Here is a 144,179-nt window from a genome sequence, read left to right as displayed (position 1 = left end):
GTACGTTCGTTACATGTGCATCGGTGTGCAGTATACACCATTTTCCTTCTGGCTACCTAGGGGAGGTAACTGTGGTTAAGGAATTCTAGAGGCTGTTTTATCTTTCAGTACAAACGAATAACCATGTGTATACAACCATAAATATTCTACACATGTAAGGAAATGGATTTATAGGATATTAAACTAGCTTCCCCTTTCATATCAAGTTTATGTCCCGAGTGAAATAATTTTGGTTTGTCACGAGCTTTACGAAGTACCACGTGGGTAATAAAACGTTTTATTATGACACATTAGGATAATATAGGTAGGTATTAGGTAAATAGATGGATATCTACGGAAACTTCACCCTATTAAGTTGGTGAACGTCCATGTCAGCTGTTCCGGGTTCTTACAGGTGCATGTTTACAGGTGTCGCAGCCCCTTGTTTTCTGTGTACCACATCCCTCAAACACTCATTGTCATTCAACATGCACAATTGCCACGGCGGAGGGTTGGGGCTTCAGTGTAAACACTTTTATAAGAAAACTCGGTTAAATGCAGAGATGACATAACAATTCTGACTCTATGTGAGTGTGTGGTGTTGGACGCCCCATTCGGCAGTGCTGCAGCGTGGTTTGTACACATTCCAGTAACTGACAACATGAGATACAATAACGCAGCAGTTGTGTGTGAATCTCTCTCAAAATTATTGGGATTTGCATCGGACATAATTTGTGTCACTGATACATGAAATTGTGAAATGTCATCCTCGTGAATCAATATATACAAAATTTACTAGTGATCACCACTTCAAAAGGTAGTACGTCAATATTTGTAAGCATCTGCTGAAACAGCCCATTCAATATCAATATTCCTTAAACACAGTTACCTCCCTTTTATCTACATGAGGCATTCAACAGAACATTGTTCCATATTATTCTTGACTAATTTGGACTCCATTAAAAGAATTTCAAAAATATAGATGATTAAACGTAAGTCACGCATATTGTACATTTTCATTGCAATAAATTAGATCGTCTCTATTTTGTGCGATTTCCACGTGGAAGCCCTTGGTATGAAAATTAAGAATTGTACTGTTCTTCACTAAGAATTAGGTTCTTCAACGAAGGTATAAACCTAAACATTCTGAAAGATTCTTCACACATCCCAACATCTAAGTACGTACGTCAAACTAAATGTTCGTAAATGACACATACACACAGGGATCGGGGTTTTATAAAAGGAGGTTTAGGAACATTTACACATTATTAGGTGAAATTAAGTGAGTGAGTGAGTTTAGTTTTACGTCGCACTTAACAATATTCCAGCTATATGGCGACGGTCTGTAAATAATCGAGTCTGGACCAGACAATCCAGTGATCAACAACATGAGCATCGATCTGCGCAATGGGGAACCGATGACATGTGTCAACCAAATCAGCGAGTCTGACCACTCGATCCCGTTAGTCGCCTCTTACGACAAGCATAGTCACCTTTTATGGCAAGCATGGGTTGCTGAAGGCCTATTCTACCCCGGGACCTTGACGGGTCAGGTGAAATTAAGAGTGCTCTGCATTCAATATCAAGAAATGCATGAGGCAGCTGGTCCAACTGTAACCTCAGCAATGCAGACTGCAATGTTACCCTTATCAGTTATACTTCATCCCCAACCCTCCGCCATGGTACTTGTGGGAATGACACGTAGGGTGTGAGGGAGAGCGACGCACAGAAAACTAGAGTTCAAACACCTGTAAGAATAAATGCGAAGGAACCGTACAGCAAGAAGTGAACCCCCTCACTAGCCGCACAGTCGGGTTCACACGTAACATCGGCTCCTGCAGTAACCTAGTTACATGCCGCAGGAATGAACCCGGCGCAGCTAGTAAGGACGCACACCAACACAACTTAGAATAGTTTTTGTGAGATTATATACGACCTGGTATCGGTCACAGCTACCCGAAGGTGTTCTGAGATAACATGCTAACATTCATCTTGTATGTATTATCCTAACTTGTAACTAGCGATATCCACCTATTTATATAACTTGAATATTTATGGTTGTATCAACGAGGTTATTGTTTTGTACTCAAATATAAAACACATCCTGTACTGCATGCTTCTAGGCCTTAACCAAAGTTACCTCCCTTATGTACCCGGAAAGAAAATGGTGGAATATCTATTTGTCATCACTAACCGCTTTCTTATATCAGCTTATGGACCTAAGTCCAGTTAACGAATGATTTTCTTGCTGGTTATGTCTGGTTTGTGCCCAACTCGTGTTGTTTCGCCATATTCTGAATAAAGGATAATCTCACTGCAAGTTACTAAAAGACCACCAGAATTATAATGTTATAATGTTTTCACATTTTGATTTCTCGTCTGTTGTCGTTGACCTGGTGACATTCATGTGCTTTCTGTTAAATGTACTCCACTTAGGTCCCTGTCGAAGTCGTGGAGTAAATAGCGACAATACTAGATTGCTTGATGCAGTGACATAAACAAGAAGCCAGCTGTGCCATATCAGAACATGGTGATATATAGGAAAGATAATGTAGGTGTCCATAAAGCTCTCCCTGAGTCTTAGCATAAAGGTTAAAGGTAAGACCTTTTCTGCACCTGGTTCACAAAAATATATGTCCAGGTTTATGGATTAAGACATAGCAATGCATAGCGACATGACTAACGTTGATGACTAACGCTCCATGTTCAGTACTATTGGGGCTAACACACTGTGATAAGAATCTTACAAATAAGATTGTGAAATCAGTCATTTAGTGAAATGTCTCAACATTTCAGTCTTTCGTAAAATGACGAAGAGGGTCAGCCAATTAGTGTTCAGTTGTCACATGACATTTCACATAATATCACCGTTTGAACATCACTTAATGTCACTCACAGTTAACACATCTGTGGTAGTGATTGTTTTACTTCAGCATAGATTTGAAGCATTTACACCTGTTTGTTTGACACTTGTTGTGTTCAGAGCAGCCACACCTCACAAATCCCTGACCACCTCATATAGATGAAACGAAATTTCATCTAATGACTGAAGTATGTTGATTGTTGTTACATAAAATGACGCGAAAAAGGTTGACCATCCTAGTCATTTCACGAAATGGCTGACTTCACAGTCTGACTGTTATATATGTATGACTACATGTACTGGGTATCGAGTCATTGGAAGGACATGTTCATTCAGACAATGGGTATCCGGATATCCCTATCAGCCACTATTACATTATCTTGATGCACGCTTGGCCTATCAATGCACATGATCTGTGTGGCCAGGTTTCTGAACTATTCCTAATGTCACGCTGACTTGTTGTAGGAGGTCTTTGAAAGGGGTCTTCATCTGATGTCAAACCTCCTTGGACATCTCGGTTACAGCGACGGCTGACATCAGATGAAGTTCAGGATCGATGACTCGACTTTGCTTTCGTTGTCGCCATCTGTGGGACTATCATATATCTGTGATGTTCAAAAGAACACAAGATAAGAACAGCTCATAAATCTAGAACTACAAATGACAAAAATGCTGCATGTCTTTCCACTTGTTTGGATAATAAATAGTTTTGGTGACACTATGAACTTTGACAAGAGCACCAGTATCGTATCGAGATAGTCTCCTTAAACAACGTAATTGAATCCATTGGAGATACAACGAGTGAGTGAGTGAGTTTAGTTTTACTCCGTACTCAACAATATTCCAGCTATATGGCGGCTGGAGACAGGTTTGATGAAACGAAACGTTTTAACCGACAAACACCACTTGTGAAATTCGGCAGATATTGGAATCACACGAATATCTCGTAAAACCTTCTGAGACAAAATCGAGTTGTTAACTCTTCTATTAGTGAGTTGGTAAATTATATATCAGGTTGTTGTCGGTCCGTTCCAAGCCAAAGTGGGACAACCTCTAAGTAACTATCCGACTAGCTATGCTTGAAACAGCCATAACCCTACTAACTACTTATTCCCGTAGGCTACGATCAAAGTTAAGAATTCCCAGGGCTGCGAACGTTTCGAGAATAAGGACCAAGCTTGGTGGCCAAGCAAAGTGACCGAAAACCTGAGCAAGGAATCATCCAATCTTGCCCTTTATGATGTCTTGTTATCAGATCTTGTTTAGCCAAACATGGAATACCGGAGACACGTTTTTGACGGCTACGCAGGGAATAGAGCATGTGGGAATTGTATTGCATGAATGTTTATCAGTGCTAGCAAGAACATGGTCTGATAATTCGTAGCATGACAACCCGATTCGATGTAGTTGCCATTCACCTGTTCTAATCAGACACCCCTTCAGAAAAATGGGGCCAAAGATGAACCTTCTTTTGTCTCGACTCAGCTGGTACAAGAGCAGTACCTGACAGAACCGCATGGAGGACGTGTGGAAATGCATTCGAGAGCCGCGATGACCCAAGACATGACACTACATCACGGCTCTCGGCTTGAGGAAATGATGTAAATGTACTGTAGCATGTCTTCAGGGCATTCCATGCGAGCACCATGACAAAAGGCATATAACCGGTCTACATAACCGGTATAATCATTTACTGATTTCACTTATCAACCTCCATAACACACAGACAACTCACAGAGCCCACATAGTCTAACAACACGAACTTGTATCAGTCCAAGGCTATGTTGCGTCTCATACCCATGTGAAGATTATCTAGATATCAAATATCCAGTCCCGAACTCCTAATCCCATTGTTTCTTGTTCTTAAATTGACTTGCACTGATGGTCCATGATATTATACAAAAATAACACTTTAGTAAAATCACAATAAATTAAAGTTTTATTCACATTCCCTCAAAACACACACTCTAAAGATCTAGTTCTGAAATGTCTCACAGAATGATGAAAAAGTGGTACTTACAAATTAACATCAGGATGTTAAGGCAGGAGAAAACAATCAAAACATTTCATACTGTCCAATCCTGACAGGGTGGACAATACATACTTTCGTGTATCATGATGTATACTACAACAAATATTTAGTTAAATAAAACATAATTTCCACTCATGAACTTATTACTTCGAGTCAATACTATCAGAATATATTACCAGCAGATATATGCACAACATACTTCTACAACTGTCTGTTGGATTTTGTTACATGACTATATTCTATGTGTGACAAATGACAATTACAAAAATACAAAAAAAATCATGAAGGATTTGACATTACATTCAGACAAAATCAAGGATGAAATATCAGCATCAGGTAAGAATCAATAATCTTAAAAAAAACCGATTCCACAGGAGGTAAAAGGCAAATAAGTGGTGAAGGATATCTGAAGTGAAAACCAACCCTCTTATCCTCATTTGTCAGTATGTTGTCTCTTAGAAATTATCTCATCTAAAGAAAAAAAATTTTTCATTTGGGAAAAAGCAGAAACTGTCAGCTAAGAGTGGAGGAGGAAGAAAACAGTACAACCCTTCTGACAAGTAAAGATGAGATGAACAAGGTACAGGACAATATACTGTGACAACCTGCTGTTATGGACCTTCTTTGTTCATAAATTCTGTCCTGTTTCTATAATAATGGAATTTGTGTTATCTATGAATAAAACATGATTTAGATAATGAAGGGTTCAGTCTATGTGTGATGTGTTCACAAACCTGGTACCAATGCACATGCACAGTTGGCACTTTCTTTCCATCTTCCACAGAGAGACACAGACATCAGGACATCAACAATACATGTTATTGAGCCTGAGATCTTCCACAGCAGTGAATATGTGTGCATAAAGATCATCAACCTGGATATAATCGTAGGAAGAAATATAACCATGAATTGTAAAGTCCATGACAGCTACGTTCCAAAATGTTTGTTGTCACCATAGTTGCTAAGTAAATATAATAACAAGATTAATATCATATAACAAAACTTTGTAATCTGAATATTATCAATATTAGTCTGTATTAAATGTTGAATAAAAGACTCTCTGAAATAACACAGGTACTCAATCCAGTTAATTTCAACACAAAATGTTCAGGAAAAACCCAATATTGATTTGTAATAACAACAAACACATATAAAGATGTTGGAACATGTTCTAAATGTAAAAACAAGTGACAGTTTCAAATAATAGTGACATAACAAAACAGGAAATGGTTATCTGAAGGGCACGAAAAGATTTGTTACACAAGGTTAACTACAGCTGTCCATTTGACCATCCCACCTTGCCTATTCTTTATCTCAGTTAGTTCCTGTTGTAACCCAGGAGCCTACTACTCCGAATGACATGCTAAAATGCTGAAGTCAGTAAAATATCCTATAAACAGCTTGTAAGTGAACAGACTGTAGTATTAAAAATCATGTTCACATCATAATATCTGACTGGAACAAGGCACTTCGTTACCCTTGAGTTGTTATTTCTGGTTGATGAAAATGGCATCATAAATCACATATATGATCAAGTCACCTCAAACAGGTACCCTCCCTATGTCCATATACAGTCACATAGATTGGTTCAGTATCAGCAGCCAGAAAATATACACTTACAGTGGACATGGTAAATGAGTAGGCAGCAGGGATTAACTATTTCTCATTAAAAGAAACTTCAGAAAACAATTCAGGTGGTGTGGTTTCATGATAGACTCGCTGGATAAACAAGTCTGCATACTGGCACCATGACACTGAATAGTTAGATTCTATTTTCAACATTACAACAAAACTGAACTGAAAGTTAAAGTGTCATTAACAAGACATCAGAAAATAATAACTCATCCACTAATTACACAAATACATTTCCAGAGTAGAGAAATTTTATCAGTTGTAAAGTTTGGCAAAAAAAACCCTCTCAGACTGTAGATGACTGGAGAACATATATGAAAAATGCAAAGCAAAGAAAACAAGTCTAATGAAGACACAGTTTTTAAAGATACATTAACTAATTTTGAAATTTTGAAATTAAACAATCTAAAATAAGCCTGAAATTATATTCCTAGCTACAGTTATATTGACACTACACACAAGAAAATAATACTGACAGATAAAATAAAAAATTGCCCCCATCTTGCAATTCCACCCACCAAATCCAACATCAAATCAGTGATCAGAAGGTCGCCTCAACACCTAGTCTAAACCTACTGAAACCAGGGCATCCTTACTCAGAATTGACTACCTATACTCCAAGTCCATCCTTACTGAAACTAGGGCATCTTTACTCAGAAGTCGGCAAAGAACCCGTTTTTCTTCTGATAAGGGTATGGGTATGCAAGATAGGGGCTAGAATATTTTGGAGGAAAATTGACTTTCAATCTTTGTCATGCAATAATACACACAAAAAATACCAAATCATTCACAGGGAATACTGGAAGTTCTGACAGAAACATTGTTTTGGGTTTTTCTTTGAGAGAAGGTGATTGTACTGGTATGTCTTTAATCATTATAAGTACTTCTCCGACAAAAACGCCAGCCCTAATGATAATGCACACAAAACTGGACACTGCAGTTCTGCTATGCACCTAAACTAAATATACATAGTGTTAAACCTAGAAACGGGGCTGTAAAGGGACTAAACTGCAACCTAGCAATAATCTTCACTTTTTACAGATTGATGTGCATACACTTCAACCTAGCAATAATCTTCACTTTACAGATAAATGTACATACACTTCACCTTCATTGATCTTCACTTTAAAAACTGATGTGCATACAATTCATCTTTCATAAACCTTCACTTCATGGATTGATGTTCATACACTTCACCTTTCACTGCTACATGAAATGGTCTAATTCTCCAACAAATTCTTCATGTAAACATTTGAAAAGTTAAAGCAAATGAGTGATGAAGAATGTGAAGGAGAACTCATAGCTCAGGTAAGCCATGTGAGCAATCTTGATGACAAACCATCTCTAATAACCCTGCTGTGGAGGTCAAGCTTGGAGGACAAGAAGTGTGTCAGGTGATGAGTTCTCATGCCATTTTTACCTATGTTCCTGCCTCTGAGTACCAATGTGAAATACTGAGCAACTCTATTTAATACTATGCTATTTTAATAGTGCTTTATCCTATATTCTAGACAGAAGTTGATACACAAGATTTGTCTTGTGCTGTCAGTACTTAAACCCAATGTCTACTCCATCACCTCTACACACTACAACAGCTAACAGTGGATTGGTCTAACTAGTCATGTGACAACCTTGTGGTAATGACTGGAACCAACCACTGCTCTTCTCTTGTAAAACATTGTCATATGTACAACATAAGACAAGCCCAAGAAAGCGTGTAACCAAGGAGACATGTAGCAAGAAGCAGAATACCTGGCTAATATATATGCTTAACACTCTCTGTTCAAGTACACAGTGTGTCTAGCATTAGCTCAACTATCTCACTTTCATGAAGTAAGCTTAGATTTGAAGACAAAATACAATCTTGGCTGTACCAGGCGCTGTCATGACAACACTTGTCAATGGTTAAACTTGGCAACAATCTGTCTGCCCAATGAAAACAAACATTTAACCCTTATATCTCAACATATTTTCTATTAAGTGCTTGATAAAGGCAAATGGACGGATGCACATAGACACTTGTAATGAAAATATAACAAATCTCAAAGATGAATTATTCAGCCCCATCCAACAGTAAAGATCTGTATAATGATACCAGACATTTTAACATAATACCCTCAACTAATGTCATTAGACATCAGGAACAGAGTCCAAGAAATATATAAAAATCTAACTAGTGTATGGGACCCATGAACCTCAAAAACATGTTCAGTTCTAGTGACTGACGTATTGAAATTCTTAAAAATCTATACAAGAATAATTTACAATAATTTGGGAACTCCAACAGTTAACAGTTGAAAGCAATATACACAGCAGTAGATTTTAAAGACAAACACTTTTTTAAGGATAGATATATGAGTGTTTCTTTTCATTCCACAGTTTCTACATGCCACGTAAAGATGTTAGTAGATTTTAGTTTCATAAACGAGACTATAGTGAACATAATTTCCTAAAATAGTTTTGTTTGCTCTAAAATGACCAAAAAGACATCTTTTTCGGGGGATTTTTCTGCTCTAAGAGTACTACAAAGACATCAATAAGGGGAATGGGGGATTTGGACTGAATTCTAGCAACAGTTAAATATACTATACAACCCTGAATGACCTGTAAATTTATATGTTAAAAGATGCAATCATGCAGTGATCAGAAAGACAATACAGATTACATTTTGTTGTCTAAAGTGTTACCTGAATATGATACAGTGTTAGTAAAACCAGGATTGTTGCACCTTCTGTAGCCAACAGTCAGTGTACAGAGGATCTCACCTTAACACATTACATGAACATGACCAGTCTTGTCACAAAGATATTTCATATAACCGTATCTGTAGATGCTTTTTGCTCAACACACTATATTTATCAATCTGAACACAGACGTCATAAAATCTGGAAATTACTTATGACAAGCTGTACTTCATTAAATCTAGTGGTGATGACTACTAAGATGTTCAAAGAAATGCTGAGTTTCTGAAGTACACGTGGTAAGACAATATACTCATACCTTTCCATTCCTTCCAAAACAACTGTACAAAACATCTTGTACAGATTCAGCATAATATCTCATGCCATCAAAACAACAGGGACGTTACACACATTCTTATAGAACTTAATCAGTGTCAGTGTTAAGGTATAGATGTTGCAATGATCATGTACAAGGACAGCATACCGGACCATAGCCCTGTTTCCCGAAACTCCCATAAGCCTAAAATAAACCTCTTATACTGTAACATCAGAGGTAAAAATGCTATATGAAAAGTTACGAGATCTTAGGCTTATAAGAGTTTTGTGAAACAAAGCCCATGTACACATTGTGCACACAAGCTTTCATCAAAGAACTGTGATAAAGTATGAATAGCTCCAAAATATATCAATCATCCACATGTGCTCACACACTGTTCAAATGATTCCCGTACCATGCATACTAGCTACTCAATCTGTTCCCTACACGTGTTCATGCTGATTCTGTACATATGATGTTGATATATGAAGACACATACAAACATCTACTGTAGGTGGGAGCATGAGAGTGATCATTTAATGAATGATCACAATAATCATCAGGATCATAGGATCATTCCCAGAAAATGAATTGTTTTGATAATCCATAATATATTAAGGTCTGATCAGTGCACTTGTCCTAATATCAGGTAGGATTTTGCTTCAATAGAGACATTGTTTAACTAAAAACTTGCTCTCTCGACTTCATCAGTTATCAAGTCCAACTCTGACCATTTCATGTGAGCTCATTCTCTATACTGCTTGTATACATACGTACTGTTCACTCAAACTTCACATGTTCACCCACTGATTATTTAATTTCTTTTACTTCCATGTTGAATTCCTTCATATATAACTGTGGCCATTTTCAAGTGACACCATAGTCTCACCTACATTCTGTATCATACTGCATCAGTTAACCATGAGTTAACCTTGAGCTCCCTCGCTCTTTGAGACAACAGGAGTCAACTGTTTCATTAACTGTCTTCATTGTAAAGAAACATACTTTTGGGACACATGCATCTTCAGCAAAGATTTTGCTTCAAACAATGTGGTAAATACATTCATTCAACAATAATTTCTCAAGAAATCTCAACAGGAATATAGACAGCTCGATACAGATGAGTATTTTAAACAGGGTTTTGATCATTGGACCAAACATATATTTACACTGTGGGCTTAATGTGCAATAAAGATAAACATCTTTTTATATTATTGCATCATGATGAATATTCATCAAATAATCCACAACGGATCATTTCACAATACTGTCTAGAAATGTTGCACTTCCTTGTGCAAAAAATCAAAACTTGCGCCTTTTCTTAATGGCCAAACCTTTCCCAAACCAGCCTGGTACTGACGAAGCTGAGCTGAGGCGTCTCTTTGTTCGTGGAGCACACTTCTCTTTGGTTTCCTCATCCTTTACATCACTTTGCTCCCCCTTTTCCTGTTTAATTTCTGAAGTCAGTGAACCCAGCCTGTCCCTTTCTTCTTTCACTTTTCCTGCAGTATTGGTCAACCTGCTCCCTGATACAGCGTTATTTGTGGACACCGATGGTGAGGACACAGACGGAGATGACCTTGGAGGCTGGGACAGGATGGGCTGAGAGTGGAAAATGGGTGGACTAGCTACAAAGGAAGGTGGGAAGCCCATCATACAAAACTTCTGGAGATCACCGAAAGTCTCAAAGGATGTTTCTCCAGGATTCAAAGAGGCTGCCAGAACCAGACCTGGTGGTCCAGATGAAATGAGTCCATCACGATGAGGTTGTTCACTTCTGGCTACATGAGGAGTTTGTAGCAAGTTGGCCGTGACACAATGATGAATTTTGGCCTGTGGTGATAAGTCAAGAGGATGGCCCAATGAACTTGACATGGGTGACAAGTCCAAAGCTTGATCCTGAATGCTTTCAGAATACTGAACACTGGATATGCTAGGAGCTACTGTGGTTTGTGGACTCTTCTCTGGAGAGCTCTGACACTGGCAGTTGATCTGTCTACAGTAGCAATGATCCAGTATGACGCTCCCTGGGAGAGTGGGAACATCAACAGGAACGGGAGTCTCTCGAGGTCTGGGAGCTGGTTGTACTGACACAAGTTTGAGATCATGGCCACCAACACCATCAGTGGCTAATACAGCACTTTGGAATGCAACTGGCACATGAAGAGATGGAATGACTTGAGGTATTAACATGTGATTAGTATAGACACCTGAGAGTCTAAAGCACTTATCAGAATCTTGCATAGCTGATATATTGGGGTGTTCTGCTTTCACAAGAACAGAGTCAAGCATATCACAAGATATGGAGGAGGGATTATCCACCCTGAGCAAATGAGTAGGGTCCAGAGAAGTCTTGGAGTCTGCAAGTTCATCCTTCTGCAGCTGCTGGTGTCCAAGTAAGTTCTTGATAGTGGAATATTTGGACTTCTTATCTTTGGCCAGAGGCTTCCGCCTGATTACTGCTGGTTTTATATAGCCTTCAGGAATAGCAAGAATCTTTTTTGAGGTAGTTTTTAATTCCTTTTTCCGCAGTGGTGTGGAAAGGGAGAAGAGTGGATCTAATTCTCTGAAAAATCAAAAAGTATCATGAATATCAATCAATATTTGTCAATACCTATAAACCAAGTTTAGTCAAAAGCAATAAAAGTTGGTAGAGTCCTCAAAGCCAGTTCCACCAGATTCTGTCAAAGTGATATTGACTCAACCAGATGGAAACACTGCCATGTGTATGTCTGTGATATGACATTTTCATTCCTATTCTTGTAAAATGGCAAAACTTCTTACCTCAGGGCTTGTTCTTTACCAGTATTGAGTAACTTAACTTTGACAGACTGGGCTGCCATGCAAACTAATCTGATAATAAGTAACTCTCAACACACTCATTATGGCCAACTCTGATCCGTATTAAAGTTATTATCTGGAAAACATACTGATCTGTTGTAGGCATCATTCCATTCTACACACAAAATGCCTTTTTTCTGTGATCATTTCATGAAACAAGAATACACCAGGTAATTTATAGGAGTGAGCGAGTGTGTGAGGATGCTTCTACTTGCAATATCCAAGCAATGTCATGGTGGGGTATTCCTACACGATGTTTACCTGTCACGAAAAAGGTAGGTGGAACATTTTCTTCTAAACTAAGTTACAAGGCAATGTAATCGTATCCTTACCGCTTGTAAGCCGGAACACTGTACCCTAAACAGGATATGACCTGCTGCATGACATCATCACAGCGCCCTGAAATGTTACATGGGACAATGTTGCATTACTATTTCAGAAGCATTCATCAAGTCTAATGTTTGTTCTTGCAGTAGTCTTGTGATAGTTATTACACTATTGTATTAATACACTGTTGTGATGCTATTGCAGAATATACACAAATGGAACAGGTTGTAGAAGGTTTGTGAAGAACTTCTACCATTTCACAATGATTTCCGTCCATCATTTGATATGGTGACATAACCTCACACAGCAGATTTAGCTCTGAGTATTGTCTGACAAAATGTGAGAATGGCTATTCACATGCCTCTTCAAGCAAGGTTGTTTTACTCATCAAAACAAATGAAAAATTATAAAAAAACGTCTTCATAAAACACCATTGTTCAGACACTGACTTGAGAGTAATTCTACTTTTGTTAGATAGATACACACAACATTTACACTTTGCAACTTATAAAATGCTTCCATGGTAATCATTAATGATCTGAAACCCTCTAAGAAATGAGAGGACCACGGTGCCTTGATAATACCCCAAAATTGCTTGAAGACAGGCCGTTGTTAGGTGACATCATAAGGAGCTAAGCTACTGATGTTCAGTCACCTATGTTTCATTTGAACTTAAGTCCAATATTGACAATATTTCTGACACACATTTGTCACACGTACCTGTTTCTGATTATGGTGCCATTATGCAATTTCTTGCCAGAGTAAACATTAACAATTTGTTCCAGAAACATGCAGCAATGAGAACATTGACTTGACTTGTTGAGCACTAAACAACATGGGGGCTGGTAATTTGAGCAAAGGCGAAGAATGAATGTCATCACTCTCAATAGAGACAGAATCTGTTTTGATCTATGGCATTTCCATACCTATAAAAAAAAGTGGGCAGGGACCTCCATTGTTTGATGTTAACAGTAAATGCTTCAAAACCGATACCTTTGTTTTGTTTATTTATCATAATAAAAATTCTATCCATTTTACTTCTTTTGTTGGGAAGTTAATGAAAGACCTTGGTCTTCTGCAAATGATAGTGCCCGGAAAACTAATGTTACCCTCACAATACCAAGTGAGTGCCATATGAATTTACCATTGATCTTGAGTGTTGCAACATTGTCTTTGGGGGTCCACTGTAGGTTGACAATGTACAGCTTGGGTCGCTTCTGGACCTGGAGGTTCATACACCACAGGCAGGAGTATTTCTTCAGAAGCTGACAATACCACAATATACAGGCTATTTAATGTTGAGAATCATTTTAACATGTCTAAACACCATTAAAAGTATTACACTGTGTCAAACATAAATTACCAACTAAAGCTTGATCAAAGTGTGCTGGTGATCTTTGAGTGAGTTTGTACTTCATTTACTTAAGTGATGAAAATTAAGACTTTTATCAGACATAGTTACTAGCCCTTAGTGGTCATAATCAACAAGCACAGAGTACTGGGGACTGTCAGTCTACCGAGTGGAGTACTGTGACCCTTCAGGTCTACCAGCATACATTACTCAAGCAAAGCAAGTTGGATTCCAACCAGTTACCTTGAGACTTGAGCCCAGACAAAGAATGAGATCACAGTTGTTAGCAGCTTTGACTGCCTCCTTCCAGCGATATGGAGATTTCAATCCACCTTTCTCCCCAAAGTGGACAATAGTATCCTGCAACAGGTTATTGCACTTGTGACATTTCCGTCCTGTTTCATGGCGCCGGACACCAGTTCTCTCTGTCACATCAAACAGTCGGATATATTCTCGATGCGGCTTGCACTCTTTACATTGCTGAAGAAGTCAAAACAAAATCTAAATTGTTGTGCAATGTCAGAAAAGACAGTTACATCATGCCATGTTTGATTCAAGGGAAAGGTAAGTCAATAACACCCATACCCATAGACCATCATAACACCCACTTTTATGTACCATCATAAAACCCACACTAATGTACCATCATAAAACCCACACTCATGTACCATCATAAAACCCACACCCATAGACCATCATAACACCCACACCCATAGAACATCATAACACCCACCCTCATATACCATCATAACACCCACACCCATAGACCACCATAACACCCATACCCATATACCATCATAACACCCACACTCATGTATCATCATAACACCCACACTCATGTACCATCATAACACCCATACCCACAGACCACCATAACACCCACTCTCATGTACCATCATAAGACCCACACCCATAGACCATCATAACACCCACATCCATGTACCATCATAACACCCACACTCATGTACCATCATAACACCCACACTCATGTACCATCATAACACCCACACTCATGTACCATCATAACGCCCACTCTCATGTACCATCATAACACCCACACTCATGTACCATCATAACGCCCACTCTCATGTACCATCATAACACCCATACCCATAGACCATCATAACACCCATGCCCAAAAGACCTGTGAAGGTCCTGGGGTAGAACAGGCCTTTAGCAACCCATGTTTGCCATAAAAGGCGACTAATGCCTGTCGTAAGAGGCGACTAACGGGATCGGGTGGTCAGGCTCGCTGACTTGATTAACACATGTCATCGGTTCCCAATTGCGCAGATCAATGCTCATGTTGTTGATCACTGGATTGTCTGGTCCAGACTCAATTATTTACAGTCCGCCGCCATATAGCTGGAATATTACTGAGTGCAGTGTAAAACTAACTCACTCACTTACCCCATGCCCAAAAACCATCAAAACACTCAAATCCATAGACCATCAAAACACCTATACACATATACCATCGTAACACCCATAGAATTGATACCATCATAACACCCACACCCATAGACCATCATAACACCCACATCCATGTACCATCATAACACGCACATCCATATACCATCACAACACCCACACCCATAGACCATCATGAAACCCACACCCAGAGACCATCATAACACCCACACCCATATGCCATTATAACACCCATACCCATATACCATCAAAACACCCAAACCCATAGACCATCATAAAACCCACACCCATAGACCATCATAACACCCACACCCATAGACCATCACAACACCCACAACCAGATACCATCATAACACCCACACCCATATACCATTATAACACCTACACTGACACCCACATACCATCATAGTAACCAAGCCCAAACAGTTTCATTTATCTAGATAATACATTTCTTTATGGTTGTCATAGTTACCTCTATGAACATGTTCCCATGGACTTCAGACAACACCTTCCTGGTCAGGCCACTTCGTATATGAAGACCATCACAGTTTTGGGACACCACATGCTTCAGCTGCAAGAGACCACAAGAAGACTAAACTGTCTATCCAGCATGAACAGTCACAGCAAAATATAAGGCATGTTTCCAAAAAACTAGTATGACATTTCAGGATCACCATCCATAAACACTGCACAAACAGATTAGTTTCCAGACTTCAAGATGACCTCTCAGATGTTTCCTATCAAACCATTAAGATATGCAGTAACATGACAGCTATATATAATGGTATATATCTTCAGTAGATCAAGACTAAAGCTGATCATGGACATGCTACTTAACAACACTTCATATCAGGTTTATTTTTTATTTCATGTATCATACAATGAGACAGACAATTACCGGCAGGTCAGACACACCAGTTGTTGATATATATTAGCAAGTCCTCTACTGTTGGACTCATTCAATCAAGTTACCAAACTTGGCCACTCAGCATTCTTTAAACAGCACTTGGCACACTTAGGGCCTAATTTGATAATAAAAAATTATACTGTCATTAATAACATTTTGTAGACTAAAAGTACAGCTCTAGATTGTGCTAACAAATGTAGAGATTTCATGATCTCAACACCACTGTGAAACCATATCTGCTAGTAGCAGCAAGTATGTATCAATCAACTGTCTTCTATTTCTCACATGTCCTTCTCTGTAGAGCTGTGTGATGCCCATGTGGGTGTAGGTCGGTTCAGCATCACACAGGTCCTGAGCCCTATGGAACAAATATTGAAAATATCAATGTTACTAATGATGATGATGATGATGATGATGATGATGATGATGATGATGATGATGAGAAAGATTATATTTCATAGCCTAAAATTTGTATGTTCTCATCAGAATTGTTTTTTCTCTTGTATCCATTATTGTCACATGTATATCACTGATAAAGACATTCTTTCAAATGTTAAGTCTCTCAAAATCAAATACAAGTAGGATCCTTTCTCCCACAAGCACACTAAACTTCAATATGATGCACACCACATACAATCTAGAAATTATTAATGGAATAATATTCACAATATTCACAATGTGCTTGTCGAACTTACTGCAGTTCCTTTCCTTGCTTGAGTAGCGTCCACACTCCATTAGGGCCCCTGTAGTCTGGGATGGAGGCAGCCTGGCAAACACAACAATCCCACAGTCCTTGAACCTCACTCACACACTTAATAGTTACCATAGTGTTGGAAATTGAAACATTCAACAGTTTCAGTCTTCTCCTCAATATTTACAGTCCTACAACTCTCCCAGTCCCATAGACTCAAAAGTTAATGTCACTGTAACTCAAACACTCATGAACATTTCAGTTATCATGGTTATCTTGTTCACAACTGAAAACTTCACAACTTTTAAATACATTAACTGCACATTGATACAGCATATTGTGTACCCAATTTAATGGCCTGGATTGAAACAACTTTACTCATCAACACGTCTTGGCTTACTGTATCTGTTGTATTGACCAGGAAAAGTAAGTATCACTTGTGAATACCAGGCTCAGGAGGAGTATAATGTACAATAATAGACTGGTGATGAGGTGTATTTATGGACCTGTGAAAGCATTATTGACCAAGGACAAATATACCAGTCGATAATTGTTTTATTATGTAATAATAACCAAAACATGTCTATTTAGTCAAGAAAAGTCATTTTATTTCACTACAAACCAAAAACGTAATGTCAACAATACTGTGTAAACAATGGAATAAGGTCATCACTTGACGTCATAGCTTTTTTTTTAGTAACTCAAGTCAATATGACTTTGGTTGGAGTCAATATGCCTTTTTGTCAATGGTCACCTGATTGCCTCTAGACCGATCAGGTAGCCAGAAAAATATGCTAATATAATAAACTCATATTTAGCCTGCACCATCTGGAATGTTAAAGTAGCAGATCCATCAACTAAATAGTGGGACAAAATACAGAGCCTTCGAAATTTGTGAAAAGTTGTCCAGGTAGCAGCTGTTACTACGGTTCTAGTAATACTCACAGTACTTATTCCTGCTCCGGTGTATATCACTATCTTGCTGGAGGCCTTGATAGCATTAGCAAGCTGCTGACATTTCAGCTTGAGTATATCAGGCTCATCTTCAATCTGTAGAACACAATGTACTACATTTAAGTCTATGTCAGTAATATTTTCCATTTGATTATTTTGACAGGTAGGAAACTCATATCACCTGGCTACCTACGAGCAAACCTAAATGGACATCTGAACAGGAATTGAAGCATGTGAGAAACATTACATCCTATAAAGACTAACTTCCACAATGGTATGAATGACAAAATAGCTGCTTCAATGACAGACGATATACATGATGTGAAACCTCTGAGAATCCATTTAGAATCAAGAATGTTCCAATTAACTGCTATAAGTTGATTTGAGTATTTGTGTTCAGTGTTTCCCTAATCGTCATGATCACTGACAACCAACCTCAAGTTCCCTTTGTTTTTGTGCATGTTGTATCTTGTCTCTCTTCTGAACAGCCTTGACTACTTCAGGCGACTCCTTTAAAATATTTGTCTCTTCACTTGTGCGTTCTTCTTCAGACTTCTTTAAGATATCACGAATCTGCCAATACAAGAATGAAAACACTCAGCTGTTATGATAGGATACGTTTGATGTACTCATAGAAATGTTTGTAAAAAGTAGGTAGTGAAAATGGACCACATATTTAGTAGTAATTTATTCAACATCAGATAGGGATCATGCATATCAGCAAGGATAAGCAATGCACATTTGCAAATTTTAATAGCTAGAAAGCCTGAAGATTGCTGATTAGGTAAACATCTTGATAAAATGATTTCTCATAAGAAATGATCATAGCAATGATAACAGAACTAGAGTATTATTAATATCATCATCAGTTTGAACAATATCTTATGAAAGGTAATGTACATAAAGGAACAACCCTATCATTTATTACAATAATTGGAATGTTAAAATATAAATATTCTATCTACTGGGAACTATTCAAGACAAACTGAGCAATGTTGTTTGCCTAATAATGATTTCACTTCAAAACAAACTTTGTTCAAGTTCTCATCACTACAAGTATCAAACAGATTTAAGCTGATGACCTGAGGAATTATTCACATTCCTTGTGACATAGTTCTCTGTATTAGTAAGGAGAAGAGCAAAACTAACTCAAATGGCTTAAATATATAATAGCCCAAGCAGCCACACCAGACCGAACCCTACCCCCACCTAGGGTGCCATTTCACACAGGGATCATAGTGATGTGCCTGTCATAAATTTGTGTTAGATAATGGCAGCTGTGATCAGACTAGCACTTTGTCACTTTGTAAAATAGGACCCAGTCCAGGTTATGACTGTCTTTAATACAACAACAACATTGCACACATAATGAGCAGCTCTTGGACAGTTTCTTGTCAAAATATAAATACAATGGATTACAAAGAGGGGCTTGAATGGCAAGTGGTGGTCAACCCTAAGGATCGTGAAGGCATGGTTGATTGAAAAGGGTACAAAAATCTTCTGTTCAGAAAGAAGGTCCAAGAGCCAGCTACGAGCGGATTTGAAACACCCGAACAATTGCTAGCCCTCCCCGAAATCTAGAGGAGATCTGTGCACTGACCCGATGGATCTATATAACCTACGCTCAATAAACTTTATCGTTGCTCCCCTGATGTCCTCAACCTGTGTCTGACTATTTGTTTACAAACAAATCGCCATTTCGTGACCATTTTTCACGCCTTATTCTGACGATTAAAGAGAGAAAAATGCAAATACTGATTTGCCAACCTGCTTGAATCTTGCGTGAATCTCATCTTTTGCTGAAACCTGACGCAAAAATTTACACTTTCTCGCTTTTCTGGTCGATTTCTCGATCCCGCATCCTTCTGCCTCCGCCATTGTCAACACAGTCGCTTCTGACATACATCATCAATAATCAGTGGAATGTTATAAAAGACCTCCACAAAACCAACAACTGTTCCACTGTATACCCCCCTAGGTATGTGATCGGTGCATATGTTTCCATGGTATGTGACAGATAGTACAACTGTGTCGCGGGCATAATTTGTTCGATGTTATAAGGGATAATATTATGAAGTTTCCATTTCCGCTTTCAGTATCCGGGTCCGTCCAAAACCCTTATCTCACTCGTTCAGGCATTTCATGTGCACTTGCTGTATTTCGAACTGTTGTGTTTAAATTGCAATGGCGACATGAAACACATAGGTCATTTTTGCAAGACAGTATTTGGGATTTTTTTCTTTTTTCGCTTTCCTGTGAGTTTCCGCATTTTACATTTACAGTCATCGTCTGAAACCAGCATACGTATTGGGACATACGTTTACGCGTCCTTGTCACACAATGGAATCCAAACGAAGATTCAGCTTTTCTGATAAAAGAGAGTCAACGGAAATTCTCATTCCAGAGGTATCTCATTCAGTGTGGACAGGGGTTATGCTAGAAGTTTACGAGTGTTTACACCAAACCCACATTGGTTATCTCCCTTTACATGCACTTCTAGCTCCCTTTACATGTCACTTAGATTCCTAGACGTTGGATTGAACAGTGATTTGGGGTTTGTGCTGATTCTATTGTAATTAATGTCATGGGTGACATCGCACCTGCCTCGCTTGCGACTACAGTCTCAAAATATGTCAGTGTGTTTATTGGTTTCCAAAAGAGTCACGTGACCTTGTACTTTCGTCAAACGCGACATTATCCAGTAGACCATTACCCATACAACAAAATGACCCTTGATGTGATTCATTTTTTGGCATATTTGAAGGTTGTTAGAACATGAAAAGTCAATGTGTGTGTGTGCGCGTGCGCAGTCCACTCGCCGCATCTACACGGGTTGTCTTGGTTCAGAAAACACAATAATGTTCCTGTGAATTCTCACTCATAGACACGCGACATTTACCGCTTGTGTTATGTATTCTGTAAAGTCTTTTAGTTAGTGTACATTCGTGTATGAAAATGAGTATTCATTATTCATTCATCATTTAGATATCCCCATAGGAGAAATCTCTTTAATTTTTTAAGGTAAACATATTTGTGATAGAAGAGATCTGAAGTTAACTAATCAAGGGGAATAATCAGCTCAGATACGCCTAAAGAATGTATGCCCCACTTCAGGTACAATTGCATGTAGGATAAGAAAAAAACACAACGTAAAAGCTCCTGAATTGGTGTTAACAGTCATCTGGGCACAGTAAGTTAATGTGCTATTAGGCAACACATTCGTTCTGGTAAGGTAACATCAGAGACCATATAATAGCTTTTATATGGTCTCTGGTAACATGGTTAGTCCATTGATGCACGGAAGTTGTGCTGAACGCAATGTCATATATTACCCAGGTTATAGACCCTGCGTTTGGGATGTACATGTGGCCATGTGCCCCGGTTCTGGCCCAGTATGTCTGGTTCCACAGAGAACAGATCAGAAACAAACACATCCTGGAGGTAAGCAATTTCACCATCAAACTTATTTGTGACCAATTAGCATGTTTCATCGTTTCCATGAATTCTTGTGTTGCAGTGCAGGTTTGACTGCCCTTGGTTAATTGTTAGTTCACATGGGCATTCGCTTTCCTAGCGTCTCCATCAAACAGGTGCCAGTATTTCTATATACTAGGACTTCTAGATAGCCAGGTAGTTAAAGCCACAGGCCCTCGTGTCATTGCGAGAATTATGTATGTATGTATGTGTGTGTGTGTGTGTGTGTGTGTGTGTGTGTGTGTGTGTGTGTGTGTGTGTGTGTGTGTGTGTGTGTGTGTGTGTGTGTGTGTGTGTGTGTGTGTGTGTGTGTGTGTGTGTGTGTGTGTGTGTGTGTGTGTGTGTGTGTGTGTGTGTGTATGTATGTATGTATGTATGTATGTATGTATGTATTTTGAGATGACCCCCCGACTTGAAATTATATCAAGATATAGTGTACTGTGAAGCGTTTCAAGTTAGGGGGGTCATCTCTAAATTCATATATATATATTTTTTAAATCTTTAATCCTTGCAGTGACATGAGGGCCTGTTGTTAAAACCTACATTGAACGCATGGAAAGTACACTTTGCAAAGCCAGTTTCTGATGCCGCCCACTGCTACACTGCAGAATGTTACTGAAAGCCTTAAAAAATCACCATATTCATTCACTCACTACATTAAAGATATATTATACTCACACTTTTAATGCGCCCCTTTTTTCCCCTGAAGTGTCTATTTTGCCAGGATCCGCGGTCCATAGGTTCGAACAACAGATTATTTTACCCATTATGATACTTGGTTTGTTAATATATTTATTGAACCCACTTTGGACTTTCTTGAACATAAATAAGGCTTCCCTTTTATAATGCAAATTCATTTTGACTCAATCACATTTAACTATTAAAATTACGATAGGTATTCCTGATGTCTATGGAGGAAAGCATCAAAGTAAGAGAGACATGAACTCAGGAAATCGATTACCTTCTGGAATAACTACCATCGAAATAACGATGGTCCTGACTTACAAATCTTTGCAATTAATGGTTTTGTGATTCAAACCAATGCCTAGCATACCGTATGACATTATGAAACAATGTATATGTCATTTTCCACAGCTCGGTGCAGGCACAGCTCTTCCAGGAATCCTGGCTGCCAAATGTGGAGGAACTGTAATTCTTACCGACAGTGCCAAGTACCCTCGTTGCCTTGACAACTGCCGCAAGAGTTGCATAGCCAACGGACTTAGTGGTGTCTCAATCCTAGGCCTGACTTGGGGGGACTTTTCACCCGATTTCCTGCAACTGCCTCCTCAGGACATCATTCTGGGGTCTGATTGCTTTTACGCCACTAAAGGTAATGGCGAGTGAAGAGGGGTCTGTGTAGACAAGTGGTTAAGGAAATATCGTTTAATATAGCCATTCAGTCTAACTGAATTCATGAGTGAATTACATTCTGTGTCTTTTTAAAAGTGGCGTCACACTGGGAACGAATACCCTGAATAATTGTGGGTTAGTTTTCCGACTTGAACAATATGTACAGTGTTCATAGTATGTGCCATCCATGAATACAATAGAACCTTGTTTGTCTGGAGCCCTTCACTCCAGAAACCAGGGACAACTGTTGGGAAGTCTACATATCCCCTGACAGGCAAAAGGCAGTAGATGGTAGTAATCAGGTTTTCTTTCCGAAAGCATTTCTTCGTAAATTGCGATCATGTTTGGACACGTTAGCCAGTCATTGTTGAGATTTGACGTGAGAAGTTCAAAACGTTTCACCACTTTGGGATAAAATGTTACATGGTTATGAGTGAGGTGGATTATCGCCGTTTTGAAACGTATTTCAGTTATCAGTGAAGCACAACGCCTCAGTTTGAAATGCTGCAGGCCCATAAAGTGGCACACACAAGCACCTGTCTGGTGATGGTAACCCTTGAAACCTAATCAGGGGAATAATGTAGAGGAACTCAAGACCGTGGTTTTGCTGGTGACCAAAGGGAGACAACTCGCAAGCACCTTACACCATGTGTGTGCCCAACTGTGTCTAGGAAGGTTTTTGCAGAAATACAAATCGAAAACACTAGGAACCAAATAACCACAGCATGGACTGTCATAGATACACACTGTATGACAAATGCATGACCGGGGAAAGAAAGCATATCACCTCAACATGTTCAATGTAACAGAGAGTGCTCCAGTGGCATAGGCTTCAGCTTACAGAGATTGCCTTCTTTAAGAGTACATGGATCCAGTGACAGAATGGGTCGTGATTATTTTGCAGTGTAACAGCTCCATGACTGTGCTTGAGTTGTTCATCACTTTCCACCACAATTATGAAGTCACACCTAACTAAACACTATTCAAGGCGCTTACTCCAGATCACACACTCGCTCACTGCAGATAATGCTTGCTGTTATTGCTTCAGATTTCGAAGACATCCTGGCCACTGTAGCGTACCTCCTCCAACAGAGACCGACAGCTGAGTTCTGGACAACGTACCAGGAGAGAAGGTCAGGTTAAACAATGGCTTATCTGAAGGGACTCTACTGATAGAGTGAGTGAGTTTAGTTTTACGCCAGTATTCCAGCTATATGTCGGCAGTCTGTTAATGATCGTATCTGGACTAGTACACCATCGAAATAAGATGAAGTCAGTTGTCTTCCGGGAACGTATTTACCTGCAACACGCGGAACTGGAGCAGAGCTTCGTTTTAGATTGACTACATTGTCAGTACAGACGTTTGTACAAGTACGTGTTCCAGGAGTGTTAACTGGAGACAGAGGGAAACAGAAACCACATATACAACAACAATTAGGATAACAGCGCTTTATGTTGTAAAATACAATATGTCACTCTCTCATCCCCTTTGGGACACAGATAAGACTGGGTCACTGTGATCCCATACTTCAGGAAGAGCTGACCAGCCAGGAATGTGTGTGTTGGGCCCGACGGCATGTAGCCCAACATCAGGTACAGGCAGTACAGATAAAGCTGCCACAACGCTACACTAGTGTTGAAAGTACTGCTCTGTCAGGAACTCACGCTTTGGTTTCTCAATAAGAACAATTCACTCTTGTACAGTGACGATACATTAGCTGTTTCCTTTGTAAAAGTGCATGTAATGTAGCCATGTGCTCAGCTAACATCTTGTTTTGTGTCTTGTAATGTTGTGCGTTTTTTTTAGGATTCTTGTAGTGGAATTTTCTTCACTTATGCAGGTCGGAGAGTTAAAGGGTTTGTTTATATGTGTTTTAATTAATTTATAATTGATAATTTACTTAGCACGTCATATGACTAGATATTGCATATGGCGTTAACGTCAAGCGAGCAAAGACAGTTCAATATTTTTGTACATTCTCTCTTCACGTTTAGTGATAACTAACTGGCATTATTTCCTGTCACAGTGCGGACCGGTCCATCGAGCACCTGCTGAGGAAGTGGAAGATGAGTTGCCGACATGTCCCTCTCCCGTTGTTTGAAGCAGAGAGTACCAGCATTGCTGGCTCGACTCTGCCAGGCAACCACACAATACATATGCTGATCATTACGGTGTCGAGAAATGGAGGCTGAAGGAATGGTTACACATATATGAGAGGCTGTGTTGATGCAAAGGTGTCTGGTTAAAGACGGCCTTCCAGAAATAGGGCTGATATCACGTTACAGATCTAACAAAGTTAAGAAGACAACGCTGACATCGATAAAGCCTGGGTATCCAAAGCACGTACCGCGGGCAAGGCTACAGACATACTCCACGTGTTGTCACAGGACACATATCAGTTAAGCCTCGGTATTCACATGTGAGACTGGTGGCGCCAGAAAACATAACCCAGCTGTTAAGACAACGCTGGTATAGTTAAAGACTTGGCACCCAGATCAGTGGCAGACGGTATGGATACATTATACCCGAATTGTTTAAGGGAAACCAGCATGGTACGAGAGTTGAATGCTTGTCGAAGATCTGCACAAATTCCCCTGTTGTTATAGGAGCTGCCAGCGTGACGTCATTGTTTTGATCACGTGGTCTCTAAAACTTCCGGTAGGCAGGAAAGTGTCAATACAACAGCAGACAACGCACTAGCCGAGAAGACGAGAAGACGTTCTAGCATTATATGCGAATAAGATAAATTTTCGTGAATTATTTACCACTTACACAATTCGGGGGCCACGATTCTATGTAGCGATGGTCGTGTCATGCGTGGTAGTTGGTTGCACGAATAGACTGGGCACTGAAGGATATAGATATGGCTCTACTTGCACGAAGTTGTATATAAGCAGTAAGATTGCTGTAAGTCACATACTTTAGCAGATGCTTAGGGTACTCTTAGCGCTAAGATACGTTAGTGCAAGTGGGCCTTTGAGTCAAGGGATGTACCATGGTAGTCTGTAAATAATCAAATCTGAACCAAACATTGCCGTTATTGAACATTGATCAAAAACCTACTCTCGTTAGTGAAAATCATGAATTGCTGAAGATCAATTATAACCTGAATCTTCTCTGGTCCATAAATGACGACAGAGGGTTCTGACACAGTAAATGCAACACCTTGCATGAAGGAAAAAGGCAACAGGATGGATTACATCCATTGGTACAGAAATGCCATTAGAACCTAAAGGGACTGAGTTCTCAGAAATAAGGATGAATGTTATATCAAATTATACTACATGTTCAGTCCCCTTTTTGTTTATATTATGTAGTGACAGTTCCACCTTTACATCCATTCAACCAGAACGATGGATCTCTCAACCAATCACTGCATCGTGAACGATTTAATATCTCACTCGGCTCACAAAGAAGCAAACTGGGACAGAAATAGTCACATTTATTTAATTATCTTCAAAGAATATATGAGCTAGAGTGCTGCGTTACCACGTGGTGTAGACAATCAAGTGAGGGCTTCCTGTTAGAGTGTGGATTACAGACCTCACTGTTCGTTAGATTACAAAATATTCACCGTACGATCAGGTTATGTTTTAATACTGGAAAACAAGAAATTCATATGTAAACGATAACGTTCATAAACATAAGAAGGCAGTGTACCTGTCATGTGGGACAAGGAAACCAGCTATATGGCGGCGGTCTGTAAATAATCCAGTCTGGACCAGACGATCCAGTGACAGACATCATGAGCATCGATCTATACAACTGGGACACAACGGCATGTGTCAGCCAAATCAGCAGGGGTGGGGGGGGCACCTGATCCCATTAGTCGCCTCGTACAATAAGCATGGATTGGTGATGACCAGTTCTAATCCTGATGTGCAGGGTTAGCCTTGAACTCTTGGTAAGAATATACGATTCACATTTTATCTTCCAAATATTTCTGTACATTTATACTAAATACATGTGTGTTGTATCATTCCAGAATGATAAAAATACGCATCAAATGATATCATTAAAGTCGAACAGGCCACTGTCTTCGATCTGAGCGTATCAAATGAAGCGACAAGATGATTGACCAGAAAGCAAAAGATAGGGGATTTTGCTTCATTTTGTACACACCTGAATGATGTACTGCTAACAAACAAAGATGCATTAGCGCAAGTAGACACAGTACCGAGAACTAAACGTACATTTTAAACACTGAACATATAAATACGACAGTCATCATACAAAAATAGTAAACATGGGTGATTTCAAATACACAAATCCAACTTTATATTTAAAAATAATAAACACGTATGACTTCAAAATACATAAATCCAACTCGCACAGAAATACACAGGTGATTTCATAATACATACAGCCAAAGGACATGACATTTTAAGGAAAAATACTATGTCTCTTCCCTTGGGGACTCTACGTGTTGATGCACTTGCAGGATCCGGGCACCTTCACCCACTCCACCTGGTATCGATCGTCGTCGTCATCTGCCAAGGTGTCGTCTACTGTCACTGCCGTCGTATATTCCATGTTTTGTTGACACGTGCCGTAGTGATAGTTGGACACGTGGCTGAAATAGACAGTAGTGAGTGAGCATACTTTTACGCCGCTTACGCGTGGGGACACCAGGCGTACATTGGGGAATCGAACCCGGGTGTCTAGCTTGAGGAGCGGATATTATTAACATGTGGTTGCCCCAACGACCTGAAATAGACATGACCCATGCTCTTTGAAATAGGCCTTTGTGTCTGTTTACATAAGTTTATCATGTAATTGATACTGATTATCTGTACAATACGCAGTTGTGGTCAGTGGTCCATTTTGTAAGTACGACCGCTGACCTAGACACAGGAAATTTACCTTACTCGATATCGCCAGGGTATACGTTCCCAAGAGTCTCCACTATACCCTGGACGCATCTACGGGTCGCCCGGTTAAATTTCTCTCTCTTGGCTGGCTTTTTATTCAATTAGGTGTCTACGCTGGGACGTTGAGCGAACCAGTCTCAACTCACTTTTGTTTTATAAATTATCTAACCGATTAAATTTGGCAACACAAACCATGCAGAGGTTCTCAAAAAAGGGTAAAAGGAGTTCTTGCATACATATTTTTAAAGTTTCTGACCTATCAGTTTGTATGATTTCCCCCAAATCTGATCCGCACTGCGAGCAAACCTTCGCCGCTGCGATTGCTATCTTTGTTGACACTGGCAACCTCGTTTGGAGCGGCGGTCTAGCTGATTGACTATTGTGACAATGCGGAGCCTGCAAAGGGAGGTAATAAATGGCCGGGCCGCCCCGTAGATGCGTCCAGGGTATAGCGGAGACTTATCAGAACGTGTACCCAGGAGATCTCGAGGATGCAATCTTACCTGCACTCCTCAAACTTGAAGAACTGTTTCATGCTTCCAAACTGGGCGATCGACTTCACAACGTCCGTCACAGTGGTCATCGAGGTTTCGTCTCTGAAGAGAGCCTGTCTATAACAGCAAATGATACCTGTCTATAGCACAGCATGACATTGTCTATAAAGACCAATAAGACGCATTCTAAAGCATGACATCACAACTGTCTTTCTACCCCTCTATATGAAAAAACCCGCAAAGATCCGGGTTAGAACTGATCTTAAGTAGCCCATGTTTGTCGTAAGAGGCGACTAAAGGGACCTAGTGGTCAGGCTCTCTGACTTGGTTGACACACATTGTATCCCAGTTACGTACATCGATGCTCATGCTGTCGATCAATGGATGTTCTGGTCCAGACTCGATTACTTACAGACCGCCGCCATGGAATGTAGCTGAGTGCGGCTTAAAACTGAACTCACTCACTCATCCTCGGGAGTGTGCAAGCAAGACAGTGGTTTACCTTACTGAAAAATTATCGATACGTATTGTACTTACGACTGACAGCAAGCGTGGTGGAGAACAGGACCCGCTATTTGACGTCCAGGAATACTCCCGTTTCTGGAATAACAACTAACATTACAACTTCTTGGGTCCAGCACCTTGTTCGTGACTGGCCTGTACAAAGTGGTTAAGTTGTGGAGACGTAGCTGTTGCTCTGTGGTCCTGAACAGCGTGGGATACCGCTCAACGATACGTTCTTCGATACTTTTCTTTGTCCTGAAAAAGTCAAAATGAACAAAAAAGTCATAATTTCACCGAAAACAGTGAGTGACACTGGTTTTACGCCCCTTTTCAATATTCCAGCAATATCGCTTCAAAATTATATAAAAGAATGCGCATCCCAAACGCGTCATTGCTTTTATATTGGGTACATGATGTAAATGGCATCACTGACGATATCGGACGAACTGTTTCAGTCCTTACACCCTGCTGAGAACTATGGCCTACCCCTTCCTCCCTCTATTTCCTAAGAACCGTGATGTACTCCTCACTTCCTGTATTTACTTAGAACTGTGATGTACTCCTTACTCCCTACATTTACTAAGGACAGTGATGTACTCCTTACTCCCTATGTTTACTAAGAACTGTGATGTACTCCTTACTCCCTATGTTTACTAAGAACTGTGATATACTCCTTACTTCCTACATTTACTAAGAACTGTGATGTACTCCTTACTCCCTACATTTACTAAGAACAGTGATGTACTCCTTACTCCCTATGTTTACTAAGAACTGTGATGTGCTTTTTACACCCTATAATAACTAAGAACTATAGTGTACTCCTTACTCCCTATGTTTACTAAGAACTGTGATGTACTCCTTACTCCCTATATTTACTAAGAACTGTGCAGTATGTTTTACGTCCTATAATAACTAAGAACTGTATTGTACTCCCTATGTAAACTAAGAACTATGATGTATTCCGTACATCATAAAATAACAAATTAAATCAGAATGTCCACAATTTTGGTGTACTACCAGCTCTCAAAGTAAACATTGACCAAAAATATCTTCGATGCTCTTCTTACTCCCAGTAATAACATTTTCAAAAGTCCAGTACACAACTTACTCCCCCAAAACGTAAGTGGTTATTACATAGCAGTAAGCTGGATATATTCCCTCAACGCAAGCAAACCGACATGAAATGGTCCATTAGATATGTACTCACCCGACCTCCTTCCAAACGACGTAGCATGTTAATCCTATTGTTGTTATACAGAATGCAATAGCGATGACAACCTGCAAAGAAAGCCCTTTACAACATTAGCCATAAACATCACCACAAGCTAAATGTGTGTATATATACTTCCCCGAATGACATATCATGACTAAATTTGACAAATGTATGGATTCTAATTAGTAGGAATATCATGTTTTGCAAATGTTAGGGAGGTCAAGGTTGAACACCGGTTTGATACAGGTTGTGTATACCGCCAAATCCTAACGTTTATTAAAACCAGACCTACTGAAAGACCAGCTACACAATATATGACCTTCCTCAAACCCCACCGGACCACCTCACAACCGCTCTTAACATGTGACGATCCAGGTTTGAACTCAGATCGCTATTATTGGTTTGTATTACAAGGAGTAGCGCAGTGGTTGGAACAGTGAAACCAATGCACGCGCGGTATAATTCAGACCAACCCTACTGTTCTCGGTGCTTCAATTAATGTGCATACCGCCATGTAAAACAAACACTTTAAGCGATGTGAAACTATGATTGTTTGTTAAACAACTTTTATCCGAAGTAGAATACAATTCTTAGATTTGAATGTTCAATTGGCAAGGCAAAATTATGAGGATTCGCAATCTCGCAATTTCACAATCTCGCAATTTCACTTTATTCGATTTACTTTATAGCTTAAAGTGAAATTCATTCGTATGTTTTCACTGCAAACAGACGAAGTCGTGTAGTGTTACACTGTAGTCCCAGCAAAGAACATCTACCGATTGACATCTCAAGACAAGCATGAACTAGCTGAAATCAGAACCGCTCGACCGCGATGTTTACAAACAAGCGATACTTTTCCCAAGTTAAATCATATATACAGTTGCTTCTCAGTTTAAATTTCTCTTTCATTTCAACTATCAGTTAGATGTTACAGAGCGAATAATGCTGTTATAGTGTCTAATTCTGGACAGCCACCGTCCAAATATTTCTAAAGGAAAGACAAACTATGTAACCAAACCATATGAGACTTGTTTATTATTATTTGATTTGCATTCTTAATCTTTACCACTACCGCAGCGTACATTAGCTTGTCAGCTACCCTGTTCCTCTTTGCCACTTCCATTAGTTACTGTATATGACATTTACGGTCTTTATTGGTTATCCCCCTTGGCTGTGTCTGTCATCACATCAACTGTAGGAGGAAATGCTATTATTTCTCTATCTGTCCAATGTCCAATGTTGAATCTTTGCCTGTCCATTGTCGTTAAAAACTCTCTCTCTCTCTCTCTCTCTCTCTCTCTCTCTCTCTCTCTCTCTCTCTCTCTCTCTCTCTCTCTCTCTCTCTCTCTCTCTCTCTCTCTCTCTCTCTCTCTCTCTCTCTCTCTCTCTCTCTCTCTCTCTCTCTCTCTCTGTGTCTGTGTGTCTGTGTAGGGACGACAACGAGTAGGATTACGCCGCTCGAAGGAAACTTCCAGGGGTTGAGGTGGAAGCCCACTCATTAAGTATACTTGTTTGTAATGTCTTGTGTAAACAACGAAAGAAGTTTTAACTCAGATATGCCATCGTCAACATGTTATTCATCTTAATGAGCTAATCCCCAGTGAATTAACGCACCGCCATATACTACGCGTTGCTACTGCTTTTCTTGTTTGCCTGCAGTCCAATCTGTAAATTATCTGGAAAATACTCAGCCCGTTCCGCTTCTCGGAATGGCATTAATAAGGCACAACATTTCGGGTTAGATGGAAAACGTTCACAATTCTTGTAAAAGCCGCTTACATATCGATATGGTATCGAGAGTGCGTAGATCACTGCGCCGCATTTAACAATAACACCGGATATAGGTTTTACTAATAGCAACCAGGGGGAGAAAATGCTTATATTTCCAGGTTACAGCTCTAAAGTTAACGGAGGTGTCACTCACTGTGAGTGAGTATCAGTTATAATATTCCAGCCTTTTAACGGCTAGAGACACACACATTGTACCCTTGATGGAGAATCGAACCTAGGCTACCCCACCGCTTCCACTCACTGTGAAGCATCATCTCGGCAACAACTAGGCTGGTCCGGATACTACAGTTTCAGTTTACTGAATCGGTTTCATGAAGCCGAAGCATGCCCAGTGAACAATTGCATATACAGGAAACGCTACAGGAAAACCGAAGTCGTCACCTGTGAGTGCATTTGTCAACACTCGTATCCGGAATTGCACGAGTTGGCTCCGAACAGTCTTACATGACACGATATTGTGTACTAATGAATGGTTCATCGAGACTAGACATGGCAATGATGATGATATTAAGGGGGAGGGGGAGGGGGGGCACCCTTTTTGTTCTGGAGAGGTAGGAGGGTCGTCGATCTTGTAAACACGTAAACATGTGTGTGTGTGTGCGTGTGTGTGTGTGGTGTGCGAGGGGGGAGGGTGCTGTCGGGAGGTCATTAATGTGATGTGTGATACATGACGTGTTTCTTCATAAAAAGTAAACATAAATTATGACCGGTCCCTAAAATGATGAAATACACGAGTGAATGTCAAGGATGACATGCGTGTACAAGAAGCAGAATGATGTTGGCACGTCTTAGAGGTACCATTGCTGGTCGCACGGCCACTCGGGGGCCGCGTGGTTTCACTGAAGTTGGCAACATTAACGCAAATCAATCTTGAAAATATAAACAACTCTATATTTTTGTGTTGGGTGCACGGGTGGCTCAGTATTTACAACAGCACCGGAAAGTGCTGTAAGGAGTTGAGTTCTTTAGTCGTGTCTGAATCGTCGCCTGATTCTCCCTTCATGGTTATTGTATCTTCACTTGTCACCATATTGATAAGGCTGTGAAATCTGTGAACGTCCGGGACCTAAGACGTTAAGAAAGTTAAGAAACCTGTATCTTTACATTAAACTCTGCTCTCAATATTATCAAATAGCTGAAGTCAATGAACACAGACTGACTATATTACCAACAGTACACAATCCAGGTTGAAATTGGTCATTTGTAACGTGTTAGATTTCTAGCAACACCCTCTCAGTAAAATACAGGTTCTAGTATTTTGGGTGTTGAGTCCCTCTGGGCACCAAAAGCCCAGCACACAACACACTCAGCGATCTAGCCTACTCCCGACTTCCTAAAATAAAGTGTTTGGCAACTGGTAGTCTGCATCACGTACATTGTTAAAATTAACTCGGAGAATACTTTTGCACTACTCTCGTAGACGATGGCTATGAATGTACGGTGCCATTAAGAAACAGGTCAACTGTAATATGTGGCGGGCTAACCTTGTGGTTAAAGCGCTGGTTCATCACGCATATGGGCGCCTCACTCTAGTGTGGGTTCGAATCCCGGATGGAATTCAGTCCTCAAAAGTACTAGAATCTGTGTTCTATTAAGAAACTGTAATCCCAAATATTACAAATTATACAGGTAGCATGTTTTATGTCAGCTATTAAATGGAATCAGGGTCGGGTATTTGATATTCTGAGAAATCAATGTTTTGAAACGTTGTTTCTCTGGACTGCTTAGCCGTGGGTGTTGTGTAACGATGTGGTCCTAATGAGGCAACAAATTCCCATGAACCCAAAGACAAGTGCATAGCCTAGGAAAATATATAATTCTGATAAAAACAAATAAATAGTCAAATTTAAAACTAGCTCATGTTGCATATGGCTTTCAAACACATTCCGGGCTAGCGCTCATCGGAAGGGGAAAATAATACGTTCAGAGACTATGAGTGTGTGTCTAGTTTTATGCCGCTCTCAACAATATTCCCGCTATATGGCAGCGGTTTGTAAATAATCGAGTCTGGACCAGACAATCCAGTGATCAACAGCATGACTATCGATCTGCGCATTTGATGACATGTGTCAACCAAGTCAGCGAGCCTCACCACCCGATCCCGTTAGTCACCTCTTACGATAAGAATAGTTGCCTTTTATGGCAAGCATGTGTTGCTGAAGGCCTATTCTACCCTGGACTTTCACGAGTCTCAGAGAGATTCTGTCGGTCTGATTACATTTTGACATCTGCTAAAGTAAATTAGAATCTCGACTTTTCTCATGTCTCGGTGAAAGTCATTTTTAGAAAAATAACCCCATGAAAGTTCACTAGCCAGGCCGGCCAGTGACTTGAAGATTTACTGGCCCGTCTAGATTTTTTTTGGCCACTGACCAACGGGCCAAGACCGGAACGGACACTATGACTGACCACAAGTTACGGTGTATTACTGTCCTCACCTGATGACCATACCTGTCTGGTCAGCCAGCAGTATCCCAAATTCCAGCCACAATGACACGCTTTAGTGACCCACAGAGCATCCTGAGTTTATATTACAGGACGATGACCTGCACTTGAACCTTTGTTAGTGACCCCGGTTATGGCTTCAGGTCAGCTGCTCTTACCAAATTTGTATTGACTATTCAGTGAATATTTTGAAAGAAGGGAAGTCGAGGAATATATAACTTCCATAAACACCTACAAATAGCAATGTTCAGTTACGCAACAAGTCTCTACCCAATACAGTGATAGAGAGTGTGGGTGTGGTTTTACCTCCACTTCAGCAATATTCCAGCAATATCGCGGCGGGGGACACCAAAGTGGGCTTTACACATTGTACCCGTGATGGGAATCGAACCCTGGTCTTCGGCGTGACGAGCGAACGCCTTAACCACTATTTACTTGCACTAGGTAAGTGAGTATGGTTCTGTGTCGCTTTTAGCCATATTCCAGCAATATCGCGGCGTGGGACTCCAGAATTGGGCCTCACACACCCCGATACGGCTCAGCTGACTGACACTGACTCTGCTGTTTACCATACATGTAAGTGTTTCCACTGAAGCCAGCGTCACCCGGTAGTCAATTATGTTTGCAGATCGATTGTACAATTGTAACTTACCCATACTCGCGAAGTTGAACAGTCTCCTGCCATAGCTGAAAGAACAAAGAAGACTTAAGGTGCGACACGTGTAGCTCGATGTTTGGCTGACGGGTCGTTCATGTTACTTGTCACATCAGCCATGCTTGGCTGAGCTTGTCATCTCATACCTGGCTAACTATGTCATAGTGTAGGATACCGTGAAAAAATGGTATATAATAAAATATATCACAAGTTTCCGTTATTCTAATGGGAGTAACTCTATAAAATATGAACCAAATGACAATGCTTGGAATTAGAAACAACTTCTGTTAAAAATGTTACAGCCAGGTACATATTTCGCTCGGATGTAAAATTAAAATAAACCACTTCTATAACGCTGTTTGGGCTGTAATCCTGATCCCCTAACACACAGGACAGAAACGCCCCTTCATCTTCAAAATGAGTACCTTGTGTTACGTCTGTGATCCTCTTCTCTCTGTGACGAAAACAACAGATGAGTTTGCCTTTATAGAAACCGGATTTGTTGTTCGCCAAACCTGTTTCATTACATGTTTCCCGTGTCAATGAGTGAACATTAGCAAGGGAGATAACTGCCGATGAGACTTTTCATCGACAATGCGAGTTAAATCAAGCGAAACTTAGATATGTTCAAACCAACCAACTGAATGTTTCTGAAATGAACGAATCGGGCTTGAGACGGAAGTCAGATGTCTTCTTTCTCAAAGTATGACACTCCCACTCTATGATCTGTAGGACGTAAAACACAGGCTTTTTGGTAGGACACAAGGTTTCTTAATATAGATCTCATTCATAACGTAACTCGTGAGAATATTTCCAATATGTAAGGGTATGTTTTAGTTTTAGTCTTACGTAATGTTTAGACACATGTAGAGGTATTATAACATGTAGCGAAACCTATACATATAGTTATTGAAAGTAAATACCCTAAAACCCCACATATTTATTAAATATATCAGTTCAGGTCCGATTACATTTGACGTGGAAATTGAGAAATCTTGGTAAATGTTTGTTATTTGCCTGTTATATTTTCCTTACAGAGGACCAGTAATAATTTATTAAACATATAACGCCGACATTAAAGAGGCAGGATGTTCTTCTTTATTGTACATGACATAACTGATGTGTCGACGTTCTATCACCAGGGCATTCTGCTCTAGTTATCAGAGAAAACAACTTGGGGAGTGACTTTAAGTAGTCTGTACTTTCCCCTAAGGGAACGACAAATCACTCGGAAAGATGAGAGTGGCGGTGAGCGAGCCACAGTTAGTTGTTACTTTCCCCAAAGGGAACGACAAATCACCCGGAAAGATGAGAGTGGCGGTGAGCGTGCCACAGTTAGGTGTTACTTTCCCCAAAGGGAACGACAAATCACTCGGAAAGATGAGAGTGGCGGTGAGCGTGCCACAGTTAGGTGTTACATACCGATATTTAGGTATCCAGAAATTTGATAGCTATTCTGTGGGAGTGTAGGTAACTTTAGTTTTAAGGCGCTTTAGCAAAATTTCACCAACATCACGGCGCCGGACACCAAAAATTGTCATTCCAAATCGTACCCTTGTAGGGAATCGAAACTGTATCTTTGGCATGACGAGCAAACACTCTAACTGCCAGGCTACCACGCCGCCTTATGCAATAAGCGTAAAGCGCCCAGAGATAGTGTCGAGGTACAAGTGTGATATCTGGTTGGCCATTTTTCTTTTTTTTGTCATTATGCTGTGGCAGTTGCTTGTTGACGTCTGCCGTGAAGGGGCCTTCGGGTAGCCAACTTAGTGGTTAAAGCCGAAGTGGTCACGCCGAAGACCCGAGTTCGATTCCCCACATGGGTTCAATGAGTTAAGCTCAGTTATGGTGTCCATTGATATGGTTGGAATGTTGCCAACAGCAACAAAACAAACAAACAAACAAAAAACAAATAACATACACACTCACATATGCAGTGAATGATCTACCTTCTTAGTGGGCAGTCCTTTCAAGGACCACGAGGTGGTTCTGAGGACAGAGTAGTGCTCACGCATTTTTGTTTTTAAAAAAAGTCGTCAGCAATGTTCCACTGATATGACGGCGGTCTTGAAACTATCGAATTTGGACAGGACAATCCAGTGATCACGAGCACCCATCCTCGTCTCCAGGATACGGTGACATGAATCTACCATGACAGTGTGACCAACTGTCCCATCCCTTTAGTCGCCTCCTACGACAAGCTGAAGGGTTGCTGAAGATCTGCTCCAATCCGGAACTTCACTGGTTTCACAAATGGGTATATCCGGTCGAAATAGGAGATCTCCCTATAAGGGAATTGCCTAATTAAGAGTCATCCTGGTTTGATCAATGAACTGTTCTCTAGTGCCACAACAGTACACATGATCTTTCATAAATTGCAGACAACTAAAAACAAGTTTACTACCCTGTGTTTAATTTGATCATAGCCATCCCACTGTCACTGTCAACGTCAATTTTGATCGAACCTGAAAAAATATATGTAAGAAATGTGTGGTTTTGAATATTTACTTTTATCAACTACATGTATAGCTTTCGCTATTCGGGGCGGTGGGGTCCTAGTGGTTACAGCGTTCGCTCGTCACGCCGAAGACCCGGGTACAATTTGTGAGGCCCATTTTCTGGTGTCCCCCGCCGTGATATCGCTGGAATATTCCTAAAAGCTAAACTCACTCACTCACTCACTCACTCACTCACTTTCGCTATGCTCTCGTTTCGGTACATGTCATAATACCTCTACAGGTGTCTACACATTACGTAAACTACAAAAATATCCTTATTTGTAATATCCTTATGACTTTAGTTACCAATGAGATCTATTTTAAGAAACTTAGCTGTGTTATCACAAGAAGTACCGTTTTACGTCTTATAGATAATAACAAAGTTCTTACAATCGAACGACTGTTTGGATACTCTGCATGCGTGGGAGTGTCTAAAAGAACTGACTTTCCGCCTCCAGCCCTGAATACACTAGTATCCAATTCAAAATATAATACATTGTGCTACCAGTGTAGAAAGTACTTTCAAACTGGCAAGACAAAACAGTCCCATCGAAACCATTGCTTGTCATTCAACAGTTTGTTCACACTGAGATGGCTGAAGTGGATCCACTTATCCCTGGCGTGTGTGCTGCTAACTCTCACAAATCCCGCTGTTCATGAATCACCAGTCAAGCCAGCGGGCCTTACCCCCAGATCCCGTTTTTCTTTACGACAAGCACTGGCTGATGAAGATTAATTCTAACCTGGATCTTCACGGATAATTGGCTGGATAATGCACTTATAGTCAAATTGCTGTCTTGAATTATCTATACAATTTATCTGATGAGTCACCGGGCATGGGACAATCCAGTCACTAGCACAGTCAGTAGAGAAAGCAAATAAAAATGAATTGTTTCATCAAAGAGTTATCAAAGATGCAAGTAAGCCACACTTGTTTAGATTATTCTATATATGACATAACCAGTTGACACTATAAGAGGATTCATTGGTGCTATTCAGTGAGATACGTTTGAGAACGCATGAAGATAACTGGCATGGATAAAAACATCTGTTTCTGGACTAGACCAGTATGAAATAATGTTTAGGTATTTTGATATTAACAGGGTTAGGTGGTTGGTTGGTTGGTTGGTAATAGTATTCAAGCTTTTTGGTGTCGGTCTGTAAATAATCGGGTGAGGACCAGACAATCCAGTGATCAACAGCATGAGCGTCTACACAATCGGGATATGACGACGTGTGTCAACCAAATCAGCGAGACTTGACCACCCGATCCTTTTAGTCGCCTCGAATGGTGAGGCGAGGCAGTCAGCCCCAGGAATAATAATTTCTGTGTTTTTCAGTGCTATCTATGCATTGTCTGATTAGAAAACACTCAAAGTCTTTTGCTAGAACTTTTCAAACACTTGAGGAAAGGTCTCTGAGAAAAACTCAAATTATGTGAATCTGTATAAACAACAAAGAAATAGAGAGGGTGGCATGAATAGGTACTAATTGTAATTGAAGACAAGTTACGCTGGAGAAGAAACTGATAATCTATCTCTGATCTGACATTCTTCAACAGTGGTTCAAATAGACAATCACGTTTCGCTGAATTACCCATGTGGACTAGAACTATGACCCTTGTACAAGAGTTTTAGCAATACCGTTTAATAATTGATTTATAGCCATTAGTGGGATATTTCAAAATGTTATGAATCAGAGACCAATCCCATTTAACGTTTGGTTGTTTGTTTGTTTGGTTTTTTTTTGTTTTTTTTTGTTTTTTTAGCTGAGCAACGGACTTTCCATTACATTCGTTTGTGACGGCTACTATTGTTGGAGCAGGACATCCGGGTGCTGTTGTACAAAGTGATCACTACGTTGTGCTAAGATGATCGTAACTCCCATACCATGACACAGACTCACGACTGACGTAGTTCGAACGATGTATTGTACAGCGATACCCAGGTAACATCTCTGTTCTACAAATTCATAAACACATGCTTACGATATAATATGAACGGAATGACCCAAGCTGCTGATTCTTCTCAAGCGTATTGAAATGGATTCTGGCACTTTCGTTACCCTAGATCTTCAGTGATAGTCAATTATCTTCTAACAAACCCGGGGTTAGACTCAATGACAGGTCTTCAATACCCCATGCTTGTAGTCAGGTGGTCAGGCTCGCTGACATGTCGATCCCAGTTACCCGTTGGTGCCTTGTCCAGACACGAGTATATGAGGACCGCAGGATAGTATGATAATAGCTGGACAATGGCAACAGAAGGACTTGTCACGCTAAAAGATGCCATCAAGGAATATCTTCCCTCTCACATAAATGACGTTTTCTGATTGGCTGAGCGCTCTTCTGTTATTTTCAATGTACTCTGCTTACAAGCTTGTAACATTTTCTACTAACCCGCTGGGAATTCCGAACTCAATTGGTACTTCGTGGTAGTAATTCTCGAATAACATTGAATCACATATGATGGACGGACTTTGACGATACTTTGCGAATGCAAATCGATGGAAGGGAGATAACTTTAAATCTGTGCTCTTGTCATCTGCAAAATCCAGCGATGGTTACAAAAAGACTGATTTGTACCCTTGCTTCAAACTATTCAGTGCTAACATTGAGGTGTTCGGTAAATATGAAAAAGATAAATACGTTATGACTTGTCCCTCTGGGCCATGGGTTGATGTACCCAAGTTCCTCTCATAACCGGTGAACAACTTATAATGAACTGTCACTATCGGAGTCACAGCGCTGCGGCATTGTTTAACGCTACAAGCCCCTGTGAATGACAGAGCGTTGGGTTAAACAATAAAAACAATTGTGATAAATGAAATTAAAAGTTTAGCCTCACGTGATGCAGTCACTGTGTGTTATGGTTATACATATATGGTTACATCGAAAATAAATTTCTGCACTAAATGGCGGAAACCAGTTGCAAACGTTATGCAGATGAACAGTACGAGGATTATGCATCAAACTGCTAAAAACATGTGCAAATATCGTGTATGTGAACAGCTGCCATTTGGTGTAAAGTTTTGCTGAGAATTTGCCAATTTTCATTAAGATTCATCATTTACAGAACTCATGACAATACTCTTTTCAGCATTTTACAATACATCAGTTTATATGTAAATTTACTGTACCTTTAAACAGAATGGAATATTTTGAAATCTAGTTTAGAACAGCTGACAGAAGTAAGTGGTTACATTTCCACTAGTTAGTCTAAACTTTTGATAGGTTGTATACATCGATTTATAAGAACTTCTAGGAGTTTGCGTTCTGACATGCCAAGACTTTCCGAATGAGCTAATCTGCGTCTTGAAAGCCACCCTGAAATCGCAGGATGATTCTATTTATATCATATATGAAATATCAGACTGACGTCAGTTTTAACTTTGACTACAAAATAGTCCTTAACAATTAAATCTTTAGAGACGCCACACCCAACTGCAAACACTGCATGCGACAGTCATAGAGTGAGTCAATATGGATTGCAGTAACATACATTAACATGCCGAGAAGAATTCAGGCTTCACTTTTAATCGCTTTACGTTTGGGGCATACACTGAAATTAAACTCCACGGATGGTATATTCTGATATATCTCGGTGGCCAAGGAGGACGAGAGGCACAGTTCACTTACTTGGTCTTGAGTTTATTTCATTCCCATCTAACAACATTGTCTGATCTGCGATAATGATACATCAAGTCAGAGTGAGTCACCGTAAACATAACTTAGGGCGTCCGTATTTAATTCTGTGTTTCTCATTTCCCGCGTCCGTAAAATTCCCAACGATTTTATAGATTTTTATTTTTTAACTTTGCGCCACCCATTCTCAATTGCACATTGAAAAAAAATGCCCCACCACAAGAAAAAAATTGAAAAATTAGCTTAAAATGTTTAAGTTTAATTAAAAAACGAAACTTCAGCCTTAAGCAACTCTTGCATCTTTACTCCCTGTCACGAGTTAAGGTTACCATCCACTATTATTTAGGTTTCGACATTGTTAGGAGTTCGCGTTTTTCACGCGCATACATGGCGGTCAACTGAACAATATCGTGTATCACTGGTAGGGAACGTGGTTACAGTGAGAGTGGAAGCTTTGTGACTTTTGCTGCAGAAACTTCATGATTTGTGGCAGAGTCTTTGTGATTACATATAGCATCTGCAAGGCAAGGGTAAGGTACAATAAATGTCCTGTTGACGTCCAAGATCAGCTATAACGGGAATTAATTATACGTTTACCTCAGTGCTATGTTCCTTCAGGATTGAATATAGGTATATTACTCAGAAAACCCTTGATAATCATGGAACTCATAAACTGAAATTTTCATAATTTGCTTATAATGTATTGATATATGCGAAAAATAGATGATTGAATAAATTGTTGTAGCATGCGCAATCACCATTCTGATTGGGTTTATCGCCCACTATAAAGACGCATGTGCTGTTTAATCAACGAAAACACACACATATTTAAAACACCGAGATGTTCTATAGTGACCGAAAAGTTTTGATTATGAAATTGATGTAACGGAAAATTCATTCAAGGCCACAGATAATTCACAATCCCAAAAATGGAATTGAATCGGGACACAGTTCCCGAAATCTTGTTCATGAATCGGATTTGGACGTTTCTATTAACGTATCTGTGGTTCTAAAGATCGTATGGATGTTTGAAGCCATAATTTGAGGTGATTCAAACTGAATGTAAAATTTTCATATTTCGGATAATTTTGACTAGAACATTTTAAGTGGTTAAAGGTAATGTGGTGATATTTGTCCCATACTTTTAATTCCACCATGAAGCGTATGATTATTGCGTGAATTACTCATAATAGGACTGTGCAGGATCGCTTCACTTTGGTTGAAAATCTCGTGGTGTAAATATTGCTGTAAGGCAGACCTGTCATACCCTCCTTTGGGGCAATATTTTCTCCATGCTTAGATTTACTCCAATATTCCGTTAATACATACAGTAAAAACCTATGTAATGAATCCACGTATGGGATTAAAATAGCCACGAGTCGCCACTTGAACAGGAATGGAACACCACAGCCTGTTCCTCAAGCCTGTGGTGTTCCTTCACGTATTGCTTTACACGAGACAACACTTTATATTTTGAAGTCTAATTATGACAGTGACCACTTTAATAACTATTATCTGTAACAAAGAGTATACAATCATCATCAAAATCATCATGAATATTGACTTCAGTGCCTTCTTCTGAAAATATTTGCTTCGCACAGACTATGTGGGTTAAGCATAATGCCTTTGTGAAATGGAGCTTTGTGCTACATCTGTTTGTATGTGTTCCATTTCTAGAGGTAATGGTATTGTAACTTTCGTTCACAGGCAGGTACTACTTATAATGTTTATAGATTAGAGCACTGTACACGATGCACACAAAATTTCCCTTGAGTTAACATATTAGATACATTATCTTATCGTATTACTAGTTCTTTTGGGAGAGTGAAATACTTCGATGTGATTATTTTTTTCGAGGGTTGATAATCTTGACGTTTTACTCGTCTTTATCATTAAAATGACTTTCATTTCAAATTATGATAAAATTGATGTTTATGCTATTGCTATATGCGTAGATTATAAAGTTGGAAGATGATATCATGTTTGGTTCGAGGAATTATAGTCTTTGATACCACAAACTAAAGCTATAATTACCATGTTATCTTATTATAACACATATCACTGCAAAGACTCTGTGACAAATCACAGACTTTGTCAGAAAATCATAAAACTTCTGTCGCAAAAATCACAAAGACTCCACTCTGACCGTAACCAAGCTCCATACCAGTGAATATAAACATTGATGAGAAATTTAGGGGCAAATTATATTATATTTGACAGTGCATTTGGTGAGTGTACATTGATATTGGTGACTTGAGCTGCCCTTCCTCTGTAAAGTTTATCTTGTCCAGTTAGTTGTGAAGAAAAGTGAGGTTTACTTGAATATCAAATCTTGTGTATCGTTAAGTCTTGCATGTGTGACGTTATGTGGATGTGAAATGTTCAAGTAATTACGGGCAATGACCCTCGGACCCACCGCTCCTCCACTTGACACAAATTACACTTCCATAATAACGTTATTCATGCCCACATGGGCACAAAGTGTCACCCACTTAAAACCACCTGTGATATCATTTAGCATATGTCATCATGTTAAAATAGCAACAATTACCACAAGTGTACGAATCTGTGTTTGGTCAATAATTTAAAAAAATAAAAATAAGAATCTAGACTTTTGCAATTGTGTATTGTTTCTATATGTTATGATTCAGATATATTTCAAATGTTAACGAAACCGGTGAAGAAATGAATATTTTAGAAAATTCTACACGCATTGTAGACATTGTATGCTTTCGATTCTAGAAATCTGTTGGAAAACCGGACAGCCAGAATATTTGAACGTGCGGTTCCATCATTCACAAACATCGCGAGTTCTTACACAAATGTAAGGTTCATTTTAGGCTACTCGTATATAGTTGTGAAAGCTACTGACTCCGGGACATTCTCTGACATATACCCGCAACCCTGTGTCATCCAACATTGGCCCAATCTATTCGCATTGAAACTTTAGTTCACTATATGTTAGGGTTGTGGCCATGCGTCGAACTATCGATGGATTGCAATTGTTGAGTCTCCTGTAGCAATAAATCGATGGTAGCAAAGAAAACCTGTTGATGCATCGATAGTAGATCTATTACTCATTATCGATTGTTTAGTAGTTGACTTCCGTTGATACACGAGGAGCGCAAAATACAGATAGTGGATTTACGTTTTAACCATTTAATAGTTCAGGGCGAAAGTGTGCTTTATTACACTATACATGGTGGTAGAACGAACTGTATTTCTTTTCTAAGATGCCGTATTTAAAAATGTGTAAGCCTAATTTCGATTAATCTATGGCAGAAAATAAACGACGGTGACCTAAATTAAGAATCCTCGCACAGGGCCAACTGATGCGCTGTTCTTTTGACGTGTCAGACCCCTACGTTAAGACAAATGTTACTAGGAAAACAAATGATGAACAGTTTGGTGACGGTTTATGTTCGGGTTAAATATCTTTTCTAGACCATTTTAATGACATCTGCGAATCTCTTAAACCATACAAGGCAATATGACCGTTTCATTTCTACTACCAACGATAGTTTAGATCAGTACAATCAGCTGAAGCTGACTAGTCAAGCCATTCAAGCGACATTCCACGACTGCAATGTGGGAATGTAAACATTGCAAACATTACTGTGCCTGTGTAAAATTTTGTGTGGAACTATGAGACATTTTATCCTTCTGAAAACATAAACGTATTTTTACACCAGTGATGTTAGCTGTGTGATGCAACTGCACACCAATAAACGGGATGCGACGAAGCAGTTTACTGTGGGAGGCTCTACGAGGCGATGGCAACTGACATCCATCGTAACGTCGGTGACATTGTGACTTAGATCTAGTGCAAAAAAGTTCGATTACGACGGGGAAGGCTGGAAAGGCGCAGTGACGTCAACACATTGTGACGTAATGCAAAAAGTGCACATTATAGTCTGATAGTATTGTCGGCGCATTTCATCTTTCACCGAAGCATCTTAGAATGACAGTTAATTTACATCTGTGTGTAATGTATTGAGCAAACTTCAACAACAAAATGCATAACCTTTGGAATCATCGTTTCCTCTTTATACACAACAGGAATTTCAAACATCATTTATTGGTTTCACAAAAACCACTGGTTTCACAATATGAAGGTCAACAAGAATACTCATTGTCTCTATTACCGTCCGGAACACATCAGAGGGAATCACTGATGTCCCAAGGCTTACAGGAAACTAGGGACTGAATTCTTTATAAACAGCGACACTTTCAAATATAGCTACCAGCTGGAATGAATACAATCGTATTCAGTCACTGAATTTACTTGTGCCATTTAGATGACTAACTCTGTTCAGGCATTTGCAACTTCCGTTGACCTTGACCCAGTCGATTTGATATTTGTCCACGTCGTGGTGAAACTCGTCTGATATATCTTCCACGTCACCGTCGTCGTCATCCACGGTCACTGCCGTCACGTATTCCACATTCTGTGAACATACGCCATATCCGAAGTTGAGAACGTGACTGAAACAGTTAGGAGTATATAAACTCAAGAGGTGTTCAAGACTTGGAGAACATATCACCAGTTAGATATAGATATAGGTGCTTAGGGCTATCGTAGTGGTTTGAGCGTTCATTCGTCCCACAAAAGACCTCTGTTTGATACCATACATGGACACGATGTGTGAAGCCCATTTCTGTTGCCCATCTGCGTTATTATACTGGAATGTTGTTAAAGGCGACATAAAACCACACTCACTGACCACACTCACTGACCACTCTTCTTCACTTACCTGCATACCTCCCTCTTGAAGTACTGTTTGTGTTCCTTAAACTGGGCTATCCTCTTGACCTGACCGAACACATTAGTCAGAGTATCTTCGGCTCGATAGAATATTTGTCTGTAACATCACGTAAAACCAGGTTTTGGCGTCAAAACATCTACGTGCAACGGCTTGATATTGTTGGTAATTAATCGTTAAACAAACTACAAACGGACAGGAACAAATTAATGAGAGCACAGACAACTAACTTCCCAATTACGTTTCCCATACAAACATACATGGGCACTCCTCTAGACAGACCTCGTTTTGATAAAAATGAACTGTTACATGCGGTTACATCGAAGACGAATTACTGTCCACTATCTTGGTGGAACCAGCCAATCCTATGCAGATGAAGGGTCATGCACCAAATTACTGAAATGCATGTGCAAATATCTGTAAGCAGTAGCTTTAAATGGAATATTTTTAGTATGGAATATTTTTTAAAACCTAGTTTAGAACAGTTGACTGAACAAAGTGACAACATTTACACTAGTGAATCCAAACGTTTGATGGGTAGTATATGCCAGAACGATCTGCCAACTCTCCGTAGTTACAGTGCTTCACGATTAAATCAAAATATAATCAACACACACACATACATCAGGAATGTGTTACGCATCTGAAGACGCATTTTTAGCAGAGAGTCACTTTTCAGTCACTCCCAGCGGGGTACAGGTCAACTTACGTCTGACAGCATGCATGGTGCCAGATATAACCAGCACTTTGTTTTCCAAATCTTGGACCAGTAAAACAATTCAGTCTACAATTGTCAGTCCCCGTGACGTTGTTGTTCACTCGTGTGTACCGGGTGGTGAGATTGATGCGCTGCTGCAGCTGTTTTCTTGTGAGGAACAGATTTGGGAATCGTTCCACAATGCGGTATTCCGTGCTTTTCTTGAACCTACAACAAGGACTAGTATAATTTATTGCCTATGAGGGTGAAAATATGAACGAAGCGTTCATATTTTTCAAACGATGCCCTAGGGCAAAATATCACTTTGTCATGGTGACATGACGTCATAACAATGCCATGACGTCACGTCCCTTCTGGGACGTTACGTTCTATATGCAGCGACAGCGGGTAGTCAGCCTGTGTTTAAAAGTAGATTTGGGTACTTTTTCCTCAATTTGAGGACTTCGGTAATAAACCGAATATTAAATCCGTGCCCATGGCATACCATGTTTACGACACGAGTGCCTAAATGTTGGTATTTCCCGAGCGAGAGCGAGGCCGTAACCATAGTATGACGTGCACTCATATGATATCCTCTATATATGATCCCATTATAATGAAATGTGAAAACTGAAGGTGAAATATGGTGGCGGCTATGAAGTGATGGTAACGTATGTAGAGTGTTTCTCCGATCAGTTGGGTAATACTTGATGATGCAGTAGTCAGTTTTGTCTGATTTGGTGAACATGTCATACCGATGTATTCAAATGTATAGCCGGTGTGAGTTTTCCTCGAGAGACACCAACGTGGAACATATGGTTTGGACCCTCTGGGTTCCAATGGTCACCATCTTGCTGTGATTGTCTGGACGAGAAGTAAACTTAGCGGTCTGTGTGACTGGTTTCATCGAGCCTAATATCTCATCATTATTACACAGTCATCAGCATTTCTACCAGAATTGCGCTTTGAAAGAATGATGAAACTGAAATTACGGATAGCCCTGTATTTTCCAATACTACATTAGGTTTTAGCCTGTTTAAAGTCATAGCTGCAGATGTTGTACCTCACTGTCTGACACTGTAGGTTTAGAAACCAGCTTGGTGCCTATCAAAATATATGCATATCTGTACAGCTCTAAACAACACATGAATGGTATAAGAAGTTAACCTGGAGCATAAAGCAAATGATCTGGCTGTTCTTTTCAAGAGGTCCAGTTGTGTAACATCTGCAAAGGATTGGTAATGACGAGAGTTCCAACCCGTTTTCCAAGACAGGACGAACTCACCTAACCTCTTTCTAGGCACTGTTTACAAACGACGAAATCGCCGACGACCCAAAACTACCAGTTTCATATCTACTAAGGAGAGTTCTACTCACCAAAATTCCTTCCACACAATGTAGCCTGCCAACGTTAACGTTGCTAAGAAGAAGAAGATAGCAACGACAACCTGAAAGAGATATCGTTGAGTAGCTTTACACAGAGAACACATTGACAGCGTGTATGGTCAGTCAGGTGAAGATATTATTCACGAGGGACTGAGTGATATTTCAGCCGCGTTGCCATGTGAACTATTCTTGAACTGAACACGTGTTTCTATTAATATTATCCATTAGACGACCTTTTGTTTTTAGGATGTTGTTTTTATGTATTTATGTTGGGTTTTTAGTTTGACCTTTTTAATGGAAACAGAACTTTTAAGGGCGTATAGCTAAAGAGCACTTAGAGGACATACTATATGTGGCAGTGTGTGCGTCTTGAGGATTGAAGTGTTCGTAAAATGACTAGTGCTGCCGTTTCTAAACGTGGGGTTTTGTTTCATTCGAAAGTCTTCTAATTCTTCAGACGTAACGAAAATTTAGAAGGTTCGTCGCTGATGAGGTAAAAAGAGAGTTCCCGGGAGCCCATATCCTACACGGATGTGGTGACAGTGAGATATCGTGTAGCAGGAAAATATTTTGTAGCAAACAAGTAAACAAGTGCCTGCCCTTACGACAACTGGTAGCTCTGTGCATGTTGCTATGTAAGTGCAATGACCTTCAGCGTTAAACTGAACATCAGCTCATCGCGTACAAGGTAGGTGAGATAGCCTAGTGGTTAAGGCATTCGCTTGTCACGCCGAAGACACGGGTTTGCTTTCTCATATAGGTACAATGTGTGAAGCCCATTTCTGGTGTTTCCGCAATAACATAACTGGAATATTGCTAAACGGTACGTAAAACTTCACTCACTTACTCACTAAACTTCGTACACCGAAATAAGAAGAGCACGTAATATACCTGTTTCTGATCATGCTGCTAATGACGACTGTTAATTTAAGATCACTAGATCCTTTTCAGACAAGCCACATCACTATTTGTCAGAGGAAAAGCAAGGCTGGATATTTATATAACCTGCTGAGTCGTTCTGATATGTAAGAGTGAGTGAGAGTGAGTTTTACGCCGCACGTGAGTTTTACGAGTCTGAACCAGAGAATCCAATGATCCACAGCATGAGCAACAATCTACGCAATTGGAAGACATATAATACATAACGTTTACATGACATTCGTTGTGTACTGAGGGGAAAATATTTAGATATACAAGCGCTCATATATGCATGGCGGTAATGATATTTAGGTCGTTAGGAGTCAATTACAACGGGTATCTAGAATACACTCCCTCAGGAGAGTTGAATGTTATAGGCATCTAATTATAGTTGTGTCCATCCACAACTCAATCCACCCACGGTCAAACATCCACACTAACTTAAGACCTTGTGGGCGAGTTTAGGTTGACGCCTCTTTTAGAAGTATTCCAGCAATATTACTGGACTGAACGTGGACCTGAGAACCAAGGTTAAGGGTGTGGAGCTGTACATGCAGACTGAAAGCGGTCGTGCGTTCTTCTGTATTTGGGGACTTTTTTTTCTTTTTCTTTTTTATTTTCTTTTTTTTATTTATTTATTTATTTATTATTTTGTTTTGGTTTTCATATTGTTGTTGTTGTCGTCGATGTTGTTTTCAAAGCTTTAAATCAAACTATTTCAAACTATAATGTCGAAGAGCATTGTTTCAGGGATATAATATGCTATCTTATGATGCTTTCAAATAAACATAAGATCTTAACTGAGTTGTATAGATTCTTTGTATTTGGAGAAAGGGTAGTGGACGTACTTATGTCGGGACACCTAGACTTTGATATGGGTCTATGGACATTACTGCACTGGAAGTCTAGACTTTGATAGAAACTAGTAGATATTCTAGCCTCATATAGGGTATGTGACATTCCTGCCTTGTAAATAGGGTGTATCTCTTGAAGTATCTTCCACGAAGAGACGTTACAAATACCTCTAAAAAGAGTCTTAACATTGTCACAAATACACACATTGCATACACAATGTGACGAAAGGAGGAAGTTCATACCGAGGCATTGACTGAATAGAGGGCTGGCAAACAACTCGCCTCATACATCCAGTTAACTCAGTGTATTCGTCTACATCAGCTTATCTTTATATGCATTTCAGTTTTAGAGTTTGTTTAACGGGGTGACGGTTGTGGTATATCTCTAGGGTGATGTGGGCTTATTTGTGCCCAACACACTGACTTGAATCACATACCGCAAAAGACATTCGTACAGATACCTTTAAAGAGACGTCAGGATTGTTAATATCCATTTAAATTCACATACACATTTATAATAAATTATGGGAAAAAACGAAAGATATTAGAATTAGGGATTAAAACCTTAAGTATAATGTTATTGTGACTGTGAGTGTTCACGAGTGTGAGTGTGAGTGTTCGCGAATGTGAGCGTATGCGTGAGTGTGAGTGTGTGTCTGGTATTTGTCCAGGTATGTGCCCCTGTATCCTGGCATTCTGTCTGATGGAACTATCTGATGTTTATGACTGAACACCGGTACACAGTACTCTGCACTCTCTCAACAACGCTGGGAAACAAAAGGCAACCTACCCATAGTTTCGACGTCGATTGGTTCTCCGGCATGACTGCAATGAAACACAGGTAACGCATAAAACTCAATACATTGATTACACAACAATCTCGTTTCCTGTTGACTGGGTTCCGTCATATTGTGCAACTTAGTAGAATAACCAGTCCAAAATTTTAGACAAATCCATTTAACTGGATATAAAATATTGATCAGTATGATTTGATACATCTAAGCGCTTGTATATTGCGACACTATACTCCTAATCCTTGCCAACACGTCGTACAAACGGACACCTGGAAATCGTGGAAATCTCAAAACGATGCTCTGCCACTACAAACGTTTGGCGGTCTGGTACGGACTTGATATTTTATCAATCTCTTTGTGCGTTACAGAACTACATCAATTATGCGCGAAAAACACGCATAAGGTGTAACCAGTGAGCCAGATGCATCGTGAACCATTTTCCGACCTCATCAAACAGAGGCAGTTTTGACGTCTTAGTTAAGGTCATGCTGCCTACACCTCGCCATAAAACACAGAAATACGGTGTTATTAAAGTTTAAAATCTTAGCTCATTCAAAAATACAATTTCTTATGAAACAAGAAATTGGAATTCAGGGAAACCAGAGTTGTTTGTGATGTCTGTTTTCCCTTTCACACTAGAAACTTCGGATCGGCTGAAAATTAGGTGGTTGTCCGAATAGGTGAATGAGACTCATGTTTCGGTATGAGACACAGTTGATTGTTTAGCTAGTTGTCGGTAGATAGCATCAATACTTGGGTTTTCAAGTCTCTAGTTTCCAGTACAATCCATAATCATTGACGATGATGTTTTTTTCTGGTCCTCACTTTCCCATACATTCCACCAACATCATCTGTGATTGGGTATTCTAGGCCTTAGTTTCCCTTTAGATATAATCCAGCGGCGTCATAAATGAATGGGAACTCTAGCCCTTAGTTACCTCTAAAATCCACCGATGGACGAAGATGTTTTTTTCTGTTCCTCACTTTCCCATACATTCCACTAGCATCATCAGTGAATGGTTTTCTAGTCCAGGCCCTGATTTCTCGAAACAAACTTAAGTCTGAGTTTTGACTTAAGTCCAAGTTTTTGCTCAAATTTGAGAAAATGCAGGAACACACATTTTCCAGAATGAAAGGAAATTGGTATCTAGGTCAAACATAGTAGACGGCTGTCTGAGTTTGGTGGACAGATTTCTTTAGTTGTTTTGACTTTTTTAGTCTAAAAAATGCAGTTGAGATAAAAATTCAGCAGTTTCAAATTGTCAGACTCAGTTTGAGATTTCAGTTAAAACTTAAGTTTGTTTCGAGAAATCGGGCCCAGAGTTACCTCTAAAACCCACCTGCATCATCAATGATCGGGTCGTCTAGTCCGTATTTATCTGTAAGTTCCACTAGCATCATGAGTGATTGTTTTCTCTAGACAGCTAAATCTACAACCATCAGAGCATCCAAATCAGCATCATCAATGGTTGGGCTTATTAATCCATAGTTTCCTATACAGTCCATTCATCAGTGATTTGGTGTAGTCCTTAGTTTCCTACACAGTCCATTCATCAGTGACTTGGTGTAGTCCTTAGTTTCCTATACAATCCATTCATCAGTGATTTGGTGTAGTCCTTAGTTTCCTATACAATCCATTCATAGGTGATTTGGTGTAGTCCATGGTTTCCTATAGAATCCATCCATCAGTGATTTGGAGTAGTCCTTAGTTTCCTATACAATCCATTATTTTCACCAGGGTATTCTAGGCCTCCGTGGTTAATTATGTAAAAATGTCAAACTGTCCGAATTCATTAAGAGTCTATCTGTCTATTTCCTTACATAAACCTTTTTCATGGTGTCGGTCGCAGTCCTTTCTGTTAGAGTTTTTTATCTTTATTTTTTCTAGTTGATGTAAGTCATAGGCTAAAGACACACCACCCGCCCTTAGTGTTAAACATTCCACCGAATCACGACATTAAACCTACCTGGAGACGTGTATCCGCCGCTTCCCTGTAGTGTTAGTGAAACAGTCGCAATCTACGCAGTCTCTTAACCAGTCTGCTCTGGGGTAAAGCATCGAGCAACTTGAATTATTCCTTGTGGTGTTTGACAGTGGAACCTCAAAAAAGGGGAGATAACTGTTAAAGGGTCGCTCCATTTTCTGATGTTTCTGAAGTGCGTCTTTTGTCAGGAGAAACCTTTCATATTTACTGAACGTATTTAACTATGTCGAGCATCTACTATCAGCTGCCACTGGGATACGGACTTATATTCACCTACCCTGTCAGTTTGGTTGGGGTGCAGCATGTGGGTGTGCATTGACATCGTTGAAAAGATGAAGATGGTTTTCCCAGAATTCTGAAGGTGTAGATCGATAACTCCCCCTTGTATGACGTCGGAGGCGTCTCAATCAAAAATACAGCAAAGCAAAAAACAGAGGGTCGGTTGAGACATCACACAGCTTTCTGCAAGATCAATTTCTTAATTTAAAGGAGAGTCGGTTTTACACCATTATCGTTATTGTAGTGATAAATTACTTACAGATGTAGTGAAAAGTGAGTAAAAAGATTATATTTTTATCTTAAAAACTGACGCCAATTCAATCGTTACGCAATATCCAAACTCAGCTGGCTATGGGCGATTCGCCATGCATACTGCCCATGTTGTGATAAGGATACGGTGTCACATGCGACCTGCATATGTATATGGGGGAACATACCTTTTCAAAAGTTGAGTATCGTGAGCACTTAGAGTGCAGCCATCATACAAGCAACAGTGCTGTAGTGGGCTTGGTCTTTCATCGTGGCCTGGGAAAATAGGCATATACTAGGGGAAAACAATCACTAGTTATAGTTTAATAACGTCCACCTAGATCTATTCAACATGAAATAAACATGGCGGAAAATTGAGATTTTAGACTAGACACGTTTCTTGTATGAGAAAAGGTTTATGTTCGGATATAGCAGGTGTAACATAGTGTCAAAAACATATTAGTGGGTGAAATCACGGCAGGGCAACTCGGTAAACAGACACACTGGACCCCTCTGGCCTCGAGTGTTGGATGAGGTGATATCGGTCAAAGTTAAATTCTTTCACGAACCTCAGGCCACACGGTGTGTTTATACAGGGAACAAAGGATGGTGAATGAATAAAGAAGGTGAGAAGGTGGGAGCCTACATGTCACTCTTACATGGACGCCAGTCTCCACAGTATGAGGGTGAATTCCACAAACTCGCTTTTGGTGAATTTGTCTTTCCATCTCATCCCAGAAGTGTCCGATGATATTCAGATCCGGGTTTAAAGCTGGCCAATCCATGACCTGGATGTTCTTTTTCTGGAGAAATGCCTGTGTCATTCTTGTTGCGTGTGGTCACGCGTTATCTTGCTGAAATACAGGAAGACCTCTTTGAGTAAAAATGGACGAGTTGCCCTAGCACGACCTTGCCCGTTGTTCTGAAAGAGTACAGTTGAACATGACGTAACCACCTTATGGCACCCCAAAACAAGGGAAGGTCCTAGTCTACGATCTCTCTCCAAAATATACGGTACTGATAATCTTTTTGACGTGGCCATATCCTCACTCCGCCGTCTGCGGTATCGATACAAAAGCGACTCTCGTCTGAGGAGACGATGCTCTGCAATTGTGCAAGCTGCGATGGACTGCTTACCAGTTCAGTCGAGTAAGTCTATGTCGGGAGGTCAAACGCGAATCAACGTATGATCAACGTCAACGTAAACCAGGTAAGTAAGACGGCGGTGTACTGTATTGTCGCTGGTGGGTCAGTTGTGTCTTCCTATGGTGATAATGGTAGTTGTGGTAGCTGTTATGAAGCGATTCCGCAAATGAGAGGTCACAACGTAGCGGTCTTGTCGGTATGACGTTACACGTGGACGCCCGCTACGAGGGTGGTCAGCGACGGTGTTTGTCTACTGATAGCGGTCCAGCAGTCTGTAGATGGTGGACTGATGAGTTCCATAATGCCTGGCGACGCGTCGGATGCTCCAACCTGCCTGAATTTTGCCTCCTGCTCTCTGAGGTTCGTCAGCACTTAAACGAGGTTACTGTTGCATGAAAATGCGAATGCTAAAGTCAATATTACTGTCGGAAATAGGTAAAAAATGCCTTTTCAAGTTTATCTCTACAATTATTTAGTTGATATTTAAAGTGTGAAATATCTGTTACAATAAGCTCCTGTGGCAGAGAGATCGGAAACACACAAAAAAAAAATTTACTGAGGAGAGACTAATGCAGAAATGAGCAATGCTGAGTTTTTCTTAGTCCAAAGCGACTTATTTGGAACAGACCATGACTTTATGCAAATTCGAGTGCGATGATGTTGAATTATATAGTGAATTTTTAATGCCCATTTTAAACTTAGACTTAGATTCATTATAAACGATAGCTGTCGTAAAAATAATAATTTTCATGCTGAAAGTACTCAGGATGAACCTACCATGGAGTCTCTCTATCACTATAAAAAGAAACAGTTTGGAGGGGTCGACTCAAAAGCAATATAGGGGTCGCAGACGATGGTTAGGGTCGGGCTCTGGGATGGAGATATCAGCTAAGATATGATAATCCTGTAGGAGAAATAAACTGGAGAAATACATGGCGTGTCATAACAGTTTCTGAATAACGTTGATCCCAGGTGGCCATGCTACCGATATATTTTGAGACATTTGATACGACGCTTTTCTATGGGTATCAGGTATCATACTCGTTTACATGTCTTAACATAAACTTCATGAAAGAAAGACATGCAAGACGTTCATCAGTAGATGAGGTATAGTCAATACACACAAAAAAGCCAAAAATATCTTTAGAGATGATCCTTTGCGCCATTGTGAAAATTTGAGGGATGCAGAGTAACAGCCTAAAAACTTTTTTTTTCTTTTCCAGACGTTTCTTTAGTAGCATCGTAAAAGCATCATTCAAAGAATGCAATTCTGACTTCTCAACCTATCTCTGCACAACCTACATCTGCATTCAGTTCACATTTTAGTGACGTGTGATGTCCGCATGCTGCGCTTGTGGTAAACATTATTTTTGTTTTGCCGTTAACAACAGGAAAGCAATGAAACATCAGAAACCTATTCAACACTGGATTCACGTCACAATAGATGTTGATGAATTTCTCATTTTGGCGATGAGTAGCCAGATATTGATTAAGTATATGAAGTATATACAAGCACAAAGGAAGAAAGAGATGTATTTATAAATGTACAAGCAATACAGTTGGATGAAGACAGGTAATGGTCTCATATGGGCAGTGAGAACCGATCCCAGATAGGGTCTGATCACATTACCCCACTGCTCCTTCTTGAAGACACTGAAGTTTTAGAATATGTCGGAGACCACAATAATTTTAAGATTTTCCAATTCTTTATTAACCCTAGCTTTTACAACTTATCGGCGGTTAACACACACACACACACACACACACACACACACACACACACACACACACACACACTCCCTCACACACACACTCTCACACACACACATACACACACACTCACTCTCACATACACACACACTCACTCACTCACACACACACACACATACACACACTCACACACACACACATACACACACACTCACACACACACACACACACACACACACACACACACACACACACACACTATATGCAGTAAACGAATATTTACCAAGATCATAAAACTTTCAGCTTTCTTTAAACCAAATACCGCGATTAACATACTGATTTAAAGACACATGGATTTTTCAGTAATGTGGCTTAATATTGTGTGGTCTCAAATCCAAACAAAGTGAAACTCGTATTAAATATCAAAATTACAATTGACAGGCTTTCTTTCATTTACGTTTATATGTTTTTATCTTTGAATCTTCATCATTCAGTTAGTAAATTATGGCCAGGCAAGCGAATACTTAAGTATTAAGTTCGTGGGACCTATTTTGTTTCAAAAAAAAATATAGCAAAGTAGACCATCTATGATATGCGTATAAATAATACATGCGATGTTTGCATGTTGGTGGACAGTTTGTTCGGCAATTAATCCAGGTATGCAACTTGAATGAATTATTGAACCAGTTGGCACTATCGGGCTGGACGTTTTTGTCTATCACTAGATGAAACAGTTTGGACCCTGGCATCGCTAAGGGGGACAACTCTGCCATAGTCTATGGATAACCATTGGTGGTGTCCCTTGTCCTACAGGGATACAGGTTGGTTAAAAGATACTAAAACGGAGCTTGCAAATAAAGAAATTTAAGCAAAATATATGTAGAAGACCTTCTCTAGAGATATTCACGTATGTTGTGGAAATGAAAACGACACACCTTCCTTTGTAGTACTTCCGAAATGTACATGAAAATAATTAGGATGGAACCGACATTAAATATTATCATAGTGAGTAATTATGTAAACATATATTGCGTTGGCTGACAAGAACATGTCTAGATAAATGTGTCTGTTGATAAACATTTTTTCCAAGTAAGTCCATTCTTTAGTGAATATACTGATGACAAGTGTTAGATGAGCCAGCGCAGTGTTTGTGTCAAGCAGGCGGGGTAAGTAATCTATGTGAATACACTTGGTTTGCTACAGGTATAGTCCGCTTGGCTCAAAAGCGGACAGATTAATTGCAGTCTAGCTCGAAAACTAATAAACGTAACATACTCAATGAAACGCTGATCATAATAGGAACACCATATCAACTCAGTGAGGTGTTTGCATAATATTTTTCCTTAAAATAAAAAATGTTGTTTAACAAACTATCATTAAAATTTTGACACAGTTCACTATTTGTTACGAGTGAGTACCTGGTGTACGGTATTTCTGAACTTCAAGCAGGGATACTCTACAACCTCTATATTGGCTCCCTGCTTCAAGCAAACAAATAGAGTTCAAAGGCTCTGTAGCTCGCGTGAACTGGTTCCAAGACTGTTCCAATGTCCGCTGACCCACACATGTATTTTTTCTCATTTCACATTTTCAGTTATAGTCCTTTAAACGACGAATTTCAAAATTGCTGAACAATATATGAGATTATTATTTATATACCCATCACTGTGAAAACAACTTTACTACCTAACAGTTGTGTAATTAGACTGTCTTGGTGGCTATGCCGTAGAGTAGATACGACCATTTGTGAGATTTTATGCATAAACTGACAGGTGTCCAAAATACAGTAAAACTCGGCAAACGGGGACATATGAAGGCAGAATAGGGAAAGTGAGATAGTCAACTCCAAAACCTAACATTTTCCCGGTGCCATTTACTTACATCATCGATATGTTACTATGGCTTTAGCTCGGTCATGGGCAACAAAAACCTGTTACTCGAGACATATGCAGTTTTAGTTTACATGTGTGTGTGCGCATGTGTGAACGTGGGTTTGTATGTGTAGTTGAGGTGCGAGGCTGGAGTGGAGGAGAAAGTGTATTACTGCTTCGTTAAACACTACAGGTTATTTGTAAGCTAAACACATCTTTTAGCGATAACAATCACGTTTCTTTCAACTAGAATTACTTACCATTTTACTGTTTAATTTTAAGAACAAATAATTCCATAAATTCTAAAGTTAAAGGAAGTGCAGCAACAGGTTTTTACTCACTCACTCGTACCTCACTGCTGTCTTCATTGGTTAATTGCAGCGCAACCGCAACACGAGTAATAACCCAGTTCTGGTCTGCTCCGAACACCGCAGATACAGATATGTACAGTCGTTGAGTATAGGTTGTCACATGATCTGAAAATGGCCACCGCCTACGAATGGTAGGTAATATTTGTAAATATTTTTATCTCTTTAAAGTGTTATTTGTGATAGATATTATGAAGCCTCGATTCAAGTAAGTGTTTTAAAGTCGCTGATTAATACAGAAACTTTAAATACACCCTGCATTCAATTTATGCTAAACAGAGCGTCGTACAATCATCAATCCCGCAATATTTAAGACAAAGTAAACCTAGGCTAGGTCTCCGAGTGTTAATGATGTCATTCATCTGCGCATACTGTTGACATGTCATGTGTTTGAAATGCTATAGAAATTCAAGCCTTCTTATTCACGCTTAGGAAAAGACGTTCATTTGCTTGAGTCATCAGTGAATTCCTTGTAACAGAAAGCAACTCAATTGACAATGTTTTCCTTGGAGGCACCCTCGAATACGGGAATACGAGGTAGAACGCCGCGAAGAAGAGAGTCCTAGGGAAGAAGCTGTGTCACATCCTCTCAAGGCAGTCACTGTATGTGTTCGTTTGGCCATTTAGGGCTTTCAGTCAGCAGACAGTATGATGTAATATCCCTTAGTCAATTGGCAGAAAGATCTGTGCCTTTTGTTGGTGGACATAATGAGTCAGAAGACAATATTATTTAGGCTTTTGTCAGTATTGCCATTCTGTAAATCCTGCCATGATATTGCTAGAATATTGCTATAAGTGGCGTAAAACCAAAATTCACCCACAGTAAACTGGTTTTCTTTCTTCATGGGCAAGATGTTTTTCCAGACAGTTTGGACCAATATTTATCATTGAAAAATGAAAGTATTCTGTTGTTTAGCTTTCACCTTGCTATACATGGGCCAGTGAATGTTTTAGATACTTTTCTGTATGCTTTGTAGTTGCCCTATTCAGGAGTCAGTGTTCTCAAAATCATGGCAGCATGTAAAAATCATTTCTGATCTGATCATTTGGCAGTGTTATCAGCATACTTTTCCGTTATGTCATGATACACAGTCAACCTGCCACATTCACAGCAGTTCTGCTGTGACATAAATTTGGTGCTAATGCCATTAAACAATGATAATGAAATAAAATTCTGATTCACAAACCTTTTCTTATCTATACTTAAGGCTTGCAGCCAGTATCAGGTTGAGGTAGATGCCCGCGTATTCAGCTAGGAAGAAACAGACAGGAATAAAAAGATTTCTGTACTTCTTTTTTATCTGTTGATACCATTTTTCCACGAAGGTTACCCATGTGTCGAAGGCTGAGAAGAGAGGAGCATCAAGTGGCAAGTCAAAGAGCAATGCCACATCCGAGTTTGTTGACCCCCTGAGTGCAGGACCTCTCGGGGCGGCCTTCGATGGCACAGACCCCCTCTCACAGCTTGCAGCGACAGTGGATGTGAAGCCAGCCAGGAGTCGCAGCTTCCAGGTAGGTGGCGACAGTTTGGAATCTTTGTCACATTTGCATTGGTCAGTGTTCTATTTTAGAATCTGTACAGCAGTGTTAGATAAGAAATGATGATGTATTGGTCAGTGTTCTGCTATAAAATCTGATTTCAGGAGAAGGAGGAAGCTCAGGAGTTGGACGAAACATTTGAACCATGGTCAGCCAAAAAGGGAAGCATTCTGGCAAAGTTCACCACGTCCGAAAAACTGTCCATCACAACCAGCTTCCTCTCAGCTTCTGACAAAGAGAGAGGTGAGACTGACTGTTTACAGTAAAATGTAGAATACATGATATACATGTGTAAAATACATGTTATACATGTGTTTAATGGTGATTGTAAACCAAAATTTACTGTGTTCTGTAATCTGATTGGTTGAAAAACATGATTAAATGGTATTAGATTCCCGGAAACTGAAAGACTATTCACCGCGTATTGACACGTAAACAATTGTTTTGTTGTGTCATCAACAGTGGTGACGTCATTCAAATCATATTGTGACGTAAAGTTAGAATGACGTCACAAATGAGCAACTCCAGATGCTACCATGAGAACCAGCTGAAACGGCCAGCTGATGACACTTCACTGCTGTGTCCGTATTCGATGTAAACGAGTGCAGACACGAAAACCCCTTTGGTTTACTTTTGTGTTTACAATGTCGATAAACATCATGTGTTGGCCAATTTCCGGGTGTTATTGAGTATTTGAAGCACAGGAATATTTCATTTGAAATGCATTCCCGTGCTTCAAATACTCAATAACACCCGGAAATTGGCCAACACATGATGTTTATCTCCTAATTACAGCCCAGACTGTGTGATATACATGATACTAGTATATATGTGTTTAGTAGTGATGAAGATCCATACTGTGTGTTATACATGATATATATGTGTTTAGTGGTGATGAAGGCCCAGACTGTGTGATATACATGATACTAGTATATATGTGTTTAGTAGTGATGAAGATCTATACTGTGTGTTATACATGATATATATGTGTTTAGTGGTGATGAAGGCCCAGACTGTGTGTTATACATGATATATATGTGTTTAGTAGTGATGAAGGCCCAGACTGTGTGATATACATGATACTAGTATATATGTGTTTAGTAGTGATGAAGATCTATACTGTGTGTTATACATGATATATATGTGTTTAGTGGTGATGAAGGCCCAGACTGTGTGATATATATGATATGTATGTGTTTAGTAGTGATGAAGGCCCAGACTGTGTGATATATATGATATGTATGTGTTTAGTGGTGATGAAGGCCCAGACTGTGTGATATATATGATATGTATGTGTTTAGTGGTGATGAAGGCCCAGACTGTGTGATATATATGATATGTATGTGTTTAGTGGTGATGAAGGCCCAGACTGTGTGTTATACATGATATATATGTGTTTAGTGGTGATGAAGGCCCAGACTGTGTGATATACATGATACTAGTATATATGTGTTTAGTAGTGATGAAGATCTATACTGTGTGTTATACATGATATATATGTGTTTAGTGGTGATGAAGGCCCAGACTGTGTGATATATATGATATGTATGTGTTTAGTGGTGATGAAGGCCCAGACTGTGTGATATATATGATATGTATGTGTTTAGTGGTGATGAAGGCCCAGACTGTGTGATATATATGATATGTATGTGTTTAGTAGTGATGAAGGCCCAGACTGTGTGATATACATGATACTAGTATATATGTGTTTAGTAGTGATGAAGATCTATACTGTGTGTTATACATGATATATATGTGTTTAGTGGTGATGAAGGCCCAGACTGTGTGATATACATGATATGTATGTGTTTAGTGGTGATGAAGGCCCAGACTGTGTGATATATATGATATATATGTGTTTAGTGGTGATGAAGGCCCAGACTGTGTGATATACATGATACTAGTATATATGTGTTTAGTAGTGATGAAGATCTATACTGTGTGTTATACATGATATATATGTGTTTAGTGGTGATGAAGGCCCAGACTGTGTGATATATATGATATGTATGTGTTTAGTGGTGATGAAGGCCCAGACTGTGTGATATATATGATATGTATGTGTTTAGTGGTGATGAAGGCCCAGACTGTGTGATATACATGATACTAGTATATATGTGTTTAGTAGTGATGAAGATCTATACTGTGTGTTATACATGATATATATGTGTTTAGTAGTGATGAAGGCCCAGACTGTGTGATATATATGATATGTATGTGTTTAGTGGTGATGAAGGCCCAGACTGTGTGATATACATGATACTAGTATATATGTGTTTAGTAGTGATGAAGATCCATACTGTGTGTTATACATGATATATATGTGTTTAGTGGTGATGAAGGCCCAGACTGTGTGATATACATGATACTAGTATATATGTGTTTAGTAGTGATGAAGATCCATACTGTGTGTTATACATGATATATATGTGTTTAGTGGTGATGAAGGCCCAGACTGTGTGATATATATGATATGTATGTGTTTAGTGGTGATGAAGGCCCAGACTGTGTGATATACATGATACTAGTATATATGTGTTTAGTAGTGATGAAGATCTATACTGTGTGTTATACATGATATATATGTGTTTAGTAGTGATGAAGGCCCAGACTGTGTGATATATATGATATATATGTGTTTAGTGGTGATGAAGGCCCAGACTGTGTGATATACATGATACTAGTATATATGTGTTTAGTGGTGATGAAGGCCCAGACTGTGTGATATATATGATATATATGTGTTTAGTGGTGATGAAGGCCCAGACTGTGTGATATACATGATACTAGTATATATGTGTTTAGTAGTGATGAAGATCTATACTGTGTGTTATACATGATATATATGTGTTTAGTAGTGATGAAGGCCCAGACTGTGTGATATACATGATACTAGTATATATGTGTTTAGTAGTGATGAAGATCCATACTGTGTGTTATACATGATATATATGTGTTTAGTAGTGATGAAGGCCCAGACTGTGTGATATATATGATATGTATGTGTTTAGTAGTGATGAAGGCCCAGACTGTGTGATATATATGATATGTATGTGTTTAGTGGTGATGAAGGCCCAGACTGTGTGATATATATGATATGTATGTGTTTAGTGGTGATGAAGGCCCAGACTGTGTGATATATATGATATGTATGTGTTTAGTGGTGATGAAGGCCCAGACTACCACAGTCAGCGACAAGGTAAAGAACAGACTGGAACAGCTGGATGATTTTGAGGAGGTAAGCATAAAAGTCGTACTATCTGAGATAGCAACATATGTTATATTTTTATACTTACTCAAGAGTTGGATACTGTATTCTTAGAAGAATCAGAAATGAGGTTGTAATTTGGCCAAGTACAGTGCCATGCTGTATGGTTCACAGGGCTCTGTGCAGGAGATGCTCAACTTGAGTCAACAAGATTATGTAAAGAGAATCGATGAGCTAAACCAGGCTCTCATCAATGCCTGGGACCAGGACCAGAGAGTCAAGGCACTGAAGATAGCCATACAGGTAGGTCATCATAGAGTCAAGGCACTGAAGGTAGCCATACAGGTAAGCCATCATAGAGTCAAGGCACTGAAGGTAGCCATTCAGGTAGGTTATCAGAGAGTCAAGGCATTGAAGATAGCCTTTCAGGTAGGTCATCAGAGAGTCAAGGCATTGAAGATAGCCTTTCAGGTAGGTCATCAGAGAGTCAAGGCATTGAAGATAGCCTTTCAGGTAGGTCATCAGAGAGTCAAGGCATTGAAAATAGCCTTTCAGGTAGGTCATCAGAGAGTCAAGGCACTGAAGGTATCCATACAGGTAGGCCATCAGAGAGTCAAGGCACTGAAGGTATCCATACAGGTAGGTCATCAGAGAGTCAAGGAACAGTACCTGTATGACAGATTTACTAATGTAATATACTGAGAGAAACAAATAAAGGAAAATTCAAGGGTTTCTATGATACTTTCCAGTTTCCACCAGCTTTAAATAGAAATGTGAGAATAAATAATGGAACACTGCCAGTATATGAAAGAACTGGATATTCTCATTCTTCTGTTGAGTAGCTATGTGTGTATGAAGAGTTCCCTGTTCCTGTCATGTTGAGGTGTTTACTGGTTGCAGTGCTCCAAGCTTCTGTCTGATGTCTCTGTGATACCATTCTACCCCAGCAAGTTTGTCCTCATTACAGACATCCTGGATACATTTGGTGAGCTCATTAATCTTTCAAGTGAAGTGACATAACATGATAATTGTCCATAAATCAGGGTGTATTCAGTCTGATGAGTTAATGAGTTGAGTTTCACGCCCACTAAGCAATATGCAAGCAATATGGTGGTGGTCTTTATATAATTGAGTTCAGAGATCAACAACATGAGCATCAATCTACACAATTCAGAACTGATGACATGTGACAACCAAGTGAGCGAACCTGACCACCGAATCCCATTAGTCGTCTCTTATGACAAGAATAGATTACAGAAAATCAGTGCTAACCCAAATCTTCTTTGTTACTTCCCTTGCTATGCAGGCGACACAGGTGATTTACTGATTTAATTTACTGTCTCACCTGTGTTTTCAGGGCGCCTGGTGTATGACCGACTGAGAGAAAAGGCCCAGTATTACCCACCAGGAAGTGGAGTACCCGTCAAGCTTCCAGGTAAGTTGACAATAACGCATCCACTATCACCGTCTGAAATACTACCCTATCTACCTGAAATGGTGTGCTACCAGTTTATCTACCTGAAACACTATCCTGTATACCTCCCCACCCAAATCCCTTCCACTGTCTATTTACTAATCACCAACCTGTCCATCTCCTGACCAAATCATTTCCCCTGTCAACCCGCACATGGCTTAATCCTTGAATCACTGTAACTTACTGTCCAGAGTTGTGTCCCTTTGGTGGGCAAAAGCTTGTTTATGGGTTCAAATCATGGTTTGCCATGTTTGTTATGTCCTGGTGTGTCAGCACCATAGCAATGTGTAAGTGTCTAAGGTTTTTCCCCAATACTAAGCTGAAATACTGTGCTACAACCAGAATACTGTGCAAGTACGGATTGAATATATCAGAGTCAGGGACCTATGGTCGGTACAATTCCCTACCCAAAGGCAATATACCTTTTTAAGTCCCATCCTCAAACCACTACATCTAGACCAAAATATGTGTAATGAGCTTATTTAGATACTACCTGCCTACACAAACTACTTCCCTCCACTATCCACTACACAGTCCCGCCTTTCTTCCTGATACAAACATAACCCGTACCAAAGGTTTTCATGCACTTCCTGCTCTGATCTGTACTGCCCTAGTTTCCCGGTGTCCATGAAGAATGTCATGCTTTAAATGTTGCAGAAAAGTTCACCCCAGAGCAGGTGCCAGAATCAGCCAAAGAGACATGCCGGAACTGGTTTTTCAAGATAGCTTCCATCCGAGAGTTGATACCCCGATTCTACGTGGAGACCGCCATACTGAAGTGTTACGGCTTCCTCAACCCTGGGTAGGTGTTGGAGTCAGAAATTATGGATATAGAGGGTGGATGTGTTAGCGTTATGATTAACACAGCAACTAGGAAGGGAGAGGTTTAGTGGTTATGCAATATGAAACCCATTTCCAAAGTTCTTTCTCTGTGATGTGGCTAAAATATTGCGAAAAATATTCAGCTGAATCAATCTTATCAACTGTGTTCATTTCTAAATGTCTTTATGGACACATTCAGAGTACAGTTGCTTTTGAAAGGTGTACTGTCACTGAAAACAGTGTAAACTGATGGACTTTGACCTTTCCTATTGTTTCAACATAGTCTTGTGATACAGAATTTTGATTGAGGTTGTGACAAGGTGATGGCACCTGTCTCTTGTTTAACAACTAGCACCTTTAATGACTTGCCACACTGAAAGAATAGCAAGGTTTTTGAGAAGATACCAGCGTCATCTTCTCACTCTGAACCACACAAGCATAACAGACATTTGATTTTCTCCCAGAGAATACTCTGATGCTCTGCTTCGTCTGGCAAACATGACGAGAGGAATCGGTGATCCACTGGTTGCTAGCTACTCCAGGTGCTACCTGTCTCGGGTAAGTCAAATAGGCACTACAATATTTATCACAATCAATATTATTCATACTGAAATACCCTTGTCAGTGAATTACTTGGAGCATTTCAGTGTCTGAGTGCATGTATGTAGGGAGTGGTCAGGATTAAACTGATCAAGAATTTCAGTTGATGTCAGCCATCATGTTGGACAGTCAAAGATATTTGGGATATCAACTTCTTCATTGTGTCAACACAATGTTTCAGAGTTACCTCCTGCTCCTTCTGTGGATGAATGATGAAAGAACTCCAGGCTTATCCCACTGAATGAAGTCATGTACACTCTGCCACACATGTAACCAGTTTTATGAAAACAAAATAAGTTCACATGAATACAGAAATGTTCACATGAATACAGAAATGTTCACATGAATACAGAAAAGTTCACATGAATACAGAAATGTTCACATGAATACAGAAATGTTCACATGAATACAGAAATGTTCACATGAATACAGAAAAGTTCACATGAATACAGAAATGTTCACATGAATACAGAAAAGTTCACATGAATACAGAAAAGTTCACATGAATACAGAAATGTTCACATGAATACAGAAATGTTCACATGAATACAGAAATGTTTATGTGTGCATGTCCATTTCCAGGTAGGAATCAAGGTCGCCCCGAGCATCCGGCACCATCTGATGCCACACTTTGATGACTTCCTGGCCACCTTCCATCAGGTCAGTTACAACTGTGTAAACTGAAAAATATGTTCTGTGACTACAGGACAAGGTATGCCATGGTTGTATGTTTATTGTTTAAATACTCAACAGCTTGCTTGCTTAACTGAGCCCCCCATGACTGAGTTAAGAAATTTACTTGACAATGGCTTCTTATGACTCACTGAAGGACTTTTAAGCATGCTTGTTGTAACCAGGGATAATCTACAACAGGGATAGGTCACTCCCTTGCTTTCTTCACCATTTGTAATAATGTGTGCCTCGTCATGCACCAGTGCACACAATTTATTGTATCAGTCAGAATTTTACGATGAATGAATGCATGAATTGTAGTAAGAATTAAGAGCAAGAATTATGTGAATGAATGAAAGAATAAATGATACACCCTGACCTTCCCTCCCAAAACGTGTTAAAGAACGCAAAAGTATCGTGAGAACACACATGTTAACAACAGCTGTCTATTTTAAAAAATATACTTTGAGACATTTTTGTTTGCAATAATAATTAATTCAGATATCTTATTGCATGTTGGGGAATGGAATGGATGTTAACAAAATGTTAACTGACACTGTCATACACCCCTCAAAAAAAGAAAGTGAATGAATGAAAGAAATAAAGAAAAACAAATGCACATATGTGAATGAATTAAAGAATAAATGATAGCCCACAGTCAACCCTAGCCAAACATGTTTAAGAATGCAAAAGTATCGCTAGAACACATGTGTTAACATCAGCTGTCCTTTTCAGAAGTCTATTTTGAGACATTTTTGTCTACATTAATAATTAATTCAGATATCGTATTGCATGTGGGAAATGGCATGGACATTAACAAAATGTTAACTGACACTGTCATACACCCCTCAAAAAAAGAAAGTGTAAAACTGTCACAAAGCCTTGTAAACACCTTTCCAGTTTTGTCAAACAATAAGATCAACAATAAACAAGTTATGGAACTATAACCCTCAAGCATCACAAGCATCAATGGCAGGCCCGATCAGATCAGCGATATGTCACATTTTTCACACTCCACAAACACACACTAACATGTTTTTTTAGATTATGAAACTATCACTATTACTTGCAAATACATTTCACCTGATAGTATATTCCCCTCATATCAGTTAAAGATGTATGTGAAAGATGTTTTTGAAGAAATAACTTGAAACACTCAGACAACGGCGTGTAGCATTTCAATGGCGGATCAGAACAGATCGGCGATATGTCATATTTTTCACACACCTCAATTACACCTTGTCAATTTTTAAAGTCATAAAACTATTACCATTACTTGCAAATACCTTTCAACTAAAGGTATGTTTCCCTTATAAAATTTATACGTATGTCTGAAAGAAGTTTTTATAGGCACAGTTTTTATTGGCACAATCTTCACGGTGAATCAAGAATAGAAGCCAGTGAGCTATAACATACCGACTTGAAACTTTACTACAAATCTACTGTCCTAACACGGACACTAATACCAGTTATTTGACTTAAACCGAAGTGACAAAATAGGTAATTTATCTTCTATGTGTAGGATTTCAGTGGTTACAACACTCAGCAAATTTCATTCGCTGTTAGAAATAAACCATGTTTGATCTTAAATATTACGTTGTCGGCATATTCGCTACACTGGTTATGTAACGACCCAAAACGTACGTTCAGGGGCTTTTCAGAGTTTCTTCTCCCTCTGTATATAGTCTCCCTGTTGTAGCTGGACTTTACTGTAGTGATGGCTTCCCATGACATATTCAAAGATTTTACAGTGACAATGGCTTCCAATGACAGAATTAAGGACATTCCTTTAACAATGGTTTCTTGTGACTGATTCAAGTATTTTACTATGACATAGCTTCTGACATGTAACTGAAACCATGGTGTCACAAGTACAAGAACCTTACTGTGACGGTGGCTTCCTATACTGACTCATTTGCTTTACTGTGACAATGGCTTCTTGTGAAAGATTCATGGACTCTTAATGTAACATTGTTTACCACTAACAGATCCATGGTCTTTGCTGTAATAATCTACTGTAGCAATATTGCAGGTGCAAGGGGACAGTGTTCAGAACATCCTTGCCATGCAGAAGCTGGAGATGCCGAGGTACCTGATGCTGTTCTCCCCATCTCTTGACTGGCTGCTGCAATGCATCGCCAACAAATCCCCTGAGTCTGTCCTCACAGAGACTCTAGACAAATGCAAGAAGCAGTGTAACAGGTGAGTGTAAAGGAGTGGAATCATCAGGGTCCATGTCCAGTTACACAGGAGTCCACAGAGACAGGGCTGCTGTTAAACATGGCCCAGCTAGACAGGTGTCCAAATAAGAAAGGTCCAGACACACAAACCTAACTATAGACATGGTCCAGTTAGACAGGTGTCCAGATAAGAAAGGTCCAGACACACAAACGTAACTGTAGACATGGGCCATTGAGGCACGTTATGATAGGACTGATGTGGATAAGCAGGGTATGGTAAGACAAGAACCCATTAAATCAGTCACATATATATTACTTCTTTATGATTCTCTTCATGTCATGAGTGAGTGAGTTAGTTTTACGCCACACTCAGCAATATTTCAGCCATATGGTGGCAGTCTGTAAATAATCAAGTCTGGACTAGGCAATCCACTGATCAACAGTATGAGCATCAATCTATGCAGTTCAGATACAGTGCATTGTGTCAAGCAAGTCAGCGAGTCTGACCACAAAGGTTGCATGAGTTACTGAAGATCAGTTCTAACCTCATCTTCAAGGATATCTCTCAGTGTCACTTTACTGACATCAGCCAGTTCATTTTCAAGAGAGTTTTCCTTATACTAGATGCAACATACTGACACTTATACTAGCAGTGCAGGAAAGATAGCCCGTCCCAGCATTGATAGACAGGTGAATGTTGTGGAGGATGGGTCAAAAATAATCTGGTCCGTCCTCACATTGGGTCAGTTTTTAGATCTTGATGGAGATGTTGATGACTTGTCTGAAGATTAGTTCTGTAAAGCTGTAACCAGATGATTCAACTAGGAGAGATTTAACAGTCTAAGCTCTGTGTGTGCATATTAAATGATAGTTCGAAATTAAACAAACCAGTTTTAAGTCTTGAAATGGAGTTTTATTTATGTTTAGAGGACAGTCTAGATTTTTGGCAGGACTGGTAAAATATTTGACCAGCCAGTTGCTGGTCAAAATTCAGGCTAGATTTTCCACATCTTTCCTACACTGGTACTAGTCCAGTGTAATGTCTGTTACATAGTGCTAGCAATGTGCTTACATTGATACCCCTCTGTGACATAGCATACTGAGGCTAAAGTTAACAGCACTTGTATCACCCCTTCATACTAAGCACCAAATAGGTACACTCTGTAGAAGTATATTGCCACAAGAGGGCGATGGAATTGCACCACTCACTTTCCACTCTCAGTGCTGACACACTCAACCACTACACCACACTTACAAATTCCTATCATGATATTTGATTGTGGTATTGTTGCCACTGACAACATGCATGTATTGATGGAATCATTTGAACTGTTTCATGTGTTTGTCTGCAGCGCCCTGCTCCTCAACTCCATCATGTCAGCCTTCCAGCCCGAGTACATTGCACACCGCGCCACCATGTTCATTGAGATGATCAAGGAGTGTGAGGACACAGGCTTCCCCAAGGTATGTCATGAGTCCTCTTTCATTCACCCAGTGTGAGTTGAGAGTGACAATGGTAATACATAGAAATCAACTTAGTTGCAGAAACCAGTTCCCAGTATTTTATGAGTTGTCTGTCCTGTGTTCAGGATCAGCTGTACAAGACCCTGGGACTGTGCCTGGTTGTTGCAGACCCCCCTCCCGAACAGCGACTGACCGTCCTAAATGAAGTCTGGAAGGCTGTTGTGAAGCTCAAGAACCCAGCTGTATGTATTCCTCTCTATGTTCTGTGCATGTACCACTCAAGCTGTGTCTCTACTCACTTGATGCGTTGTATGGCTGCATATATCCCTATCAGGGCTGGCATGCATCATATAGAGCTGTATAATGTTGAGTACTGTTACATGAACTACGTGATACGTCGTATGGCTGCATATATCCCTATCAGGGCTGGCATGCATCATATAGAGCTGTATAATGTTGAGTACTGTTACATGAACTACGTGATACGTTGTATGGCTGCATATATCCCTGTCAGAGCTGGCATGCATCATATAGAGCTGTATAATGTTGAGTACTGTTACATGAACTACGTGATACGTCGTATGACTGCATATATCCCTATCAGGGCTGGCATGCATCATATAGAGCTGTATAATGTTGAGTACTGTTACACGAACTACATGATACGTTGTATGGCTGCATATATCCCTATCAGGGCTGGCATGCATCATATAGAGCTGTATAATGTTGAGTACTGTTACATGAACTACGTGATACGTCGTATGGCTGCATATATCCCTGTCAGAGCTGGCATGCATCATATAGAGCTGTATAATGTTGAGTACTGTTACATGAACTACGTGATACGTCGTATGACTGCATATATCCCTATCAGGGCTGGCATGCATCATATAGAGCTGTATAATGTTGAGTACTGTTACATGAACTACGTGATACGTTGTATGGCTGCATATATCCCTGTCAGAGCTGGCATGCATCATATAGAGCTGTATAATGTTGAGTACTGTTACATGAACTACGTGATACGTCGTATGACTGCATATATCCCTATCAGGGCTGGCATGCATCATATAGAGCTGTATAATGTTGAGTACTGTTACACGAACTACGTGATACGTCGTATGACTGCATATATCCCTATCAGGGCTGGCATGCATCATATAGAGCTGTATAATGTTGAGTACTGTTACATGAACTACGTGATACGTCGTATGGCTGCATATATCCCTATCAGGGCTGGCATGCATCATATAGAGCTGTATAATGTTGAGTACTGTTACATGAACTACGTGATACGTCGTATGGCTGCATATATCCCTATCAGGGGTGACATGCATCATATAGAGCTGTATAATGTTGAGTACTGTTACATGAACTACGTGATACGTCGTATGGCTGCATATATCCCTATCAGGGCTGGCATGCATCATATAGAGCTGTATAATGTTCAGTACTGTTACATGAACTACTTTATAAGTTGTTCACTGGTCACGAGGGGGACCATGGGCTCATAAACATAAACAAACCTCGAGGGTACATGAGCCCATGGACCCCAAGGGACCTGTGAACAACGTATTTATCTTACAGAACACCTGACTTTTAATTTTGAACTGTTTGAAGCACTTCTGTTGAATGCGATGCAAATCGCCATTTTGCAGACAACACAAAGTAAACAAATTTAGAGTTATCTCCCTTCCATCAATTTTCAATCGCAAAACATTGGTAATTTCCATACTTGATGCGGGATTCAATGTTATTCGAGGCAAACAAGTACTACCATGAAGCACCAGAAGAGTTTGGAATTCCCAGCGATGTACATTGAAAATAATACATCGTCTGTAAGCAGGGTACATTTGAAAATAATAGAATAGCGCTTAGCCAATCAGAAAGCAACATTCATGTGTGAGGTAAGATAATATACATTGTATGGCTGCATATATCCCTGTCAGGGCTGGCATGCATCATATAGAGCTGTATAATGTTGAGTACTGTTACATGAACTACGTGATACGTCGTATGGCTGCATATATCCCTATCAGGGCTGGCATGCATCATATAGAGCTGTATAATGTTGAGTACTGTTACACGAACTACTTTATAAGTTGTTCACTGGTCACGAGGGGGACCATGGGCTCATAAACATAAACAAACCTCGAGGGTACATGAGCCCATGGACCCCAAGGGACCTGTGAACAACGTATTTATCTTACAGAACACCTGACTTTTAATTTTGAACTGTTTGAAGCACTTCTGTTGAATGCAATGCAAATCGCCATTTTGCAGACAACACAAAGTAAACAAATTTAGAGTTATCTCCCTTCCATCGATTTTCAATCACAAAACATTGGTAATTTCCATACTTGATGCGGGATTCAATGTTATTCGAGGCAAACAAGTACTACCATGAAGCACCAGAAGAGTTTGGAATTCCCAGCGATGTACATTGAAAATGATACATCGTCTGTAAGCAGGGTACATTGAAAATAATAGAATAGCGCTTAGCCAATCAGAAAGCGACATTCATGTGTGAGGTAAGATAATATACATTGTATGGCTGCATATATCCCTATCAGAGCTGGCATGCATCATATAGAGCTGTATAATGTTGAGTACTGTTACATGCAGTGTTTGCTGGTCTCATTCATCTGTGTCTGTTCATTGTTTGCACCTTACTGATATCAATATTAGACTCCATGTGATCAAATTTTTAATGAACACTTTGATTAATTTTCAGGAGTACATTAGCAGTGCTGATATTTGGATTGAGTATGTTGTCAAACACTTTGGGGTAAGGTCACCATGATTACTGTAATGTAGCTTAACTTACAGACAAATAATATCTTCATGGAACTGTTGGCCACTGATACTGCAATGTTTAATTATTTTTATTTCATGAGGTGGAACAAAATCACTTTGGAAATTTCATTGCAAAAACAGTCTTAAACCTACACCTGGAAGTTGTGAAATTAACTTTTTGGTGAGAAACCAGACCTAAAACTAAAGATCAGGAAACCATGACTTTTCCAGAACAGCTATTGTTGAAATTATTCAGAACTAGTTTTAAGAAGTCTAAAGAGTTATCCCAATGTTTTACAGAAGAGAGAGGTGAACACCATTCTGGCAGACATCATCAAACACATGACCCCTGACAGGGTGTTCGAGGACTTCTACCCCCAAATGTTATCTGTTGTCTCCAAGATCCTGGCTCATCAACACAACTTTACAGCACTCTTCTCTCTGGTGAGTTTGTACCATCATTTTCCCTAGCTTCCTGTACTGTATGGTCTACACGCTGCTGCCTAGATATTGAAGCAGTTCCTCTGAGGGCACTGGGGCTTGAACTTTTACTAGTCACACTGCATTGGATGCTCAGTTTTGGTGATTGTATTTGTGGTTCACTGATGACAATATCAACCCCTTTTATATGCTGTTGTCATATAGCTGAAATATTGCCAAGTGCCACCATACTTGTCATTCCGGTCCAACAGTAGATTTACAATTGTCAGCCTGGGTACTCATGTCTCAGGAAAGTATTATAAGTTGTTCACTGGTCATGAGAGGAAGATGGGTTGATTTACCCTCGATGTTTGTTTATGTTCCCTGATGTACCCTCTATATTTGTTTATGAACAAACCCTCATAAACACAGAGGGTACATGGATTGAATGGCATATGTACGAGGGTTGGCTGAAAAGTTCTCAGCCTGAGTGGTTTTTCCCCACCAGGTAGAGACAGGTGTTTTCCACCAATGAGGACAATCATTTAGTGAATCATAGACACAAGAACTACAAACGTACTAAAAGTTTTATCTCAACTACAGCTCTTTTGGTAAACCAACCCTCTGAAATCATCAGAAATGGACAAAACTGAATACAGGGCAGTCATCAAGTACTTGCAAAAGATAAGGGATATCCCCAACACAAATACATGCTGACATGGTCTCCACTCTAGGGGATGATGCTCCTTCATTTTCCACAGTAAAGAAGTGGGCTGCAGAATTTAAGCGTGGCAGACAAAGCCTTGATGATGACCCACGCTCAGGAAGGCCTTCAACAGCAACCACTCCAGAAAACATCACGCGAGTGCTCGATATGTTGATGGATGATCGACGATTGACTATTCGACATATTGCTAGTGTAGTGGGCATCTCTCATGAGAGGGTTGAGCATATTATCACCAACGAATTAGGAATGACGAAAGTTTCTGCAAGATAGGTGCCAAAGCTCTTGACAGCAGAGCAGAAACGTGTCAGTTCCAGACGTCCCTTGACAATTTGCGTCGTTTTGAAGCAGATCCCGATGATTTTGTGACACGATTTGTAACCATGGATGAGACCTGGATACATCACTTTGAACCAGAAACAAAACTACAGTCAAAACAGTGGAAGCATCCTGATTCACCAGCTCCGAAGAAAGCCAAGTCTGTTCCTTCAGCTGGAAAGGTGATGGCATCAGTCTTTTGGGATTCCAGGGGTATTCTGGTCATTGATTATCTTGAAAAAGGTCAAACTATCAACGGCAGATACTATGCTGATCTACTGAACCAGTTGCGAGAAGCAATCAAAGCCAAATGACGAGGGATGATCGCTAAAGGTGTCCTCTTCCACCAAGACAATGCGCCTGTTCACAAATCGGTGGTGGCCATGTCAACAATCCACGATTGTGGCTTTGAGCTCATTGACCATCCTCCTTATTCACCTGATTTGGCTCCTTCTGACTTCCACCTGTTCCCCAAAATGAAAAAGGAACTCGCCGGTCGCCATTTTGCAAGTAATGATGACGTCATTTCCGCTGTGACTGATTTTTTTTAGGGTAGCTGAAGAAGATTTCTTCCTGATTCAGGATTCGGGCCTTGCAGCATCGCTGGCAAAAGTGTGTGAACTTGGAAGGGGACTATGTAGAAAAATAAATTACAAACGTGGACTTTGTAACTTTTTTTCACAGTGAGGCTTAGAACTTTTCAGCCAACCCTCGTATCTTACGAACACCTCAGTGTGAATTTTGAATTGTTTAAAGCACAGGTACAAAACTTTTTTTTTAAAGATTTTGGAAATGATTTAGAAAAACAGATAGAGTACAGATCTCCCTTTCATCAATTTGCATTTGCAAAACATCAGTAATTTCCATACATCATACATAACTCGATGTTATTTGAGGTAAAGAATTGCTACCTCAAAGTACCAAATCAGTTCAGCATTCCCAGTGGGTTACACAGAAAATGTCACTAGCTTGTATTAAAGTGGGGTACATTGAAAATAACAGAACAGTGCTCAGCCAGTCAGAAAATGACATTTATGTGCGATGCAAGATATGGATTCTTATTCCTGCTCAAGGCAACTAAGTGTCTGTAGACAGGTCATGTAACCTTGTTTTAGCAATATATTAGTTTAAGTAGAATTGTTTGTACCCTGAGAAGATATGCAGTAGAACTGGCAGCCCAGTTTAACAGGACTGGATTGTCAGATCTGTAGCTTGATGCCTAGGTCAATGTTCATGATATCTCACTGGCTTGTAAGGTCCTGACCAGATTATGTACCTACTTTTGTCATGTATCTCAGTTTGTGTTGAATGTGAGATTATTTAGTCGACTTTCTCTGTGTTCAGGAGAAGTTCCTTCCCTTCATGGACATGTTCCAGAGAGAGAATGTCAAGGTCGATGCCTGTAAGACAGTTGCTGAGGCATTTGCGAAGTAAGTAGTGCACTTTGGGAAACGATGCATGCATCATGTTTATCACTTCTGCTTTCTTTTAAGTAGTAAAGTAATGAGCTGATGTAATGATGGTGAAAAAGTATATGTAAGGATCTCACCCTGTTCATTAAACTATGATTACTAGAACCACATATACAACAGATATTTAGCTTTTCACGTCCAATAACACATCTCATCAAGAGACCTGACAAATCTGCCCAAAACCGAGTAAGTTAAGAAGCAAGCACAAATGTTCCGTTTATTTTGTATGTTCTGTCTAAGTATACTTTAAAGCCTCTGTCGGAGAATAGTCTAGGTCAAACATTAAGTGTTATGTGTCTGATCTGTCTCACAATCCTGTTCCAGATTTCAAACAGAGCCACTGAATGATCCCATTGTCATAAACGCCATGATGTTCATCTGCAAGACAATGCATGACTCTGTCAAGTAAGAAGTATATATACATAGATGAATCCTTTATTCAGAATCTGCTCATCTTTTTGTTGGAATCCTAGCAATACCAAAAATCAGCTCCACACCCATACTGTTGACTTCACCAGCATGTACTCATCCATGAGATCAGTTGTTGAAGTTGTTCCTCCACATAGCACAAAAGTGATTTGTTACTTGTATTTTATGTCATTTCAGTAGTTCTGGCTTATTTTATCATTTAATCTGTGGGGATTGCGGGGTAGCCCAGTGGTGAAAGAGTTCGCTTGGCATGCTGAAGACAAAGGTTTGACTTCCCACATGGGTAGAGTGTGTGATGCCCATTTCTGGTGTGCTCCACCATGATATTACTGTAATATTGCTGATGGCGACATAAAACCAGACTCGCTCATCGAGTTTTACGCCACACTCAGCAAATTTAATGTGAAATAGAACAGTCAAGAAACAAACACTATTAAATAAAAGCTGTTTCTTTGTGTGGGCTGTCAGTTCTGATCAGTCTAATTCAGTTTGATGTGAATTTAAGTATCAGTTTTGAGGACAACGATCTAGCGAATGTGGAAATCATCATTGTAGGGCCAGTGTTGGTGTATTTCAGTGCCCTGACTCTGGAGGATGATAAGAGAGTGATAAGCAGCCTCATCTGTTGCTTCATCCGTCGCATCTCCTTCAACCGAGACTTCGAACAGCAACTCAGCTTCTTTGTGGAGGCCAGAGCAGCTTTCAGTAACCTTGACCCTGTCCTTGTGCAGCTTGTGCAGGTATGTACAGCAGACTTGATGTTCCCCTTTAAACTTTTCTCCTGCCTGCCTGCCTGCCTGGTACCCACTTGTGGATGAAAATATCACATGTAGGCCATCTTGCCTGATGTCATGGGTGAATGATCATTCTACAAATGATGCATTGTGAAAACGTAGCACATTTGACATGGTTACAGTTGGTGTGTTTCTGACCTGGAAATACATTCTAGTAAAGGTGGCAAGTCTAGGATTTGAGTCTGTTGCAAAATATACCTGTTGTGTGTACCTCTTATCCCACAAGTGTGTTTACATTATGTATTTGGTTCACTTCTTGTGGCTGTGTTTACAAGGAGACGGATTAATGAGTTCTGTTTGATGAAGTAAACCTATTGGCACCTAGTACCAATCTGTTCCAGTGTGATGCATATCTAGATGTTGGATAACATAGTCAGTTACTATCAGTGCATGCAACCAGTGCATGCAAAACTCCTGTCTACATATGAAACAGCTCGGCATTGAAACAAATATTCAGGGGAGTGTTCTGCCACACAACAAAGCTATCACCAAGATTCTTTTCTAAACTTTCTGACATGATGTCATGTAAATGTTTGATTGCAGTAAAATCAAGGCTCCAAGTATGTGTATATAATGACATTCACCAGACATTTTAAAAAGAATACCAAAGTATAAGTATAAAATGTATTATGTTCTCCTGGCTTCAAAATGCCTGAGTTAACCTTCACTACTGTCAATTCCACCAGAGTGTCAACAGCCTGTCTGTGGAAACAAGAAAAGTTGTGAAAGGCCACCACTCTCGCAAGACATCAGCTTTTGTTCGGGTGAGTAGTTCAACAAAAGTAATTACTCTGCGATGTCAAAGTGACCTCATGGTGTACTGTCCAGTCAAATGCTGTAGCAGTGAGACAGTGAGGTGAAAGCAGAGTAAGTTTTATATGCTATTACAAGGAAGTATGCACATGAAAATATTATGAAATAAGTATACATGAGTGAGTGATTTGGTCTTTACACAACTCAAGTGAACACATTAACCACTAGACCAAAAAATATATACAGCCGAGTGGAGGGTTGCATATAAACCACATTCATTTGTGATGTTTTTCCCCCAATACATTATTGTGAGTACATAACAAAGTACCATATCAAGAAATCCATATTGAAGTACAGGTTGTTCAGCTTGACCTAATCAAGTGAATACTTAAGGATTGTGTGACAGTGTCACAACAGGTTTTCATCTATTATTCTAAAGGGGTCCTTCTGTCTCTGGTGCTTCTCAACATGTCACAACAGCCGAGAAAAGGTTGTCATTTGACTTCTCAGTGTCGAGAAATCTTCAGCAATGTCCAAACTGGTAAATCTGAGGGGACTCATCAATTTGGTACATATGTTCAGGGGTGTGCGGTGGGTGTTTCATTGATTTTGTACATGGCAAGAAGGGTGGATTGTCACTTACTTTGTACATTATTTTTAGAGGGGTGGGGGTGGGGTGAATGCTCTCAGGTTATTGTAAATATGTTATATATTTCTGGTGTTTGTTATCTGCTTTATTCATTTTAGACAGATCTTTTTTTCATTTTGTCAAAATCATATGCAAACTAATCAGGAGATTGCACAAACTCACTGTCACTAACACCAACCATGGTCAAAGAACTTGGTGCAACGCATGATGACAAGATTCATGTTGTTTCATGCTTTACAGGCATGCTCAGCATACTCCTTCATCACGATACCATCACTTCAGTCTGTTGTGTCCCAGCTGCAGCTGTACCTAGTGTCAGGCCAGGTGGCGCTGCTCAACCAGTGCTTCTCCCAGGGTAGGTCTCTCACAGACAGTAGCTTCACAACCAGCGCTTGTCCCAGGGTAGGTCTCTCACAGACAGTAGCTCCACGGCCTGTGCTTCTCCTAGGGTAGGTCTCTCACAAACAATAGCTTCACAACCAGTGCTGCTCCCAGGGTAGGATTCTCACAAGCAATAGCTTCACAACCACTGTTAATCCCAGGGTAGGTCTCTCACAAACAGTAGCTTCACAACCAGTGCTTTTCCCAGGGTAGGCCATTCACAAAAAATAGCTTCACAACCAGTAGCCTCACAACCAGTGCTTCTCCCAGAGTAGGTCTCTTACAGACAGTAGTTCCGCGACCTGTGCATCTCCCAGGGTAGGTCTCCCAGAGACAGTAGCTTCACAACCAGTGCTTCTCCCAGGGTAGGTCTCTCACAAACAATAGCTTCACAACCAGTGTTTCTCCCAGAGTAGGTCTCTTACAGACAGTAGCTCCACGACCTGTGCTTCTCCCAGGGTAGGTCTCTCACAAACAGTAGCTTCACAACCAGTCTTCTCCCAGGGTAGGTCTCTCACAAACAATAGCTTCACAACCAGTGTTTCTCCCAGAGGTCTCTCACAAACAGTAGCTTCACAACCAGTGCTTCTCCCAGGGTAGGTCTCTCAGAGACAGTAGCTTCACAACCAGTGTCACTCCTTACAGTGTCTCTTACAGACAGTAGCTTCATAACCAGTGCTTCTCCCAGGGTAGGTCTCTTACAGACAGTAGCTTCATAACCAGTGCTTCTCCCAGGGTAGGTCTCCTACAGACAGTAGCTTCATAATCAGTGCTTCTCCCAGGGTAGGTGTACCACAGACAGTAGCTTCATAACCAGTGCTTCTCCCAGGGTAGGTGTACCACAGACAGTGCTGCTGTCATATACCTGAAACATTGTTTAGTGGGGCACTACACACAAGACAGATGTACAACAGATTTGTAGTCCTGTGTAACTCTACTGTATTCCAGGAGATGCATTCTTTAAAGCAGCTATATCCCTCATCCCTGACGTTCCTCGTATCCTGGAGACTGAAGGGAAGAAATCCTCAGAACCATTCCTAATTGACTTCATATACAACTTTGTGTCAACGCTGCTTGTCACACCGGTAGGTCCTGTTGTCATGTGTATATGACTGAAATCTTCACATATCATCTATTTGTGTGACCATGTTGTAAAGTTGTGTCAAATTTCTCCAAAGTATCAAGTACAATGTACTCCTTTATAAAGCAGCTTTGGTCAAAGCAGTATTAAACCATTAACACTCTCTGGCTGGTTTCAGGATAACCCAGAGGCAGGGGTGATGTATCTGCTGCGTGGACTGCTGAATGTGCTTCAAGACTACACCTGGGACAACAGCAGTGATGCCCGAGCCCTCGTGTACACCCGTGTCATTGCCATGTTGTCAGCAAGCTGCCAGGAAAGATTTCCTTACCATATTGACAAAGGTGAAAATAATACAGAGAATATTTAAGAAATGAAACCTACTTGTCCTGGTGCAGTCTTCGCTGAACCACAGAACAGTATTATGACCAAATTTTTCTGGGTCTAAGATTACTTTATCTTACTTCATAAATTGTAACATTAATTCAATTACTGTCCATGATCCATCCATTAGTTCCTCATCATCCTGTTTCATAGCTGAAGTGTTCTTTGAACATAACTGTCAAAGTATTAACATGCACTGGATGTAAGTTAATCTAAAAATGAACTTGCATTTTGTAGTTTCACTAGTGCAAATTCTATATGATTGCATAAGTGCTGCTCAATTATACAGAGACAAAAACAAACCTCAAACTACATAGTTTAACTTAGAACACTACTGTCCACATTTAATGGGTTTTCATATTTTTGTTAATTTTATTTGAGTTTTATCATTTCATCAGTGCCAAGACTTTGACTTAACCACAGACTCGGTTTGTATACACAGATAAGAAAACATGTCTGTCTGTTAATACTCTGTGCTACTGTTGAACCCATTCAACAGGACCATGTGCAGATATCAATTTGTTTGAGAAATGTTTCCATCATAGAAATTTATTTTAATTTGTCGTCGCGCTGATGTTTGCCGATACAAATATACGAAATGTACGAAAGTCAGATAATTACGAGATGTCAGTAATAAGAATATTGTAATCTGTTCATGCTCATTTGATCATTTATTTGGTTCCTAGTATGAAACGCCTTCGAATGTCAATCAATTAATTCAGGAAAATGTACATTATTTATGTTTGCCTTGTCATTAACCTCTGTACGTTTGGAATAATCAGGATATTATAGGATAATAATGGTCATATTTCTATGACTGTCGAAATCACCCACTCACAATGCTTTATGTTGAAATTATTTATCAGGCTAAAGGTTAAAAGTTAATGATACACACCAACCACAAACATGCACATTTTGCTGATATGTAATTTAAAACCATATCCCAGCGAACCAGAGTGTATGTTTAGAGAATATATACAGATCATAACAAAACCAGGTAACACCACAGGAACTATGTACATTTCACTTCAAGAAATAAGTTCCTTTATTTCAGTTGATTCCAATGATTCACTGTATGGATCTGACCCCAAGTATCTGACAGAGGTGAAGAAGATGAGCAGCATGCTAATAGAGCAGATCCTGAACCACTTGAAGACTCTCTCAAGCCCAGAGGTATGACTAGTTAACATTTTCCACGATGTTTACCTTTTACACTTCTACAGATATTTTCTGCTAAACCTTCCATAGATGTCAGTTTAGGCTTAGTCTGTCATCTGAACTTCACCAGCGTTGTATTCAAACATGACTTTTACTGTTTTCAGACTGCCAAACGCCAGAGTGCAGTGGCCTTGGAGTTGGTGAATGTGATCCTTGCACATGGTGACCTAAGTCAGGCGAATGTAGCCACTCTTGTCAGCAACCTGTGGACCCTTGCACAGAAACATGGCCAGGTGGACGTCAAACTCAGGGTGAGTTGTTAGGGGATGGAAATTCTCGCAGCCATAACTACTACATAATCCATTCATGTGTGCTTACACACTTTTATATCAACAGTGAACATTTTACAATAAATCAACGGTGCTAAGATGAAAAAGTGTTTCACTTTGAGCTCCAGAAATGCTGTTTTATGGTTTGGAGAATCTTCTTAAAACTACTTGAAAAACTTCTTTGATTGACAATCTTGCAGTTGAGATAAAGAGTGAGGACAATTTTAATGGATATACAACTTCTTAATTCTGTAGAAACGATGGATGTTATGTATGTCAAAATGTTATGGATCCACCTGACGAAGGGGCAAGGAATAGTCCAGAAACGTTGTGAAAACAATATAGAAGTTGACATCCATAACATTGTGTTGTATGTTGTGCAACCACTTGCTTGACAATGACATTAGTATGATGAAATGTTGCCTATACAGAACATGAAGTTATATATCCGTATATGTTCTACTGGAATGATAGAAAATTTTGCAGAGGGTTATCAGTATACAGTGTGAACTGACAAATCTCCAGACAAATGTAATAAATGAAAATACCATTCAGCTTGTGCCCTTGCATCCTATTCATACCAACAAGGTTTTATGCATATGTCAAGTTTGTCCAGGTTTAACCGATAGCACGTTCCACTGTTGCATCATAGGTGTCACAATGAAATCCCAACAAAACACACAGACAAAGCCATCAACATCCCAGTCAACAGTGCCATCTTTCTCATGGCAATACAATATTTGTAAGGAAATAACAACAGGTGATATCACAGGTCAATGATGGTCATCTTGGGTTACTTTAAAGTTCATTTTTTTTCCAAAATTCCCTAAGTTTGGTAAAGCTAGCATGGAGAGTCACAGTGTAAGTCATGTTTCCATGGAAACTACAAAAAAATTTGTCTCTTGGTCTAAAAATCAAATGGTACATCTATGGATCATGCTTGACATATGTACCAAGTTTGATGAAGCTACCATGTATAGATCAGGAGATCTGTTCCGGACAAGATGATGTCCTAATAGTCACAGACAAAGTCACGGTTCCATGGATACAGCAAAATCTAAAATTCATATCAGGATCTACATGACTGTTTCAGAACCGGATCTTGAACTATGTGAAGAGGAGGGCAGTAAGTGGGAAAGTAGAAGGTTTTCATGAGATTTACACCAAACTCTCATGAGTGTGACCATTCCAATGTACAGATCATAGCATCAGATTGCATTAAAACCCGGAGGTACTTTGTCAGCTTAACATGTGCAATCCCTTAGCTTGGCATTCAGTGCTAAGCATAAAACAAAAGACAAAACTATTGACTGGAGACATTAATTAATGTATTCATGACATTGTGTGTATATAGCTTATACGTATCATGTTTATTGTGTCACTCTTAGATAATGATAGCAAAATTACATGTCCAAATACAATGTTATTAAGCTGTAAATAAAGCCATGTCAAACTTATCACCAGGCTGTTTATTTCATTATTAGCAATATGTTCAATGACAGTGCCAAACATTACGTTTTCTCTTTAAGTGTCATCCCATATTGTATTCCATAAATGTTTGACATCCTCAACCACACAGAATACCCAACACTGAATCATGCTACAATATGTTAATTACCTTGTTTGAGTACATTTTCAGTATTTATGCACAGGATTGTTGCTTTGTCTCCAAAATTAGTTGTAAGATCGTTTTCAGTAGATTTTAGTGTTATATTTACTTTAATAGCTAAGCTTACTGGATCAGACAGAATTCTGCTAGCCTCAGTCTTGTGGGAAAACAATTCAAGTCGTGAGTGTATGTTCAGGGTCTCAAAGCAAACAAGGTCCCTTGTTTGTGATGAACCATGTGTAACGGTGAGCAAACCAAACACCTAGTATCATATATTAGTGTTTGTAGTGTGCTTTGACCATACTTGGATATTATGCTCAAAGCACAAGTATCATGTCTTCACACCTATCAAGAGCAATAAACATTGAAATATATTTATTCATTTGGCAATATTTACATACAAAAGTGTGTTGCTACATTTGTCTGGTTAAGTCATCAACAAAAGTACAAACAAGTCTGGGGTCCAGTAATTTGATTTCTACATAACAATCACACTCTCTAACTGAGGTCTTAAGTCAAAAAAATGTCTCAGGTTAAATCACATCTGTATATTATGACGTGAGAGTACTTGCAGCCACAGGGTCAGTGTGAGACAATGTCCCCACTGCCTTACTATCACACATACACAGGTATTCCTGAATTGTCTAGAGGATCTATGGATCACTCATTCACAGATATTCCTAGAACTGGATGATCACTTCATCTCTGCCATTCTGTTGAGAGCACTTCCTGCACGGAACCACAGAATCTGGCCATCGTTCATTGTGTGTGCCAGTTCAATCTTTTCAACAGTGCCATCTTTCTGCTTGATTTCACATGCTAAGTTCTGGAAAGAAAAGCATCAGGATGTTTTACATGCACCTCTGTGTGACCATTTTGTGTACTTAAATTCAGCAAACACTTTGTACCGTTTACAGAAACACTGAATGATTTTAAATCAAACATAATGGAATATTATTCTTTCCCACAACAATTTTTGTTATTACTTATTTTGCCAATTATTCCAAAAAGTCTACAAACAGTTTTAGTTCTAAGCTTTATGTATATACACACTGCATTTCTAAAAGCATTGTTTAGTAAAGAAGTTTTTAGTAATTCATCTGTCATTATCATACACTCACCCAAAGTCTGACAGGCATTTTAGAACACCAAACAGCAGCAAAGACCAAAGTGCAGAAAAAAATGAATTCTAAAGTTACATTTGGAATTGCACTTAGTATAGTACACATGCTAGATTCTTGGGGTCCAATCACCATGGCTTAAAAAACATTGGGATCTGTGTAATGACAGCCTAGAAACTTACCTGTCCAGGTGTAAGGTTCTGTAATCCAAGGAGAGAGATTCTGCTATCTGGCTTGATTTTATCATAATCACTTGGGTTGGTGAATGTGAGTGGCAACATGCCCTGTTTCTTCAGGTTGGTCTCTACAAGTGAAACGTGAAGACGACATTCAAGACGTTGCAGAGAGTAAACACTGTCCAATATACCATTAAAACAACTTCATTTCCATTCCCTTAATTGATCACTATGAAACAATTCTGCAGCGAGTCAATGCTAATGTATATACCCTCTCCATACTGAGATATGAGTTCTGCACATCTGCACAGAAGACAGAACACTGTCCCTGTGTCCAGAGCAAATGCTTCAACTGAAAATGTCAATACACCTTTCACAGATGACTTGTTCCCCTGTGATTTGACTTGCACTGGTTATGTTATTATGCATTATAAAACACACGAAAGATCTAGGCAAAACAAATACCATTTATGGCTTCATAATAAATAATAAATAATAATAATAAACTAAATACTGACAAAGATAAAAGTTTGGATAAAGTTAAACAACAACCATGAAAATCACATATCCTATCAACTGTCCAAGAAAAGACAATATCAGATCATACTGCACAGGAAGGTCTGGGGATCTAAAGCAGTAATTGAATTCACTGGTGAACTATTCAGCCTCAAGCATATGACATACCATGAATCCTGGCAAAGCTCTTCACAATGATTGCTCTCCCACCCAAATGTCTGGGTTCCAGAGCTGCATGTTCTCGGCTGCTGCCCTCACCATAGTTCTCATCTCCCACAACGACCCACGGTACCTTCTTTGCCTGCAATCATGTGCACAATCAAGTACTTGGGCTTAAAGAAACTTTCACATATCAAGAATAGAAAATCTTTAAGGAATATGATGGACAGTGTCATTAGTTCTAAATATGCTTTCAAAAATATTCTGACCACCTAAGCTGACTAAAGCAGACATATGATAACACAGTAGTCAGAATTTGAACTATTGTTACTATTATTACTATACCTTGTAATATCGAGCTGTTTCTGGCACAGAACCAAATTCCCCAGTCAACTGATTCCGTACTTTGTTCATTTCACCATTCTCTGAGTTTACAGCTCTGGAATAGAATCAATACCAAATGAATACACATGCGTCAAATGGCAATGACCCCTGTCCCAGAGTAATCGTCAATGTTAGTGTTTTGCTGACCTACATACTGAAGTTACAGCATGCTTGATTCATAGACTGTAATTTGCACATGGAAAAGACATTTTTTACACTTTTTGCCTTTACAAAATAATGTCAGTCACATTTTGGTGCTTTTTAGCATATACTTGTACCAATGTCTTGATTTACACATTTTTGTTGTTCTGTTTCAGAGAACTGGTAACTGTATTCGAAATTATTTTCAATTATTATGTGTGTAACAGAACTCAAGAGTATAGTATTCTAACTGTATTACAGTATGTGAAGGTGGTAAAGGATTTTTGCATCCTCTAGGCAACAACTCTGAACAGCAAACTGTGGCACCTGGACATGTCAGATCACTGAGCAACTTGCATGCACACACAAAGAGAATAGGAAACAAACCGTAAGGAAATTTATCACCTAGAAACATACCCAATGAGCAAGTTGTTTGAGATGTTGTCGAGGTGGCCACGGTACTTGAGCCACTGTCCGGCAGCACTGATGTGGTCTGTGGTGCACTTGCCCTTTGCCTAAACATGGGACAAATCTCATCAACAAACAGCAGACAGAATATTTACAGTTAAAACTGCAACATTTATGACATACAGTGACTACACATATTGGACTCTTAAAACAACTGCAACAATGTGAAGAATCTGGCCAATGTCTCACTGGCGACAAGAAAGCAAACCGAGAATAGATTATCGTCAGCTTGTTTGAACTGACCAACCATAAATCCTCATGCCACAGTGAATTGAATATACTACTCATCAAATGTTATGTTTATATATATGGTTATATCGATGATGAATTTCTCCACTAACTTGGGGGAACCAACTGCAAACTTTGTTCAGATTAATTGCACAAGGATCATCCATCAAATTGCTGAAAAGCATGTGCAAGTATGGTGTATGTGATCAGCTGTGTTTTGATGTAAAGTTTTGTTAAGAATTCACCATTTTTCACTGAGTTTTATCATTTAATGAACTCACGACAATTTTTCAATGTTATAAGTTTGTTTTACAATACATCAGTTCAGTACCTTTAAACAGTATGGAATATTTTACAAAATCTGGTTTAAAACAACTGACTGAAGGAAGTAGCGACATTTACACAAATGAGTTTCAACTTTTGATGGATGGTATATTTCAAAAGCTCTTCACCTTGATGAGAACAGGCATGTCTACAATGTCCTTGCCATCCCACTTGTCAAATCCAGCCAGTAATTGTAGACGTTGGCTGTCAGATGACACATTCACCTTGAGGTTGGAGCCATCATCAGGGGGTGCCTGGTAGGTGTCCTGTCCAGGATCAAACCCCTTGGCGGGCAATTCATCACCATAGGGACTCTCAAGCTTGAACTTCTTACCTGAGAAATCACAAGAAATGTTCACACATGAATATGTTTTATGACATGCGAATCACTGATTTACAGTTTCTGTATGGACAGTGGGGTAGATTAGTGGTTCAGGCAAATTGTTCATTACACAGAAATTCTAGGTTGAATTCCTACATGGGTGCAATGCCTGAATAGCATTACATTTTGGCTCTGTCCTGATACTGGTGGGATATTGCTACATGCAGCATGAAACCTTACACACACCCTCTCCTTACAATCACTGCACAATTGACTGAAAGTTTGAAACATCAAACTAGAATAGTAAATAACACTCTCGAAAGATACAGATCAAAACTATCAAGTTTTACTCAAATCCTGCACTGAAGCCAGGAGAGTGAGTTAAAATTTAAGATCACATCAGCAATACTGCAGTCATATCATGATGACAGATGCTGTAGACACAGAAAAAAATAAAAGTAATTAAAGAACCAGTCATCAACGGACTGCAAAATAACTAGAGTATCAGAAAAAGAATTAAAACTAGCTAGAATGTATTTTTCAAAGCAGAAAACTATGTTAGACAGTACCACATAAAAACTGGCTATGGATCAACAACAACTGAAGGTAGCGTTGTAGCCAAGAAAGTGACAGCAGCACAAACATTGAAATATGACATATAACAACTAAGCAATCCATTTACACAGAACTTGAAATTTGATTCAATTAAGTGTCATCAGTGTTGCCTGTAAGTGATAAGAAATAAGACAGCAGCACTACTGACCATCAGCTCCAGTGAGCTCATCTGTAAGAGGGTTGAAGCCGAGGTCACCAGCAATGGCTAAAGCTGTTACAAGCTCAGGGGACGTCACAAAGGCATGGGTGGCTGGGTTGGCATCATTTCGTCCAGTGAAGTTACGATTGTATGATGTGACGATGGTGTTCTTCTCTCCTTTCTTGACATCTTTACGATCCCACTGGCCAATGCATGGACCACAAGCATTGGCCAACACAATCCCACCAAGCTCAGCCAAGACTTGGGCCTATTCATTGTAACAATAACTAGTCAAATACTTGGTTACATATGCATTCTATCAGTTTTGTCAATTTCTAAAGTGACTTCTCCTGCCATCAAGTTTCAACTTCTCCTTGTCTCTTGTATGCACTACAAGTATGCCCTAGTGGAGATTAGCGTGACATAAATAGACCAGGCAGACTATAGGTTGACAGTATTAGTACATCCACTCAAACAGGTGACGTAACATATTAGAAATTTTTATCCCCAGTTAATAAATTATGTGTATGAAGGACATAGTCTGCTCAGGAAATTGCACATCAGAGTAAGTTTGAAATGGGAGCACTTCATATAAGCTTGACATCATTCTAACCTGAATAAACTTGATTATATGAGGGAGCCTATATAGAGAGGGACAAGAAACTCCTTGAAAAGCTGATGAATGTATGCCTCGCCTCATCACGTGACCAGTGTAGACAATAACATATGGCGGCAGCTTAGCATTTAAGATTGAGCCTGGTTTATTTTCAACAGCTGAGTGTTGACCACAGAAAACCTATATGTAGAAGGTAAGGTAACTATTTTGTCACTTCAGTTTAAGTCAAATAATTGGTATTAGTAACCACATTAGGACAGTAGCTTTGTAGTTAAATTTCAAGTCGGTATGTTATACCTCACTGGCTTCCATTCTCAATTCACTGCGAAGATAGACTAAATTAAGTCAATAAAAACTTCTTTCACACATTCATTTAATTTTTAGAAGGGACATATACCTTTAGTTGGAAGGTATTTGCAAGTAATAGTGAGAGTTTTGTGACAGATGGTTACAGTGTATTTGAGGTGTGTGAAAAATGTGACAAAAATCCGATCTGTTCTGATCCGCCATTGAAATACAACACAACATTGTTTGAGTGTTCCTAATTATTGCTTCAAAAACATCTTTCACATACACCTTTCATTCTCATGAGGGGAATATACTATCAGGTGAAATGTGTTTGCATGTAATAGTGATAGTTTCATCATCTAAAAAAACATGTTAAAGTGTATTTGAGGTGTGTGACTGTGAAAAATGTGACATATCGCTGATTTGTTCTGATCAGCCATTGAAATACTACATAACGTTGTTCGAGTGTTCCTTATTGTTTCAAAAACATCTTTCACATACATTCTTAAATATGTTCATTCTTATGAGGGGAATATACAATCAGGTGAAATGTGTTTGCAAGTAAAAGTGATAGTTTCATCATCTAACAAAACATGTTAGGATGTATTTGAGGTGTGTGAAAAATATGACATATCGCTGATTTGTTCTGATCAGCCATTGAAATACTACACAGCGTTGTTTGAGTGTTCCTAGTTATTGTTTCAAAAACATCTTTCACATACATCTTTAATTTCTATGAAGGGAAAACACCATCAGGTGAAAGGTATTTGCATGTAATAGTGATAGTTTTATGATTTTAGAAAAATTGTTTGGGTGCATGTGATGTGTGTGAAAAATATGGTGATCTGATCTGATCCGCCATTGATGCTGGTGATGCTAGAGGGTTTTAGTGATCTTAATATTTCTTGCTGATCTTATTATTTGACAAAACTGAAAAGGTGTCTAGAACGCTTTGTGATAATTCTAAACTTTCTGTTTTCAAGTGGTGTGTGACAGTGTCAGTTAACATTTTGTTAATGTCCATGCCATTCCCCACATGCAATAAGATATCTGAATTAATTATTAATGTAAACAAAAATGTCTCAAAGCAGACTTCTGAAAAGGACAGCTGATGTTACATGTGTTCTAGAGATACTTTTGTATTCTCAAACATGTTTTGGGAGGGATGACTGTGGGCTATCATTTATTCTTTCATTCATCAGATATGTACATTTGTTTTTCTTTATTTCTTTCATTCATTCACTCATAACTCTTGCTCTTAATGCTCACCATAATTCATTCATTCAATCACTATAAAATTCCGACTGATACAATAAACTGTCTGAAGTTCCGTTAAACACAGCTCAAGTTGCGCTGGAAACGAGCCAAGTCACAGTGTGCATTGGAGCATGACGAGGCACAGGTTAATTATTACAAATGGTAACGAAAACAAGGGAGTGACCTATCCCTGTTGTAGATTATCCCTGATTATACACATGAATTTTTTCTACTGTCATACCTGTCCATCTCTTTCTATGGTGGCTCTAATCTGCTCCGAGCCTGGTGTGATGGTGAACTTGCTCTTTGCCTTCAACCCATTTTTGATAGCCTGTCGGGCAATGCTGGCAGACCTGCTCATATCCTCGTAACTGCTGTTGGTGCAGCTTCCAATTAGACCTGAAATGTAACATACTAATGTTACATCCCTCCAACAGAGGTGAAGAAATGCTACAATCACAGGCAGGAACAAAGGGTCACGCTAATCCCAACAACTTTCATCACTACACTTTATATCTCATAATGCTTTACATGAGAAAAGGAAATGTCAGCACTCACCAACTTTGATTTCAGATGGCCAGCCACTTTCCTTAGCTGTTTTGCCAAGTTTGGAGATAGGGTGGGCAAGATCTGGAGTGAAAGGACCATTCACATGGGGCTCTAACTGTAACACAACATTGTTTTGTCAGTGCAGTATATTGGTAACATCAGTAATTCAAGAAGACAAAGTCATCAATATCCCCTGCAAAATGGCAAAATACTCTTATGAATATGTCCACTAGTTATGATTATGTCAAAAGTTTTGGTATTGAAAGAGTATTGAAAGGTCTTAAAGTTCTGCTCCAGGAAAATTCATCAAATTCAGTCAAAGCCAAACTTGTTGACATGAAAACAAAAAAATATTTAATCAGAATTCTAAAAATACCCAAATCAGCAGTATACCAACAGACCTATCTATGTGCCACACTGGATGAAAAAATACTGAACAGTTTTAAAGCTCTGCTCTGGAAAAGAGCACTACCGCCAAATTCAGTAGAATTCAAATTTGTTGCCATGGAAACAAATATTTTATTGAGAATTCCAAAACTACCAAAAGGCACCAGTTCACCACCTGACATATCTACTTGGAAAGTCTGGAGAAGAAACTCGTAGAGTTGTGACAATTAATCGATACGCAAGTTATCGCGATTCAAGAGCTGCACGATACGATACATCGATACGATTGTCGTGTATCGATTCAACACGATACTTATATACCTAAAAATAACCCTATACCATACCTGAAAAAAATTAGTCAATAAAAATCGTTACGATAAACAAGTCGACAGCGAGGCACTGTCATGTTTCAGGTTGCTATGCAAAGCCAACTCTCGCAGTATTTACAAGTAAAACAATGGCAGATGGGGTGGACGCGATGAACGAACGGTCACCTTCAAATTGAAAGATATTATGGTTTTAGCGATTTCCTACAAGAGTATCATGATTTTATTCCAAATAGAAAATATATCTTCTAATTCTTTGGAACCCTACCTTGCATTACATAAAGGTAACAGCTGTTCTGATATATTCCACAAATGTTTGTGAAATGCAAGTTCAATAATTTAAGACTTGACTTATCTTGACAAGTGGTTGTTCATTATTTTTAATGTGGTTAAGTTATCATTAATATTGAATCTTGAATGATGAGCAACTGCCACATCTTTCAAAATCTTTGAAAATGTTGTGAGTTTAGCAGTTTTATCATGCTTCTATTTTCGTGGTAAATATTGTTATGGACATGCTCTGACTAAGATAATTTTCACAAATTTTTTTGTTATCTGTGCAAAAAAGACAGTTGTGCCAATGTTGATCCCTGCTGTTCCATTGTTTGGGAAAACACAACTTTACTGAAACATGCCAAACATTTTTAATAAAATGTCTTTCATGATGACATGTTATATTTTACTTGGTAGAAGAATAACTTCCCTGAAATGATAACATAACAGCACATTCTTTCCAGTATTTTTATTTTTCTGCATACGAGGACAAAATATCGTGATACGTATTGTATTGTAAGTATCGGACTACCAGTATCGTGATACGTATCGTATCGTGGCATGGGCGTTTAGTCGTCACAACTCTAGAAAAGAGCACAACAAATTTCAGTCAAAGTCAAAAGTGTTGCCATAGAAGCACCATTGTTTTTTTCAGAATTCCAACACTACCAAAAGGCACCAGTACACCACCACACCAACCTGTCTATATGGAAAGTCTAGTGAAGAAATAGTGATAATTTTCAAAAGGTCTGCTCCAGACACTCCAGGCACTAACGCCAAATTCAGTCGAATTTGAACTTCTTGTCATGGAAACACAAAACACACTTTCTTCAAAACTAAAATTACCAGTACACACACCACCAGACCTAGCTATCTACCAAGTTTGGTGAAGAAATATCGAACGGTTCTGAAGTTCTGCTCAAGAAAAGAGCACTGACACCAATTTCATTCAAACTCAACTTTTGCCATGGGAACAAAAAAAAAAGTACTATAATCAGAAATCCAAAACTATCAAAAGGCACCAGTTCATCACGAGACCTAAATATAGGCCCAGTTTAGTGAAGAAATATTGCTCAGTTTAATCCAAGTCAACATAAAAACATTTTTTATTTACAAATCCCAAACTACCAAAAGGCACAGTTCATTACCAGATTTATCTATCATACTATCTATCATACCAAGGTTTGCCCTGATAGAGACTCATGTGCACAGACAGATGCACACATGGACAGAGTGCATTTTAATACCCCCTGCAAAACATGTTGCAGGGGATAATAATGCAAAGATATCCAGCATATTCATTGACAAGGAATGGTATAGTCATCTGAGAAATAAATATTGACGCCAAGTCAGTGCACAATGTCAGGTCTTTATTGTTTTCTTATATGGGTAACTAAAAGAAGGTATTGACCTCAATTACAATGATCAGAAGGTTCATAAAATGGAAAAGATTCATCAGTACATTTTCACTACAATCAGACTATTAGTGGCTATACATCTATTCTCACTCTAACAGACTGAAATAGGACAAGGTTATCCTGTACAACAGAGCAGACTGCAATGGTTACAACACTCATGGGTAGTACTATGACACTTACCTCACTGAGGTTGATCTCAATGATCTGGTCATACTTGGCATCAGGGTCAGCTGACAGCAGGTGCTTGTACTTGTTGGAAAGGTCAGCAATGTCTGGGCACAACAAAATAATTGGTCTCATCACTACTAACAGATGCTTTACAAAGTAAACAGAATTCTGGAACAGATAGCATCAAAGTAGAGTTATCAAGATTAGTAGTTCTATTATCAGTTTCAACAAACATGTTTTTAATCAAAACATGGCTCTTTGTATTATATCTGACTTTTGTACTGTTATACAGATTGATACTTCTGAGCTAATTAGACTAACCAGAGACATGTTGGTGAATGAGACTGTGGTAGCCTGATATCAATCAATGGTCATCAATGTCCAAGTATGACAAAAGAAAATCTACTTAGTAAAACCTCAGGGGTAGTCAATCCTGGTAATCTCCCCTTTCTACATTCTGGGAAACATGTAGCTATGCATACAATTATTTTAACTTGTTTGGCTACCATTCAGCGGGTGTGATGGGTCCCCTTGAAAGACCTACCTGATCTGTTTGTGGATTTCAGGTAGTCCTGCATCCTGTAGTTGTAGGGGAACACAGACGTTGTGGCTCCAATTTCAGCACCCATGTTGCAGATAGTGCCCATACCTTTAAACAATTACCAAACAACAACTTCAGCAATTCTGCATCATTCTACAACTCAAACACAATTCCTACTATGACAATGTAACAACATTACTACTATTCAAACTATCATCTGAAATACATTCAGACAGATGCTTCATATCAACTACAGTGATAACAACTACCATACAGGTTCAGATACATGACCCATATTGAGTCCTCACAGTGATCCCTCATAGGAGTTCTCTCAACATCGATCGGCACAAGTGGAAACCAATGACCTGTGTCAACCACATCAGAAACCCTGCCTATCCAACACCGTTTGTTGCCTCTTACAAGAAGCAGAAACGCTTTTTGTTTCAAACATGAGTTGCTGAAAACCTGTTCTACCCCTTATTTTCACAGGATTGCTCCTAGCTGAGCTACCGACCTGTGCATGAGATGGAATCCACACCAGGGCCATAGTATTCCACAATAGCCCCAGTCCCTCCCTTTACAGTGAGGATGCCAGCCACCTTCAGAATGACATCCTTAGGTGATGTCCACCCACTCAGTTCACCTGTCAGCTTCACACCGATCACCTGAGAACAGATCAGAGATATTTTTTAGTCGATAACACAGCACATCACAAACATATTTGTGAAAGACATATTCTTTCTAAGGTGAAAGTGAAACAAGTAGGTACCTACCTTTGGACACTTGAGTTCCCATGGAATGTTTGCCATGACATCAACAGCATCAGCTCCACCAACACCAATACAGAGACCACCAAGACCACCTGTGATACAGACCACTTACTTTCAGAACATTTGTCCATGTAACACTACATCGTGTGCAACCAATGTCCCAACCAGAAAAAATAGGTGCTAACACATGCAAGAGGTTAAAAATAACAGACATGTAAAACTAGTAACAAAGTGAGTAGATGTAGAGAACGGAGGATCTTCAGTACAATGACTGAACATGTATTTTCTTTTACTCTACCCTAATATGATGTATATTCACAAAGCTTCGTTGAAAACTTGATAGTATTACATGCATTAGGTAAGAAATGTTATCTCAAGGATCTTCTATGTATCTGTAAGCAGCATTATACATGAAGCAGCATCCTAGAGCTAGCCTCACACCTGTTAGCTGCTGGTCTATCTAGGTCAGCCTCAGCCTGCTCCAGGAAACACCACACACGTAGTGACAGGGCTACAGAGGACAAGACCATTCAGTGATATCTCCCTTTAAGTGAATAGTCGATTCAGATTGACTTTTCTGATTCCTTACATTTACAGTCCTAAGAATGAAAATTGGCGGCCCCACTTCAATAAGATTTTCTTGTGAAATCATAAATTATGTTGTGATTATACATTTCATATGGTGATTTCAACTAACATCACATGTCACAATTCTTCTTAAACAGTCAACATATAATTAAATCTTACCTCCATTGGGAGTGTGACTGTCTGTTCCAATGAGCAAAACACCAGGGTAGGCATAGTTCTCCAGCACAATCTGAAGACACAAGGGAAACATGTGATATAACATTATCACACAAACAACATTTTAAAAGTGTCAGGTGACCTTGAAAATAAGGTCTAGGTCACCCAAATCGACTGGTGCATGCAATGTCACCAAATTTGAAGACACTGGGTACATGAGTTCATGAGATACTATGTTAACAAGAATCAGGGAGTACACTGCTGTATAAATAATTCTTCATTTCGTGCTGCGGCTTAGGACAAATTTACATAAAACCATTTGACGTTTTTTTTCCAAAACATGGTGTAACAAGAATTATGCATCTTACCTTACATGAATAAAAAATAACATTGTTATTATCACACAAAAACAAATGAGGGAATCACTGACAATTACGACAAGTTAATGACAAGCCCAAAGTTGCTGCCTACCTGGTGAATGATGCCACTGCCTGGCTTCCAGAACCCAACACCATATTTGGCACTTGCTGAAGCCAGAAAGTCATACACCTCCTTGTTGATATCCTGAAACACAAACAGATGACTCAATATCATTCCCATAAATCCTGAAAAGAAAACAAATCATGCATGAGCACAACTGAAAATGGGCCATGTACTCCTTACCTGGTGTTCAACTGCACATTCACCTGTTTTGCAGACACACTGACTGCCAAGTGGTTAAAGGTAAAACTATCTGCTAGGATAAGTTACATCACTTCGTTGTGCCACAATCTCCCATTTGAGCTTTTTCAGCATGTTCTGATAACCATTCTGGATTTGTCACCAGTATGCAGGTTTAAGTGATGTAGAAAATGATTGCACATCATCATTTGCCTGCATAATCAAACACTGTGACAATTCTGATTATTCAAGCATCTAATGTTTGGTTCCCATGCGTATCTGTAAGCAGCATTATACATGAAGCAGCATCCTAGAGCTTGCCTCACACCTGTTAGCTTCTGGTCTATCTAGGTCAGCCTCAGCCTGCTCCAGGAAACACCACACACGTAGTGACAGAGCTACAGAGGACAAGACCACAACATACAGTGTACAGATTATGGTAGTAAGGGTGCTCCTATGATCAGTGACACGCATCATACTGAATTTCATGTCTTGAATATCAAAAAGCCTTTCATTTCTAACCAATTTACAGAGAAGACTCTTTCATGTTCATTCATCCTCTGTACATACAACAAATATCTCATCATAATGCCATGCATGAATGAGTATCAATCTCATTTTAGTAGTATATTTCTATTCTAACACATAAAATGTATACAAATACACAACAGTCATTTGACAAGCAATGACAAACCTTGGCTCTGGCCAGATCCTTGTCTCCTCCTACTTGAGCTTCGATCAAGTGGTCACAGTGCACTGTGGATGGAACTGCAACCTTGGGCAGACCGCTGGAGATGAACTGCAGCAGAGCCATCTGCAGGAAGCATACCTCAGTATTAGATGTAAGCTGGTCCGCATTTACATAGAGAAAACATGTGCCCACTGACAAAGGTGTATTTTATAAGACAATGTCATTTCCTGAATTTACTTGTTTCAGAACAGTGGAATATCTTAATTTTGGACTCAGGTTTCATTTCAGAGTCAACCAACCATTTTAGAGACAGAAACCTTTGAAAATCATAGTTCTCAGTCAAAGGCTAAGCCTTTTATCACTCTCAGACTAGTTTCTCAGGGTTTGTGGATTCTCATAATCTAGAAAAGTCTCAGCATTATATAACAAAACCAAGCCAAAAGAAGCCCCATAACCCTGTTTAATCACACTTTTTAAAGTGGCAAATGCCTATTTAAGCCAGACAAAAAACACACAAGATACAGTGACAGATGACCTCAACAATATCTGTCAAACATTCATCCACCCCTGACACTGTCTCTTAGTCTTATGTCTCTATACTAAAAGAAACTTTTTGGCAAACATTGGCCTATGCAAGACACTACAGGAAAATAGATGTCTAGGGCAAGGAAACTTTGGACCTATCAACATAACAGAGATACATGCACTCTCAATTTCATGATGCTGACCCATAATTTCTGACAATCACATTTACTGATTGATTGACTGAAAAATATGATTAGCTCTGACAAACACAGGTTGTTTCAGTGCAGAAAAAAAGCAGAACTACCTTAATAACTGATGGCTGCTTCAGACCTTACCAATCCAAAGTCCCATACTAGGGGTGGTATGTAACAAGCGTGTTCCTACCGCAATGAACACTATGTGATAGTGAGGGAGTGAGTTTACCTTTACGCTGCTTTTAGCAATATTCCGGCAATATGATTGTGGGGGAACCAGAAATGGGCGTAACACATTGAAACCATGTGGGGAACTGAATCCGGGTCTTTTAATGATGAGCAAACACTTTAATGAATAGGATACCCCATCACCACTTATGTGAAGGTCCAGGGTAGAATAGGCTTTCAGGAACCCATGCTTGCCATAAATGGTGACTCGGCTTGTAAGAGGTGACTAATGGGATTGGGCGGTCACACTTGCTGACTTGGTTGACACGTCGTCGTTTCCCACAATGCCCCTGCTGCTGCTCAGTGGATTGTCTGGTCCTGCCTCAATTATTTACAGACCACCACTACATAGCTGGAATATTGCTCAGTGTGGGGCGTAATCACAGAAAACTTTGGGAAACACCACCCAACCGTCCGCTCAGGCGATTCAGGAGAGAGTGATGTTTACCATCGGTGGTCACGTGGTCAGCTTTGGCACGAATTGGGAGGTGACTAAAGGGGAGAGATTGTACGTTTGCTTCTAGGGAATATAAAGGGATTCAAGTTTCCACTGACAGTTCGGAAGGAAGGAGGTAAGCAAATAAGCCTGAGTCATAAGGAGAAACTAAACTCACTCACTCTAGTGTAAGCAAGTATTTCAAGAACATTACAAAAGTTATCTGGTAGAAAATGTTGCCTCAAGGTGAATTCACAGTAACACCAGAAATGTGCTACTCATTGGAAATAATCAAGGTCACAGTGACTTGTCGTCACATTAAATAACTACTTAAATTTGGTGCCAGGTGAAGGCACCAAAATGATGTTGAGCAATTTCAATATGACATATTTCAAAAAGAAAATCCCTGGGTAATGAAAGATGCACACATGATATAACATCCCAATGATGTCCAAACACCACTTGGTTTCAAAACCAAGGTGAAATGTGGTCAAAACCGTAAAGCTTCCTCATTTACATAGCCTGCTAAATTATACCATTACACTATAAAACATATTTCATGATTTTCCTTTATGAAAAAACTGATGCTTGAGACTTCCCCAGGATCTGATAACAAAATCATGTTAAGAAGAAAATCTAACACAATCTCTGCATACGCTATAAACAAGATGTACAAGTGCCAACCTGAGCTGTTGCATCCTGCATAGCCACCCGGTCAGGTCGCAGCTTCAGGTAACTCTCACCTCTCTTAATATCCTGCAAAACAAGCATCCAAGTACTTCAGTCATCACTTGCACAAAGGCTTTGTCATGATACACATACCTTACATTACAACAGCATTATTTTGGACATAAGACGGTGTAGTAATTGCTCACCTGGTTTTTGGGGTCATCAAGATGACTGTATAGAATTTTCTCCGAAAGTGTGAGAGGTCGGTTCAATCTAAATCATGAGAAAAACACTGATATTAGAGCACTGCCATTTGGAGATAACCTGTCAGTATTGTCTTATCAAGGACACACAAGACAACTGAAAGTGAAACTGTACATTTTGTTACACATGGATGTAATAAGTAACAATAAGGATTTCTTTTCCATAATCAACTGCCCAAGAATGACTATTCTTTCTTTCTTAAACAGAGTCAAACATTTGCTGACTTGAAAAGTTAAATCCTTACTGTCGTCTCAAAAGCTTGGTCCACGCATATTCATTTTCATTCATCATTTTGCAGTTATGTCCAACCTGTTCCCTACATCAAAACATTTTCACTGGCCCCTTCATCTTTGACACAACAGTATTTGTGTGTACTGATGACAATGCTCCAGCCCTGCATTCAAGGATAAATTCCCTTTGCACAAGGACATTTCCTTATACACAGACGCATGGTTGAAATTCATGCACTTCACAAAATGTATAACTTTCATCATTTATCAACATGGTTAACTTTAACTGATTTCTACAACTTTACAATAAAAAAATTGTTTCAGCTGAAGAATTGGGACTCATAGCTTTCAAGTGCATAGCCCATGCAGAGCCTGTTTCATCATATTGGAAATAAACATGTGATTAAGCATTCCTGTTGGTATCTGATCAAGGACACCCATGACTGCTATGTGTAACTGGATGCAATAGAGCTGGTATTTCATTTTGCATTACCCACTGTTTTCGAATATGTGGGTACTTCAGTGATTCTACTCATGAAAAAATCACTCACCCTATACTGACAGTGCAACACTAGTCCTATGCTAACAGTACAACTTCATATCAATCGATGCCTGTTTCACTACACAAGCAATTTTTATAAATATATTCAGTACATGTGTTTTAAACATTTTGATCATCTAACATTTTAAATGTCAAATAAGATTTTTAATTAGCTTGCATCAATTATTTTTCAATGCATAATTGGAAATACACAGGTAGGACTAACCTGCTTTTGACAATGCCATAGGCATGGTCCATTTTGTCATAGTCTAGCATGTTGTTTGGTTCCACTCTGCTCATTGCCACCTGAACCAAATGACAAAGTTATACTTAATGTGTATATTATCATGACTAACAAAGTTGGGTGAATCACTCTAATTTCATTATGCATGAAAGCAAACAGATGCAATCAACTGGGATATGCTGACATACATCAGCTAAGTCAGAGAGCCTGACCACCCACTCAGGCCTCCTACAACAAGCACAGGCTGCTGAAGACCAATTCAGACAAGTATTGCGAAAAAACATTAATAAGAATATTGTGATGGAATTTGACACCCATCTCACTTCCATGAGTGAAATTGTTATGTCATAAGCTATGTCATGCAAAATCCTATTTTCCATCAACCAGATGCATATTTCACTACTAGTAGCATGTAGCATTAACTTTGTAACAAGGTGAAAACAAGTCTAAATAGAATTTATTGTCAGACTGGCGGATGTTCACAACAAGGCAGCACCATTTTCAAAACATGTGACCTCAGTTCAAGAAACAATTCGATTATGGTTTATTTTCATCAAGTAAGAAAATCAAACCTACTTCCTACTCGCAGTTAAACATGTATTTATATCATGACAGAAAGAATTTAATGTGTTTCTCTTACTAAATCCTACCTTCTGAGCATAATTTGCCACAGGGGTGACATGGATGAGCCTGGCCTGACCAGCAATGGATAGCAGGTTCCATGCCTGAAAAAAAGACATTCATGAAACATATTAGGAGCAATAAGCATACAACTTTAACAAGAACAACTTCTTCTTTATTGCAACATGCAATGGTCCAATGTAGATTGTTCAACTGTTTTCAAGCTTGTTTTTTTAGAAGTTGTATGTTTTATCATTATGAATACACAATGCCATTTAGAAATATAAAGTGGTCATATGTAACATATGTTATATTTGAGATAACAGTTTCTCAGTAAAGTACAGATTCCGGTACTTTCGTTTACGTTGAATCCCAACCCACACCCTTAGAGTCAGGTACCTACTTACCAGCACACAAAGTCAGCCATCTAACCAATGCTCAGCCACAACAACCCACATAATATGGAAACATCTCCAGAGTTCAAAATTTAGTAATTTTAATGGGTCACTGACTCAGATGCCAGGACTGCTAATATTCTACAAAGATCTGGGCCCATGTCAATTTTTGAAGTGTAAACACTTTTTAACTAGAATTTATAGCAGCTAGGCAAGTACTTACCAAAGGAAATTATGCAAGGTGCCATTTTTTTAACAAAAAATCATTGCCTAACCATCACCATAAACATATATGAATATTCACATGATTAAGGTAGTGTTAAACATAAATACAAACTTTTATCATGCTATGTCTAAATCCCACACTGGTTCTCAAGATTGATGCAAACTGACGAAACCGTATATGAAGTAAATTTGTCAGTAGCCTGTACTGTCAGATGAACGTTCCTGATTTCCTTTGGAAGAAATGCTGCCACTTTAGCATGTTCATATAAGACACAAAACTTAGTTGCATCAGTCACCTTGATGATAACCCAGTACTTAACTGTGCTATCTTGACATGGAAGAAGAGTTATGATGACACACATTGCGCAACATGCTGATAGCAAAACATGATGACATTTATAACAGATAATAAAACTGCTCAGCAAGTACAATGTCAAGTAACTCAGTTCAATTTTAATATTCCCCATAACCTGAATGATGAGAATATGACAACTAATTACAATATATATTATTCTAAAAAGTTGAATAATAGTTACGATGCAAACATAGTTTCTATTAATGTCAAATTATTTACTTTACAAAGGAGGTGAATTGAATAGAGTGTGCTAGTTCCTAATACAAGACAGTCATCATTGAATTGTAAGGGTTGTAGTCAAAAGGACCAGAGGACCCAGAACTGAGTAAGTGAAAAGCAGGCCTACCATACAGGCGGTGAACAATCATGAAATCTGAACTCATATCCACTAAAACAGAACAAAAGTCACCAGAAACGGCCACAATATCTTCCAGAACTGAAACAAACCCCCTGTAAAGGATAACTAATCATTTGAAATGGAAACAAAACTCTCGGGCGCTGTTGAAGCTGATACTTGTTTTGGTTCTAGAGGATACTGTGGCAGTTTCTGGTGACTTTTGTTCTGTTTTAGTGGATATGAGTTCAGTTTTGGTGTATGTGAGTTCAGTTTTGATGATTTGTTCACCGTCTGCATGGTAGGCTTGAAGTCAAATGGGCCAACAGGAAGTTGAAAGGGCCTTGGCTTAAGTTAAAAGGGTTATAGGTAGAAAAGAATATTATGTCATACAAACTAATATATACTTGAAGCAACTGAAGTATACAATATTTGATGTGTAGATATATTAGGACATGGTCATTGAATGCGAAATGTTAGTCTTATATAGCACTTTGATTCATGAGACCAATCACAACTAATTAATTGACACCCATGACACTGCTTAAACCTCACAACAAATTAAAACATTCATCTTGTGTAGATTACTTACTAGTGTCTGACACCCATGGCTCTCTTCACACCTCTTGTAAGCATTACAGGAAGAGTTGTTTGGTTGACTATACTCATAACATAAACACTTAACCACTACTATTAATCTTGTTTAGATTACTGACTACTTGCAATCATTACACAAACAGTTATATGGTATAAAGTAAACACTTAACCACTCTGAGATTTTTTAAATAAACCAAACTAAGAAGACAATCTGATATGTTTAGGATGTTTAGAATCAGAACTACTGCAAGAACATCTAGTAAATTTCTTTTAATCTTCCTGTTATCTAAAAGTTTGGCACTTTTGACTTTCCTTTGGTATTTTTGACCTTTCAATATTGGCATTTTTCCCTTTGACCTGTTCCCTACTGCAATAAACAAATATTTACAACACCTACGCATCGAAGGAAACATTCAAAAGCATCTGTGCTCTGAAGTTTCTCATTTTTTTCTGATTTTGTTAAATAAGAAACACTGTTATTTGCCACCATGGACTTAATTACTGCTGATTTCATACGCCATAACCCTTTATACAGTTGCCAGCAAAACAAACGTTTGAAATGGTTTTCGAAACGTAAACAAACAGATGTCTGATATGGTTTAATTATATCAGGAAACATGTTAAGACAATGTGCAGTACTGTACGATCGTTACGTTTAGGAGCATATTTCGAATAAATTTTTCTGTCGTCCCTTCATTATATTTATTTCTAACGTTGAATACTAACACAAACACCTAAGTGAAACATTTGTATCCACCAAACTATCAGTTCAAGACTTGACCTTCAAAACTCACTGGTGCCGGTTACCATATCACAAAGGCGCAGATTCTTACACTCCCGAATATGTTTGCCAAAAATGACAATTTGGAAAGCAAGATGAAAAACGTCACAGGCACGTCACTCTTATCATGAACAAATTTCGCTTAATTTACCTTTGGCGTTCCGAATCTGAGCGTATGAGCCATGCTGTCCTATGGAGATGTCACTGCACCTGCCAAAACTCAGAGAAGCGCATGCGCTGGTAGGTGTGCACCGGAACGAGGCTTGGAGAGTGTTCTCCCTTTGACCATGTGTAAGAAATATATACGCAAGAGGCGATTATGTTCACATAAGAACATGTTAATCAGTATTTGAGTAATTACATGTAATAATAAACTCGCTTTCGTAGATGATATCGCTTGGGTTAGATTGACTGGATCACAATGTTCTCGAGACCATGGGGTCTCAATCAAATGACATCACGTAATTCCACAGACACCAAAGCTGATTATGGAAAGCTGAGCTACTAATTAACTCACAACACTGGTCATTGACATTTACAAAGTTGGAAGAATGAATTTGGTGGACAAATACGATCGACTAATAGGATCTCACCTCATGTCTTTTGGTGTCAGATGTATTAACACTTGTTAAAAAATCTGCGTAAAATTCTTTCATAGACTACTTACATAGACACAACTGAATATGAAACACACCTGTGAAGATTCTCTAAATATTCGGCTAATAACATGAAAAAATAAACAACAAAAAACTAAAAACAATTGAGTACATGTTTGCATGCATTATCATTTTTAGTAAAACCTGTCTTCAAACTTAGGTAACTATCTCTACCACTCCAAAGGGCAGTCAACACATGCAGATGAACGTCATTAATTCTTAGTGTTTGGTACACTGGGGTGAGTGAGTAATTTACGCCGCTTTTGGCAGCAGGAACGGACATCACACATTTCACATTTGTGTTCGACTTGGGCCCAGAGAGCGATATATCGATGGATTTGTATCATACAAATGGTGGAGACAGGGTTGTCAGGTCCAGGCCGCGGTGCTCCCGTGACCGTGACTCTGTAGATGACATTTTCTTTCTCAGGCATAAGCAATATTTTGTTTCTCAAATAGTTTTTGGTTGTTTTGAAAAGTAAAAGGATAATATCATTTTGTGTGTTCTTATTTTGGGACTGTATCAGTATTAATACTACCTTTGTTGACGTTGGTGACTATATCGAGTCTTGTCAAGCAGAGGTGCAGTAGTGATACTTTACAGGAAGGACTTAAGGGATGATGACACCTTTAAATATATTTTCGAACCATAGCGCCACTTCCGCACTTCCGCCAAGTTTTAGGTCGACCTTACCTTTTACCTGGTTTAGCTTCCTTGTGAAGTTTAAGTTTTTGGAGAAAAAATCGTCTTGTCTTTACATACACACACATACATTTCCTTTTTAAATAGTTTTGTGTACAGACGACATCGTTTTTCTTGACGATTAGGTTTCTTGGACATCTTTTGAAAAAGATTCATTTGGACTGAATAAAGTCGTTATTTTATTATTTCTTTCGGTACTGTGGTACTAGCTTTCCTTCTTACCGAATAAGATGATTTTATATACTTTTGGCCAAATTTTGTTTCACTGTCAGACTAACGCAGACAAAACGTGTAAAACTTGTGTCGTTATTCTAGACAGCTTCTGTGACCACGTTACCTTGTAATAATGTTTTCAGTTATTTTCCAAAGATAAACGGGTGTTAGAATTAAGTATATTTAACGCCTTGTATAAGCAGTGTTGTTATGGTACTGCAAACGGTGGAATCTGGCAAAAAATAATCCAACAAAAAAGAAAAACATATTCTAACGGCGGTTCTAACAAATATTACAGTTGCAGGGATACCCTGCAGTAGCTACATACGAGTTCATTTTCATAGATGTTATATACAGATTCATGGAAGTCGTCCTGTAGTAATCGAGTTTTATCAGAGTGAAGTATAATTCCAGTTATGAACTGTAGCATCTATTGCATACGGTACAAACACGAAGCACCAGAATTACTCATTTGATATATGGAGTTACTGTTACAAGAAATTCTTCGGTGCCTGAGAATCAAGGGAGGTAACTCGGCGTTCGTAAACAAACCACTGTCGACCATAATGGCTGCCGACGGGAGAGCAACGAACGATGACAGTGGGAAAAGGCCAGTGTTATCTTTCATGTGGCGTATGGCTCGCTATTGATAACTACTGTAAAATGTAGGTGCTCAACTACACCCGGCGTCAACATTGATACCGTGTTGGAAATGGATAAACTGAGCATAATATCGGGCGCATTGTTCTTCGCCGCGGATATATTCGCTGTCACAAGTTTGGCGATGCCAAACTGGATAGTATCAGAAATCGGCGGTAAGTCTACAATCAGGACACTAATTCTTCTTCATTTGTGACATAATGCAACGAAAACCATTTATGTCAAATTGCTCTCATATCAATCTGGAGTAGTGTATGTGTCAAAATGTCACTAAGTTCCAGGCAGTGGCATAATGCACATTAGTCCAGCATATAACTAGACGACTTCGCACTATACCAAGTCATATGAACTAAGTGCACATTAGAAACTAGAGGGGACAAGGATGGTGTTTGAATAAAAGTTTGTAACTACGTGTACTAGTTTAATATAGCTGATTGCTAGTTATGGAAAGGCATAGGTGAAGGATTTTAGTTTGTCTCCAACAGCCGATGCTGGTCTTAGATGAGTGGATTAGGATCAAACTCGGTTGATAATGATAGTGTGTCCACTTAGTGTGATTCATGGCTTACAAGATCAATCACTGGATTGTCAGGCCAAGACTGCATTATTTACAGCAGCAAATATCAACTAATACCTGCCTGGAATATTACAGTGTGGGCAACTTACAAACATATTTCTTGGTTCAATAAAAGCCGCAGACATCTGAAAATGTGTCACTTTCATCTTTTCTTTCGGTTCTTAATAAACATGAGAGTGATAAGCTAGACTAAACCCCATTCAGATTAAATGTCTTGCAAATAGTATGCGAGCTTTATATATATGTATTTGAATGGCATGATAACACACACAGCCCAAATGTCATGCATGATTGATGTTAGAGCTAATATTACGTGAAGCTTATGAGAATGTAGTCAAGGGTGCTTAACTACAGGGTAAATGGATTAACATGTCATGTTCTCTTATCACTATCAGGGTTTGTATACCTATTGTATATTTCATTATCAGGAGATATGACACAAAAGAACTTTTACTTTTCCAATATGAACCTTGATATTCCACTATGATAATTTCTGCAACCATTTTCATGGATTTGCTTCAAGTGTGTTATGGATTCTATTTTAGCTGATATATTGAGATATTTGTAAATAACTTTTGTCATGCCTCTTTTGTGTGAGAGCAGTTGGTCATCGTCATGGTAACAAAACAAAACCTGAAAATGTTTCTTTTGTATACAGCTCTTAGCATTGATCTGTACAGGTCCCAGAAACAACTAACAGTGTTGTGTATAAGAGGATGATTAAGTGGCAGTGATACCTTTATCTGCTATGTCATTATTTCAAGCTACATTTTATTAAACATTCTTAAATATTAAAAGAGACATTGCTCTACAGGTTTTGTCCCCACTATGGTGATCTACCTTGAGTTTTATTGTGTATTGTCATCAATAGTTAACATAGTTAATCTGTTTTAGGCGTAATTACCAGTTTCAAATTTGAATCTGTGATAGTCTAGTTATTTTACTGTCTTTCATTGACAGTTTTTTACAATTTACCATTAAATATTCTGTGTAAAATTAATTGTTCCCGTCATGATATGGCTGAAATATTGCGGTTGTGATGATAAATTTTAACACACTCACTCACTCACTCACTCACTCACTCACTCACTCACTCTACATGTGTTACGTTCTGTGTGTGATACTAATTTTGATTTTGTCATGATGTTGGCATAGACTAGAAAAAATGACCCATTCAACTTGAAAAAAGTTTGCTTGAATATACTGAATGGATTGCATGTTCTAGTTGTTCTGGTGACTTATAAATATTTGTGACATCATAAAGTATGAATGATTTCAACAATGCACAAAGCTTATTCCTTTAACATATTTAGGAACTTGTATAATTTTGACTTTCTTGGTGGTTTCTTTGAATGAACTCTTGAAATTGTGCAGAGCTAGGCACATGTTAATCTGTCATATAGGCCCAGAAGCAAATTTATCAAGGAAAGCCAACTCAAGTCTAGAAAATGTGGCAAGTCTAGATTTCCACAGCTCTGGAAATGAAGAAAGTCTCATTCTCCTTTTCATTATATTTTATGCTGTTTACTATGAACATGTTTCTGTAACGTGTTCATTTCAGAGACTAGTTGTTAGTCTAGACTCATCTATGTCGTCTAGTTTTAGTATGGGATATATCTGTGTGAAGAAAAGTGTTTGAGGTACATATATACTCTTCAAAGGGGAACTGTACTTTCAATGTAATTGTCGAAATTGTGAGATATATGGGATTGAATGAATGTTGATACAATAGTAATGGAAGTTTTGAGAATGCATCACCACATGGATTTCATTCAAAGGAAAGCTGTTCGTTCAGTTATTCTCCGTGTTAGGTGACTGGAGTATGACATGAAAATTTTAGGTTTACAATTTTCAGTCAGTAGTGTGTGATTTGACCCTGATAACCCTGACCATGTACAGATGCAAGAAGATTATCAGAAAACAATGGTCTACTATTATTTATTGACCTGCCTGAAAAACGTGAAGATTCATAAAGAAACCCAACTCATGTGTAGGAGGCTGCCATGTTGTGCAATTGCTTCCCATGCATTGTGTTTGCTTGTGGTGATAACGTGAAATGATGCTGCATACACAACATGAATGTCATTGTAACGTTCCTCAATGGGTTTTCTTTCTACCAGACTTCAAAGTTCAGGTTCCCCTACTTTTTCTTGTAGAGTATATGAGGTATCCTTTACTATTGGGCTTACCCCAAGCCATATTTGTCCATCTAATGTAACGACTGAATTGTAATTTGCCTTTCTAGTTTGCTACTTGAAATACCGGCAATGAAAATGTGTCTGCAGCTAGCTTTTCAAATGTTCTGCAATATATATTGTCAAAGATTTCATGTGATTGACGTGAATAAGTACATTACAATATGTATCAAACATTAACCAGTGTACTTATATCGTGAGCTTGCTGTCATTTTTTGCCCCTACCCTGTGCAACATCATTTTTGCTTCTGTTAGTGTTACAAGTCATTCTCGTAGGACATTATTTGTTTGGGCTGTCTAGATCATCCCAGTTTGATGATCTCTCCTGGATTTGTTCTTCAGACGTAAATGTTGTAGCTGACACTTTTTCTTTCAGGAGACACCTATATCGGTTTGCTACAAACATGCCTGACCATCTACGGTCGCCCGACCATCTGCTTCACGCCAGACCCGGTGCGCGGAGAGTGGCTACTAACATTTATCTGCATTGTGATGGGGATTCTGTGCATCAGTGTTACTATAGTGCTTCTCGGGGTCTCCTACTGGGAGTACAGGGTCATGAAGTTTGCCCGCTGGCTCGGCTTTGTTGCAAGTAGGTCACATCCAGAAAATCGTTTTTAATTTTATAAGAACCTTAATGGAGATCTTGGTATGTGATGTTGCATATATGTATACAATATAATCTGTTTTGATTCACACTTGTGTCAAGTGGATGTAACCATATCCCTTCATGAATTCAGTTTATTTGTGATCACAAACATGACTATTCATGAATTTGTACAGTTGGATGTCATTTATGTAAAGTGGTCACTAACCAAGATCTCATGTTATATTTAATTCTAGTATATGGTGTAGTCCTCAAACCAAGATAAGCCCTGGGACCTTTTTCTAGAAACGTTCATAGCGCACAGAATTCTTAGTTTTGATCGTAGCCAAAGTGTTAGGAATGGGCTTAAGAAGTTTGTTGGGCTATGAACATTTTGAGAATGCTAGTCTGGACACTTATTCTCAAATCGTTTATAGCCCTAAAAATTCTTAACTTCGATCGTTAAAAAGTTTGTTGGGCTACAAAAGTTTTTGAGAACAGCTAGCCTGGTTCCTTGAGGTGTGTTGAGCTATTTTAGAAATTGGAATCCTGGTCCAAAACTCATCATGTTTCACGGGTTGACAGCACCATGCTCATAGGTTCCTCCAAATGGGTAATGTCTGAGATTTGCATCATATCTGTTTTTTCTCTCCCAGTAACTTAAGGGAAAGACCCTTGTTCAATTTGCAACATAGATTCAGTGTGTGTAAAGCCTGTTTCTGGTTTACTCACCCTTCAAGCTGTCACAGTCTAAGTAAACTTATCCTCAGTACTTTTCGTTACACTCCAACACTGAGTCTAACAAAACCTTACGGGAGGTCGCGTCAGGTAACCTTTGAGATTGACCAATCAGAAAACAGCTTACCAAATCGCAAAAGTGCACATTCGCACATACCTTCTGAACTTTTTATCTCGAAAAGGTTCGTACCCGAACGATTCTGAATGCTATTTAGCATACAATCGCTTCCGGGTGATGCACACGGCTTACGTACAGCCATGACAACGTTGAGTGAGCAGTCACTGAAAATAGTGTTTTTGATATTATTCAAGGATTTTATCTTGCGGAAATATTAGCTAATGGTAACCATGTCAACAGAAAGCCCAAAGCGTATATACTGCAGGTCAAATAACTGTGTTATATGCTGACTTTTGTTTGTGGAGAGATTTGTGTCGGTGACCTGAATATTTTGAAAGTCCCTCCGATCCCTAAATAGTAGCCGTTGTCTGATTGGTTGAATCTGTTTAACCGTCTCACATTTGATTGGACCGTCATTGGTTGCTCAAAGGTTACCTGACGCGACCTTCTACTAGGTTTTGTTAGACTCAGTGGTGGAGTGTAACGAAATACACTGAGACGAAGTTTACTTAGACTGAAGCGGTCATGTCATAAAATTGCTTGTATACTGTTCAAAGTGGCATTAAAGATGTCACTATCCATGAAGAAAAGCTTCTGTAAATTTTTGTACTATGGTTATTGTAAGATCTAAAACACATTGTGTCTCTGTTGTAGTGATTCTGTTTTGCCTGGCGGCTGTGATCTTCCCAATAGGATTTGACATGGATCAGATTGGAGGAGAGGCCTACCAGCTTCCTAACAACTTCCGGGTTGGAATATCCTACATCTTCTTTGTCCTTGCCCTTTGGATCACTGTGGTCTCGCAGCTCTTCGCCAGTAAAGTCTGTCTGCCACATTTCTGATCTCCAAACACTTTCAGTGACTGGACGCTCCATGTATTTACATTGTGCTAGTCAGTAGGAGTGCAGTCATGTGGAAGTCTTAGCATCAGGAATCTCATAGGTTTCCCAACAGTATTTAGTGATGAGTAGTTCTTTCTAATACCTCTACATAGTGGCTGGGCTGTGTTGTATCTGCCTTGATGGACAGACAGGTGAATGTTAACCCATAACTTGATTTCTCCATCACCTGTGAATACTTTCGGCTGTGTTGTGGTGTGGTTGAATCTATCTATCTATGAGGGAAAGCTGACCAATGAGATCTCAGTTTACATCTCACAAAGGAACAGTTTCCTTGTGCAACATTGATTTCTTACAGTAAAGGAAGCCTTGTACATGCAAGGAGTATGGATGTTTGAATTCTATGTACTCTAAACATCTTGGCAAATTTGTTAGACTGAAAATATGCACAAACCTAAACTACTCGACAATGGACTTGTGTTTTCACAGGTGATGAAGACAGGTTGTGTGTGAAGCTCTGATGATGACCTAAGTTCGGTGTTTTTTAACTGTAGCCAGCTGTATGTGTGTCATCTGAGGTTATGGACTCCTCAAATGTATACAATAGTCTTGACTGCTGATCTCAAGTGTGTTCTTGTGTTTGTAGCCATTGCCTGTGAGGTCATAGGCTGTTGTAGAGAATCTTTCATGCTCTTCTAAGTTTGGCAACATTACACAGCATACTGAAGAATCAAGTTTCAGAAGCTTGAATCCTTCTTTGATTCAGAGTAAAAATAGTAACATTTGAATTCTCACTGTCTGGTTTTGTGTTTCAATGACCGGTGCAGTGGCACAATTTATTATCCAGTTTTTAGTCTCCTAAAGTGAAGAAATTCATGTGCAGTTTTCTCCTGACATGCCTTGCAGCAGTATTATGAAGACCATCTAGCAAATTATAAGATCCATGTTTGTATGAGCAATGTAAATTGTGCTATAAGCTGTTAGAACTATTGTGTGCTAAGGTAAACAATTAGAAGGGTATTATTGCATATTATGAAAACAGTTTGGGGAGAACAACATATATTCAAGCACTTTCTAAAACTACTTTAGAAAGATGCTGATGTGACGTATCGTCTACATTTTACTGAAAAGTTATTAATTGAAAAACCAAATGAAATATTTCACCAAATTGGACTTGTGTTATTTGCGAAATATTTAATTTTGTCAACACATCAAAATGCTAAACATAATCATGATAATAGCTTAATTTTCAAGTTATTTCTTATTGCAAGTGGAGTGACTGTAGATTTCCAGAGTAGTGTGTGTGTGCATTCTCTGTAGAAGTGTAGGTCTGTAGAGGTGTATTCTGATGGTAGTACACGTGTACATAATCTGTAGGTACATAGAGCAGGTGATGCCTGATACAGTGGGTAGTGCTAATCTGAATGTTTCTCAGCTACTGTGTTGCATGTTTTGTAAAATTAACATTGTCAGGTGAACTCATTCAGTCACTGAAAGAGGCCTCCTTTGTCCATGTACGAGTACCTTTTTCCCCTTGGTGTAGGTAATCGTAAACATCTTCCAAATACATCCATGATATCCTGTGCTCCTTATGTGACGGGTAGCCAAGTGGTTAAAGCACTCACTCATTATACCAAAGGCTCAGGTTTGATTCTTCACGTTATACATTGTGAAGCCCAGTTATGGTGTCCTCCACTGTGATATTCCTTGAAGATGGCTAAACGCAGTGTAATACTCAGTTACTCACACCCCCCCTACATGATATCCTGTATCCCATGCATGATGTAAAGTGCCCCAGACAAATAGCCAATGCCACTATGGTGTGCAGTGGATCATGTTTGATATCCTGTGCTTCTGACTTGATCTCCTTTGCGCAAGATGTGTGTCCGATCGATGCCAGTCATTGCCATCTTTTGGCTCATATATGATAGCCAATCATATTCAGCATCAATATCTGATACGCACACCCAGATCTTAATACATACTTATGTATATATGCTCAACATTTGTTCATAAAAGTACAACACATGTACAACCATTATCTTATCTTGTACAACAGTCCTTTGTGAAAGTCCAACAATTATCTGTTCTTGTACAACACTTGTGTGTTCGTGTATAATTATCCATTCATGTACAACACACAGAAGCTGTGTAGGACATGTGGACAAAGGGGGCCTGGTTTCATTAAGTATGTCATGGTCATTTGTTTATATTGTTTGTAGTCTGGCCTTGGGATGCTGAATGGCAACCACGATTATCAGTGCCATAGGCAGTTTTCGTATCAAGGACATGGATGTATTCAATGTAAATAGGGTGTTGTCCAACCACAGAGGTATATCAGGGCATTGCCTTCACCAAACAATATCCTACTATTTAATATTTCATATTTTTATTGCTCGGGACACAAATTGCAATGAGCACAATGTCTTTTACTTGACATGAACATGTGATCAAGCTATTCTTTACGACTCTCCAAAGAAAAGTTCCTTATGTATGTAATGATGCTTGTGATCAACTTTTCAAAGAAACTTTTTCATGCAGTAGGTCTGCAAGTCACAGCTGAAGAGCTTTAACAATATTGACACCACATTTTGATGCATTCATGGTTGATCGGATGAAAAGTAAAAATGGATTTGAAACACTGAACAATTGTGATTAAACAGGGATTAAACCTGGTACGATCCAGGATCTGTTTGACTACTTGTAAGTAACCCAGGGAATAATGGAATTTTAGGTATTTTAGTGGATGTCCTTATACATGTACATCTGTTATCACCATTGAGATGATGGAATGTTTTCATGCATCTATGTGTATGTATGTAGACTTGTGACAGTGATAACACCCCAGTTAACGCGGACTAGTGATGATGATGTAGATATGTCTCAACCTGAATCTCATCCTTATTCCTGCCAGTGTTTATCGACCACTGTGTTTTTTATGTTTCCTGTGACCGCTTGTTTTTAAAGTATTTGTTAGCTATTTATTTCAGTTTTACAAAAGACGTCCATAACGCAGTGGGGTTCGTCATTAATGTTTCAGTTCGGTCCAGTCATCAACATCTTTAAGTTCAGGATTGACTGAGTGTGCAATAACTATTTTATTTGCAAATCCATATACATGTACTTTTTTTCAAAATGATGAAATGTTTGAAAAACAACACTCCTGTTAAATTTCCCCAAATGTGTAAGTTTATATGTGTATATAAGTTATGGAATATCGAACATGGTCTTCAATTATGATGATTTGAGCAGCGAACAAGTTGATCTGTTGTTCAGGAGGCTGCATTTTGCTTTACAGAGTTGCATCTCTTGACCGTGCCAGGACTTGCTGGTCATTGCCACAAATGTGGAGTCTAGCTGACTATGATTCTTATTCTGCTTATGGCTTTCCCCAAAGAGGGAGTTCATTTTCATGCCCACCCAAATTTAGGGAAAAAATGAGAGTAAAAGGACTCTTATTTAGTACAAGTACGAATGACAGTAAAGATCGCTTTGACCAAAAGACAAATTTACAGTATCTTTGATTGGTATTTTAGAAGTTGGTTAGTAATAATAAAGGTAATGCAGCAAAACAACTGGCATCCCTAAAATATCTTTCCTTTATTAAACAAAAGTACTATTGTATTGATTGAAATCAAACTTTAAGATCAGAAAATCTATGTTTTGTTTATTTTTGTGTTTTCTTTTTAAACAAAATTCAGAATATGTAATCAGTCTCAGGGGAAATGTTTTAAAAAATTGTGTCATTTGCTGAAATCAACCCTGAAAGTTACATACTATGTACATGTTAATAATTTATTGTGACTAATTTTTCTAGTTTACCTTGATAGCTGTAAATAGAGTTCTTCTGTACTGTGTGCATCTAGTCTCTGATCATATCAGTAGTTTTGTATTGGTTTAGGAGTGGAGGACATACATACATGAGACAAGTGGCATAGTTAACGTTAGTCCACTGTGTGTGTTGTGAGACAATGTGATAACTGATACTTGTACAAGAACCACTTTGACATATGGAGGGCAATTAGCTGCACAAGTCTGATGTGCTTACCCTATTGAAGGAGAGGATCAATACGGGCATGCACAAGCATCATAGATACACACACACTATGAGGAGTTTAGATTTGCTGATGTGCTAAGTTTATCAGGCAAATCTGATCTATTTTTCTAGGGTTTTTTTGTGGTTTCAATTACTTTAGGAAGAATCAGTGTTGGGAAATTTGTGTGTTGCCAGGTTTGATTTGATATCAGTTCATTACTGAAAATTCTTGAACAGAAATATTTTGAAGAAAACAGGATTACTTGTCTGTCTTATGCAAAATGTAAGGAACCCATTCCCATGAAAGGGCCATTTTGTTGTCAGGAAAACCACTTTGTGTGTCTTCTGTTTGGTTTCAGAGGAAATACCATTTATGCTATTAGAATTATTGTCGACTTTGTAAGATTGGTTAAGGTTCTGTTTGTAGTATACAAGAATGTTCCTGTTCACAAAGAACTATGAATACGAAGAGAAGATGTATGTCGAAGGTGTATCCCTTCCACTGAAGTTGGCTTGTTAAATGTGTTGCTAGATAAATCACTGATGTACATCAATTGGACTACTGTACTACTCAAATCTGAGTGAACCTTTCATGCTTTCATGTGGGCCCAGATCTGTCATTTGTTATTCCTTGTACGCAGGTGTGTTGGTATTGAGGGCTGTGCCTGAAATTTAAGCAAAGACCTGGAATTTCAGAAAGTATTAGCGATAATTTCTTGTGGACTAAAACTTTTCTGGTTTAACTGTTTGCAGCTACAATTGAGGTTTCACACACATAACGGCATGAATTTGAGTTGTTGTGCATCACATGCACATATACTTAATAAATGAACGTCTCTGCAACTTGTGTACTTTCCATTAGTTCATTTTACTTTTACTGTTCATCATTTTCAAATGTTTTGCTGATTTCTTTACTAATTATCAGTATATCATTCATGTTTTATGTCCATAATTGGAGTATGTTTTCTGTAAAAACAGTGTAAGTAAACTTATCCTCAGTACTTTTCGTTACACTCCACCACTGAGTCTAACAAAACCTTATGGGAGGTCGCGTCAGGTAACCTTTAAGATTGACCAATCAGAACACAGCATACCAAATCGCGAAAGTGCACATTCACACATCCCTTATGAACTTTTTATCTCGAAAAGGTTATTACCCGAACGATTCCGAATGCTATTTAGCGTATGATCGCTTCCGGATGATGCACACGGCTTATGTACTGCCATGACAACGGTGAGTAAACAGTCGCTGAAAATAGTGTTTTTGACAATATTCAAGGATCAAGTCTTTGAAGGGCATTTAGAAGTGAAATGCATAAGAATGAAGATTATATGGATATCAACTTCTTTATATGAGAACACAACGTTTCGGAGTTAATGCTTACTCCTTCATCAGGTGATTGAGTATGGGGTACAGAGCTATTTTTATATGTACAGGTAAAGCAATAACAAAGTAACAAGTGGAATGACTTAACGAAAGCTGGAAGCCAGTATAAACAAGCGCTGATTGGAAACCGACAGTTATGATAACAATGATAGAAGCCAATGGTAATACATTACAGATGATGGGATATGTTTGCATAACACAGGTAGGGGGTAAGGACGATGTACATGATAGGGGAAAAGGGTGGAAGCCAATGGTGGATGATGTTTACATAGCACATGATTGGGGATAGGGTTGATGTACATGACTGCATGAGGGTTGATGGGCATGTTTACATGGGGGTGGATGATGTACAAACACAAGTAGATAAGGATGTACACGGGTAGATTGGCTATACATGGATTACATAGATTACATAGATAGAATGTACACAGATAGATGAGATTAATTTATCAATAAGTCCCAGGCACTTGGTAGGTACAATCCTTGGTCAGAAACCAGCAATCAACCGTGACCAAGGATTGTACCTACCAAGTGCCTGGGACTTATTGATAAATTAATCTCATCTATCTGTGTACATTCTATCTATGTAATCTATGTAATCCATGTATAGCCAATCTACCCATGTACATCCTTATCTACTTGTGTTTGTACATCATCCACCCCCATGTAAACATGCCCATCAACCCTCATGCAGTCATGTACATCAACCCTATCCCCAATCATGTGCTATGTAAACATCATCCACCATTGGCTTCCACCCTTTTCCCCTATCATGTACATCGTCCTTACCCCCTACCTGTGTTATGCAAACATATCCCATCATCTGTAATGTATTACCATTGGCTTCTATCATTGTTATCATAACTGTCGGTTTCCAATCAGCGCTTGTTTATACTGGCTTCCAGCTTTCGTTAAGTCATTCCACTTGTTACTTTGTTATTGCTTTACCTGTACATATAAAAATAGCTCTGTACCCCATACTCAATCACCTGATGAAGGAGTAAGCATTAACTCCGAAACGTTGTGTTCTCATATAAAGAAGTTGATATCCATATAATCTTCATTCTTATTCAAGGATGTTAATTTGCGGAAATATTAGCTAATGGTAACCATGTCAACAGACACCCCAAAGCGTATATACTGCAGGCCAATTAACTGTGTTATATGCAGATTTTTGTTTGTGGAGAGATCTGTGTCGGTGACCTCCGGTCCCTAAATAGTAGCCGTTGTCTGATTGGTTAGATCTATTTAACCGTCTCGCATTTGATTGGACCGTCATTGGTTGCTCAAAGGTTACCTGACGCGACCTTCTACTAGGTTTTGTTAGACTCAGTGGTGGAGTGTAACGAAATACACTGAGACGAAGTTTACTTAGACTGCTGTAAAAAGTTACTGAAGGAACGAATAATCAAAACTGTTGATTTCAAATGTTATGAAGATTTTGTTTTAAGGTAAGTCATTGTTTTAAAGTTGAAGATACTCTATAAGGAATCTGTGTGTATATCTTGCATGAGTATGTCATGTATATTTTGTTTTGTTGAAAATGATTTTATGAGAAATCTGTTTGTGCATGCAATATGATGAGTGTTGGTTTTGATGAAATGTTTTGTACTGTTATGTTTCATGGGTTTTGATCATCATTGAAATATTGGAACTTTGGGACAAGTTCATGTAGAAACACTTTTACAATAATACACTGTACATATAGGGGGCTATATTACAGCACATCAGCAAAGTTTGATGTTTTGGGAAAAGTTCTCCAGGACACCATTAAATTTGAAATGGCATCAATGATATTAACTTGTATAAATAGAATAATGGTCACAGATTTGCAAATGTTGTCTGAAAGGGACGTAACCCTTACCAGTCAGCCTGTGTTTTGTTTATGTAAAAGCAGTTCTTTCCAGGTCAAGGGATTTGACGTTGGTAATAAAAGAACTAATATGTGTGTGTATTTGGTAAAGATAATGTGTAATAATGGTTGCCTCTCAAATGAAATCCATCAGTGACAGGAGAATTTCTGTTAGGAATTGAACATGATGACAATTAAAGTACTTCAGTAAAACATTTTGGGGACATAAAAACTGTCAAAATGAATACTAGTATTTGTAAGTTTCTCCATTTCGGCAATATTTTTTTCATCATTTAACTCGGGCGATCTGTTGATCAGCCTTGTGTTACATGTAAGTGATTGAATAAACATTTTTAATCATTGCCTTCTCTATCTGTTGTCTGACAAATCAGTCACTGATTAATGACAAACTCATGACTTGAGTCATGACAGAGGACGTCCTGAAGTGCTATTACCAGTTTGATGAAATCCAGGAGGACATGTACATGTTTACAAGCCCAGAAATATTACTGCAAACCTGGACTAGAGCCCAGCGTCATGGGTTCCTGTCACACCACAATGATACAACAAACTGCCTATGCTTGTGGAACATAAACCTCTCGTACAAAACTGTCATCAAAGATACCATTACAGAATTCTATGTCAGTATTGTCCCTAGTCCCTGATATCTGTGAAAGCATGTAACTACAAGAATCTATAATGGTGAATCATAAACATTCAATAGGTGTTTACCTACAGAACCCCTCTGATCAGTTTAAACTGTACTAACAGTCAGTCAGTCGATAGTTTAAACTTTGCAACACTTGGAGGTGTCTTATGAGGGCATGTCCTGTTACTATTGACTGGAATATGAAGAGATGTATAATGGATCCCTATTACTCACAACATGAAGTTAAAAGGGTAAAATCATTCACCTAAAATTAGTCATTTAATATAAAATATATATCTTATCAGTGAAAACAGACACACATCATGTCAGGTTATGTATTTATTATTTAAGAGCATCTTTAAATGATCCAGCAGTTTGAGTACAGTTTACAGACTGGTGTGATGTTGGCTGAACTCGTGGCTGACAGAAGCTTGTGCTGACTTCATGCATATCAAAGAGAGTTGATGCTGAAAGATGACGTCAACAGCACATCAACAAAACTACACTCCATGGAGTGGCTACAACCCGATATATATAGACAGGTATATATACAAGCACAAAGAAAATACATCAATCAGCCATGACTTTGGTTGTGGCTATGAAAGTCTGTAAAAGATCCATTTGATCCAGGATATAACTATAGAAAAGATAATGTTGGACAGACTAAGGCTGTCACAGTACAGAAACATCTTGTGTTACTATATGCCCTACACAATGCCTGCCAACCAAGCCTACCAGCTAACTCTATTTCAAAACAACACATGTCATGTTTTGCCCACACATCTTTTTCAAACAAATTATACACTGACATATTCTACAATTCCAATTAGCACACCATGATGTATTCAACATTACTCTTAATCAGAAGTAAGTTAACAGACGTCCACAACATTTAATGAAAATAGCACTTCATGCTCAAGTGGTTAGAAAAAAATTTCAAGATTAGTACAAGTTAAGTCAATCTCATGAAACTCCTTTGTACTCAGTCTCACTCCAGACTTAAGTGTGGCAATGGCAAGAACTAAGATCAGATATTTATGAGACTGAGCCAGTATTGGTGTATTCTTGTGTGATTAAATTAAAAATTAATGTTGCTAACTTTAACTGCAAATAACTGTTGGATGAACGGGCACCTACATATACACACAATAGGGTCATTGGTAATATCTTGAGCACACTACAAAACAAGGGTTTAGGTGAAGTTCACAGTTATGAGGTTACGGAATTAGTATTGGCCTTTATGCTATTGCCTGTATTCATAAAGGAACTAAAAAAGCATGCCAAATATGAAACGAGGTAGATGAAGATGTGAAAAACACTGCTGAATCACACTGAATACTATGACAGTCATCATGTATGCCTCTGGGTCCATGTCAGCTTAGGTCAAAGTTACTTTTACTGAAGAGCTGCTTTGGCAGGAAGTGATAATCAAACACATGAATTTGGTCCAATGCACATAAAATGTTGATAGTTTGAATATCCCTGCAGTGATGACATCACTAGCCAAGATGGATAAGTGTGGTGATACTGTGACCATAAATTTCTCCTCCCTGCAGGCTTGTGTATTGACTAAGCAAGAGGTTTATGACAAAACAGCATTTCGTTTGACTTCAGAGGCACCAAGGTCTTCTGCACAGATGTTATAGCATATTGGACTCGTTTGACAGACTGCAGCAATTATGATGCTAATAAAATAAAGAATCATATTTCCAGTCAGTAAGGATGCAGTCTCACTAATGATAGCAAGAGGAAATCTATCATGATGAAGGTAATGATTTCAAAAGGCAGGTAAGTTACTGCCAGGAACTATCTACTGAGTATTTCATGTCTCGTGGATTTCTCACAGAATGAAATGATTGTTGCTTGAATTAATGTCTTTTAATGTGGAATCAAGAATTCTACTTTAAATGCATATAAGAAAGAAAAATGAAAAGAAATATACTCCTCAGAAAGTTTCGAATTGAAAGGAATTTTTCATATTCTATGAATTATTTTTCTAAAATCTTCATATTCTTTTGGTTGTTTACTTTCATATTTCGTCATCTAATGAGGGACCTGGCTACAGTCCTGTTGAGACAGAAGACTGTCCAAGAGCAGAGAGAAAAAACCCTGAGCACCATCATAAACATTCTTTGACTGAGATAGTGGAATGACTTTGACACATCATAACAAAGATAATCTCCAAGAAATAAGGACTGGAAAAGTAATGAAAGCAAGCAATATCATAAACAATGAAATCAAAGGACAAAGTTTTTAATTGATTTATATCTTGTTGATCTCATAATTCAAACAAACTAATATCAAGCAGCTTATTATGACCACTGACACACAGGTCATTTAAGATCACTTTCCTGAATGTCACCAGTGAATATTGTTTTGACCAGCAGGTTCACTTTTCCATTCCCAATTTCTCCTGCTTAATTGATAGCGACAATATATACAAGAGCTACACACTCCTGGATCAAACAGACCTCATGCATGTGTTTAGGATACAAAATTGTTGCAACAACATCTTTTGTCACTACACGCATCAAGGAAGCTTAGGGGATGCACGCAACATCTGTGTCTTTCTGCATAGACACATCAGTACCCTGGGGTTTGTAGAATCATGAAGTCTGGCAAAACCAACATGCAAGAACACACTGCTTGAATCATACAAAGATGAAATGGTAAAACTGAATTTGTAAAGGAGAACCTGATTTGAATCGTAATGATAAAGAAATGATATGATCTGATGTGACTAAAATGGAGAATGATAAAACTATGACATTTACAAATAAATTACTGTTATGATAGTTAGCACACTTAGTACTGGATTATGTTATGTGTGGCCATAAAAACCAAATAAATAGTATATTGTATATACAGTATAGCAGAGATGTCATTGTATACCTCTATATGTATGAACTAATAATTTTTTCAGTGACAATAGTGTACTGACATAAGTTTTGGAATATTGACATTAACTTTATAATTCACTGCCACAGACATGTTTACATTTGCTAAAGATTACCTTGATTAAGATGGATAACAAAAAGACAGAACATTCAGTTTTAACCACTTGCATAAGTTTCTACTCTGGATAAGGTTGATGATTATAAGATCATATAGGAACTGTCCATCCCTTCACGAACAGAAAAAGAATTCTTTCATCAATAAATAATGATACTTTGAGCTGATATATCCATACTTAATTTCTAATCAATTACAACCCAACAATATGAGCAGTTTCTTAATGTTGAAATTCTTACACACCCACAGAGTTATCACCAGAATGCTCCCGTTTCTCAATCAGCACTATAACATGATAAAGCTTCTCAACTATCAACTAGTTTAGTTCCTTTTTAAGAAGATGAAGCCATTCAGGGATCCCCTACTTCAACACTATCTAAAGCATCAAAGGATGTAAGTTGTAGAGCAAATTGTTAAAAGAGAAACAGATCCCACTGACCATTCTCACACAATATACAGAAATATCATCCAACCCAGCATCGGTGAAACATGGATACACGTATCTTATATACACAAACATATTTTGGCAGTGCTCTTCACAGTGACTGTACATTCACTAATCAGCTTAATAATTAACTTGATGCATATCACGGTTACTTTTATACTCGCCTACTTCATGGGTTTCTGGCAGACTAGCATAGTAATTAGGGAGAGTATGGTTTATGAGAACTGAAATTTACAGTTAGGTTAGAAGCAACTGTGCACATGCTATCACATTCATGGTGCAGGGCTTGATTAAGGCTAATATCTATTCCATCAATATCAACAACAAAGCAACAGCCAAATGTTAAACGATTACACTCTTATCTCATACTTGGTCCACATATTTGGTTCCACAGGTACATAAAACAAACCTCTCACATTACAGACCATCCTTTCTTTCCTTTCACTTCTAAAGGGTAATGGGACACTGAACTAATCCTTTCTTCTCTGAACTGCTGTGTGGACAAACAATGAGTAGAGATTCTAATGGTATATGTGGTCAAAACATAAACCTGCACAACAGTTTGTGATTTGAAAAATATTAAATTCATACAAATTGGAAATTTAGAAATATATATACTATGACACAGATCATAATCATGATGAACATGGCATTGCTTAAACCTTACAGGATCAAACATTGACAGTGAATTATTTTCTTTCAAAAATTGACATGATAAATAAGCATGTATACCATATAGTTAACTCGAGTATCTGGAAAAAAGTTAAGGATGAAGTAATTCAGTCTAACTACACTAGTCGTATCACAATTTATTACAGTTTCACTAGCCCCATAACCATTACACTGTGAAGTTGGACATATTCATAGATAATTACAATCACCGTTTTGCCAGACTTCATGGAAGAACATTGCAAATCATCCAGTGCATGATACTAAAGTACTTCAACTGAAGTGGACACTAAAAAGTAAAGACACATAGACATCTAAATATTAAAATGTTAATTGCGACCTATGCAACTTTACACGAAGAATCCTGGAAACTTTGAGATCTGAAAGACTGTTGAGTTCCTGTCCTCAGTCTGTATCAGTCAAATCCTGCATGATCATTCCTCCTTCATGCACAACTCTCCAACCTCTTCCATTCAGACTCCATAGGAAATAAAAGCCAAAAGATGAGACAAATGAATACAGCCTCATAGCTGTCCATTACCGGTGACAAGGTTTCGTCACAAGCACTTGATGACCAAAGTCTTGTCTCTCACTGAGTCCGTCTAGCCAGCATGAATCTGCCCTGTGACGTATTAGACTGTCACACAGGGCAGACTTCAGGTTGATAGGTAAATGCACAGGGTGGTGACTAGACATCTTTCTACTTGCTAGTCTCTTCACATCGGTATGTTCAAGACACGGGTATCTTCATGCTGTGCTGGGAGGCCATGGTGCCCCCACGGCTCATCCTTTTCATTCTGTAAAACATGAAATATGATTTATTCAGTGAACGTTGGTTAATACAAGACTGATGTATCACAAAGGTGACCAGGCTACACACTTTGTCTACCCCTGTACTGATTTTCAAACAATAAGGCGAAATACATCTATATTTCCAGGTTGATGATTCTGGTAACAGTTAAAATGACAAAGGAAAATGAAAAATAACTATTAGACATTTCATTTTCATTTTCATTGTAGATGACATATTTTTTCAAGCGTCCATAAAGCATGCCACTTGACATCTTGTAACACAATGTCAGAAAAATCAGGACATACATTTTATCACTCCTGCACAAATACAGTTTCCAAAAGCATGTCTTACAGGTGAAATTGATCCTTAGAATAATTGTGAATGTCCTCCCTTGTTCATACATGCATAGAGCATACTCTGGGAGTAGGGTCAAAGTTTCGGTGATGGAAAAGCAGCAAGCAAGGATATTACAGAAAGATTACAGAGTTAACAGTTGGGGATTTAATTTCTGACAAACCTTGAGAACAGATACAACTGTTCAGTGAATGGGCTTCACACATTGTACCCAAACAGGGAATTGAACCCGGGCCTTCCGAGTGATGAGCAAATGCTTTTATCAGTGGACTATTCAACTACCCATACAAGGGGGAAAGAATGTTTAAACATACGCTCCTGCATTATATGAGATAACAATCGTGACACAAGCTAAAGTGATGATAGTGATCACGTCGACAAAGCTTTGATACTTTGAATTTCCACGTTAGATCCTGTCACTGGGAGCACTATGACAGAGATTGTACAAACAGGATATATAGCAAATTTCTCTGTGCGTACTCACCTTGGCGAATCTACTGCACTTCCCGCTACCACTTTACCACTGCGAGGCTGATCTTTTACAAAATTTCGACATGAGGCTAGTTTGCTTTCGAGGGCCTGCAAGAAATAACATTTATTCCTTTTGTAAACAAAAATCAGTAGTGCTATTTGTATCACGTTTACATACATAGCATGTTAAAACAATCACAACAACATTAACTGTAATTTCAAAATAGAATGTAAGCTCAAGAATTTCTTTTACTAGTATTTCTAATGGAACATTAACAAAAGAACAAATCTAAACCTTGTAAAGAGGAAAATTATACAGCAATAGCACTAATGCCAACTTTCAACAGTCCTCTCCTCTGAGGTTCTGTAAAGTTCAGTTCACAGACATAGATGCAACATACTGTAAAGGCAATTCCTAAGGAACTTCTCACCCAGTCTACCATTCGTTATACAATTATTAACATTCACACACATATATTAAAACTGGTACAGCACAATCTGTTATCTTAAAAATCTGGTAGAATCACATCAGTTAAGACTGGTTAGTACACAAAACCCTCTTTTTAATATTACATCCATGCCAAGCCAAGCCACTTGACATTCTGACAATTTAATCAAAAACAGTCATAAAGGAAAATCACCTAAAATAATCTTTGCCACATACAGATTGTGTGAAACTTACTGCCACCCAGCATTCAAGTACAGGAATAAGCAGTGTTGGCTCAAGAGACGGTTTTGGAGTGTTTTGACTCATCAAATTCATTGAGGACCCCCTCTATGTTACATCTGCCCATCTATTTAACATTGGAGGGGGTCCAGAAACATTATTTTCATCAATTTGGACCCACTCAAAATTTCACCCAAATCTAACACTGAATAAGAGTTGTAAGAGCTACATTATCAGAAACATGATGTAAAAAAACTAAAACAGAAACCCTTTAGTTCTAGAGACAATAAACATATTCCATATAGAACATTCATTCTTAGAGAGGAAAATATTCATGTTATATAACTGTACTCACATTTATTCATTTTCTGAAGGAAACAGGTATTAACTGGAGAACTTTTTTTTCCTCCTATATGATCAATGTTAACAAATACTTCTGACATTTTAAAGATAAATCATATGTCATGATTAAAACCTAAATATGATCCCCTCCATCTTTCATTCCAGCAAAATCTTACATGGTCTTTTATTGCAAATGTGATTCAGCTTTTTATCAAAAAGTAGTCAGTAAACATTGGTGCAGCATAAAAAATACTAAAACAATGAACTGTGACAAGAAGAGCACAATCACAATATTTCACAAAACGTTTCTGAAATGGTTCCAACCTCAAAAACATTCAGTGGATTATTTTCTTTGTTTTTCAAAGAAGTTTACTTATGGGCTGCTTGCAGACAGGATTTCTCTCTAACAAATCCATGCACTAGACTGAAATATAAAGCTTGGAAACTTAACTTCATTTCCTTTTGTTCAGAACAAACATTGAAATTTGTGGACTCTACCTTTCTGACAACTAAAGTATGAATCACACATTTCATTGTATGCATCATACCAACAACTCAAAACATAATGCATCAGTACTTATGAATGATTTAAAATGAAATGAACATACGGTTGTTAGTACCTCTACTTCATAATGCACATCATTCGTTCAAAAGGGGAAGGGAATGAAGTCAATGCAAGGTGACTATTAAAGGAACACGTTTTAGATGAAACAGCATCCCATGCACAACCAGCATCCCGGTGCCAATATGGCTGCCAGCCAATAGACTACTTACACCCACTTTCCGCAACAAATCTCCAACAATGTTTAGGGCCGAGATTCGCGCCGAAGGAGTGAGAGGTGTACCAGAAGAACTCGTGCTGGGGACTCCTGCAAAGCAAAACAGGTGTCATTCAAGCCAAGTAGCAGACTCATGTACAGGTGGTGGCAGTCCCATGCTGATGAGTGGATGAGCGATGAATTATATATTCCACTTGACAGTTAGTAATGTTAAACAGAGGAGTTGGAAAATGTTAGAATGTTCCTGTCAGCTGCAACCTCAAACAAATAGGCTCTTACATTGTCAGTATCACATTACTTGTAATTACAGGAAAACATAGTTAAGTCAACATTTGGCAAAAATATTAAAACAAATTTTAGAGAAACATAACAGTTCATTCTTATGTCACAATGCTTCATACTGTAATTATCTGAATTCTATTCATTAACATGAACCAATGAGTAAACTTTCCACTGTTCTGGTGGTAAGAAATGAACACAATGAGTAGCTAGTTAACATGCACTCATTTTACTCAATGCACACACCATATTTACACAACTACTACAAGACTATGTCAACGCACAACACCAAATGTCTCTGAAGCCAATCCACTAGGCTATACTTAGTTGCCAGCTTTTGATTATATAAGCCAAATCATCACAAATTGCCAAAACAGTTACATTCAACATCAAAATGAACTTTTTACAACACCTGTATTATTAAACAAAAAGAAATTTCCATTCTCAAACTTTCCATTACAAAAACAATAACAGACAAAGCATCTGTAGATCTTACATCTAATTATCAGTCCAGCATGTCCAACAGTGTTGTAAAAAAAAGTGCCACAAAGCCACACAGAAAAATAAGATAATGTACACTTTGTACACATACCGGTATATTTAATCTTATACTTTAAGTTATAGTTCAGAAAACATGAACAAGGCAGCAATAATCTTTTTCAAGCAGCCATACATGTAATCAAACATTGTAAAGTCAGAATTATTCATTCCACTTTACCTTTTCACTTTTGATTCACAAAAAGAGCATGATGGACTACTGTGTATTTTCATTAATATAATTCGCTATGTAGAAACTGAAGATTTTGTTACTGACTGTTAGGATAGCCTTTGAAAACACAAAGTAAAGCTTAGTACAGGCAAGCATGCTGGTGTAGAGGAGGATGAGTGAGGTGAGTGATACATGATGCCCTGACGTTGTGAAGTACACTGCTACCATCATAATATGTCCAGGAAGTTAGTATAAATACATGGATAGTATATCACTTGTTAAGACACAGTCATTGGTCAGAGAACATGCTGCGTTGATGTTACATGAATATGATCACATGTAAACAGATACTGTAAGACATACTAACTGTCAAAAATTTCCAATCACATTATATTATTATTAGGTCACTAAGAATAAATCATTTTATAAAACTGATCACAAACTCTTAGTCTTGTATCCTGATATACAGTTCATTACCATAATATTTGTTAATGGACTCAATATAGTGTAATTATTATATGCTTATCACTGGTTTATCACCATGAAAGCAACTTAATAATCTGCAATCTAAAACCATAATTATTAATCAAAATGTATTCATTAGTGTATTAAAGCAGAAACAATCCAAACAAGCCTCACATCTGAATCTTCCTTCATCACACAAACACACAGTGTCTCAAGAATGAAAACGTGAACTGAAACACAGCCCCAGACAAATACAAATGTACAAGCACAACATTGACAACTACGACATGTACGGCTTGTAACAGTGTCTGTATCTTACCTCTACCCACAGGAGTAGAGGGAGACAAAGGCACTGTAGTAGACATGTGGGACCCACTATATCCACTGTCTCCCATTCGCTGTGGGGTCATCCCGTTACTGCCATCAGCATGTTCAGCGGCCTCTGGTTCCAAGTGAACACTGGCGGTCATCGACTCACAGCTTGTACTCATTAATTCTTGGCGTTCTCGAACGTCAATCTCTTGCCTCAAGTCTGAAATAAGAAGACAAAATTGTGTAGTAGGTTACTTCTAGCCATTACCATGTTTTCTGAGCAAGACTCACGATTCCCAATGACTGTATCAAGGATATAAAGCAATAGTTACTGGAGGGAATGAGTTGACATGATGTATTTCAAGTCAGTATTTTCAAAGGCACATCGTGCCAGTAAAATATATTGATTGGTGGCAGCAAGATATATATAGATAGATAGATAGGTAGATAGATATTGTGATGCCTTTAAACTCCAAAACCTTGACATCTCATGATTGACTATTTGTACTTTACCACGTATCCTGCCCACGAGTAGTCGAAATTGCTGACCTAAAATAGCATTTATGGCTTGTAAACTATTAGAGTTGTGATGTAACGCCCATGCCACGATACATATCATGATATTTTGTCCATGTATACAGAAAAATAAAAGTACTGGATATAATGTGCTGTTATGTTATCATTTCAGGGAAGGTAATCGTCACAACTCTAAAAACTATATGCTCCTCTATTTTGTTATATCTATTTGACAAGTGCTACGAGTGAGTGATATGAGTTGGGCTTCACATCACCTCAGCATTATTTCGGCCATATAGAGACGAGATCAATTCTGCATTCACTAATGAACACTGCCACAGTGGCATGATATTGAGATTGAGAAATGTTTGCTGCAGATATGCATGGTTGAATTCTGATTCCAAGTGGTGGAACCAGGCTAGGCAGTTTACAAAACAGATTTTCATAAAGGGGGTTGAAAACACAATTGTATGCTGGATTTGAAAGTAATTTAGTGATATACTATTGTAAAAGTTTAATGCAGCATAGTTCAAGGGAGTGTTTGTTAACCTCCAAGTATAGACTGTCTACCACAGAGGTCCCAAAGCCTCATGCCTTGGCAATTGATAGAATCCAACATTTCTACATTGCAGGCTCCATAACAGACAATGGAGCTGTAATCTAGTTTAGAGCAAACAAATGATATAGTCAATGACACTGTTCGCAATGTTCCCCCCAAATCACTATAATTATAACACCGAAATTGGGTTTCACATACTGTAACCATGTAGGGAATTGAACCCAGATCTTCAGCATGATGAACTTTAACCACTGGGCAACCCCACCACCCCTACAAGTTCAAAGAACAATGGTCTATTCACTAACCTCTTGCCTCATCCTTGAGTCGTTGTACTGTCTCTGATAGTGTTTCCTTTTCATCCAGTTCACTTTCTAGGAATGCATTTCTTTCTATTGCCTGTAACCATTGCAAGCGTTACAATATCAGTATAAAGCCTAGTATGGGATTAAATTCACACTTTCTTGGTACTTGTACATGTGGTTCCTTTGTTTATAACACTATAAGTAGGATACAAAAACCATACTATTAATATTATTCACATCATGAAGGAACTGATACCCTCGAACAATCTTGAAAATATTTCACCAGCTTGTTTCATTCATGACAACTCATACAAACAAATGTGAGTAAAGCTAAGGTTTGTGTGGCTTATCAGTAATCTGACTACAAGCATTCATGTTATTGTTGGATGACACAAATCTACAAGAGCTGTCTCATATATCAGATACATTATACTCAGTCTAACAGGTATTATGATCTTCCCCTTCTTGCTTGTTGGAAATAAATCAAACAGGCCTGCACCATAATGGGTTTGTTTCAAATCTTACTTGAAAAAGTACAAAAACAATTACTTACTTGATTTAATCTAGATTCAAAATCTTCAAGGGATACAACTGTAGCTCTGAAAAAAAGTTCATCTTTAAATACTAAAAACAAAGTACAGATCAGCTAAAATGTGACATCTGACAAAAAAACAGTGATAACACAAGTTATATTTGAGAAACAGTGATAAGTTGGCCATATCACAGAACAAGTATTGTCATGCTCATAGCATCCAGTGGAAAACGGTCACAAAGTTCAAGTTCATAATGCTTTTTCAGTATTTGGTTTTAGAACTGTTAGAAGGATCTATAAAGCTGAACCAAGCAAAGCACAATATGTAAATCAGGATCAACCTGCTTGTGTCGTTCTTTTCTCACTGAAGGAAAACGCCATTATTGCTATTATACTATATTGTACTGATTCACAAACAAAGCAAAAATGACATACCTTTTAGCTCTTTCTAAGTCATCGTTAGCCTGTTCCAGTTCCCGTACATATTTTTGTAGTTCATCTTTAAATGCAGAAACTTGAGCTAGTTCATCTTCTAGAAGAGAAACTTGTTTATGGCTGGATCCCTGTAGTACCTCTAATTTTTCCTGATAACAACAAACAAAAACACTGATACATAACCTTTATATTATTGCTATGATGATTGTTTATAAAATGATGACACTGTTACCATCAGGGATGAGAATGGAAATTTTCATTTACAGCTGAAAACTAGTCGGGGGTGTGGAGGCCACCGGCCCCCAGCCAGGTCCAGGGCGGAGCCTGGTCAGGGGCCCAGGGGGGCAAAGCCCCCCGGAAGCTCCTGGGATTTTGGTATTTTACACACTAAATATGGCTTCTAAAATCAATATTAACACTGTATATATATTTAGACGTTTCAGAAAAATGACCCTGGGGATGTAAAAAAACGCGGATTTCCGCGGATCCGCGGAAATTTCTCATCCCTGTACCATGATTATATTATTTACCTTCATCAATATTCATTAAGTCAGAAAGACATGTTCATCAATATCCCCCACCACATGGTCCCTGTTTTCTAATGCTGCTACAACATTCATGCCATGAGAAAATATGTCCCCACTGTGGGTACTGTACACTAAGTTGAGAAAAGCATTACAAGGTCCATAACTATAAAGAGTCAAAGCACTGTTTTCGAACTCCATAAAGGTATTTGTGCCCATAAAATACATACCAAATTTCATTTCCCTATTAGTAATGTCAATTTGAGAAAATTTCTCCCCATTGAAGATATAATCACTAAGTGTTAAAAAAATAATTCTCTAACCAACTGTAACTCAGTTTCTGGTTTTGAACTCCATCAAGGCATAAACGTCCTAAAAACACATACCAAAGTTTGTTTCCCCATAAAAATATCAAAATAACGGAAAATCTGTCCCCATCATCTTGGATGGACGAGAGGATGGAGCTCTAACCTATATCAAGCACCCATTTTGGTGTGTTGGGATAATATGTTAATAAATGAAGATGTGTTAGAGATGATTACAATATAAGTTGTTCACCGGTCACAAGGGGACATGGGATCATGTACCCTTGATGTTTGTTTATAAACAAAGATCAAGAATACATCAACCCATGGGCCCCAAGGGACCACTGAACAACCAAACATCTCAATGTTAATTTTGAACTGTTTGAAGCATGTGTATCAGATCATACACTTCAGCTAACCTGTGTAAATCAAATGATTCCAACCTTGCATCTTGCTGTTTTTCCCGCAGGTATTGTCTTAGTAAAGTCACTGCAGTGTAATTCCCCTTCTTGATATTCACATGGAATACAATCGAATGTCCTGTCAAAATTTATTTATTGAAATGCGAGGCAAATCTTTATGTAGGCTATGGCCAGAACTTGCAGACGACACAAGAAAAAAAGATATAGAGTTATTTCCCTTCCATCAATTTGCATTCTCAAAACAACACTAATTTCCATGCATCATGTGTGACTCAATGTTATTCGAGATAAAGAAGTACTACCACAAAGTACTGAATGAGTTACCATTGGCAGCAGGGAACAATAAAATGTACCTCGCTTGTAAGTGGGGTACATTGAAAATAATAGAAGAGTGCTCAGCCAATCAGAAAACGACATTTATGTTTGAGGTTAGAAAATACATAAACGTACCACCATTAAAATAAGAACAAATTAGGTCTTCACAAACCGATAATACAACTCAATTTTAGAAAAGCAGATATTTAGGTAACTTTTCAGGAATCGAAATTATTAGTGCCATTGTACCGATGACATGGATAAGATTGCAATGGCATGGTTAAATTTCCTACCTGCATGCCCTTATGGCACACTTGATTTGTTTGCTAACATACATTAAAGTGTTTACTGAATTCACCACTAATATCTTTCACGATTTATAGTGACATTATATAAAGTGACTAATGATAATGTGTACAGGTCACATAGACACCAAATCATCGGCGTCTTTTCAACGTTTGAGATCAGTAAGTAAACAAAAATACATACTCAGCAGTGTTTTATTACTCATGATTTACCAGTGAATGTTACAATACAATTACAACTTTTACATTCACATCCAGCCATGTAATGTTTTGAAGTACAGTTTAATAGACCATTGAATTTATGGCACATCTGAAACTGAAATGGCACACTAAAATCATCTTGACAGAGCCCATGAGGCACACATGAAAAAAATTAATTTTGATCTATGAATGTTTACCATTATTGTGATTTTCTGGTTAGAATTCAATGATGAAACTGCTGAACATGATGAAAATCCTTATCGTTTGGGTAATGCTATAACTTAAACAAAGAACAACACTTTCTGAGTATTTCCGGAATTGGATTACTAGGAATATTATACATAAAAACTACTGCAATAAAGCATGGTAAGAACTACTTTTATTTCCAATTACAGAAACCAGCAGTGAATGACAGAGGTTAAACAACAAGCAGAATGGTGCTGTCTCATCTGATAACTGATGAGTGTGTCATCTAGTTGTGATCTCTACTTACCTTTAATGATTCACATTCTACTGTGAGCCTGTGTTTATCAGCCATTAATTCTTTATTCTTGTTTTCCAGCTGTTCCAGCTGCGTCTCCAGCTCACATTCTAGTTCTCGGCTGCTAATTTGGAATTCTTCTAGTTCTTCCTTAGTCTCTTCAAGTCTGAAAAATACAGCAGTTGTGACCATTCACCATATTCACAATCACACTGACCGGAAATGACCACATATACTGATATAGGTACACAAGATGCTTGGACAAGATGAGACAAATGGATTTCAGCACGACAACAATCACATGAGAATAGATTTCTCATGAAATCCTTGTACCCTGACTAGTGAGTATCAGTTTGCCCATATTAATAGATATGTGAAGAAAAATATACTTGTAAAAATGTTGTCTCTATTTCAAGGTAATGTCAGCAATGTCCCTTGGTCATTAACAGATGACCACACTGACAAAATTTATTGCAAAGTCTAAATTGTCTGTATATGTTAAGATTGTTACTCCTCTATGCATGGACAACAGGAACACCTTTTAGCAAACTAACAACCACTGACATTAAAAATATTGGACAGGTCTTCTTTGTTATTATGAAAAGAACTGAGACCATAACATGCACAGTAACAACAAGCAGTGTCACAGTGTTCAGGAAGGATTAACCATGGCAAGTCACTGATCTGATTTTTACAACTGAAGTGAGTGTGTTGTTTTCTCATGACATATTTATGTGGATTCAAACCACAGACCTCCACATAACCAAAGAGAACATCACTATCAGCAAGGTAGGGTGATATCTGTGGAATGACTCAGAACCCTTCTACAACTGCACAGTATCTGTGAGACTGTTATGCTTTGTTGAAATGTTCACTGTTACGCACAATGTTTACAGCCCATGGTTTCCACCTTTCAAAACTGACATGACACAAGGTCATGGCTATGCTTTTTACTAGGGAGTCATCATTGTTAGAGATTTACATATATTTTAACCCCTCTTGTTACCTAAAGTCATGTGAACATAAAACTTGACATGATAAAATATAATTATCATACAAAAAATTCACTGAAAGCCACCTGGTTCACTGAGAAGCAAGCTAGTACTAGGTGTAGAACAAGCACATGTATAATTACTAAACAGGTTATCTGTGGCATTCTGATTGCAACCTTACTACTGTATGCTTGTAGGCTTATACATGAACACCACTTAGTCAAATGTTACAGGTCATTACACATGCATGGTAAGCATGGGAATGTTTGTGCACTGTGTGATTCCCTATACATAGCATCACCTGAGTTACAGTTGCAATAACTTGTATGTACAATAGTGTGACCTACAAGGAAAGATCTGTGAAAATTCAGGTTTGAATTGGTCTTCAGTGACCAATGCTATCATAAGTGGCAATTAATGGGATTGGGTGGTCAGCTTCGATGACTTGGCTGACACAAGTCATTGTACCCCAACTGCATAGAATGAAAATACAGTACAATTCTTTATGGACAACAACATCTTTATAATTGTGTGATGCAATGTTTCAGTATTGATTCTTACACAGTTATCAAGCATGAGGGATGTACAACAGCACAGCACAGGCTTATATGCATAAACAGGGATAAAGTAATAACTACAAGTAGCTTTGAATCAAAGGGGCTAACAACAACAAACATCAATGGATGGTGGTAATGATTCAGTGACAATAAGAGGAAACCAATGGTAACTGAGGCAGAAACAAGATAGAACGATGCTCATGATGTTTATCACTGGATTGTCTGGTCCAGATTTATTTACAGACCGCCAACGTAGAGCTGGAATATTGCTAAGTGTGTCGTTAAACAACCAACCAACCAAACCAATCTACAAGTTAAAGAAATCTGAACATTTAGTCATTAATAATAAATAATATTAACTTTCATGCTTATAATACTACATCAGTTTTAGCATTTACACCATTGTATCAATTTTAATTCTTGATTCTGTTCCGAGTGATTTATGTATTTTGGGGTCTAAGGGACTCATAACCTCCAGCAGTGAGAGAACAGGGGTTCAAAATGTTTTTCAACATCCACTTGCCACAGGGCAATTGACTTTAAGAAAGTAACTTGTCCTGACTAATTTTCCTCCACTTTGTTATCACTGCAAATTTTAATAGCTACATTTTGAGCGGAGATGAAAAGAATCCAAACATATTTCCAGTTTGAAACTGTTTGCGGATATTATCTAGTGGCCCATAGACAAGTAAGATACCATTATTTGATTGCCCGAAATGAATACTGACTTGTCCAAGGTGTCGGGCAATGGGATTTTATAACCCCAGGAGAAAAGTCAAACACTGAATGAATAATAGTTCCAATAAAGGAGTGTAACCGTGTCAATTCCTTGTTAGTCTTTATCTTTTTCAGTATGTAATATATATACTTTTCACTTATGTTTGCTTGTAGATGAAACAGATCTTTCCATGCTGAAAAATATTTGGACACTATACAGACAAAACAGAAATTTCACCTCAGTCAATATGGAGACACTGTTTAAAGGTAAAGTACATAATACCACCAATCCCCAAGACTGTTATTCAAATATATAGATACGGAATTCCTCAACTGGAACAACAAGTGCTAGTTCAAGATAGCTGTGAATAATTTCAATGTGTCTATGTAAATGTTTTCATAGTGCTTACGAATGGAAATTCATGTTTCAGGTAGCAGTACTTCATAAAATAATCTCATTTACCATTCAGTGAAAATTTGACTATGAATACACATTTTCTGCAACCTCTTAGATGCATGTGCATTTTCAGTTTTTAAGCATGTTGGATTATGTACATTGAAGGTTACCACATCCAATAAACTTCCTGGCTGACCATGGTTATGACAATGCCATGACATGGCAATCTTTGGATCTTGAAGGATAAGTGTTTTTGATACATAATCCAAAATAGCAAAATTACCATATTTATTTAGAAAATACCAAAACGATCAGTCAGCAAGATCACAAAAGTTTAAGTCTGTGATTTACATTATGTACTTTGTGCAAACAAATGTGTTCAAGCACGGTTCAGTCATAACATCTTACTTTCTTAGTCATTCTGTTGCATGTATGAAGATGTTTTTTTTGCAATCCACATTGCTCCCAATTAATTATCATCATCATATACAATGGGCATCAAAGGATACTGTAAGACATGTTTCCAATCCGTTGGGCTAGTCAAACATGAATGTATTATCAGAAAGACAAATGAACTTACTCTTGCTTGAATTTCTCTGCAAGGCTTCGCCAATATTTCAGCTCCTCTTCTGGAGTCTGAAACTTCTTTGCATCATCTGACATTTTTCCACAATGTGCATTAATTACCTCCTATCACGAAGATCCCAGCTCCATCTACACAGTGCTGTCATCTAACCATAACACCGTAACTGGTGTCATATGGACATTTTGTTATGCGAATTATGGACTGGTTTAACAGGTGTCACTGTGACACCACGGGTCAAAAGATGTTGATTAGGAGGGAAACTAATTATACAGCCAACTCAAACCAATATATATCATTAATGTCAATCATCAATATACTCGAATACATATACGGCTAAAACATGACAGTAATATCAGCTAATTATCCACAGACGATAGATGAAATCCAGGGCAGCCCTATATTTTCAGTCAAACCTGAAACGTCAGATCGGTCGAACTAGACACACTTGTTATGGTCAACACAAACGTAGATTTTCAATCTGATGGCTGTTCCAGATACATGATCTCTAAACGCTTCAGAAAATATGTACCACGTAACAGTCCAAGAAATATACAGTGTGAATTAGAATAATTAATTTCCTTCGGTTGTAACTGAAACTTTGAGCGGAAGTTGGATATCAAATATGGCTACGAAAGTAGTTCGACGATACATGCGCCTGTTTTTGGAATTATGTTATAGTGAATAGCCAGGGTATTCAATGAAAACAAGTGTAATAAACTAATACACGTAGGGCTTCAAATCATCGCTTTTCAATATACTAATCACATCAGTGATATAACTATTTGTTTCACGGGATTATTTTGTGACAAGGGAGACAACCGTATGAATAAATTGGATTGATGAAAGCAGACGTAAAATAACAAGTATAGCCTCGCGTTATGGGTTTTCGGATACAGCACCTGTTCTTCTCTCGATTGCGTTTTGAAGTATTGCAATCAACCATATCACTTACTGAAATATATGTTCATCATAACACAGGCCAACATTCAAAAGGCGCAAAGTCCACCCTAAGTCACAACCCGACTGAACGCTGCCGTTCGAACATTTGCGTGTGATCCGACGATAGCTGCTGCAGCCCATTTCATGTACGCCGGGCATACAGTGCTTTAAAGGTTACATGCAACCAAAAAATCAAACATAAACAAAACACAATTATCAGTTATTCATGACAGATAATATAGATATATGCTGCTTGTGAAAAAACAAATAAACAAAATTATAAGCGTACAATCGCGATTCAAAAGTGCTATATTTTGTACTTGGGCTTACTTCCCACGTAACGATGCCCTCGTGAGACCGAACCCAGTCATAGCGGGTGGGTGTGCACTCAAGTGTAACGACGGCTTCCGATTGGCAGTTTCATTTGCTGATACGCTAAGGGCTCATTGTGTGTTCAGAAAGATGATCTGTTTGATGGGCATTTTGGAGGCATGGCGAATCACAAGAAAGTAAGATTCTTTCTGGATAACAACTTCTTTATTTTATTGTACTTGATGCGTCGTTTCAGTATGGATTCATAAACCATCGTCATATGCACGAGATGAAGTTGTATGTATTTTGTTTGCGCCCCATAGACATATCATGTGTACTAGTACTAGTACCACACCTGCCTAATTACATAATGTTAATAGGGTGGCCTCATTTCACTTACTACAAATGGAAAAAATAGTTACAATTTATATCTAATAAAGTTAAACGGTCCCCAACACTATAATTAAGAACGTATTCAATTTTGATTACAGATAGTTTAGCTTTACGCCAGTTTTAGCAATATTCCAGCAACATCATGGCGGGGGACACAAGAAATGGATTTCACACATTGTACCCTGTTGGGGAATCGAACAAGGGCCTTCGGTGCGACGAGCTAACCCTTAATCCCTAAGCCACCCCGCCACCCCTTTGATTACAAGTAACACCCGTATGTCGTAATATTTAAGGTTCCTGAGAGGCATGGTGAAGTTGGTATTCAATTTCAAGACACATTGTTATGGACGCCAGCTTCTTCCGGTGACGAAGGAGCGAGAAATAGCCCAGAAACATTGTGTAAACAATAAGAAGAAATCGACATCTGTAACATTTTGTCTTGTAGTCGTAATATTCGTAAACAATAATTAATTATAATCTTAGTTTCTACTTTGGGTGCTGAATATTTCAAGTTGTGTCTCTTAGATTACTCAGTACAGTTACGCAAGAACCTGCAAAACAAGCAGGGCACTCCCGTTTTAGTCATGATTGTCGGAAATGCGCAGTGCGTGTAGTCTTTGATGTGCCGAGTTTTACAAAATTACACGAGACTGTGACGTCTAGCGTCTCCTTTCTCTCACCCAAGACCCGTGAAGATCCGGGGTAGAATAGGTCCTCAGCAACCCATGTTTGCCAAAAAAAGGCAACTATACCAGTCGTAAGAGGCGACTAACGGCATTGGGTGGTCAGGTTTTCTGACTTGGTTGACACATGTCATCGGTTCCAAATTGTGTAGAGAGATGGTCATGTTGCTGATCATTGGATTGTCTGGTCCAGACTCGATTATTTACAGACCGTAGCCATATATACAGTTTGAATATTGGTCAGAGGGGCATAACACTAAACTCATTCACCCACTCTCTCCGACAAGAATATCTAACACAAACAGATTTTGTACTACTATATTTTGAATAGGTTTCGTTTTTTTTATCACACGACAAGAGCAAACAGTACATAAATAAATTAGCCCTTATCTGTCAGACGAGTGATGGAAATGTAACAGTCAGTGGTATTGTTTTGTTTTTGACAACGTTCCAGCTGTTTCACAATAGTCTGTAATTAAGTGAGTCTGGACCAGACAATCACCTGACGGAGGTCAGGACATCGCGATTACAGATCAGCACAATTGAAACCCACGAGATTAGATGTACATGTAGGGTTACAGAACAGAACTGAACAGAACTTTGAATACGCTGATCAGGCAGCTGAGGGATATCTGGCGAAAGAGAACAAATGTACATGTTTTAGGAGCACGTCGGAGAGCGGAATCGTTCACATGGAAGAGTTACAGTTTTCATTATGGCACATAGTTCCTTATGAAAAGGGTTATTTGTTTACAGTTAAGCAGTTCTTTAAAATTTACAATACGATGTGATTGTGTTTCATAACACAATGATTTGATTGAATATATTTCTGTAAGTAGGCCATCGACCCATGTAGAATCATAACATACAGAATTTCATTTTAGACAAGGCAATATACAAGGATAAACATTTTTTACACACATTTGATCTGATCACGAGTGCATTCTTAAAAACTGCACAGTTTTAGAAGAATTCCGGTATCATTACATTATTTTTAAATGTGATGACAGTAGGACATTGATCAAATTTTGGTAAATATACACTACGTAACATTACATATGCATCACAGACAAAAAGGAAATGTAATTCATCGTCTGGGATATTATTGTTACACATTTTACTTATTATTGAGCCATAATTATCATCTTATATTACAAAGAAGGGGTATGTGATGAAGCCTATGTAAGCATAAATATCGTCTATATTCTTACAATGTACATTTGAAACATAAAACTACATCTAATAAAGATAAATGAACTAAGAGGGATGATTCATTAATTCTACTCAATATGCTTTGCCTTTACATCAATAGGCTAACATAATGATTGGAGATATAAGTTTTCGGTTTGAAGAAAGGTCACAGAAAAATGGGATGAAATTCATCGATAACATCGCACATGTCGCAGAAAGAAATCTTTCTTTTGGGGGAAGTTTGTGCTGCACGTAAACGATGTCAGGTAATTTGAGACAAGAGGACATTAAGAGCAACGGAGAAAGGGATACATGCCAGATAGTGTTCAAGGACATGTTCAGGGTTAAATATGCGACACGTGCTACCTGTAGAGGAATTCGAAATTTCTGCACGCAGATTTTTGAGTTACAATACCATGTGAACTATAAGAAGATAACTGACTGAAGTACATATGAAATTTTATATATTTATTGTTTAAGATGTATATTTACTTTCCGTCCACATGGATATTTAATCTGTAGCAGTATATCTGATTTGCATACCGCCCTGACTTCTGGTTTTGAAGAAGTTTGGTCATTCAATCTTCAGACACAAAATGAGCAGGATGTTGATTTTTTATTTTTCCCACAGGACGTGTCCGAGGTCTAACAAAGGGCAAGAATGATAGAGACCTGTTCAAGACATTATGCAAGACACCATTGATAGACATCAGTGGGTGGAGACTTTTTGGACGACTAAAGAAACGTTTGCTAAACAGGCAAGCTAATTAACACTGACTTGTAGTCCGAACCTGAATCAGCTGAATAACGATATGTGTAAACCCCTTGTCGTAACAATTTGAGCAGTTGCTTAAGATGTGTTGCGAAAACTAGAGCATGCCCTATTTGTCACGACTGATCGCATGGTACAAGTTCTTCACTACAGGTCGTATCATGTAAAAGGTAGCATTGTCATTGTATCTTTACAGATGTACTTCGTATTTAATGGCTATCATTATCCCAATAACATCTTCAACGCAATGGTGTAGTGGATACGGCATTTGTCTAGCACATCAATGAATAAAGCACCTCCCTCCATAACGTCGCAGACCACCCATCTGTAGCAAGGCTGTATGTTCCTCAAGGAGTTGAACAAGTATCGGGAGGTACAGTTGTGTCCAATGACAGAGATAGTAATGTACGTAATACCCTCTGCATGCATAAAGCGCTGATGTGACATATCAGTGGCTGTTACGAACTGATGTGCGACACTTTATGCATGGTAGATATAGATCATAACCTCTAACGGCACAGGTCGAATTCTTTATCAAACACGCAGACTGTACAATCCACGGGAATATACACAAGGAAGTAACTAGTATTTGCTCTATTTACTTCAGAACAACGTGTATTACATAAGCATTGATGCAGAAAGGGAAAAGACAATTTGAAAAACCGAGATAAAATGTAAACTCTTTATACGAATTCATGAACCCGATACTTTTGTCACTCTGACTTAAGTATACGTACACGGAGTAAACGCAATCACACCCGCAGTGGACCGCGGGCGAGCCGTAATATGCCTTTGAGCTTCCGGGAAATGGCTGACCGTCTCCAACGGCCCACTGGCGTGACAGACCGTGATAAAGCTTGACTTTGCAGAGATAAGATGGTCAAACTCCCTTGACGCACCACGTTTCCGGAAAACGGGACTGTGGTGACCACCGGGAACTTAGTGTAACCCTGGCATGAATGAAGTAACATCCATGTCATATGGCATGGTCGTAAAAAAAGAAAATGAAAAATGCAAAGACGAATTATAAAAAAACATATCAATTCCAATGAAACTTAAGCCTTTTGATGAAACATTGGACCAAACAATCATACACAATATAGTAGTAGTGCATTTGAAGATATTGTGCAATACATTTACTTACAGGAGTAAATCAAAAGTGTCATTTACAAGGTCAGTTTGCTTCTGGAGTAGAATACTCAAGGAGTAAATATACGATTACTTTACCTCCGGAGCAGATGTAAATTTACTCCGGGGGTATAAATACTTGTGTGAGTAAACTCGTTTTGTGACCTTTACGCGGTCACTTTACATACCATGAGTAAATTTACTAACTCAAGCAAATATTCTCCTGTAAATAAGTGGGTGCACGTGAAAGCACAAGAGTGCACTTAAGGGTGCTTCCACCCTTTTTTAAATGTTTGTTTATTTACGAAGCGCTCATAAAATACGTTATCGCTAAGCACAAACGAGAGAGTTGCCCAACACAGACGTTTTCCGTAGTTCCATAAGGTCCTCGTGGCAACAGGTAACACATGTTACGGTGCTGTTGCCTTGTAATATATGTAAATACACATTAATGTAACAGGTCCAATAAGAAAGTTTAAATCAACCATGGCCTGTCTCGCGTAAAAGTTGTCAAATTCATTTAAATGATATAATGAAGACTTGAAATGACTCTCTTTTCCGACCTGCAAACTTGAGCTGATCTTATTGTGAAAAACATGAAACGTGGCCTAATCCGTCATATTAATACAATTGATTAGACAACATATACCTTTGATGGTGAAAGTTTCGTTTTCACTTCTTTCTATTTATGTTTTCCCTGCGTTACAGTCATGTTGTAAGTAAAGGCAAATAATTTAACATATTAGGTTATAAAATGATTCTGTTTACAAGAGAAAAGTTACACAACGCCAAAGACTGAATATTGAGCGTAGTGGAAACCACTTGTTATTGAAATTATCAATATCACAATTTCTTTCTCTTTGCGAAAAATATTTCAACTACAAACATCTCTTGTATTTTATTGTAAATCAAGGAGTTTCAAACCTTTAAACCGTGTCTTTACGTAAACCAGTGTCAAAAAGTCAATCGTCAAACATCATTTTACATTTAACGCAAATATTAAGGTTACTATTTTCATGTAAAAGTTCGTCATAAAATAACCTACTTCTGTAGATGATTCCATAAGATCTCTTTGACAAGGATTCATGTCCAGATTACATTATGTATATCACTATTAATATAGTATAGTCTGCAGTGAAAATGAATTTCACTTTAAACAAAAAGGTAAAAAGGTAACCCAAATAATGAGAAATTTAGATTGCAAATCCTCATAATTTTAACTTGCCAATTGAAAACTTAAGTCTTAGAATTTTATTCAGCCCAAGATAAATCATAGGTTTCAAATCGTTATTATTGCTTTGTATTAAAAGAGGGTAAGCGCAGTAGTTGGAACACTGAAACAAATGCACGTGCGGTACATGATGAACGGTGTTATATTTAAAAATGTAATACAAACCAATAACAACGATCTGAAACTACCATCGTTTGTTAAACAACCTCTATCCAAAGTGAATAAAATTCTGAGATTTAAAATTATGAGGATTCGCAATCTTAATGCCACTTTATTCGATTTACTTTTTTCCTATTTTAGTGAAATTCACCGGTCACTGAAAACAGGCTAAAATAATTCTAAGTGCATTTTTTCTTTCATAAATCGGGCGAAATATGTAGAACACAGTAATGATATGAAAAAATAACCAGTCTTCTTTATTTCATATTTTTATTTCAAAGCTTACAAGTTCAAACCATTTTGCACCACACAGTTAATTCCCCATTCAATATTCCGTTATTAGGCCATTGGTTATGAAATGAAATATATTTTAAAAATTCTGAATGAGCCATAAAGGTTAGGATATAAAGCCTAACATGATGTCTACCTCTACATTCCTTCAGGGCATTTGTGTTATCACTTCTTTCCAATAAAGATTTTTCATTTCAATTTCTTTTTCATTTTTATAAGGTACACCATGTGGAATATTAACGGATGTCTTTGTACAACACAACATCAGGGTAGACAGTTTCAAAGTTTCAATAAATGTTTTATATCAACCATGCGCAACGCTCCCCTCTCAGCTTTTAAATGCTTTTCACAGTGATCCTTTTTGTCATTGATGTCATTCCAAACATATTTAAAAAAATTCCTTTCTTGTGATGCGAAAAATCTACAAGAGGGCTGGATTTTGAGATGAAAGTATGAAATTGTTGAAGTTTTGATCACAGTAAGTTTGAATACACAGTGCCAGTATTTAACGTAACATATGTTATGTTTGGGATTACACCTTTTCAGTAAAGTACAGATTGTATTGCTTGACAAGTATTAGATAAGCCACGACCCGACAAATGACCCCAGTTTGCATCTATGGCAACGCCCCCCATAACATTCCATTTGAAACAAGGTTGTCGTCGAAATATTGGAAAGTTCAATTTCTTAGTGCGCATCGTGTTTTGATTGTTATAACATACTACTGGACACGTGATTGTTAAACAGAAGCGGCATTGAGTTCACGCCATGGTCAGCGTGTACTGCGCGCGCTTAATTGCCGATCTATCTCATGTAACTGTAGGAAGCAAGTGTATTCGTCTACATTCCCTGTCCCCTGCCTACTTGTCACAAACGCGTTTTCTGCTCATCTAATACACATTGGCGGATCCAGAGTAGGGGTGGGGTTCTCAATCAACACCCCCCCCACCCCACCCCCCCCCCCCCCCCACACTGAAGATGATAAAAACTGACAGTGCAACACACACACACACACGCACGCGCGCGCCCCCCTTTCTTTTTGCAAAAGGCGGGATCCGCCCATGAGTCAAGCGTCAAGCAGTGGTACTTCTGTTGGGTTCAGTCCCATCCGGGAATTAAATCCACACACTGTAGTCTCCCTGCTCAGAGTTAGCACACAGTCACTCGCCTAACCCCGCCATCCACTAAAAATGGAAGTCGGCAACTGCTAGTTTAGACTGCAGACTGTGAGTGCTCATCTGATTGACAAGCCTTGTCAACCCAACACAAGTTCAAGAATCTGTAC

The 144,179-nt window shown here is 38.7% G+C and overlaps 8 protein-coding genes across 10 annotated transcripts; 3 read left to right on the top strand and 5 right to left on the bottom strand.

Moving 5' to 3' along the window:
* Nucleotides 1-4,763: 4,763 nt before the first annotated feature.
* On the bottom strand, nucleotides 4,764-20,431 carry LOC137285110 (uncharacterized). Its single transcript, XM_067817322.1, has 10 exons — nucleotides 19,773-20,431; nucleotides 18,441-18,578; nucleotides 17,997-18,101; nucleotides 17,056-17,126; nucleotides 16,646-16,718; nucleotides 15,926-16,024; nucleotides 14,266-14,502; nucleotides 13,816-13,936; nucleotides 12,677-12,743; nucleotides 4,764-12,069 (listed from the first exon to the last, which is right to left on the bottom strand). The coding sequence occupies exons 1-10, from the start codon at nucleotides 19,905-19,907 to the stop codon at nucleotides 10,806-10,808; spliced, it is 2,310 nt and encodes a 769-aa protein (XP_067673423.1). The 5' UTR covers nucleotides 19,908-20,431; the 3' UTR covers nucleotides 4,764-10,805.
* Nucleotides 20,079-26,268, top strand: LOC137285112 (histone-arginine methyltransferase METTL23-like). Its single transcript, XM_067817323.1, has 5 exons — nucleotides 20,079-20,411; nucleotides 21,342-21,446; nucleotides 22,575-22,812; nucleotides 23,881-23,965; nucleotides 24,860-26,268. Exons 1-5 carry the CDS (start codon nucleotides 20,346-20,348, stop codon nucleotides 25,023-25,025), a joined length of 660 nt encoding a protein of 219 aa, XP_067673424.1. The 5' UTR covers nucleotides 20,079-20,345; the 3' UTR covers nucleotides 25,026-26,268.
* LOC137285113 (uncharacterized) lies at nucleotides 26,263-35,319 on the bottom strand. Its single transcript, XM_067817324.1, has 6 exons — nucleotides 35,232-35,319; nucleotides 34,804-34,838; nucleotides 29,910-29,980; nucleotides 28,736-28,957; nucleotides 28,208-28,315; nucleotides 26,263-27,406 (listed from the first exon to the last, which is right to left on the bottom strand). The coding sequence occupies exons 2-6, from the start codon at nucleotides 34,834-34,836 to the stop codon at nucleotides 27,253-27,255; spliced, it is 588 nt and encodes a 195-aa protein (XP_067673425.1). The 5' UTR covers nucleotides 34,837-34,838; nucleotides 35,232-35,319; the 3' UTR covers nucleotides 26,263-27,252.
* Nucleotides 35,320-45,009: 9,690 nt separating this feature from the next.
* LOC137284945 (uncharacterized) lies at nucleotides 45,010-50,388 on the bottom strand. The gene is made up of 5 exons (XM_067817029.1): nucleotides 50,356-50,388; nucleotides 47,785-47,855; nucleotides 46,420-46,635; nucleotides 45,702-45,809; nucleotides 45,010-45,432 (listed from the first exon to the last, which is right to left on the bottom strand). Exons 1-5 carry the CDS (start codon nucleotides 50,386-50,388, stop codon nucleotides 45,216-45,218), a joined length of 645 nt encoding a protein of 214 aa, XP_067673130.1. The 3' UTR covers nucleotides 45,010-45,215.
* A 7,624-nt stretch (nucleotides 50,389-58,012) lies between these two features.
* On the top strand, nucleotides 58,013-83,071 carry LOC137285108 (VPS35 endosomal protein-sorting factor-like). Its single transcript, XM_067817320.1, has 26 exons — nucleotides 58,013-58,101; nucleotides 58,480-58,570; nucleotides 59,294-59,479; nucleotides 59,611-59,749; nucleotides 62,668-62,744; nucleotides 62,889-63,017; nucleotides 63,615-63,699; nucleotides 64,072-64,149; nucleotides 64,846-64,990; nucleotides 65,475-65,568; nucleotides 66,193-66,270; nucleotides 68,315-68,484; nucleotides 69,815-69,926; nucleotides 70,052-70,168; nucleotides 72,661-72,714; nucleotides 73,023-73,166; nucleotides 75,529-75,614; nucleotides 75,981-76,061; nucleotides 76,663-76,825; nucleotides 77,566-77,643; nucleotides 78,522-78,636; nucleotides 79,611-79,747; nucleotides 79,922-80,087; nucleotides 81,182-81,300; nucleotides 81,450-81,596; nucleotides 82,708-83,071. The coding sequence occupies exons 1-26, from the start codon at nucleotides 58,082-58,084 to the stop codon at nucleotides 82,789-82,791; spliced, it is 2,895 nt and encodes a 964-aa protein (XP_067673421.1). The 5' UTR covers nucleotides 58,013-58,081; the 3' UTR covers nucleotides 82,792-83,071.
* A 512-nt stretch (nucleotides 83,072-83,583) lies between these two features.
* LOC137285109 (aconitate hydratase, mitochondrial-like) lies at nucleotides 83,584-103,415 on the bottom strand. Its single transcript, XM_067817321.1, has 21 exons — nucleotides 103,295-103,415; nucleotides 100,486-100,560; nucleotides 99,818-99,897; nucleotides 98,763-98,829; nucleotides 98,572-98,643; nucleotides 96,508-96,627; nucleotides 95,625-95,717; nucleotides 95,157-95,226; nucleotides 94,413-94,501; nucleotides 94,154-94,304; nucleotides 93,643-93,747; nucleotides 93,111-93,202; nucleotides 90,536-90,641; nucleotides 90,219-90,376; nucleotides 87,826-88,084; nucleotides 86,869-87,074; nucleotides 86,138-86,235; nucleotides 85,541-85,634; nucleotides 85,205-85,337; nucleotides 84,527-84,648; nucleotides 83,584-84,049 (listed from the first exon to the last, which is right to left on the bottom strand). The coding sequence occupies exons 1-21, from the start codon at nucleotides 103,325-103,327 to the stop codon at nucleotides 83,918-83,920; spliced, it is 2,355 nt and encodes a 784-aa protein (XP_067673422.1). The 5' UTR covers nucleotides 103,328-103,415; the 3' UTR covers nucleotides 83,584-83,917.
* A 1,856-nt stretch (nucleotides 103,416-105,271) lies between these two features.
* Nucleotides 105,272-111,574, top strand: LOC137284091 (uncharacterized protein C16orf52 homolog A-like). Its single transcript, XM_067815769.1, has 3 exons — nucleotides 105,272-105,530; nucleotides 108,524-108,739; nucleotides 110,244-111,574. Exons 1-3 carry the CDS (start codon nucleotides 105,428-105,430, stop codon nucleotides 110,429-110,431), a joined length of 507 nt encoding a protein of 168 aa, XP_067671870.1. The 5' UTR covers nucleotides 105,272-105,427; the 3' UTR covers nucleotides 110,432-111,574.
* A 7,104-nt stretch (nucleotides 111,575-118,678) lies between these two features.
* On the bottom strand, nucleotides 118,679-136,425 carry LOC137285105 (nuclear distribution protein nudE homolog 1-like). 3 transcript variants are annotated; one of them, XM_067817315.1, is made up of 9 exons: nucleotides 135,790-136,425; nucleotides 132,559-132,712; nucleotides 129,994-130,142; nucleotides 129,580-129,625; nucleotides 129,030-129,120; nucleotides 127,657-127,869; nucleotides 125,880-125,974; nucleotides 124,110-124,204; nucleotides 118,679-123,275 (listed from the first exon to the last, which is right to left on the bottom strand). In XM_067817315.1, the coding sequence occupies exons 1-9, from the start codon at nucleotides 135,870-135,872 to the stop codon at nucleotides 123,209-123,211; spliced, it is 993 nt and encodes a 330-aa protein (XP_067673416.1). In that variant the 5' UTR covers nucleotides 135,873-136,425; the 3' UTR covers nucleotides 118,679-123,208. The 3 variants fall into 3 exon arrangements, with proteins under 3 accessions (XP_067673416.1, XP_067673417.1, XP_067673418.1); XM_067817316.1 differs by having other exon boundaries at nucleotides 123,119-123,275; nucleotides 127,714-127,869; XM_067817317.1 differs by lacking the exon at nucleotides 125,880-125,974 and having other exon boundaries at nucleotides 123,158-123,275.
* Nucleotides 136,426-144,179: the final 7,754 nt, after the last annotated feature.

The sequence above is a fragment of the Haliotis asinina genome, chromosome 5 (assembly GCF_037392515.1).
Source record: "Haliotis asinina isolate JCU_RB_2024 chromosome 5, JCU_Hal_asi_v2, whole genome shotgun sequence".
Lineage (NCBI taxonomy): Eukaryota > Metazoa > Mollusca > Gastropoda > Lepetellida > Haliotidae > Haliotis > Haliotis asinina.
This window is presented reverse-complemented; position numbering and strand designations above follow the sequence as displayed.

What these genes read in the sequence shown, in the direction of transcription:
- LOC137285110 (XM_067817322.1), bottom strand. Translation starts at nt 19,907, where the DNA reads ATGTCAGAAGCGACTGTGTTGACAATGGCGGAGGCAGAAGGATGCGGG. An exon ending in TGCAACACTCAAGATCAATG is followed by an intron (nt 12,744 to 13,815) that starts GTAAATTCATAT and finishes GTAACATTTCAG; the next exon opens with GGCGCTGTGATGATGTCATG. An exon ending in AGTGTTCCGGCTTACAAGCG is followed by an intron (nt 12,070 to 12,676) that starts GTAAGGATACGA and finishes TTGATTTTTCAG; the next exon opens with AGAATTAGATCCACTCTTCT.
- LOC137285112 (XM_067817323.1), top strand. Translation starts at nt 20,346, where the DNA reads ATGGAATCCAAACGAAGATTCAGCTTTTCTGATAAAAGAGAGTCAACG. An exon ending in CGGAAATTCTCATTCCAGAG is followed by an intron (nt 20,412 to 21,341) that starts GTATCTCATTCA and finishes TATATTACCCAG; the next exon opens with GTTATAGACCCTGCGTTTGG. An exon ending in GAAACAAACACATCCTGGAG is followed by an intron (nt 21,447 to 22,574) that starts GTAAGCAATTTC and finishes CATTTTCCACAG; the next exon opens with CTCGGTGCAGGCACAGCTCT.
- LOC137285113 (XM_067817324.1), bottom strand. Translation starts at nt 34,836, where the DNA reads ATGGCAGGAGACTGTTCAACTTCGCGAGTATGG. An exon ending in GTCGTTTGGAAGGAGGTCGG is followed by an intron (nt 28,958 to 29,909) that starts GTGAGTACATAT and finishes TGACTTTTTCAG; the next exon opens with GACAAAGAAAAGTATCGAAG. An exon ending in CACCACGCTTGCTGTCAGTC is followed by an intron (nt 28,316 to 28,735) that starts GTAAGTACAATA and finishes TTGCTGTTATAG; the next exon opens with ACAGGCTCTCTTCAGAGACG.
- LOC137284945 (XM_067817029.1), bottom strand. Translation starts at nt 50,388, where the DNA reads ATGCCGGAGAACCAATCGACGTCGAAACTATGG. An exon ending in ATTGTGTGGAAGGAATTTTG is followed by an intron (nt 46,636 to 47,784) that starts GTGAGTAGAACT and finishes TCCTTGTTGTAG; the next exon opens with GTTCAAGAAAAGCACGGAAT. An exon ending in CACCATGCATGCTGTCAGAC is followed by an intron (nt 45,810 to 46,419) that starts GTAAGTTGACCT and finishes GTGATGTTACAG; the next exon opens with ACAAATATTCTATCGAGCCG.
- LOC137285108 (XM_067817320.1), top strand. Translation starts at nt 58,082, where the DNA reads ATGGCCACCGCCTACGAATG. An exon ending in AGCTGGATGATTTTGAGGAG is followed by an intron (nt 62,745 to 62,888) that starts GTAAGCATAAAA and finishes TATGGTTCACAG; the next exon opens with GGCTCTGTGCAGGAGATGCT. An exon ending in AGTACCCGTCAAGCTTCCAG is followed by an intron (nt 64,150 to 64,845) that starts GTAAGTTGACAA and finishes TAAATGTTGCAG; the next exon opens with AAAAGTTCACCCCAGAGCAG.
- LOC137285109 (XM_067817321.1), bottom strand. Translation starts at nt 103,327, where the DNA reads ATGGCTCATACGCTCAGATTCGGAACGCCAAAG. An exon ending in TTGATGACCCCAAAAACCAG is followed by an intron (nt 98,644 to 98,762) that starts GTGAGCAATTAC and finishes CTTGTTTTGCAG; the next exon opens with GATATTAAGAGAGGTGAGAG. An exon ending in GAGCTTTGCCAGGATTCATG is followed by an intron (nt 84,649 to 85,204) that starts GTATGTCATATG and finishes TTTCACTTGTAG; the next exon opens with AGACCAACCTGAAGAAACAG.
- LOC137284091 (XM_067815769.1), top strand. Translation starts at nt 105,428, where the DNA reads ATGGATAAACTGAGCATAATATCGGGCGCATTGTTCTTCGCCGCGGAT. An exon ending in GATAGTATCAGAAATCGGCG is followed by an intron (nt 105,531 to 108,523) that starts GTAAGTCTACAA and finishes TTTTTCTTTCAG; the next exon opens with GAGACACCTATATCGGTTTG. An exon ending in CTGGCTCGGCTTTGTTGCAA is followed by an intron (nt 108,740 to 110,243) that starts GTAGGTCACATC and finishes TCTCTGTTGTAG; the next exon opens with TGATTCTGTTTTGCCTGGCG.
- LOC137285105 (XM_067817315.1), bottom strand. Translation starts at nt 135,872, where the DNA reads ATGTCAGATGATGCAAAGAAGTTTCAGACTCCAGAAGAGGAGCTGAAA. An exon ending in GCAGAGAAATTCAAGCAAGA is followed by an intron (nt 132,713 to 135,789) that starts GTAAGTTCATTT and finishes TGTATTTTTCAG; the next exon opens with ACTTGAAGAGACTAAGGAAG. An exon ending in CTCTACTCCTGTGGGTAGAG is followed by an intron (nt 125,975 to 127,656) that starts GTAAGATACAGA and finishes TTTGCTTTGCAG; the next exon opens with GAGTCCCCAGCACGAGTTCT.